The 111,540-nt window shown below is 43.6% G+C and overlaps 1 protein-coding gene across 1 annotated transcript; it reads right to left on the bottom strand.

Moving 5' to 3' along the window:
* Positions 1-11,462: 11,462 nt before the first annotated feature.
* On the bottom strand, positions 11,463-92,983 carry CNGA1 (cyclic nucleotide gated channel subunit alpha 1). The gene is made up of 9 exons (XM_088475280.1): positions 92,806-92,983; positions 37,910-38,024; positions 36,111-36,230; positions 23,618-23,680; positions 21,592-21,627; positions 21,138-21,323; positions 17,955-18,062; positions 15,363-15,469; positions 11,463-13,424 (listed from the first exon to the last, which is right to left on the bottom strand). The coding sequence occupies exons 2-9, from the start codon at positions 38,011-38,013 to the stop codon at positions 12,016-12,018; spliced, it is 2,133 nt and encodes a 710-aa protein (XP_088331406.1). The 5' UTR covers positions 38,014-38,024; positions 92,806-92,983; the 3' UTR covers positions 11,463-12,015.
* Positions 92,984-111,540: the final 18,557 nt, after the last annotated feature.

Genomic DNA, 111,540 nt, shown 5'->3' with positions numbered 1-111,540 from the left:
AAAAGAGGCAATTTGGAGGCCCCTGTACAAGCTGGCTCTATTTTACCTGAGTTGCCCCCCCTCCAGTGTGTACTCCGAAAGAGTGTTTAGTGCAGCCGGGAACCTTGTCAGCGAAAGGCGTAGGAGGTTGCTTCCACAGAATGTGGAGAAGATGATGTTCATCAAAATGAATTATCAGCTCTTCCAGGGAGACCAGCCTCCAGAAGGTACAGAGGGACCTGTGGTGGTGGATTCAAGTGGGGACGAGTTAATACTTTGTGAGGATGAGGATGTACACACTGAAGAGGGTGAGGAATCGGTGGATGAGGAGGATGAGGATGACATCTTGCCTCCGTAGAGCCAGTTTGTGCAGGGACACATTAATTGCCAGCTTGTTTTGTGGGGGCCCAAACGAACCAATCATTTCAGCCACAGTTGTGTGGCAGACCCTGGCGCTGAAATGATTGATTTGTTAAAGTGTGCATGTCCTGTTTATACAACATAAGGGTGGGTGGGAGGGCCCAAGGACAATTCCATCTTGCACTTCTTTTTTTTCTTTGCATTATGTACAGTTTGGGGCCTAGTTTTTCTAACTGCCATCCTGTCTGCCACTGCAGTGTCACTCCTAGATGGGTCACGTGTTTGTGCCGCCCACTCGTGTCGCTTAGCATAGTCATCCAGCTACCTCGGTGCAACCTTTTGGACATGAAAACACTATTGTGAGGTGTGAGGTGTTCAGAATAGACTGGAAATGAGTGGAAATTAAGGTTATTGAGGTTAATAATAGCATAGGAGCAGAGAAACCAACAAATTCTGTGATTTTAGCTGTTTTTATGCTTTTTAAAAAAAAAATACAGATCCAAAACACAAAACCCAGAACCCAAAACACGGAAGGGTGGTTTTGGCAAAACCAATCCAGATCCAAAACACGAAGAAAGATCCAGATCCAAAACCAAAACACAAAACACGAAAAGTGGCCGGTGCACACCCCTAATATATATATATTTGACTATTTAATGTATAAAATAGAAATTGATAATTGAAATTAAGTATGTAAACATAAAAACTGGCTGTTGATAGCATATACTCTTAACAGCAGTCTGAAGGAATACAATATGTATTTTTGTTAAATATATTATATACATAATATATGGTATTGCAATAAAATCGGACTCTGGTTTAGAAGAGTCCAGTACATAATAAGGAGGTGTGCAGAGTATGCACGTTTCTTGTGCTGCCTCCTTATGCCTATAATGGGGAGGTCTGTAGAATGTACACATTTATTGTGCTCCCTCCTTATAGCTATGTGTAGGTATAATTAGATGTGAAGCAGGCTGTAGCTTGCACGGCATCCACTTCTGTTGGTAAACTGGTTGGGAACCTGTTGTGAACTTATTGCTTGTTGCTGGTGTTCCTCCTTTCTGAGCAGTCTAAGGGGTTTATTTACAAAAAGCATCAGGTTGTAAAACCAGCCGCTTCTGATCATGTTAATTGCACAATATTTATAAGAGCAATGCTTTTACTAGCCGTGACTTGTTAGTAAAAGCATTGCTCTTTTAAATATCAGGCGTTAACACGACCAAAAGTGCCCGGTTTTACAACCCAATTCTTCATAAATAAAACCCTAATGGGTCTATTTACTAAGCAGTGTTAGGAGACAGAGTGAAAAGTGATAAGTAATGCTGGGCATACACGGCCAGATAAAATGTCTGTCAGACCGACAGACATTTTATCTGGCCGGCTGCCAGCCGCAGATGTCGCCGACATACACTGTGAGATTTCTCTCACAGTGTATTCGGCAGACATCCACGCTCCGCCCCCGGGGGAGGAGACATTTCCCTGTTCCTTCCGTAGGAAGGAACAGAGGAAATGTCTGTCTGTCGGCGGCGGCTGGGCATACACTGCCCAATGCGGCCGACAGTTTCCCGGGAAATATGCATCGGATGGGCATGCTGGACAATCCGGCATGCCCGACCGAGCAATATTTAACCCTCGGTCGCCCCCCCACATGCTACAATTATCGGGGCGATCTGCCTGATATCGGCAGATCGCCCCGATAATTGTAGCATGTGGGGGGGGCGTGTATGGCCAGCATAAGTGATAAGGTGCCAGTCAATCAGCTCCCAACTGTCATTTTTCAAACACAGCCTGTGAAATGACAGTTGGGAGCTGATTGGCTGGCACCTTATCACTTACTTATCACTTTTCACTCTGTCTCCTAACACTGCTTAGTAAATAGACCCCTAAGTCTCTTTGCCTCAGCTACGTAAGTCCTGTTCCATTAGCTGCATGCTGCTTGCTGTTCCATCTTTACAGCTCGTTTTTGACGGCTTATCCTCCTGATGAAGTCCTGGTAGTAACAGATGGATGGAACGCATTGCGACTGTAATTTACTTCGGCTCTGGGACCTGTATGGTTTGCTGCTGGTCTCTCTGGCTCAGATTAGCTTTTTTTGCACTGAATAAAACTCTGTGCACATTCTTTTATGTATCCTTAACCTATATTGTTTTTGTTAAATAAATCACTTTTTTGAGCATATTGCACTATATATATTGTTTTATTTTGTATATCTGCACTTCTTCTGAAAGTCCCTGGGAAGACCGGTGGAGCTGGGATTTGATTCCAGGATTAATCACTATTACTTTTGGCCCAAAGGTATTCCCTGGGCTTTATATAGGGTACGTGTGGAGTCTATAGAATTTATATGACACTAGGAAAGTCTAAATTTAATGCACTAGGAGGAGCCTTTTGCCTTTATTTTATCACAAAAACTTCACCTATTGGATAGAGGAATTGGCCTGTGGCAGCCACTGGAAGTTCCGGGGATTGCACACAGAGAGAAGACTTCCATAATGGACACTTATTTTTTCATTTGGATCACTAAAGTTAAGCGCCTTTATCACTATATATATATATATATATATATATATATTATATATATATATATACACAAGAGGGTAGTATATATACACACGAGGGTATTTCAGAAAGTAATGCCTAAATGCTCACAACTCAAATTTTATTATAGATACAGATTTGAAAACTTGCAGTAAAATACTTTGAAGTCTTAGTAACAGAATAACTCTACTCAAAAAATTCACCAGCTGCCATTCTCCACCTCTCAACCCAAGCTGTGGATAAACTTTGGAAAAATTCCAGTGGTTGGTGTTTGACCCAGGAACATATGGCGTTTTTAACAACCTTTATGTCTTCAAGATGTTGACCATGAAGACAGTATTTGAGAGGGCCAAACAGACGAAAATCAGAAGGGGCCAAATCAGGACTGTATGGTGGATGTGGCATTATTGCTCACCCCATTTTGGCAATGGCCACAGATGTTGCCATCAAAGTGTGAGGTCTGACATTGTCATGGTGTAAGATGACATTTGACAGTCGAATTGTTGACCTTTTTTCGCGGATGGCTTCTTTCAGCTTCTGTGTAATAAAGTATCGATCACTGTTGATTGATTGGTCCAAAAAACATCTCAGGGTTGGCTTCAAAGTTGGTCAAAAAGTCATTGCACACTTCCACCCTCTGGGCCTTATGATCCCTGGTTAATTGCTTTGGAACCCATTTAGCACACACTTTACGATATCCCAAATCAATGATTAGTGTTTCTACAGTGCCATGGCTACATTCAAGTTCATCACTGATATCTCTGATGGTCACACAATGGTCTTTCTGAATCATGGCATCGACTTTGTGTCGGTTCTCAGCTTCACTGCAGTTGATGGTCTGCCACAACGAGGTTTGTCGTGCACGGACGATTTTCCCGATTGAAAACGCTTCATCCACCTTCTGACATTGCTATAGTCAATTGTACGCTCACCATACACTTTTTTCAGTCTTTTGTGGATTTCTGTAGCACTGCAGCCTTCTTTTTCCAGAATTCAATGATGGCTCTTTGTTTCATCTTGGATTCCATGGTATTTCTTGGACTACTTAAACAAAACTACATATATAGTTAGCAGACATATTAAAGTACAAACTGACAAAGTTTCAAATAAATATTGCATATTATTTCAGAGTTATGAGCATTTACGCATTACTTTTTGAGCAACCCTCGCATATCTATATATATATATATATATATATATATACAAACATTCCAATGAAGCGGTATTCCATGTGTCGCTTCATTGGAATGTATATCATTCCCGCTGCGGAATTGAAGAAGGCACCGGGCACAGTAATCCAACTATAACCGTGAGTGCAAACACCAACCATGCTCTCTCTCTCTCTCTCTCTCTCTCTCTCTCTCTCTCTCTCTCTCTCTCTCTCTCTCTCTCTCTCTATATATATATTCATATGCTTGAATGGCCAAACCTTGCCTTGGTGCCCTCCCCGGGGGGGAATGAATCCTCCGTGATGTATAAATAGTGAAGATAGCGGCTCTCACTGGACTTTCAGTCAGGTTTAAATCATAGGATACTCAGACCTATTTAGCCAACGTTTCAATCTCTTTTATTAGATATTTTCCTCAGGGATCAAGTGTATATATATATATATATATATATATATATCTACAGTATATACACTGTATACGTATAACCTTAAGACAGAGGTTCCCAAACTCTGCCATTACAGTCCAGGTTTGAAGGATATTCATACTTGAGCTCAGAGGGTTGAATCAAATTTATGGAGGTACTAATTAAGTCACCTGCGCTCAGGCAGGATATCCTTAAAACCTGGACTGTAAGGGTGGAGTTTGTGAACCACTGTCTTGAGATAAGAAGCATACAATCAGCAATTTCACATTAAGAGTACAATAAATACTGTGTATAAAATAAACACACACTTATAATTATTTATAATAATTTAGCTTATAATTTAAATTAACTAGGATGTTAATATCCATGCAATAAGATTAATCAAATATAAGTCCTCATGAGATAAAAGCAGTGAAAATAATTACATTTTATTAATAACCCATAGTTTGTGTGTTTTCTTTTAAATTTTTTATTTAGTGGTCAATAATATAACAGGTGGTGTATGCTTCATATAAGAAGAAAGGGGAGGAATATTGAGGTGATTGAAAAGTTTGCCCTCTATGGTGCTAGCCACACCCCACGTCACAGGCCACACTCCCTGTGCAGACTACATCCCCACATAACTGGTCACACCCAGGGGCGGATTGGACCGCCGGGACGCCGGTCCAGTTCCCGCTGGGCCGGTCCCTTTGGTGGCCGTGGCTGCCCAGCCCGCCCTTCATTGATTGACTCCCCCGGACCTCCGCTCCCCCATCCCACTGCTGCAGCAGAAGGCAGCGCTTCTGAGTCAAACTTACAAAAATGCAGACAGTGGAGCTGCTGCCCGTAAGCCTTAGTGGAGCCGGGGCCGTCAGTCACAACTGACGGCTCCGCCTCCAGCCCCGCTGCGACCCGCCTCCAGCCTCCTGCATACATAGATTTCACACTACACGCACGCAGGCAGACGAAGCAACACAGTGCCAGGCTCGGCGAGCAGCTAATCCAGAGGAGGTGGCACAGGCGGCCGTGAGCAGCACCAAGTATATTCTGCCCACTCCCCCTAGATCTAAACTAGCCCCCCTTGGCCAATGTGACATACACTCCTACCACCCCCCCAGGTAGCACTGAGTATATTCTGCCCAGTCCCCCTAGACTTAAACTGCCCCCCTTAGCCAATATGACATACATTCCTACCACCCCCCCCAGGTAGATGTACTACCCGCCTGATCCTGATATTCCCCGCACCCCCCACCTAATAATATAATTATATGTAAAATAAATATGTTTGTCATGTCCAAATGACCCCCCTGTACAGATACATGTACTACCCACCCGATCCGGACACCCCCCAATGACCAATTAAATATAATATATAAAATAAATATGTTTAATTGTCATGCACATATAACCCCCATACCCAGGTACATGTACTACCTGCCCGATCCTGATCCCCCCACCCCATTAAATCTAATATATAATAAATTTAAGTTTACTTGTCATGCCCATATAACCCCCCCCCCCCCCCGCTCAGGTACATGTACTACCCACCCGATCCCCCCTGCCCTAATAAATATTAATAATATTAATATATAAAATAAATGTTTATTTGTAATGCGCCCCCCTGCCCAGGTATATGTATTACCCCTCCCAGATCCCCTCCTTCGCCCTAATAGATATAAAATGTAACATAAATATAAGTTTATTTGTCATGCCCAGTGAATTGATGGTGCAATATAAGAGAGCATGTAGTACCTGCCCGACTCCCCCAGCCCTAGGAACATATACTAAACAACCTTGCCCCCCCCAACCACATAGACCTGAACTACCTCCTCAGGGACATACATACTCTCCCTACGCCCCCACCCCTGGCCTGAGAGACATACACACCCCACCATCCCCAGAGACATACATGACCTGCCCTACTACCACACCCCACCTCTCCGGCCCCAGGGACATACACTACCCCCCAGTCCTCTAGACACCATCTCCCCCCCAACCCAGGTTACATACAATGGTACTGCTGCCAGCCTGGGCACGGCAGTAATCACAATAACTCCAGCGCCCAACTGCTCTTATACCAGGAGCTAAACTGCTAAACACACATCGCCCTTTGGGGGTGGAGCCAAGCATGCCAGCAAGTGCTGCAGACAGGTCAGTCTTCTGTGGGGGACTGGGGCAATTCTGTATTTTTTTTTCCTCTTGGGGCCAATGTGTTTATTTTTTTTCTTGTGGGAGCCAATGTGTGTTATTATTTTCCTGTGTACTTGTTTTTTAGTTTTTTTCCTTGTGGGGTCCAATATGTTTGTTTTTGTCTGTGGGGGGCCAATGTGTTTTTTTTTATGTTGGTAGCCAAGGTGTTTTATTTTTTTGTTGTCGGTGCCAGTGTGTTTTTTTGCATGTGGGTGCCAATGTGTTTGTTTTTTGTCTGTGAGAGCCATTGTGTTTTATTTTTTTATTGTGCAAAGTTTTTTGACTGAGCATGCGTCTAAGTTGCACCTCACACGCACCTCGGTGGTGTTTGCATAGAGTTGCAGTACAGATTTAGACGTATGCACCAAAAAGTGTATTAGAAATGTGTTGGGTGTTCCTAGGCGATAACAGGGGGCTGGCTAATCAAACACAGGTATAACGTAGTATGGGCAGGTTATTGGAGTGCAGGGGCGGATTGGGATGGAAAACCAGACCGGAAAATTTCACGGAAGCTGCCCTAATGGGGGAGTCTGTTGAGAGGGTGTGTTCTGTAGAGGGGACGGGATCCCTCTGGGGCCTGATTCTAAGTTGGACACAGTTGCGACCTTCCTTCCATCTTTTGCTGCTGTTGCGTTGGCAACTTTATGCTAATACCACTACAATGCCATTCCCTGGTGTACATCCATGCGTACAAGGACTGAGACACCCACTGTCAGTTTCTACCGACGCTGCAATCATGCTTTGTGCACCAGTAATCATGCTTTGTGCATCTTTAGATGCCACCATTGGTCATACCATTGAAACTTTCACCAGATCAATGATAGGTGCAAATCATACGTCTGAGTATGGCCTCCAATGAGAGCAACTCAGCGTCTATGTCACTCCAAGGCAAAAGTGGTAACTAAGTGGCTCGGAGAAGAAAACATCGATATTTTGAGTCCATGGCCAGGAAACTCCACAGACCTTAATACCAATGAGAACTTGTGGTTAATCCTCAAGAGGCAGGTGGACAAACAAAACCCACAAATACTGACAAACTCCAAGCATCGATTAGGCAAGAATGGCGGCCATCAGTCAGTATGTGACCCAGAAGTTGATTGACAGCATGCCAGGGAGATTGCAGAGGTCTTGAAAAAGAAGGGTCAACACTGCAAATATTGACTCTTTGCATAAACTTAATGTAATTGTCAATAACAGCCTTTGACACTTATGAAATGCTTGTAATTTTACTTCAGTATAACATAGTATCTTCTGACAAAAAGGTCTAAAAACACTGAAGCAGCAGACTTTGTGAAAACCAATACTTGTGTCATTCTCAAAACTTTTGGCCATGGCTGTAGAAAGAATTGCTGCTTTTTTGTGGAAAATGTACATAGCAGTCAAAAAGATACAAGGTAAAGTACAAATTATCACACAAGTGAAAATAAGGTTTCAGTTTATTTGTACATAGTTTTACAGTTTGTTTCCAGAAATATTTTTCTTCATAAAAATGTAGTTTTAAATCTTTAAAATTTACCAAATCTCAGACATTATAAAAAGTCTTGAGGTGTCCCTGAAAACATACCTCCAAATATCAATATTCTGCAAATGTATACATTAACTCAGTGACTACATGTGCCTCAACCTCTGTGAACAATCAAATAATTGAAAATTCCTATTAAAGTTCATATTTTATTAGAATTCTACCAAATGTTCCAGTATATACATAATGATACATATTCATGTCTACAAACCATTACTCTAAATAAAAAAAGTAATGCACAACAAAACTTGGGATGGTCCCTCAATTTGTTTTAATATATATCCCTCAAATGATTTGGGGGAGATGCACTAAGACTTGGAGAGTGATAAAGCGGAGAGTGAGAAAGTACCAACCAATCAGCTCCTAACTGTCACTTTACAGGCTGTGTTTGAAAATGGCAGTTAGGAGCAGATTGGTTGGTACTTTATCACTCTCCAATTTATCACTCTCCGAGGCTTAGTGCATTGCCCATGTACTGTTCATTTTTAAGCTGTCTTCTGGTTATTAGTTTCTCTGCAGCCTAGGAGTTACACTCTTATCATTGCTGGCCATATTTTAGCGACAGGGGATGTGAGGCCATCAGAGATTAAAACCTTATCATGACTTAAATATTCATCCTACAAGCAGATAGGCTATAATAAGTTAAAGTGTAGGACCACAGGCCATTAGTCTTTTATCAGAAGAGTGCAGAAACGTTAGCAATGCACTTCAAATAGTTGTAAACAGTTATACATGGGAGTGAGCTGGACTCACTTTTTCATGAAGGCTAGACCATGCCTCGTACGTACAAAATCATCTGAAAGTTGTTCAGAGCATGCTAACCCATTAATGACTTGCCCTGAGGCAAGTTATCATTTGGTGCCCCCCCCCCCCCCAAATATGTGACTATGTTTCTATTAGGCCTATTTACTAAAGTTAATTTGCAGAATATCTCCCAAAAACACAATTTTTCAGGACATATCTGTAGATATATAGAATCCCTTGAATGTATCTTCATTCCGGAGACTGGCCCCGGTAGCTAACACTATCTAAAGGTGGCGTTAGCTGCTGTTGCCTATGGTCTACAGACTGAAAAAAGTATCAGGAGTGGGATTCCTATCATCCCTCCCTGCAGGGGCGTTTCTAGAGAGGAGGGGGCCCGTGTGCAGCCTCTGACACGTGCCCCCTCCTCTCTGCCCGGCGGCCGGCAGCGCATTGAGCTGTGCGTGGTCAGCGCCAGAGTTATAGACTCTGGGCACTAGAGTGTGTCCAGAGTCTATAGTGTATTCACAGGTCACCGGGAAACTGGCCGCGGCCATTTTCGCTGTACTGCGCATGCACAAATGATGGAAAAATGGCCGCCGCGGCCATTTTCCAGTCGTTTTACAGCACCAGACCCCCGCGCCGACGTGGGACTCCGGAGAGGTAAGTAATATTATGGGTGCAGGGTGTGCTTTGAGGGACCCCCCCTGGACCCAGGGGCCCGTGTTCCCTGCACACCCTGCACCCATTATAGATATGCCCCTGCCTCCCTGGCACTCTCTACTCAGACCACTCATGCACAGTAGCGCTGAAGGAGAATTGAAGGGTTTGCATTAGGGTTGTGTATAGCTCCCATTCAGTTAATGTGCCTGGAATACATGCAAAGGGGTTGGCTACGGGATGTCGAAGTTTGGGATCCCAGTGTTCCTGTCTCCGGCATCCTGACACTTGTTGGTCAGTATGCTAACCCTCTCCCTTTCCCTACCTTAACTTTCCCTCTTTGGTGCCTTACCCTAACCTCCCCCTCTAGTGCATGAACCTAACCTCCCCCTCCCCGCACCCTAAACCTAACCCTCTCGGCTTAGTGCCTAACCCTCCAACTAGCATCGGCATCCCGACTGCCGGGATGCCGAACGTATCCCCATACAAAAGTATACAGCTCTCCCATCGTATACCAGAGACACAAGATAAGGGATAACATTGCAACATTGTCTATTATAAAGATGGAGACTGCACTGAGGAATGTAATGTAAGATTGACGTCAGCTACAGCCCTGGGGTTAATTAATAGTTTATACAGCTATGCATTCGTCACAGATAAGATAGTAACCTGTATAGTGCAATTAGCATGAGGCTGAGAGTCCTCCTGATGGAGGCGAAAGCCACCTGAGGTGGGGATCCCTCCTGATACCGCTGATGGAGAGAAAAACCACCTTATGTGGGGGCTTTGAGGACTGAGTTTGAGTTAAGATACTGTAAGATTGCCACTGTGGTGGGACTACAAATCACAAAATGTCCAGTCTACTGCCGATTGCTTCATATACCAGGAAGTTGCTCCACTAAAGATCTGCCCCCGTCCCCCTGCCTCCCATGCCTTCTTCTTACCTTCAGCTCCTGGAAGATCTGCAGCCACGCTTATGCTCAGGCCCGCCGCACTGGTCGGTGGCTAGAGTTTCCGCCAGGGAGGAGTAGGATGGGGAGTTGTGGGTGAGGGGGTTGCCAGACGTGTCTCATGGCATAAGAGGCTGCTGAGGAGCAGTGACACTAATGAGCAGGGACAGGCTATACAGATAGATGGAAGCAGCAGCTGATGGTCTGACACAGAGCCCTCCACTAGTATATGGTTAATGTAGCTTCTCAGGTGCCGGGAAGAGGTGCCATGTATTGAGCGGCTGTGATGGTACACTCTGGGTACATAGTTACAGCCCTAAGTGGGGTAAATATATTATGGGTGATGGAGGAGGTGCCCCTTCAGTACTGGCGCCCGGCGGCAGTGCCTCCATTGTCTCCTATAGTCCTGCCCCTGGACTTATCAATAAACTGATCTCTTAACAGCAATGTATTTATACTAGTAAATGGACTGGCATATGCCAGGTCACCTCAGTCCACCTGCTGCTCCGCCCCTTCCCTGCTCTGTCCTGCCCCCTCCCTGCTGGGTCTATATATACAACCTTCCTGGCACCGAGCGGTCCTGTGCCCATCGCACTGGAAGAGCTGTGCGCTCCCAAGTTCCCTCTGTTCATGCATCTAGGAGTTGGGACAGATTTTACCAGATTATTATATAGCAAATAGCAAACGTATTCACCCTCTACTCGTTTACATACAATGATGCAACATATCACTTTTTAAAAATAGTACATTTGGAACAAAACACACCCATGATATATTTTTGGTGTATATTTTTCAGTTAAGTCTTCTTTTATAAACCTCTAGTGTCTCCGGTAACCACAATGATGCAGTTCATCTGCAGATAGAAACCGAGCTGTCTAGTAAATACTAAAAGTACAGTACAATATATATGTATCACTTTTTATTCCAAGCAATAGCACTTAACACCAAGATGACTGCTTCTAGACGTTACATATACAAAATAGTTTGACTGTTAAGGTAACTGTTAATGTTTGTTTTTTTATTTACAGTTAACTCATTTTAATTACATATAATGGTGCTTTTCAACTGTGTCTATTCTACTTTACATGCCAGTGTATATTAGACAATTTGCTGCTCATACATAGGCTCAATGATTATTATGTTACTTAAGGATATAATGTTTTTTACAGCATAGCAAATAAAACCAATATGCACCAACTGTGCTTTCAATCAATTTATTTCTGTGTCAACCTCTTGATAATGTCCCCATGTTGCCAATATTCCAAGCCGGTGCTTAACTTAACCAGCACTATGTCCAGTTTTGTCCTCTCATAATTATCCTGTAAAATCAAAGGACATATATTTATATTCAAAACAATAATAATCTTCTCTCTTTTTGTCTCTGCTTAGTGTCACCGTATATAATCCTGGTGTTATAAGGTAAATGTACGATTGGTTTCCTTCCTTTTTTATATAATGGTAAAGTCACTTAGACGGTGTCAGATACTTTAGTGAATTGAACTATTATTTTGTAGTTGGTTCTGTTTGTTCTGTTGGTGCCTCAGTTTGCACAACCTCAGGTGCCTCAGCCTCAGGCTTTAGTGATTTCTCAATTTTGGATACCCGCTGTTTAAGTTTCTGTTGCGCTGAGTCATACTCAGCTAACAGTCTAGCGAATTTTGTTTGTAGATTGTCAACTAAGCCTTCCATATGAGCCACCTTTTCTTCAATGTCTTTGGGATCGGCACCGGAATTAGCAATGTCTAAGTCAAGAAGGCCGTCCTTCATGAGGATCTGTCTTCCCTTTTCCTCCAACATGGCTTTAGCATCAGGATATTCCGTTAGAGCTTCCATTAGGTCATCTTTAGAGAGACAGAAGAGATCAGAATATCCTATACTTTTAATGTTTGCTGTTCTTCGGTTACCAGCTTTACTGCCTTTGATGTTAAGGATACTGATCTCGCCAAAGTAGCTGCCGTCGCTCAAAACTACAAATTGCGTAATTCCATCATCTGCTACAACTGCAAGTTTACCTTCTTTAATAATGTACATTTCCCGCCCAATATCTCCTTTCCTGCAAATGTAGTCTCCAGGGCTGTATACTTGAGGTTGAAGCTTGAGGACCAACTCAATCAAAAGTCCAGCTTCGCAATCAGCAAAGATACGGACTTTCTTCAGTGTGTCCAGATGGACATTGATAGCGATTTCAGCTCTTAACTTGTCCGGTAAGTATTTCAACACTTCTCTTTCATCAACAGCTTTTTTATTTGTCCACAAATAGTCAAACCACTTAATTACTCTTTTTTCTAAATCCTTGCTGACTTTACGGAAGTGCATGTACTGTTTGATGGCATCTATTCTCCCCTGGAACTCCGCTCTGGCTGCGTTCATGTTCGATATCATAGAACCAACATTACCAACGATGGTAGCGAAAATTAAGACTCCCACTAAGAAATCGGCAACCACAAACCAGAACTCAGAGTCTTGAACAGGTGGTGGGGTTTCACCAATAGTAGTCAGGGTCAGTGTTGACCAGTATAGACTATACACATACTTTCTGGCTAAACGACCATAGTCTGGGTCAGAAGTGTTAGGATAGACCCAAGTATCTTCTCCAAAACCTATGGCTTTTGATATTGAATAGTAAACACAAGCATTCCAGTGGATGATGATCACGATGTACATGATGAGGTTAGAAATCCTGAAGATGTTTGGATAGTTGGTCCTTGTTTCAGTTCGCTGGAAGAATTCAAACATGCGAGCGATTCGGAGCAGTTTATTGAGCCTAAGTTCTGGATAATTCAATCCAAATTTCAAATATAAAATGTCTGTTGGTATAATGGACAAAACATCCATTTTAAATTGCATAGTCTTTTTGTATTTATTTCTCAGTTTGCCTTCATCTTTGACAAGAAGACCTTGCTCCAAATAACCTTGAAATAAAACAAATGATGCCAGTGAATATGGATCTGTGAAATTAATTGCACAATGTACAGTAGTTGCTTCCATATACATCTCACAGGTTGAGCAATATTCTAGCCAGTTAAAATGCTAATATTTTTTAACGAGAAACCTATCTTGTGAGGAATATTTTTGGACTCCTCCTCCACACTGAGCTTCAGTGAACACTCTAAACACTTTTTATTAATCAGGGTTCTTTCTGGTAGTATTTACATTACCAACCCACCATAAGAAATAGGTCAGAAATGTAACAATGGGATCCCTCTCATCTCCACAGTGAACTTTTCACAACTAAATAATTCTATAATCAATTTTTTTGAAATTACAATAACCTGTAAAATACCACTTATTATTACACTAAAATTAGGAATGATAAAAAATACCTTTCACTCTGTATGCATCATAGGAATAACAGCAACCCATAGTTCCTTTATTAAGGTTCTTATTATTAATAATAATAATAATAATAATAATAATAATAATAATTATCCCTAGTCTAAATCATGTTTATATATACATTTTAAAGATTACACCCACGAGAATACAATAACCAATATAATTGGGAGAGATGACCAGTGTGCTACCAGCCAAGGGAGAAGAGCAGGAACCAGGCTGTGGTATTCTTTGGAGAGAGCTCACATCCACAAAAGCATAGAGCAGCATAAAGTACTCAGACCTGTATCCAGAGCTCAACAGTGAGAGCCTCACTCTGCAGGGAGGCACAAGGCCATGGCACTAATGATGGGGCTACGGAGGAAAGAGGAGGCAGCCCGGGGACATAGAGAGTGGCACCAGACCCTGAGGTGAGTATCAGCAGCAGGACTGAACAGGCAGGAGATGTTCACAGGCAGCAGGATAGCAGGATCACATTGGCTGGAGATGTCCTACTTCATTGCCGACCAGGCCAATCCCACCCAGTCTAAATTTTTACTGCATCCCAAAAAACCAGTTCATAACAATAATTTTGTCTCCATCCCTCCCAACTATATCATCAGCTCATTTTAAACTTGAGAGGTTGCTCAAAACCTTTCAAGCTCTCAGTTATACCGAGTGGATTTAAGGGCCTAATAGACACTTCTATCAGTGAAGGTATATGCATTGGATCCAAACAGACCAGAAAATAAGAAAATGTACCAAGAACGTAGGATTTGGGGTACCAGCATCTGTCATGCTGTAGATTTGGGCTTGCTGGCTGGATTGTGCCATCCCATTAGATAGGACTTGCTCTTATTAAGGCTGAATACATGCAGAAAGAGAGAAGGAACGTTCCCTGACCGGTCATGTATGGTCCCTTCTCAGGTTACTAGGGTATAAGGAGAAAAGGGGAAGGGTCCAGCTAGTGACATATGAAGGGAGAGGCTTGATTTTCATGTTACTCTCACTGCACATGTATAAAGAAATCAGCGGTGAGAACATGGGGCTGTGACAACTGGGGATTGGTAATTATTTTTTAAACTGTTTTAGCAGATAGTTACTGTAGGAAGAGTTTCAGTTTTGCACCTTACAGAACCATATTGCACTGCTGGAGGGGATTTAGTTGTCACGTGAGCGCATCCTAGCTCAGCTATAAATGGCAGGTTCAATGCATGTTACATACGATATAAAAATAGAGGTAGTATTTTTTCTGCCAAAAAAATAACAATGCATTTGAACCGATTGCATCACAGCATGAGTTGTACAGGTACAAATTTGCTCCCTTTGGTTAGATTCGCTCCTATCTCTAGATGAGGCCCAGGGGCAGATTTACTAAATGTTGGATTTTCAAAGCAGCTGATGGTTGGCGGCTTTGCCAGATGGATTTGAAGTGGCAACAGAAATAGATTTCTCTTCCACTCACCACAGAGTAACAATGGTGCCATCAACTACTGAGAGTGGCTATATGGAGGTACTGTGAGGATGCATATGATTACCTGTCCTTGTTCTTACAAACATATCTGCAATGTAGATGGCATCTGAGAGGTAATCCAGCGCAAACCAATATTCCAAATAGTCTTGTTGGAGTTCGTCAAAGCAGGCCCTACAGGTAGAGAACATCGGCAGAGTCTGGTTATTGCACAGACAGCAGAGGCAACAAGGGCAACAACAAACGGATACAATAACAAACTAAAATACTACCCGATGGTCTGTGTACTACTTTAATGTAGAAGAGCGGCACATGTGCAGGATCTCTTGCAGTTCTCCAAAGCCACAGCATGATTGATAGGCTGAGGTAGTTGCGGGAGAAGAGTGGGAGGGGCCGGCTAGCATTCCCAAAAATAGGGGCAATACGCACCCAGTCTCTGGGAGTGCCGAGGTCAGGGTCTGCTTCTTCTGATGTAGATTTCTTGGCCTCGGCTACGGTTCTGAGACGGCCATCTGAGTAACCTGAGGGTTACGCAGATAGCCCACGGTCTCACAAGTGACCCGATGTCTGCATCCTCGGATGCAGCTGCGGATCACACAAACTTTTAGGTGGTGTCTATTTACAACAGATGCCTACCGTTGCATTAGCATATGTTATCATCACTGATTCATCCAAGCTCGCAGCAGCGATGCTAACAGCATTCAAGTCTGAATCTTATTTTTTCCTACAATAAAACCCCCATATCTCCAATTATTCTGTCTCTCTAAAGCTGGGTACATACTGGAGTGCTGTTGGGCCGATATGCCATTTCGTAAGGACATATCGTCTACATATCTCAGTATATGTGCATGTTTGCGCGCTCCCCTGGTTGTGATATCGCTTGTGGCCAGTGCATTGTTACTTAATGATGTAACGGTGATCGTTACATCATTCATACATATATACATATATATTTATATACAGACATATATATTTATACACACATATATGTTGCACTTAAACACACATCTATATATATATATATATATATGTGGGTTTAAGTGCAATATATATGTGTGTATAAATATATATGTCTGTATAGAAATATATATGTCTGTATAGAAATATATATGTATGTCATATATGTATATATATATATATATATATATTTAAGCAAAATAACTGCGGCACTCGGAAACTGATATGCACAAAAAAAATATTAAAAGTTGTCAGAAATGTATTCCAACGTTTCGGGCTCTTGGGCGCCTTTGTCAAGGTGTGAACACCTTGACAAAGGAGCCCAAGAGCCCCGGCTGCTATTCACTGTGGGCAAAAAAATCATGTCCCGTGTCCCCCTCCAATAGCCAGCAAAAATAGCATATGCTGCGTATGGCTGCCGGAGAATCGGCTCACAGTAGGATCGGCCACTACAAAACATCAGCCAGAGACTGTGGACCCTTATGTTATTTTAAAATGAAGTTAATCTATCTCTATAACAAAAATTTACATGAGAAATGTATAAAATAAAGTTGTTGCACTTTCATTTTTGTGTTTCCATTATAACATCTACATACATCCAGCTAAAGATGCATATTTTATATAACTGTCCCGTCATCCTAATCATACCTCTCAACTGTCCCGCTTCAGGCGGGACAGTCTCGGTATTCAGGTACTGTCCCACCCATGGCATCTGTTCGATGTGCAGGGAGGGCCTGGGGGAAGCCCAGCATCTCCGGGGATGATGGGCTCGCCCCCAAAGTGATGTAACGGGGGCGTGCCATACCACACCCCTTTTTGGGACACACGCGACTTCGGCGCGTGGATGTCCTGACCGCTGAATTACCAATGTTGGGAGGTATGATCCTAATAGTGAATACTTATGTCCCAGCGGCTGTGTGGGTGCTTCTCACATTTTAGACACGCCTCCAAAGAGGTGCAGCCTGTCCCTAACATGCTGTGGCCACACCCCCTCCAGGGGGGCCCTGGGAAGTTGCTGTACCGGGGCCCAGGATTTCTCTTGGCAGCCCTGCAAACAACCATTAATAATTATGCATAATATGCAAGGTTTTTGGCAAAATTTTGAGCTTACCCACCATCGTCAAGGTAACCTCATTAGGTAAGTCCTTAATCTATGGGGGTTCATGTCCGGGACGTGGGGCACCCTCAAACCACACCAGCCAAACCACCCCAGGGCACCACACAAAATAAAAAAAATTTAAAAAAAATAGCAGTGAAGTGTGACGTGTGAGGTAAGTGAAAGTAGCTGCTTAGTGTTGGAAGTGCTAGGAAAAAATTAAAAACAAATGTGTGAAAATGTAACATAAACAAAAAACAAACAGTGATATAAAGTGTTAAAAATAAGTGTTAAGTGGTGATGCCCCAAAGAAGTCCACTCAGAGCAGTTCAATGGGCCCCACGCCCCAAAATTCACCCCTTAACTGTTTGTTTTTTGTTTATGTTACGTGTGAGAGCCCCCTGTGTGTGGGGGACCCTGGGCGACCATCCAAGGGTGCCCTATTATTCTATTATTAATCTAGCTCTGATTAGGCGTAATCTAATCACAGGGTAAATTTTCAATAGGTGACAGATATGGATTATGGTTGATTTTGTTAAATGCAAGCAATAAACATTTTCTCTGGAGTAGAGATTAGGCAGCAAAGCATGAACTGTAGAAGGTCACCTTGCTATAAGCATGGTCCAGTTGTACATTACCGGCATTGTAATACAAAATAGCCAGTTGTAGTACAGGTTCCCTGATGGGTCAATAACAAAAACATCTTTCTTTTTCCTGAAGAGAAGAAATAGAAATGCAGATTAATAACAATACATTAAATATGGTTAGTATTATTACCGGTACTTATAAAGCACCTTGAACATGTGCAATGTAATATATGTATAGACAGGACATTAGTTGATTGATTTTAAAATGTAATCAAACATTGCAAAATGAGAATCTTGCTCAAAATCTTACAATCTGAAAGAAAATCAGGTGAGGGAAGCAGGGGCGTCTTTAGAGAGGAGGTGGCCGTATGCATCCTCCGTCACAGGCCCCTCCTCTCACTCTGGCGGCCAGCAGCCGACTGACGCAGCTGGCCGGCCACAGTAGAGACAATAGACTCTGGGCACTACAGTGTGCCCGGGGTATATTGCGCATGCGCAGATCGCTGGAGAAATGGCACGGCCGCCATTTTCCCGCTGATTTCCTCACAGCGCATGCGCAAAACACCGGAAAAATGGCCATGGCGGCCATTTTCTGGCGTTTGAGTAGCGCTGGGAGACCCGACGCGGAACCTCGGAGAGGTAATTATTACATGATATGGGTGCAGGGTGTGTGGTGCGGGGCCCCCCCTGGACCCGGGAGCCCGTGTGCACCGCACACCCTGCACCCATTATAGATACGCCCCTGGAGGGATGATATAAGTTGAAAATAGGCCTGATTCAGATCCGTGCGCAAATGCCGATGTTTACGCAGATTGAACGATTGTTATCCATTACGCATGCCAAAAAGCCACGGGATTTATTTGCGAGTATTTGGTAGTCAGCGTGTGGGGGCGGTAACGAGGGGTGGATAGGCAAACACAGGCATGTCAGGACCATTTAAACTCCGAATCATGGATGTGCATAAACTCCATAAATTAACCATTGTGATCTCCTCTCAGTGTGTCAGTCGCAGTGTTTGAGACAAGTCAGACTTCACTCAGAAGCTGCGTGGCTGCCCGATCTGCGTCAATGTTTCTGATGGTCACATTATTGCATATTGCATGTAGAGATATCATAAGGCAGCAGTGGGAATCCCTATGTTTGGGTAGCTTTGGAGACATTAGCATATTTTCGCTATTGTGATCTGTGTGAGATAGCAACTGCAATGGCATTTGCGTGCGGATCTGAATCAGGCCCAGTGTGAGTTAACAGTATGTAAATCAGATTGTGGTGTGCAGTGCTGTAACTCAAAGTTACGGAGCTGCACACCACAATCTGATTTACATGACATCATGCCACAGGGGGAGGCGAGGTCACAACCGACCAGAACAACAGCGCTGCCCAGAGCATCCTGAAGACCTGTTATGGCTGCAATCCGCCATTTGGGGCGTCCAGAGGACGCTCTGGGTGACACAAAATCTGCGATTCTGGCTGCAGGGTGCCAATCCAAGCTAGCCAGACACAGGGAGCATGGATGGTCGGCGGTGCCATCCATAGAACGCAGCACTCTGTACAACGACACCAGTTGCCCATAGCTAGTTATGACCCTGGTGGTGTGAGAACTTCTAATAGATCCTACAAGTGTGAGTTCCTACCAGTGCAGCCATTTGGGTGCTCATACCCATATGACCGTATTTATATTTCTTGTTGGTTGTTGCATCTGCATGGGTGCTCATAAGTTGCTGGGCGAGTACACCTGTCTCAGTGCTTGCTTTAGCTCTGCTGTTTATCTATTTACTGCCCTTGCCTGAAACTTCAACTTAAATTGGACTCCCCCAGCCTTAATTTTCTGCTCCATCTGACCATGTGTTTCTCTGCCATTTTGTAAGGTGATGTTTGATCTGATTCCTAAATTGGTTGACTTTGTTTTCCTCCTTCTCAGTACTCTTACCAACAACACTAATAACTCAGTTCAGAAATCCTGGGGCCAAAAGAGTACTTGTGAGCTTTTTATCAAAAGGGTGTGGTACAGGTAGAGAGTATGGGATGTAGTCAGCATTCCTCCACACGACATGCCGATGGACTATATCCTGGTGCCGGAATCCCAACAGCAGTCATGATAGCGGCTACAGAATACTGACTGCCGGCATTCTGAAGGTAAGTATCGGGTGGTTGGGGGGGAGTTAAGTTTAGAGTTAGGCACTAGGGGGAGGGTTAGTGTTAGGCACTAAGGGGGAGGGTTAGGGTTAGGTACTAGGGAGGGGGAGATTAGGTTCAGGCACTAAGGGGGGGCGGGTTAGGATTAGGCACCAAAGAGGGAGGGTTTGCACATGCGCAGTAGGGATATCACCTGGAAAATGGCTGCCGCACCATTTTCCTGGTGACCTGCACATGCACAGTAGACTCTGGGCACAGACTAGTGCCCAGAGTCTACTGCTGTGGCGTAGCGCTCAGTGTGCTGCCCGGCCTCCGGAGAGAGAGGAAGGGGCCCCGGACGGATACTGCACACAGGTCCCCTCCTCTCTCAATACGTCCCAGCTGAGAGCCCACCCTTGTATGGGACCTCCCATGTTTTTCAGCTCCTTTTGCTTGGCCCACTTGTTACTAGTGAGCAGGAGCCTTCATCACAGTCTACTTCAACTGAACCTTTAATTACAATTAATTATTTGACACGTTTATGTAAATGGATCCACAATATATGATATATTTTCATTGATTAATTAAATTAAGCTTTTCTTCTTCTTCCACGGAGCAACATCATGAGGGAATTGTTCGTGGTTTTGATGAATGCGCATGCTCCGTGTCTTTACCTGTGCCCAATGCTTTAGATTCCAGGGTGTTGGCCAACAAACTTTTGAAAAGTATAAATATTAAATAATATCTCATCCTAAAACTAGTTTTGCAACCCACATTGCTTTTTGGAATGCGATGTTGCTTATAACTCTTTTGTGTGATCAATTGTGTGAAAGGCTTTATAAAGGGGATCTGAGGGGGAAGGGGGGGAAGCACAGAGTACCCAGCCTGGGTATCTTTGTTGACCACTGATAATGTGGCCACACCCCTACCCCCAGCTCATTTATACAGGTACTCTAATAGTTTTGCTGGATTTTGTTAATGAGTGAAAAACAGTTTCTATAGGGAATTATATGAAAGATTTTGTCCATAAATCCTTAATTTTCACGCACAATGTATATTCTAGCTCTGTCCCAAGCTTTGGACTTACTCGTCATTTTTGTCTTTGTCTTTATCTTTGTCTTTATCTTTGTCCTTATCAGCCTTCTCTTTCTCCTTTTCTTTCTCTTTTGCATTGTCTTTATTATTTTCCTTTTCTTTTTTGTCTTTTTCACCTTTTTCTTTGTCTTTCTTCTTTTCTTTGTCTTTTTTCTTTTCCTTTTTATGATCTGATTTACTATAAAGGAATAATGGAGAACATAGGAAGAACCAATTAGAGCAATATATAAGCCCATTAGTGGCTCCCCAGCTACAAGTTATCAGCTAAGCACAATTATAATGTGGCTTTTCAAAATTTCTTCAAATGATTTTAATGTAGTGATTAATTATTATTAGCTAATAATTAGCCGGTAAACCCAAAAAAACCTGGCCTATTGGGGCATTTGCATATAGATATAAGAAGCAATGATTTAGCAAATATATCTATATGTTTTTTTCATACATACCCCTTTTTTTCTTTTTTCTTTTTCTTTTTTTCTTCCCTGAAGAAACATTGAATATCATACAACATTATATATGTATTGCAAAATCACCAAAAGTAAAGAGAATGGGACAGGATAGAGGAGACAGGAGCATGGACACAGAGGAAGATGGGAGACTACGTTCACCTGTTTCAAAATATATTGATGACTTGGGTACTAGATCTAATCCATATTTGTATACTGAAATTAAGCAGGAGGTGTCTAAGCAGGGAAACAGTCCAGTTAATACACACATATACTGTATATATATATATATATATATATATATATAAAGCAATCCTTTTACTTTAGAAAAAAAGTCAGTGCTAAGTTTGGGAGCAGACAAATACCACTGTGACACGGACAAGTAACTAGAGTTGTATGAATGGATCTGGGAATAAGTCAGAACTGTCACTGCCTGTACGATCCACATGCTTTCAGTAAAATAGAACACTAAAAAAAGCCAAAATATGTCCTGAAGCTGTGCTAAAATGGCCAGATGTTATACCTATTACCCTCATGAATAACACATCAACATCAAGAGGAAAAGCTTTATTCAGCCCACATGGGATTCTGTGGGAAGACCCATGTGAGCGCCATCATTATGTCTTGCATTCCTGTCTGCCCTTGATTTGCAGTTGACCCATGTGCTGATGTTGAACCATTGCAAGGCTTTTCTTACATGTATAAAGTATTTTTGTATACAGGATATGAGACCGGATGAACTATGATGCCACTCCAATGTACCAGGGTACTGTGTCTTGCACCATGCATATTGCTGAAAACTGGGGTCTATTTACCATGCTTGGAACTCTGGGAGCCACCATTGCACAGGGGTCCTAATTCTCACTAGTTTGCCTTAATGTGCATGTCATGTGTCATTCTAACTAGCTAGAGGATAGTGATGTGCTTTGGGAAGGAGAACATGTAGTGTGGATCTATGTTCCCCTCCAAAGTGAACATGAAAAGAGAGAAATTGGAATTACTCAACATACACTAAGCACCCAGTGCACATATAAGTGACTTTGGATCATGCAGCTCTGATGTGACAAAGATGCTAAATTCAGAAATAAGTGTGAAAGTCTGGGAATTGCTACCTGTGGTGAAATGTCTAAGCTGTGGCATGCAGCTCGCGCCATATGGAGCAAAAAGCATAGGTGTATGAGGACACAGAGCTAATAAGATGTACGTTTTTATATTTCATCAAATGTTTTTCTCAAAATATCATTTACCTCGTAGTTTCGAGTCTATCAAATGTTTTCCTCTGTGCCTCTACTTATACCACTGTATTGCCATTGGCCATACATGGATTTGTCATTTAGATGTATGAAAGTCTGATTCTGTGTAATTGGGTAAGAGAGCATTGGGCCTGATTCAGCATGGATCACAATTGTGATCGCAGCCGCGTAATCGCACGCAATGCAGATGCCAAAATATGCTAATGTCTGCCACGCACAGCCAGCATAGAGACGCCCCCTACTGCTTTCTCATATCCGTAGTACCTCGCAGTCCTGCATATACATTGGTAACATCGAAGCACATCGGCCTGTCACGCACAATTTCAACAGGTCTGAGCCGTCGCAGTAATTGCAAGTATCATCGCACGCAGTAAGTACTCAAGCTGCGTAGGCAATCGCAGTGGCTAATTTATGCACGACCATACAATGGCGTTCAAACGGACAGGCACGCCTGCATTTCTCCAACCACTCCCCTGTCACCACCCTAAACGCTCACAACCTGCCACTCATTCTGCAATGGATTCCAGTTTGCGTGCAGAATCGCAATGAGATCGCCGCGCACACGCAGAGTGGTGCATACGTGGTCGCAGTACGCAAGAATTGGCCGATCTGTGTAGGTGGTTGCAATTGCGATCTGTGCTGGATCAGACCCATAGTCTGCCCTTTTTACTCAGTGTTGATCTATTCCCAGTGTTGGGAGTTTTTATAATAAAAGTCCCAATGCAGGTTTAGTACATGCAACTTATAAAATAGTGTAATGATGATATACTTACTCATCCTTGTTGTTACTGTTGTTTATGTTACATACTGCAGTTGTGCCAGGAAGATGTTGCTCCCTATTAATAATAACAATAAAACAAATTACCTACTCAGAGCTTAAAGGGTGTTATACTCATTTTGGAGGAGATATACTAAGCCTTGGAGAGAGATAAAGTGGAGAGAGATAAAGTACCAACCTATCAGTTCTTAACTGTCACTTTACAGGCTGTGGGCCTGATTCAGACCTGCTTGCAAGCGATTGAGCGCTCGCGAGCGGGTTGATTGTGTGCTCTGCACATGCGCAGCGGCCGCACTGTGCGTGCGCAAGCCCTGGAGCGAGAGAGAAATTCTCTCGCTCCGTGGCTCACTACAAAAGGGGCGGCTGTCGATGTTGATCGACAGCTCGCCCCGTTTTGCAGGCGTGGCAGGGGGGTGGCTTCACAAACGGAGGTGTTCCCATGCGAACGCCTGCCGTTTGTGGGCGGCCCCACTGACATCACCAGTGATGTCAGTGGGAGAGCTTCCGACTCTATTAGAGCCAGAAGCTCTCTGGGGCTTGTGGCCACGAGATCCTACCACAAGAGTCTCGTCGCAAACCCCGATGGTCGCGATGGCCTTGACCATCGCGACCATCATCCTGGCTGCTCGCAATAGCTGTGGGTGATCACCCACAGCTATGCGAGCAGCCAGGTGGCCGCACAAAAATAAAAAAAGACGCCCTGATTCAGAGCGAGCGCTCTTTCAGAGCTTCCGTCTCTGAATCAGGCCCTGTGTTTGAAAGATGGCAGTTAGGAGCTGATTGGTTGGTACTTTATCTGTCTCCATTTTATCACTCTCCAAGGCTTAGTACATCTCCCCCAATATCTCTCAGCAACCATCAACAGCTCTTACAAGTGCACAGTCTGCAAGTATTTCGTTTTAATTAGAATACAGTATGTTTACTGAATAATCATATTATAATGCAGCATTTTACTTAAAAAATTAATTCAAAGAAACTTTATATTCATATCTGACCTAAGGGGAGCTCTGTCAAACCCATAGTGGCCAAATTGCCTTAGTAATGTTTCTTAAACCATTTAATGGATATATTGCACCTCACCCACAAAACCCTGGATATATTAGAGCAGAAGTGGGAACCTTTTTTCTTCCGAGGGCTATTTTGATATGTATAACATTATTTGTGGGCCTAGTTTAGGCCATGCCCCCTCCATGTGATGTCACATGGGGCGGGGCCACAATCGCCGGTGATTACAGCAAAGCCCGGAGCATCCTGGCAGAAACTTTTCGCCCTATTCAATTGCAAAGACTTTTCGCGTACACGGAAAGTCAATGCAATGTAATAGGCAAAAAAGTTTCCACCTGAATAGCAGGTGGAAAAAAGTGCAGAATTGTGGTTTTGGGGTGCAAAGGTGCGGAAATCACTGTGCACCCTTGGGACAGCCCCCCCAAAGGATAACTATGTAAAAAGTGGGGGTACACACATAAAAAGTAGCAAAATAAACTTTTGGGTGGTCTGCAAGTATGAGTGAGGTGTTTTTTTGATTGCAGGTGCTTGCTGAAGGTGCGTTTTTTACATCACTTAAAACTTGCTTACACCCATTTGCAAGTACCCCAAATTTGACAGGACTACTTACTTTCTCGAAAAAACACTGCTTAATGCACTTCTTCACCACTTGTGCAAAGACGAAGCAATTGACAGCACCCCAATGTTAGTGCATGTTTTGGGGGGTGTCAGGCTGATTTATCCATTTTTGACAGCACTTTTCGCCTGTATGAGTTTTGCCGGGATACATTTTCGCATCCTTTGGAATTGAATATGGCGAATAGCGGGGGCACGCACAATACGTTCGGCAGCCAAAACACGCTATGTAGGTGAAAAGTCCAACAGGTGGAAAAGTATCGCGGGTGCAAAACTAATTGAATACGGGCCCATAAAGTAAAGTAAATGGAACTGTAGAGAAACAAAATTACAGAATTCCTACAAAATATCTGAGTGCCACAACCACAGATAAATGCTAGGTAAGGTCCTTCATTATTTACTATATATGTGAGGGTCTTATACTTATAGCAAATATGGTGGCACTGTCGATTTAGCCCAAGTTTTGAGAGACTTAAATCAAACCGCACTCTCTAAAATTATATATAAAAAAACACAAAATATTTGGCTTCAAATATTTCCTCAGCTGCTTCCTCCCACTGACCAAGTTGTATCAAAGGTATTTCTCCAAACTATATAATCAATAGATTTATCACATTTGTTTCTTGATTAAATCTAATCTTCCCTATGTACTGCGTGATGTGTCTAACTGCTGGAAATGTACATCAATGTATTCCATCCCCTTATCCTCCTACCGGACTGTGCCCCTCTCACCCTTTTTCTGTTTTGTATCTCTCTAAATTTAAAAATACTTAAAAAAAGACCTATTGTGTTAAACAATAAAAAAAGAATTCAGCAACATAGCAATACACAGACAGACTGAAAAGTATACGCCATTAGCTCAATAACACACAAGTTACATTAATATTTCTATATATATATATATATATATATATACATATATATATATATATATATATATATATATATATATATATATATATATATGAATACTCAAATACTCATGTAATAACATATTAACAAAGAGATTGCTTAAACACTTAATAATTATTGGTAATTTTTACATTTGTTTGTGCTAAGTAATAGCCTAATCCCTACTCTTTATATTCCCCCACTAGGGTCCATATCTAATTAGAAAAGCCGCGATTTTGCGATAAGTTTTCACATGTGCGTTCTTTTTGCGCAAAATATGTATCGCGCTATCCAATTGCTGTACTTTTCGCACCTGTAAAATCTCCATAGACAAAATACACCATCTCAGAGCAGGTGAAAACTTTAGCAAAATCCCTACTTTTGGTTATAAATGTGGGGACTTGGTACAGAACCTTTTAGACAAACCCCCCCTAATGACAAATTAGGCAAAAATATTTTTCTAATTAGCTTAATTTGGTCAATAATAACATGTGAATTTTAGGGTGAAAAAAATAACAGTGATGGAAAATGGGTTTAGTAGTGGGTCTGGTTTTTTGGAGGGGGCTATATGGATGCGACAGGTGTTTTAAACATTGCAGGTGGCTGCAGCAGGTGTATTTAAAAAACATTTAAAAGTGCACTTTTATGACACAAAAATATACTTTCACCCATTTTAATGTACCCCCAATTTAACTACAGCATTTATTTTGGCCAAAAAATCTTGCTTTCTATATTTTCCACTGTTACAGCAAAATGCATATAACAGCCATTTGACACAATTTAAGATCCCAAATTCCTTTGATTATGGTCACTAATACACTTCTACACTATTACCCTATCTTAGTTTGACTTATTTGGGGGTTCAGGGAGATATTCCCAATTTCCTCTGCACTTTACGCATATAACACATTGAGAATTTCGTCCGATTGCCCCTTATCGTCTTTTACAATATAATTGCGCAAAAACCGGCACACGCGATATTGGCATATTCGGGCGAATGGTCCAAAAAGATTGCACAAGTGAAAACGTATTCTTTTCACATCTATTTGGATAGGGCCCTTGGTCTCTGCCCTGTATAAAAGCACTCTGTGTACTACAGTAGCTTGTGCACTTATATAACCAAGGAATTCCTTTTGAGTTCTTATATCCTCATAATTTATACTAAGATGTACAATTGTACCATATCTGAAACAAGCAAACCAACTAGTTTATTACAGTTGACATTGGTGTGTAAAATGGGAGATGGCATTTTAATGGTGCGTACACACATTTCAAAGGGATTATTATTTCTATTGTTGATTTTTAAGCAGTCACAGTGCTCACGGTGTCAGACAATGGACAGTGAGGAGAACAGGACATACAGTAAACAGGGAAACAGAGCTGTAACAAGAGCTCTGAGTGACCTGTGCCGGCCCCGCAACTTTTGCACATTAGGTCATGACATTGCGCATAGGGGGCGGGGCAGAAAGCACCCGGAACTGCAGCAGTGCCCGGAGAGTCTTGAAGGCGCTCCGGGCAGCTATAATTATTGCAGGGTGTCTCTATGTAGCATCCAAAGCAGTGATACTTGCTGCAGGGTGCCATTCCAGGCACTCTGGTAACCAAAAGCAAGAGCCATTGGGCGGAGCTGGTGCCACCCACAGAGTCCTGCGGTCTGTGTGGCCGCACAGGTCGCACATCCCTAGTTACGGCCCTGCAGGGGAATTCAAGGTACACAAAATAAATCCATTTACACATTAAAACAAAGGGTACCGAGGGTTCTATACATGAGACAGCTGACATTTTAATTAGAAAAGAACAACTGGGTTAGTGTGCCATATGGCAGGGTACAAACAAGGGCCAAATGTACTGATCTGGTTGTTCAGGCATTGTCTAGAAATCAACTACAATGCACTGTACTGTTAGCTATTGATTGTGTTAAATATGTGTTATGGAACCCATACACCTGTATGATGTAATGGTTGGTTGGTTAGTTTGGTTCAATTGTAAACCCATACTTAACCACTTAACTGACAAATTTTTTTTCCAAAAACCGTCTGAAATTGTCGGGTTTTTTATATGATTGAATTAGGTCGAGAACATCTTTTTAAAACTATTCCAATGCATTTTTGTTTTTTGAAACACCATGGGCTCTATTTATTAACATTATTTTTACTAAAATAAAGTGAAAAAGGGTGTTTTCAAACCCTTTTCACATTATTTTAGTTTCACCTGTAGTTATTACAGGGCAATTGGAGTAGAATTAGTAAAATTCTACTCCAACCCCCAGTATCACTTATTTTTAGTAAAGCAGATCGCATTTCCCATAATTGTAATGGGAAATGTGATCCGACCACAGTTACTAAAAATAAATTGTAAAAAAATACCAGGGGAAGCCCTGTGATAATAACGCCACCTGGAGGTGGTGTTATCCAGGGTCTCCCCCGGTTACCGGGCTCCCACTCTGCTCTAACGGGGAGAGCAGAGGCGGGAGCCAGTACCAGTAATCAGCTATGTGGTCTAAGCAGACCGCAAGCTGATTGCTGTAAAAAAAAGAAAAAAAAAATTAAAAATTTTTTTTTTACTTACCTGACTCCAGGGACTGGTGATCGGGCCTCCGGTGATGGCTCCACTCCGGTCAGCTGGTCTCCCACAGTGCACTGGGGCCCGGTCATCAGGTGATCGGGCCCCAGTGCAGTATGGGAGATCACCTGATCGGGAAGCCCGGAGAAGATCACCGGAGGCCAGGAGGATGCAGGTAAGTCTAATGAAGGGAGGGGGGGTCGCGGGGGTCCGCGATCGCGGGGGCGGGGCTTAGCACCGGGGGGCGGGGCTTAGCGTCGATGGGGGGGTAGTAGCGGTGGTCGGCCAGCGCATGCGCGGGCTCTTAGTCGCGGTATTTTTTCCGAAAATACCGCGACTAGAGTGCGGATGGGATCCGCAGGGACAGAGCTTTATCGCAAGCTCTGTCCCTGCAAGGGATTTATAGTAAATCCCTGTAATATTGCCTGAATTCGCAATGCGAATTCACTCGGTAATATCACACTACAATCCGCATTCCGGATTGTAGTAAATAGATCCCCATATACCATAAAATTTAAATTTTTTATGGTATACTGTAGTTCTGGTCATTGACAGCTGTACCGTCGATTGCTGATTGGTTCAACCATCGATAGAAACAATCGATTGTTTGACATTGGTTGGGGGGCTGCACACACAATCTATATACGGTATGTATATATATATATATATATATATATATATACATATATACACAGTGTATGTATATATCCATGTGTATATATTACACGTATATATATATATATATATATATATATATATACACATGTATATATAGATATATACATATATATATATATATATATATACGCACACATATATATATATATATATATATATATATATAGGTATATACACACACACCCATATACATATATATATATATATATATATATACTAGGGGTGAGCGGGTTCGGATTTCTGAACCCCCCCGAGCCCCCCCGATCCGAGTCCGATCCGAGTCAGGCTCGACTTTTCCCGCCTGACTCGGATCTGAAATCGAGGCAAAACGTCATCATCCCGCCTTCCGAGTCTCGCGGGTTTTGGATCCTATATAAGGTACCCGCGTCGGCGCCATTTTCTCACTCGGCTGTGGACAGTGAAGAGGGAGGGTGGGAGTTAGGGCTGGCTGGGCTGTGTAGTGTAGTGTAGTGCTGCTGTTGTCCACTACTTCAAAGTCCATAGGGGCTGGCTGTGTTGTGCTGTGCTGCTGTTGTTAATAGGGGCTGTGTCCACTACTTCAAAGTCCATAGGGGCTGGCTGGACTGTGTTGTGCAGTCAGTTCTCCATAGGGGCTGTGTCCACTCCAAAGTCCTGTGCAGTGTCCCAGTCCTAAAGGGGTGCTGTAGTGTTGTCCAGGGGGTGCTCTGTCCATCAGGGGTGCTCCCCCCAAGTGCTAAAAAAATAATATATTTTCTGTGTTTGTGAATTGTGTGCGCAGTAGCCGCACGTGCATCAACAAAGTAGTGCCAAGCGTGCGCCTGTGTCATAAGTAAAGGGCCGGCTGGCTTGACCGTTAAGGGTGCTGTAACCCCCGAAAGTACACTCCAGTCCAAACCAAAAAAAAAATTATTTTCTGTGTTTGTGAATTGTGTGCGCAGTAGCCGCACGTGCATCAACAAAGTAGTGCCAAGCGTGCGCCTGTGTCATAAGTAAAGGGCCGGCTGGCTTGACCGTTAAAGGGTGCTGTAACCCCCAAAGTACACTCCAGTCCAAACCAAAAAAAAAATAATTTTCTGTGTTTGTGAATTGTGTGCGCAGTAGCCGCACGTGCATCAACAAAGTAGTGCCAAGCGTGCGCCTGTGTCATAAGTAAAGGGCCGGCTGGCTTGACCGTTAAGGGTGCTGTAACCCCCGAAAGTACACTCCAGTCCAACAAAAAAAAAAATTATTTTCTGTGTTTGTGAATTGTGTGCGCAGTAGCCGCACGTGCATCAACAAAGTAGTGCCAAGCGTGCGCCTGTGTCATAAGTAAAGGGCCGGCTGGCTTGACCGTTAAGGGTGCTGTAACCCCCGAAAGTACACTCCAGTCCAAACCAAAAAAAAATTTATTTTCTGTGTTTGTGAATTGTGTGCGCAGTAGCCGCACGTGCATCAACAAAGTAGTGCCAAGCGTGCGCCTGTGTCATAAGTAAAGGGCCAGCTGGCTTGACCGTTAAAGGGTGCTGTAACCCCCAAAGTACACTCCAGTCCAAACCAAAAAAAAAATTATTTTCTGTGTTTGTGAATTGTGTGCGCAGTAGCCGCACGTGCATCAACAAAGTAGTGCCAAGCGTGCGCCTGTGTCATAAGTAAAGGGCCGGCTGGCTTGACCGTTAAAGGGTGCTGTAACCCCCAAAGTACACTCCAGTCCAAACCCAAAAAAAAATTATTTTCTGTGTTTAGCCGCACGTATATATCAAATCGATATAACATAAATGGAGGACCAAACTTTCTCCGATAAAAATAAAATAGAGAAAGATCAAGAACCACTTCCTCCTAGTGCTGAAGCTGCTGCCACTAGTCATGACATAGACGATAACATGCCATCAACGTCGTCTGCCAAGGCCGATGCCCAATGTCATAGTAGAGGGCACATACAATCCCAAATGGCAAAGTTCAGGAAAATGACCTTGAAAAAGACATTTAAATCAGCTGAAGAGAAACGTAAACTTGCCAATATGCCATTTACGACACGGAGTGGCAAGGAACGGCTAAGGTCGATCCCTAGTATGTTCATGACTAGTGGTTCAGCTTCACATGACGATGGAAGCCCTCCTCCCACTAAAAAAATCAAAAGAGTTAAGCTGGCAAAAGCACAGCGAAGAACTGTGCTTTCTAAGAAGATATCACAAATCCCCAAGGAGAGTCCAAGTGTGGTGGTGGTTGCGATGCCTGACCTTCCCAGCACTGGACGGGAAGAGGTGGCTCTTTCCACCATTTGCACGCCCCCTGCAAGTGCTGAAAGGAGCACCCACAGTCCACTTGCTGATATGCAAATTGAAGATGTCACTGTTGAAGTACAACAGGATGAGGATACTGGTGTAGCTGGCGCTGAGGAGGAAGTTGGCGAGGAGGATTCTGATGGTGATGTGGTTTGTTTAAATCAGGCTCCGGGGGAGACAGTTGTTGTCCGTGGGATGAAAAAGCCCATCACGGTCATGCCTGGGCAGAAGACCAAACATTCCACCTCTTTGGTCTGGCAATATTTCTATCCAAATCCGGACAACAACTGTCTTGCCATATGTACCATATGTAAAGGTGAAATAAGTAGGGGTAGGGACGTCAACCACCTAGGAACATCCTCCCTTATACGGCACCTGCAGCGCGTTCATAAAAAGTTACTGTCAAGTTCAGAAACTTTGGCTAAGACCGTAAGCAGTCCAGGGACACCTAAATCCCGTTGTCCTGTTGTATCCAAGCGCCTGCAAACCACACCGTCAACTCCCTCCTCGTCAATTTCCTCCTTAGTCAGGATCGGAAGTAGTCCTGCAGGCCATGTCACTGGCATGACTGACTCTCCTATCCGGGATTCCACCGGAGGATCCTGCATTGCTACGCCTACTGCTGCCGCTGCTGCTGTTGCTGCTGCTGGGAGTCGTTCATCATCCCAGAGAGGAAGTAGGAACACCACTACTTTTACTAAACAATTGACCCTCCAACAGTCCTTAGCGAGGAGGATGAAGTACGACAGCAGTCATCCTGAAGCAAAACGTATAACTGAGGCCTTGACTGCTATGTTGGTGTTAGACGTGCGTCCGGTATCCGCCATTAGTGCAGTGGGATTTATACAATTGATGGAGGTAGTGTGTCCCCGGTTCCAAATCCCGTCTAGATTCCACTTCACTAGGCAGGCGATACCGAGACTGTACAGAAACGTCAGAAAAAGTGTCCTCAGTGTCCTGAAAAATGCCGTTGTACACAATGTCCACTTAACCACGGACATGTGGACAAGTGGAACAGGGCAGACTAAGGACTATATGACTGTGACAGCCCACTGGGTAGATGTATCACCTTACGCAGCAACAGCAGCAGCGTCACCAGTAGCAGCATCTCAGAAACGCCAGCTCGTTACAAGGCTGGCTACGCTGTGTATCACCGGTTTCAGTAAGAGGCACACCGCCGACAACCTCTTAGAGAAACTGAGGGAAATCATCGCCCAGTGGCTTACCCCACTTAGACTCTCCTGGGGATTTGTGATATCTGACAACGCCACCAATATTGTGCGGGCATTACATCTGGGCAAATTCCAGCACGTCCCATGTTTTGCTCACACAATAAACTTGGTGGTGCAGAATTTTCAGAAAAGCGACAGGGGCGTGCAGGAGACGCTTTGGGTGGCCCGAAAAATTTCTGGCCACTTTCGCCATTCAGCGACTGCGTGCCGAAGACTGGAGCGCCAGCAAACACTCTTGAACCTGACCCTCCATCACCTGAAGCAAGAGGTTGTGACGCGGTGGAACTCAACCCTCTATATGCTTCAATGGATGGAGGAGCAGCAAAAGGCCATACAAGCCTATACATCCACCTATGACATAGGCAAAGGAGGGGGTATGCACCTGACTCAAGCGCAGTGGAGAATGATTTCCATGTTGTGCAAGGTTCTCCAGCCCTTCGAACTTGCCACACGTGAAGTCAGTTCAGACACTGCCAGCTTGAGTCAGGTCATTCCCCTCATCAGGCTTTTGCAGAAGCAGCTGGAGAAAGTGAAGGAGGAGCTAAGACGGAGCGATTCCGCTCGGCATGTGGGACTTGTGGATGAAGCCCTTCATTCGCTTTGCCAGGATTCCAGGGTGGTCAATCTGTTGAAATCAGACCACTACATTTTGGCCACCGTGCTCGATCCTAGGTTTAAAGCCTATGTGGTGTCTCTCTTTCTGGCCGACACAAGCCTGCAGAGGTGCAAAGACCTTCTGGTGAACACACTGTCAGCTGAAGCGGAACGTGACACGTCAACGGCTCCTTCTTCATTTTCTCCCGCAACTGGGGCTGCCAGGAAAAAACTTAGGTATCCTAAGCAACCCACTGGCGGTGATGCAGGGCAGGCAGGACCAAGTTTGGACATCTGGTCCGGACTGAAGGACCTGGCAACAATTTCTGACATGTCTACTGTCACTGCATATGATACTGTCACCATTGACAGAATGGTGGAGGATTACATCGGTGACAGCATCCAAGTAGGCATGTCAGACAGTCCATACCTGTACTGGCAGGAAAAAGAGGCAATTTGGAGGCCTCTGTACAAACTGGCTCTATTTTACCTGAGTTGCCCCCCCTCCAGTGTGTACTCCGAAAGAGTGTTTAGTGCAGCCGGGAACCTTGTCAGCGAAAGGCGTAGGAGGTTGCTTCCACAGAATGTGGAGAAGATGATGTTCATCAAAATGAATTATCAGCTCTTCCAGGGAGACCAGCCTCCAGAAGGTACAGAGGGACCTGTGGTGGTGGATTCAAGTGGGGACGAGTTAATACTTTGTGAGGATGAGGATGTACGCACTGAAGAGGGTGAGGAATCGGTGGATGAGGAGGATGAGGATGACATCTTGCCTCCGTAGAGCCAGTTTGTGCAGGGACACATTAATTGCCAGCTTGTTTTGTGGGGGCCCAAACGAACCAATCATTTCAGCCACAGTTGTGTGGCAGACCCTGGCGCTGAAATGATTGATTTGTTAAAGTGTGCATGTCCTGTTTATACAACATAAGGGTGGGTGGGAGGGCCCAAGGACAATTCCATCTTGCACTTCTTTTTTTTCTTTGCATTATGTACAGTTTGGGGCCTAGTTTTTCTAACTGCCATCCTGTCTGCCACTGCAGTGTCACTCCTAGATGGGTCACGTGTTTGTGCCGCCCACTCGTGTCGCTTAGCATAGTCATCCAGCTACCTCGGTGCAACCTTTTGGACATAAAAACACTATTGTGAGGTGTGTGGTGTTCAGAATAGACTGGAAATGAGTGGAAATTAAGGTTATTGAGGTTAATAATAGCATAGGAGCAGAAAAACCTACAAATTCTGTGATTTTAGCTGTTTTTATGCTTTTTTAAAAAAAAATACAGATCCAAAACACAAAACTCAGAACCCAAAACACGGAAGGGTGGTTTTGGCAAAACCAATCCAGATCCAAAACACGAAGAAAGATCCAGATCCAAAACCAAAACACGAAAAGTGGCCGGTGCACACCCCTAATATATACACCTATATATATGTAGAGATATATATATACACACGCACATGTACAGTACATATATATATATATATATATATATACATATAGATATATAATATGGCCAGGCTCTGCTGTTTATTCATGGGTGGTGGGGCTTGCAAAAATGGGGGACACTGCTGCTAGTGGGGGGTGGTGAGAGGGAAGGACAGAGCTGTTACTCACCATTTTTTTTCAACAAACTTTATTTAAAAACGGCCAACCTGACACAGCTCAAGTCCTGCTTCTCCAGTGCGGAGAAGCAGATACAGGAGTCGATATCAGCGCTGGAGAAGTCAGCAGACGGTATGTGCCCTCTCCCCTTAGTAATACCTGGGACACTTAGAGCACCCATAGGTGTTTATGTATACCTCCCAACATTTGATGATGGGAAGGAGGGACAGGTCGCGCTCCCGAAAAGGGGGCATGGCTTATGCTAAAGGGGGTGGAGCTTATGGAAAACGAGGCAGAACCTCGCGGCTTCACCCGTTTTCGCCACTTTGGGGGCGTGCCCAGCACTCTCCGATATGCTGGGCAGCCCGTTCACATGAGAGCAGATGCCGTGTGCATGCGCACGGCATCTGTTCTCATCCTGCACACCCGCAGAGCAGCAGTTTGTGCTCTCCCCAACTTCCCCCCCACTGCGGCCCGCGGGTGGGACAGCGGGACAGTCCCAGAAAAATGGGACTGTCCTGCTTCAGTTGGGAGGTATGGTTTATGGCAGCTCTAAGTGCCCCAGGTGCAGTGTGATATTGTAGCCTGCACTTAACGCTGGCAGAGAAAATCCCTTTAGTACATACTGAGGAGCATTATGTACAGGGATTTTCTCTGTCTTTAGCGTTTTTCCCCCTTTTCTCCCCATAGTAACTAGACCCGTATGTATATTATCCATGTCCTTTGTCCTGCATTGTATTGTATTGTTCTGTAAGTCACTTGTCACCTATTTATTTCTGTACTTTGTAAGGCTCTGCGGAACACTTGTGGCGCCATATAAATAAATGATAATAATAATTACACCGCAAGATGACGCAGTTCTTTGGGAACAGTGTCATTGCACCCCACATCCCACCCATTTTAGTAGAAAGTGGGCGGGATGTGGGAGGGTGACATACTGTACTATTCAGGGTATCTGTGGGACTCACCAAACATTCTGGAGTCCTCCAGAGAGTTGGAAAGTGTGTCTGTGTAAAACATCTGTGAACAGAAACAGCTTAATGCTGCCTGTAGAAATCCATTACTTACCGGTGTAGTGTTGCAGTCACCGCATGTACACGGTTCTTGCTTGAGTATATGCTGTAGCATTTGACATGTTCTGCTGTGTGTATTGCACCAGTACTCTCTTCTTGCTTATTTAGAAATCTGCTATTGAACAAGATAAATAGTACATGCTGTCATTGCTGCTCGGAAGCTTATAAAACTCTCATTGCTTTACTGTTGAGAGATGTTTCAAAGGCTCTTACAGTTTTCTCATAATGGTTGGGCTGCTGTGCGACCTGTTAGTCAGGATTCGAGTCATAAAGGCCAAGTTGTCCTAGTGGTGATTTGATCACTGTATATTGCAATGATACTAGTGCATGCGTAGGAGAGCCGTAACTAGACTTTTTGGTGCACTGTGCCAGAGAGAGCATTCAGAGCCGCACCCCCACCCCCATTTTTTAATTAGGAACATAAGATAGTGGACCTAAAAAAGGGCCATGGCCTCATGAGGAAGGGCCAGGGAAGAGATAGGGGAGGCCTGGAGATGCTGGGGATAAGAGAGGAGGAAGCTACAAGTGAGAATGATAACAAACAGGAAAACTGACAGGCCCACACAGCGCCCCCTACCCTGCAGAACCCTGTGCCATGACACTGGTCGCACTACCCTAGCTGCGGCCCTGATGTGTAGTATTGCGCATGCCCTCAACTTGCGACAGCATTTTGATCTGCACGTATATACGGCATTTGTGGGCACCAGTTATTGGAGAGTCAAACCAGGGGCATTCATGTGCAAATGCACCGCAGTAAGGTTGTGTAGATATAAGTTAAGCATACCCCTTTGAGAAATGTAAATTATGCGTCTACATGATCATTACCACAAATAAATCTGGACACATGTGGATGCTAGATTTTAGGTTGAATGTATTTTAAGATCCGTACATTTAAAAATAAATACAAGGAAACTGGCATCTTTTACATGCAACTCTGATTTACTCTCCATGTATGAATCACATACTGTACTGTGTAAAAGTAAATTGGATACCTGTTTTTCTGTTGTAGCTATGTAACAAGAACCTGTTCTTTTTTAACTTCTAATATTGACTAAAATTGTGCTATATAACTTTTCAACTGCAACTTCCAACATTCTATTACAGCCCAGTGCTATGACACCTCCGAGTCCAAAAAGTTTGTGACATATATCATTACTGAGGGTTGGGCAGGTCCCTACAAATCTTGACGTGCAGCAGGCTCCCCTCCCTTAAGCTGCATACACATGTAAAGATTTTCTGTCCAACCATCCAACTAGTTGATTGGTTGGAATGAAAATCTGGTAAGGTAAGAAAGCAAATGGACAATCAGCAATTTGCTCCCAAATGCCGGAAAATGGACAAAAACTATTGTTTGAACAAATTGTTCAGATCAAACATTTAACAAACTTGTCTGACTACCATTTTCATCTGTTTTCTGGCATTTAGGAGCAAATTGCTGATCATCATTTACTCCCATACGTTACCAGATTTTCATTCCAACCAATCAACTAGTTGGATGGTTGGACAGAAAATCTTCACGTGTGTATGCAGCTTTACACTCATCCGGCGATAACATCTTCCCATTGATATTCACCGTGCCATCTTTTCGAGAGTGTTGCCCTAAAGATGGCACTGCTGAAACTTAAGGGGGGCACCCATTGTACTGACCCTGTGAGGTTTGTTATGGTTATACAGTGTGGTACCCCCCAGGACCCAGGGCCTGTGAACTCTGCACACCCTGTACCCATTATAGATATGCTCGTTTGATGGCAAAAACAGCAATGGCCGTACTGTGGTGATAAATTAGATATTTACCTGCATTCACCATTTTCCATTCTGTTGATCTCTTCATCCATGTCCTGTATTGATACTTTGGGAACTGTGCCATAAGTATGATGAGTATTTATTAATTTGGCCATTGTATAGCTTCCTAAAGGAAAAAATAAACAGATAATGAACAGGTCACTCGTATGCTGCAAACTGACTTTGTCTTTAATTCAGTTATCTTTGATATCTATAAAAGATGTTACAGGGTATGAGGTACTTTAAACGTATTCCATAGTCTCTTCTTTCATCCTGATACTACATGTGATACTACATTTTCTATGATCCTGACATTACATGCAAAATTACATTCTCTATCATCCTGATACAAAATGTGATGCTACATTCTCTATCATTCTGGTACTACATGTGATACTACATTCTCTATCATTCTGGTACTACATGTGATACTACATTCTCTATCATTCTTGTACTACATGTGATACTGCATTCTCTATCATTCTGGTACTACATGTAATACTACATTCTCTATCATTCTGGTACTACATGTGATACTACATTCTCTATCATTCTGGTACTACAGGTGATACTACATTCTCTATCATTCTGGTACTACATGTGATACTACAATCTCTATCATTCTGGTACTACATGTGATACTACATTCTCTATCATTCTGGTACTACATGTGATACTACATTCTCTATCATTCTGGTACTACATGTGATACTGCATTCTCTATCATTCTGGTACTACATGTGATACTACATTCTCTATCATCCTGACACTACATGTGATACTACATTCTCTATCATTCTGGTACTACATGTGATACTACATTCTCTATCATTCTGGTACTACATGTGATACTACATTCTCTATCATTCTGGTACTACATGTGATACTACATTATCTATCATTCTGGTACTACATGTGATACTGCATTCTCTATCATCCTGACACTACATGTGATACTGCATTCTCTATCATTCTGGTACTACAGGTGATACTACATTCTCTATCATTCTGGTACTACAGGTGATACTACATTTTCTATCATTCTGGTACTACATGTGATACTACATTCTCTATCATTCTGGTACTACATGTGATACTACATTCTCTATCATTCTGGTACTACATGTGATACTACATTCTCTATCATTCTGGTACTAAATGTGATACTGCATTCTCTATCATCCTGACACTACATGTGATACTACATTCTCTATCATTCTGGTACTACAGGTGATACTACATTCTCTATCATTCTGGTACTACATGTGATACTACATTCTCTATCATTCTGGTACTACATGTGATACTACATTCTCTATCATTCTGGTACTACATGTGACACTACATTCTTTATCATTCTGGTACTACATGTGATCCTATATTCTCTATCATTCTGGTACTACATGTGATACTACATTCTCTATCATCCTGACACTACATGTGATACTACATTCTCTATCATTCTGGTACTACATGTGATACTACATTTTCTATCATTCTGGTACTACATGTGATACTACATTCTCTATCATTCTGGTACTACATGTGATACTGCATTCTCTATCATTCTGGTACTACATGTTATACTGCATTCTCTATCATTCTGGTACTACATGTGATACTACATTCTCTATCATTCTGGTACTACATGTGATCCTATATTCTCTATCATTCTGGTACTACATGTGATACTACATTCTCTATCATCCTGACACTACATGTGATACTGCATTCTCTATCATTCTGGTACTACATGTGATACAGCATTCTCTATCATTCTGGTACTACAGGTGATACTGCATTCTCTATCATTCTGGTACTACATGTGATACTACATTCTCTATCATTCTTGTACTATATGTGATACTACATTCTCTATCATTCTGGTACTACATGTGATACTACATTCTCTATCATTCTGGTACTACATGTGATACTACATTCTCTATCATTCTGGTACTACAGGTGATACTGCATTCTCTATCATTCTGGTACTACAGGTGATACTGCATTCTCTATCATCCTGACACTACATGTGATACTACATTCTCTATCATTCTGGTACTACATGTGATACTACATTCTCTATCATTCTGTTACTATATGTGATACTACATTCTCTATCATTCTGGTACTACATGTGATACTACATTCTCTATCATTCTGGTACTACATGTGATACTACATTCTCTATCATTCTGTTACTATATGTGATACTACATTCTCCATCATTCTGGTACTACATGTGATACTACATTCTCTATCATTCTGGTACTACATGTGATGCTACATTCACATTATGCCACACAGTAATGCCCATTACATCCCACCCTAACAGATCTACTTCACCAATCCTCCTGCCAGTCTGTCACCTCAGCTCAAGACAGGTTGCACAGTTTCTATGTCTGTGTAGAACCAGATCATTGGGAACATAGCTTATAACCTGTAAACTGTGTGTATCAAGTTAGTGCCCCTTATACAGTGCCCCCTGTAGCAGTCCCACTGTAGTAGCACCCTTTATGCAATGCCCCCTGTAGCAGTGCCCCTTATGCAATACCCCATGTAGCAGTGCCCCTTATGCAATACCCCCTGTAGAAGTGCCCCTTATGCAATACCCCCTGTAGCAATGCCCCTTATGCAGGGCCCCCTGTAGCAGTGCCCCTTATGCAGACCCCCCTTTAGCAGTGCCCGTATGCAATGCCCCCTGTAGCAGTGCCCATTATGCAGGCCCCCTTGTAGCAGTTCCCCTTATGCAATGCCCCCTGTAGCAGTGCCCCTTATACAATACCCCCTGTAGCAGTGCCCCTGTAGTTGCGCCCTTATGCAGTGCCCCCTGTAGTTGTGCCCATATGCAGTGCCCCCTGTAGTTGTGCCCATATGCAGTGCCCCCTGTAGTTGAGCCCATATACATTGCCCCCTGTAGTTGTGCCCATATACAGTGCCCCCTGTAGTTGTGCCCATATGCAGTGCCCCCTGCAGTTGAGCCCATATGCAGTGCCTACTGTAGCTGTGCCCATATGCAGGGCCCCCTGTAGCTGTGCCCATATGCAGTGCCCCTGATGTTGAGCCCATATGCAGTGCCCCCTGTAGTTGTGCCCCTTAAAGTAGTGCCCCTGTAGTTGTGTCCCTTAAAGTAGTGCCCCCCCAGTACTTACCTGATCCCAGTTCTTTCCTGATTCTACACGGTTGCCGTCCGGGCTGTAGCTCCCGCTGCCATGCTGACTGGATCAAACTTGATCCAGTAGGCGCGGCCGCTCAGGCTCCTCACGACGTGGATGACATCATGACGTCACATGCGCACTGTGTCACTGGGAACGCTGGCCTCTGAAGCGATCAGAGGCTTCCTTAGCCTCTGATTACTCTAGAGGCCAGCATACACAGTTGCTGTGGCAAAGCAATGGCCCCTGGCACCCCCAAGCCACCACGGGGGCTGCGGGGGGCGTAGTTACGCCACTGCTAACACTACTTGTGATCCTACATTCTCTGTCATTCTGGTACTACATGTGATACTACATTCACTGTCATCCTGACACTAAGGGCTCTGTTTACTACAATCCGCATTTATAATGCAGATTGTAGTGTAATATTACCGGCTGAATTCGCATTGCGAATTCAGGCAATATCACAGGCATTTACTACAAATCCCTTGCAGGGACAGAGCTTGCAATAAAGCTGTGTCCCTGCGAATCCCCTCCGCACACTCATCACGGTATTTTTGCAAAAAATACAGTGAAAAGTCCTGACGCATGCGCCGACCGACCGTTAATAAGCCCTGGCCACCGGCATTAAGCCCCACCCCCGCGACCCCCCTTCCCCCTTAATTACACCATCCTCCATTCATCGGTGCTCCGATTATGTCCTCGGTGGCTCCGGTCAGCTGACATCCCATACTGCACTGGGACTCGGTCAGGTGATGACTGGGCACCAGTGCAGGCTGGGAGACCAGCTGACCGGAGGGAGGACATCACGGTCTGGTCCCTGGACTCAGGTAAGTTTTATTTTTAACTTTCTTTTCTTTCTTTTTTTAGCAGTGATCAGCGTGTGGTCTGTTTAGACCACACAGCTGATCACTGGGACGGGCTCCGGGCTCTGCTCTGCCCGTTAGAGCAGAGCAGTGGTCCGGTAACTGGGGGAGACCCTGGATCAGCTGAACACTGAGGCTGGCTCTGGGCTCTGCTATGCCTGTCAGAGCGAAGCAGGTGTCCAGTAACCGTGAAGACCCTGGATAACGCCACCTCCAGGTGGCGTTATTATCACAGGGTTTCCCCCTGTATTTTTTTCACAGTTTATTTTTAGTAACTACCAGGCAGATCGCATTACCCATTATAATGATGGGAAATGCGAAGTGATTACTAAAAATAAGTGATAATTAGGGGTTGGAGTAGAATTTGACAAATTCTACTCCAATTGACCTTTAGTAACTTTAGGTGAAACTAAAATAATGTGAAAATTGTGTGAAAACACCCTTTTTCACTTTATTTTAGTAAAAATAATCATAATAAATAGAGCCCTATGTCTTCTGGTGTGGTGATTTCAACTATCAACCTCCAGAGGAATGGAGGACAGGTATGACAATCATGGATGTTGTATTTATCCTGTAAGTCATCTGATTGTTACCCCCAGGTCCTATGTAACATTTTCCAAAGAACTGACAATGGCAGAATGAACTACATTAGACTTAGGACACTTGGCATCCTCCAGCTGTTAAACTACAATTCCCAGCATTTCCTGCTAGCACTTCTCAGCAATATGAAATCCTTTTCCCGCAGTGTGAGAGTTGCCAGAAATTACAGTCACTGGTATACCACCAGGGTGTAGTACTGTATCTATGCTGGCAGCAGAGCCGTAACTAGACTTTTTGGTGCCCTGTGCCAGAAAAGCATTGGCGCCCCCCTCATTTTTCAAAGGGACATAATGCACCCAAAACAGGGCCATGGCTTCATGGGGAAGGGCCAGCCGAAGAGATAGGAGATGCTGGGGATGAAATAAGAGGAAGCTACAAGCAAGAATGATAATAAACAGATATTTGACAGGCCCAAACAGCGCCCCCTGACCTGTGGTGCCCTGTGCGATGGCACCGGCCGCACTACCCTAGCTACTGCCCTGGCTGGCAGCCCGTTGGAAAGACTGAAGGGATGAAAGTGGGGTGTGATGTGGCGCTCACACTTAGACAAGTGCGCCTTTTTGGAGGTGTAACTTTTGCACCTAGAATAGGGCAGGTACCTGCACTCACTGATGGGAACCTGTAGTAAAACAGGCGCAGATCCTGCACACACCTGGTACTTAGCCCAAATATTGGTCAAAAGTAGTCATCAAAAAAAGGTCAGCTGTCACCGAACCATTACATGTAAATGTTTGTTACTGCAGGTATTCCAGGCTTTCATGGAAGGAAAAACCAACTGTGCCCCCACATATAAATACGACCTGTTCTCCGATGTCTATGACACAAGTGAGAAGTGTCGCACCCCAGCAAGGACTGACCGTATTCTCTGGAGAAGAAGAGAATCACCGTGTGACAGTTCAGGTCCTTATTATGTTTCTTCCCCTACAGCAGCGTATATTCATTTATATATTTACTTGGAATTACACAAATGTTCTTACTGCTCGGGGTTTATAAATCAGTCCCATTATGTGATTACTTAACGGAGCACTGAACTAAAAGTTGCTTTATGTGAAAGAGCCACTAATATAAGAGTCACCCATAGATGCACACATTGCAGGCGTTTATTATAGCGCCAAGACAAAATCATTAGTGTTGACTATGGGAACTGATTCAGAGTTGTAAGTAAACCCGATGGTCTGAGTACAAGTCCCATGATTGCCAATTGGCACCAGCACAGGATCTGTACTGACAGAACGCACACAGGGCCTGATTCAGACGAGCGGGTCGATGTTAGGCCACTGCGCATGTGCACGACGGAGCCGGCTCCAACGTGCGCATGCTCGAGACCCGGCTAACAACGGGCGCTCCGTCGCTCTGGGTCTCGCTCCAAAAGGGGGCGGCTGTTGATTTTGATCGACAGCTCGCACCTTTTTTGGAGGCGTGTCGTGGGGGTGGCTTCACAAACGGAGGCGATCCCATGCGAACGCCTGCCATTTGTGGGCGGCCCACCCACAGCTATTGCGAGCGGCCAGGATGATGGTTGCGATGGTCAAGACCATCGCGACCATCGGGCTTGCGACGAGACCCTTGTGGTAGGGTCTCGTGGCCGCAAGCCCCAGAGAGCTTCTGGCTCTAATAGAGCCGGAAGCTCTCCCACTGACATCACTGGTGATGTCAGTGGGGCAACCCACAAACGGCAGGCATTCTCATGGTAACTGCTCCGTTTGTGAAGCCACCGCCACGCCTCCAAAACGGTGTGAGCTGTCGATCAATATCGACAGCCGCCCCCTTTTGGTGCGAGACCCGGAGCGACAGAACGCCCATCGCTAGCCGGGTCTCGCGTATGCGCAGCGGCCTAACATCGAACCACTCGCGAGCGCATCGCGAGGTGATTGGTGTCATCCTCAAAACTCGATCGTGTCACACACACTGAGGAAACAGAGCAGGCTTTCCTTAACTTTAAGGACAGTCTAATGAAAGCACCTGCATTGGGAATACCAGATTATAAAAAACCTTTTGATTTATATTGTACGGAGGCTGATGGCTGTGCAGCAGGTGTCCTCACACAAAAACATGGTGATGCTAGTAGACCTGTAGCATACTACAGTGCACAATTGGACACTGTGGCAAGATCACTCCCAAAGTGTTTAAGAAGTATAGCAGCAACCGCTCTTCTGGTCAGTAAGAGCGAGGATGTAGTATTAGGTCATGATAAAATGATGCTGTATCTGCGTTGCTGAATTCTGCCCAAACCAGACATGTTTCTTCAGCTAGGTTCACGAAATGTGAACTAGCTCTAATGGCATCTGCAAATATCACCATTAAACGATGCAGTACGTTAAACCCAGCAATGTACTTACCATATGTGCCTCAGGATGCACAAAGGGTGGAGAGTGAGTTGCTGGTTGAAGGTGAGTTTTGCAGGTATACTGACACACATGATTGTATGGAATATTTGAATTAGATCTTTACTGCAAGACCTGACATACGTGATACACCATTAGAAAATGTAGATGTGACATTTTTCATGGATGGGAGTTGTCATAGACAAACTGACACAGGAGAATTATGCACAGGTTATGCTATTGTAGATGACGAGGATGTTGTAGAAGCCGAACCACTTGGTCCACTTCACTCAGCACAGGTGGCTGAACTGGTGGCATTAAGGAGAGCATGTGAGCTGGCAGAAGGTAAGTCAGCTAATATCCAGGGTAGCAACTAGGTAGCGACCTCCAGCCCAGCGCTGCAGAGAGGCTCCAAGCCGGACGTCCGCTGGTAATATTTATTACCAGCGGGTGTCCGGCTCCTTCTCTGCAGCGACGCGGTGTAGCCAGAGGCTGGAGTTATCTCCCAAACTCCAGCTTCCGGCTCTCCCCACGGGCACTATGGGGGAGACGTCATGACATCTCCCCCATAGTTCCGAGTAGCAGCCAGCGGACCGGACGCGACGCTAGATGCTGGAGCAGGGTTCAAGCTAAGTATTTTTTTTTTAATAAGCTGCACTACAGGGGAATTACTATGGGGGCATGGGCAATATCACAGGGGCATTACTATAGGGGCATGGGCATTACTATGGGGGCATGGGCATTACTACAGGGGGATTACTATGGGGACATGTGCATTAGCACAGGGGCATTACTATGGGGACATGGGCATTACCACAGGGGCATTATTATGGGGGCATGGGCATAACCACAGGGACATTACTATGGGGGCATGGGCATTACCACAGGGGCATTATTATGGGGACATGGGCAATAAGGGGCATTACTAATGGGGCATGAGCACTACAGGGACATTATGGGAGCATGGGAATTACCACAGGGGCATTACTATGGGGACATGGGCATTACCACAGTGGCATTACTATGGGGGCATGGGCACTACAGGGGCATGAGCACTACAGGAGCATTACTATTGGGGCATGAGCACTACAGGGGCATGAGCACTACAGGAGTAGTACTATTGGGGCAGGAGCACTACAGGGGCATTACTATTGGGGCATGGGCACTACAGAGGCATTACCACAGGGGCATTATTATGGGGGGCATGGGCATTACCACAGGGGCATTATTATCTGGACATGGGCATTATCACAAGGGCATTAATATGGGAGCATGGGCTCTACAGGGGAGCAACTATGGGGGTATTAATATATGGGCATTACTATGGGGGCATTACAATATGGGCACTACTACAGTGGCATTACTATGGGGGCATTATCATAATTGCACTACTACAGGGGCATTACTATATGGGCACTACTACAGGGGCATTACCTCAGGGGACATTACTATAGGGGCACTGCTGCAGGGGGAATTACCAGGGGGGTGCGCCAAATTACTATCTTGCCCCTGGTGACGAAAATCCTAGTTTCGGCCCTGTAATATCTACACTGACTCTAGGTATACCTTCGGGGTAGTACACGATTTTGGGGCTCTTTGGCATCTTAGAATTATTATGACAGCAGCAGGCACACCAGTTGCACACTCACACCACATAAAAGGACTCTTGACAGCGATCCAGCTACCAAAGGCAGTAGCTGTCATCAAATGTAAAGCCCATACATGTGAAGAAGACCCGGTGTCACTGGGCAATAACAGAGCAGACGAAGCTGCCAAATGGGCAGCAGGGTTAAAAGTAAAAATGCAAATTGATAAAATGATGGTTTTCCAAATGATTGACACCCAGAAATTAATTGAGATACACAATTTGTGCTCCATACAGGAAAAGGCAGTCTGGAGATGCTCTGGACTCTGGAGAGATGGACAAGGTAAGCCTGTTGCTCCCAGGGCATATTACCCTAGCCTGGCTGAGGCAGCGCATGGTCTGACTCATCTGGGAAAACAAGGATCCTGATGCCGTCGGGATTTCTGCGCCAGTATTTCATCCGCATCCTGCATGCCGGGATGCTGACTACATCTCGTTTTTGGGTATACACACACACACATATATACACTACTCAAAGAAATACAGGGAACACTTAAACAACACAATGTAACTCCAAGTCTGGAGATCAAAGGGATGTGGTCAGGAGTCCTCTGGACTCTGGAGAGATGGACAAGGTAAGCCTGTTGCTCCCAGGGCATATTACCCTAGCCTGGCTGAGGCAGCGCATGGTCTGACTCATCTAGGTAAGCAAGGTATGTGCAAGTTGGTCAGAGCATATTGGTGTGCACCAGGCTTTTCTTCCCAAGCTGAAAAAAGGGCAGTGTCCTGTCTAACCTGCTTGAGGAAAAATGTTGGGAAGACAATACCAACTGAACCGTCTCATATCCCTCCGACAGATGGTCCTTTTCAGGTAATACAAATTGATTTAATCCGATTACAACCCTGCAGGAATCTCAAGTATGTATTAGTTTGTACCGATGTGTTTTCTAATTGGGTAGAGACATATCAAGTTGCCACTAATACTGCTGTTTTTACTGCTAAAAAGATTGTTCAGGAATTTGAATGCAGATACGGTATCCTAGAATCATAGAAAGTGATAGGGGTACTCATTTCACTGGAGCTGTTTTCCAGAACATGTGCTAGACTTCACACCCCCTGCCAGCCGCAAGCCAGCGCGAAGGTGGAAAGAGTGAACGGTACTATTAAGAACAGACTGAGCAAGATCATGGCTGAAACTGGATTAGGATGGCCAGAAGCCTTACCGCTAGTTCTCCATAGCATCAGGACCACTCCTAGACCTCCTTTTAATCTGTCCCCCTTTGCGATACTGTTTGGGAGACAACCTCACTTCATTATAAGTCCACAGGATGATTTGAAGAGCAATAATGAGGTTACTGTGAAATATCTTATAACAATGAGTAAACAGTTGAAACAGCAGCAACAGAAATTGAAAATGTTATTACCAGACATGCCTGAAACAAACTGTCATGATGTTGAACCTAGAGAATATGTTATGATCCGAAATTTCTTATGTTCAGGTTGTTTGACAGATCAGTGGGAAGGTCCGTATCAAGTGTTACTGACAAGTACAACATCGTTGAAAGTAGCAGAGAAAGATACCTGGTTCCATTCCACTCACTGCAGAAAGGTCAACCACCCAGAGGAGATACAAGGCAGAGTTGAGACAGGTAACGTGGACCTGTCAATTGCGAGCCTGTTCCGGGAGAGTTAGAGACTGCAGTGAAACACCTGAGCTAGGGAAATTTGCAGACCACTATTCCAGCAATGGAGTGGTGGGCTGGGTTTGTGTTTCCTTCCAGGGTTCTCATCATACTCATTTGTTTCGGGATTTTCTGTGTCTGTGACGGGGGACAGATGACGGAGAGGGAGGTTGATGGTGATATCGATGGAGTGGGGTCAGGAGAAGGAGCGATAAAACAATCAGGGCGGTATATGGCAAAGCTCAGTACAGTAATTGTTAAGAGATCTGTTATCCTAGAAACTCGGAGTCAGTGTGAAGGTCTATTGTCTGAGGAATACTGTATCTGTGTGAACTGTGGATCCCTAATTGATGAAAAGTGCATCCAACGATGCCAGTCCAAGAATAATCTGTATTTGGGCGAGCATCCTTTAGAGGATTACCATCCCTTAGTGGGTAAGGTCTGAATGTTGGGTTTGCACTCATGTGCCTCAGGGACAACATAATGCAGGTTTAGTACCATTTCCGTTAAATGTCTCTGAGGTTCTTGGATTACATAAGGGGCAAACGCTGGACGGGAAATTAATTAAGTCCAAACCTCCAAATTTTAAGCTCCACCAGTATCAAGTAGATAGATCTCTCTTATGTTTAAACATCACCAATTTCAATAAACCAGGAAGTTGGGAGGTGACTGGGAACAACCAGACAATGACCTTTTCATACAGAGCTGATAACAAACCACTAGATGACAAACTTGTACGCGACATTACTACCAGTGGGAGATATTTCCGGTATAGGTATACGCGTAGTCCCATCAAGGAAATGGTTGGCAGAGTACCAGTAGGGTACTGTGCAGATATTATACAGCCAGAGACATGTACCAGTCAAATGGGAGAACCTGTGATAGGATCCTTTGTCAGGGAAATGTGTTTAATGGTAATGATGCATTCTATTCCTTATGTACTCCCAGACGATTTGTATTTTATATGTGGAAGGAGTACAAGTGGCTCACTCCGAGTTCTGAAGGTTTATGTTATCTAGGAAGGGTACTTCCAGAGGTTATGACCCTTACACATGGTGAAATGCTGGGTATCCATAAAAACACACCATACCCATATCTCCATGCACAGTATGAACACAGAGACAAAAGAAACATGATACCTGGTGAAGTACATACAGCCACACAGTTGATTAGCAAAACAACTGGCTTCCAAATTTTGGTAGCATTAGATCCCACCAGGATCACTTGGGCTACTTTAAATTTTAGATACATCCACGACCTTGCTAAATTAATAGATATTATCACCGAGATGTATGATGACACGTTTAGAGTTTAGGTACATAGGTAAGGAGCTACAGGCCTATAAGAAAAAACTTGTCCAACATAGACTAGTGTTAAACTATTTAGCAGCTGTTACTGGTGAATACTGTGTGACTCTGGCCACCCAAATTGGTGTCAAGTGTTGCACGTACATCACAAATAATACTAGTGATCCCAAGGAGGTGATAGATCGGAAGATGGATGAGATTCTGCAGCTGAAATGGGAATTTCAAAAGGACCATAATACCTCATTGACTGAAGTGGACGAAAAGGTAGAAGAGTGGTTCTCATGGTTGAACCTTGTAAAATGGTTCTCCGGTCTAGGAGAGTGGGTCTAGGAAATGGTTGCTAGTGTAGGTAAGCTCCTTATCCTCATATTGGTTGTCATCTTAGTAATTTGCTTATGTGTCAGATGTGTTCCTACTGTGTTGAAGTATGAAAAATGTACTGCTAAGGCAAACAGGGAGAATGAAATTATGATGGCGGTTAGTAGTAATAGTATGGATAGCAAGGTAAATGCAGAACTGCATTACAATCCTGAACTACAATGTACCATCAGATGATGAAAGGTGGATAGATTTAGCCATGCATGAAATGTATTATTAAAATGTTACTTTAAACATCTTAAATAATGAAGTCCCTATCCCCTTCAAGACTTCCTTTATAGGTTAGGTGCATCCCCACATCTTTCCCATGATATTCAGAGATCCGCAGTGTGCATATAAGGGTAGTTTTATGTCCCTCCCAGGGGCGCATTATTGATGGTTTAATGACCGAATTGAGCCATCCCATAAGATAACATTAAATAATATTTTATAGTGTATGACTGAATAGATTACTAAGAGTATGATAGCGCTTTGGTTGCTATCAAAGGGTGGACTGTCGAAGCTGGATGATCGGCTGAGTCCAAATCATTTAAATTAATATCTGGCGACGCCATTGTGCATCGTCAGCACAATACCATCGGGTATGACGCTATACTTGGTTATTAGCATAGTGCGTCTGCTTAACTACTGCATATTGTTGAAAGTCCAATCAAAACCTATACGCACATTAGATAATATATATAAAATATACAAGATGCACAACGCATACTAGCGAAAGTACACAATATTCTCACACATGCATGCACTTATAAAAAGGTTTCTTCATATTAAGCTTAATATTAGAGGTTTTATTAGCAAATGCTTATGTTGTGAAATGTAATGTATATGATATTTAAGGTGCAGAAACTAGTAGACAAGTCATGTTTGGTACCATTCTAAATCCCTGTTTATTCGCAGATCTCCGGTTCTATCGGCAAGGAGATTGCATCATGCGTCCGCAAGTTATGAATTATAGGGAATTTCTGAGGAGCTGGGACATACCCCTAGTGACACTGTATGAACTGAAATATGACGTGCATCATACCAGAATGTCCAGGAGCAAGAACCAATGGAAATCTGTCAACTAGTTTCTTTGTTAGAGCTGAACTCTGTAAGGTATATAACCTGAGTACTGATATAGTATGCAGCCATTCTCTTTGGATGACCACAGGTTTCTTGATTGATGACTGGATACTGGGACCAGTGCGCACGCGTATGTATCTGCTTGTATCTTTGTACTTACTTGCTTTTTGCGCTAATTGTCTAGATCACAGCGCGTTATACTTTTCATTGAATAATATTACTTTTTTTGCTTTGGAGCCACAATTGGATTGGAAAGCAATTATTTCTTATGTGACTCGTAGTGCTAAATAGCGACATTTAGGTATAGCGATTAAGGGGTATCAATAACGCCTCCCGTGGCATTAGCATATTATTGCACAGCCGCTGCGTAGAAAGTCACCCGCTGTATTAGCATATTATTGCACAGCCCCTGCAGAATGTCACCCACGGCATTAGCATATTATTGCACAGCCACTGCGTAAAACGTCACTCGCGACGCCTCCCGCAGCATTAGCATATTATTGCACAGCCGCTGCGTAGAAAGTCACAGCGGCTGTGCCATAGTGTACAACTCTATGTCTGATTATATTCAGTGTAATAATGGCAATACATACAGTATACATAACAGTTAAATAAAAACATCTGCAAAAAAAATATAAAGTAACATAAATACCAGAGAGCATAAAATAACATTATTCCACATCAGTTGTATCTGTAAGGGAACCATATATATCTAGATAACGTCTGCTTTGAAAAAAACTAAATAAACAAATCCTGTGTGGCCACTTTGCTGTTATATAAAGTATTGTGGTCCCAAGAAAAGTTCCCAATGATGTGGTGGTTGTTGTGTTATGAAAGAAATGTCGCAGTGACATCACCAGGTATATAGCCATGCTAACATCATACATATGCAAATAAGCATAGATTGTACTAGACTGGCAGCGTCACTGAGTCAGGATAATTAAGATGTCAGTAGTTAGAGTGCAGGTTCTTAAAAGCAAATAATCAGTAACAGAATGTCCTGATATTTAGTGTAACAATTTTTAAATAGCAGTCACAGGTAGCGCATATAAACTCAACTGAGCATTGGGTTATAAATCAGCACAGCTGTGTCACTCCAGGTAATAAACACCATACAGTGACTAATAAAACATAGGATTTATCAACTAGTGATATTCTTGTTATTACTTGTTAGAATCTTAAATTGTGCTCAAACCAATCAGCTCTTATCTGTCATTTTTCAAACACATGACAGTTAGGAGCTGATTGGATGGAGCACCATTTAAAATTAGTATGGGCCACAGTATGCCATTCAGTGGTACGTTTTATGCAGCCTGCCATGCTGGGTATTAAGAGAAGGAAGAAAAAGAAGACTCTTTGTTGGAGGCACTCAGAATATAATTGAAAAATAGAAAAATAATAAGAATAAAATTTAACTTTTAATATTTATGTTTCTAAAATATAGGGTTGACGTACAACATATAGTATATAAGATTGACACACAACATACATACGTTATCTGTAGTAATTGACAGTTATATGCTATAAGAAGAAACTTATGAGAGATTTTGCTCGTAAAATTGAAATTGAAAGACCTGGATGATGGCGAATATTATTAAATAAAGGTCAATCTGTTCATAAAGGGTACTTTAGATATACATAAATAAATATGACCTTAAATTATTATAAATCAGAGTAATAGATTTCAGAACAATGATTGATAAATGTAATATAACAAGTACTGATATAGAATGCCCTCCTACACGGAGGATCCCTCAATGCACCCCCTTACAATGTAATGTGTATAGAAGAACACGTCATATGCTAATACCTGTTGGAGAAGGTTTATAGTAGAATAACATGCATATATATTCCAAAATGAACAACCACAAAAATAAGGATATTGAAATAAATCAGACCCGCTTATTAGGATAAGGTGGTAGCAATTAAGTTATCACCAAAGGAGCATAAAAGTGGATTAGAAGAAGCGATGTCAAAATGAATATTTGAAATATCTGCGCCCTCTTATAATGTGGTATGTACAAATAACCACATCGTATCCTAATACCTGTAGGGAGAGATATATAGTAGAATAACATGCACTGATATTCCAGGTTGAACAAACACAAAATCAGGATATTGAGTTATATCAGTCCTGCTTATTAGGATAGGGTGGTAGCAGCACAGTTGTCACCTATGGAACATAAATGGGTTAGATATAGCGATGTCAATATGACTATTAAGAAGTTAAGTGAGTTTTTCGTGTCATAAGTCTCACAATAGTAGAAGAAAGGTGCCCAGATCCTGACTACCCCACTTCTGCTGTCACCAAGTCTTGTGTAAAACAGAGGACATGGGATGAGAGAGTGGGGTTGGCAGCTGGTGGGAAGGAAGGGATATAGGCACTTCTGCTGTCAGTGTGCGCAAACCCTGGTTATCCTGATATCATGGACATTGCAGGACAGGCAGGGCCGGTCAGCTGATGAGAGAGTGCGAAAAATTGAAATAAGATGCAATATAAGAGGTGATGTATAGCAGTTAGTTTGACAAATGAAAAAATTTTTTTCAATAAATATTCAAAAGGTATATATTCACCAGTATGTTGGTTAGATAGCCCAAGGGGATAAAGGTGTGTGAGAATGGAGAATGCCTATGATATCTAACCTGAGTCCTGTTCCCAGCAGTGGTGGGATTAGTGTGTCACAGAATACCTGAGAGTCCCAACTCTCAGACAATGCATTGGATGACTGCACAACGTGCAGAAAGTCCAGAGTGAGTATGCTATAGTTACCTATAGTTAGCTATAGAGTCTGTCACCCACTCACCTGCACACCCTCCTGGATGGACATGAGATAGTGGAGGTAAGTGTCCCAGGGAGACCATCTCACCAGCAGCAGGCCCCAGTCTCACCAAGCCCAGCGCCGGTCCCCACACTGGCATTGCTGTCACCCTCTGACCAATTGCCGGCTTCGGCCCGCCCCCTCACCCAGCAGTACGGCCAACCACATGCGGTGCTCCCTGTGACCAGGGCCGGTGCAAGGCTTCTAGATGCCCTAGGCAAAACTTTTGCCTGCCCCCCCCCCTTTTGAACATGTGGTGTGCCGGATAACGGGTTGGGTATGAGATCACGTCGGTCAGGATGCCACTGGTCAGAGTACCGACAGCGGCATCCCGACAGTCGGAATCCTGACACCATAAGGACAAAAGGTAAGTCTAACCCTTACCCCTCCCTCCATGGTGCCTATCCCTAATCTCCCCCCCTAGTGCCTAAACCTAACCTTCCCCTCCCTGCACCCTAACACTCCCTCCCCGATGCCTAAACCTAACCTCCCCCTGAGTGCCTAAACAACCTCTCCCTCCCAGCACCAAACCTAGCCTTCCCCCCTAGTACCTAACCCTGCACCTTAACCCTCCCCCTAACGACCCTATACTTACCTTCGGGATGCCGGTGGTCGGGATTCTGGTGCTGGGATCCTGATGCCGTCGGGATTTCTGCGCCAGTATTTCATCCGCATCCTGCATGCCAGGATCTTGACTACATCTCGTTTTTGGGTATACACATATATATTTATATATACACACACATTATATATTTATATATACACACACACATTATATATATATATATATATATATATATATATACACACACATACAGTATATATATAAATATATATATATATATATATATACATATATATATATATATATATATATGTATACACACTAGGGATGTGCAGGCTCGGATAGGTTCGAGTTTGCACGTGGAGTTCGGATTTTTCCCTCCAAAAAAACGGAACTCAGAACGAGGCAAAACGTCATCTTACATGGACGAACATCATCATTCCTGGACAAAAGACCAGGAATGATGATGTTCGTCCATGTAAGATGACGTTTTGCCTCGTTCTGAGTTCCGTTTTTTTGGAGGGAAAAATCCGAACTCCACGTGCAAACTCGAACCTATCCGAGCCTGCACATCCCTAATACACACATATATATACAGTCAGGTCCATAAATATTGGGACATTGACAGAATTTTCAGATTTTGGCCTCTGTTCACCACCACAATGGTTTTGAAATGAAACAAACAAGATGTGCTGTAACTGCAGACTTTCAGATTTAATTTGAGGGTAATTACATCCAAATCGGGTGAACGGTGTAGGAATTACAACAGTTTCAATATGTGCCTCCCACTTTTTAAGACCATTCCCTCTCTCCAAGGCAGCCTCAGCGGGCTGCCCCTCAGATCCCAGCGCCCATAGGCAGCTGCCTAATTAAAGTGCCGGCCATGCCTGTGACTGACAAGTGCAGAGAGCTCAGGGTTCCAGGCACAGGTTCAATTAGTGACAGTGAGTGTTTACTCCTCAGTCATTGACAGTGTCTGAGATCCTCTCTGCCGTATAACCTGTGCAGTGTACACCACCATATGGTATTGGACATCTTATTATGCTCTAGTCTATACCCATCATCTGTAGTCATATTTATACACTACACACTATAAACAGTCTGCAGTGTAATATATGAATATATATATTGTGATACTTGGGGTTAATTAGCTCGGTAGATTGGGGTCAGTGGTGCAGAGTAGGTGCAAAATTAGAGTCCACAAGTAGCATTCCAGTTAAATAAACATAAGTGCAGCTTTACTTCCAGCATGTGAAATCAGGAAAAAGAAAAATAATAAACAAACCTAGCCCTTGTTTAGGGCACTAGCTCACTTCTTGAACCCTCCCTATAGAAGCAGCTACTCTGCATGAAAGTCTCTCACAGTCTCTGAGATTGGTGGTCCTTCCTGCCACATGCAGGACTGGACACTGGCCTCCTGGCCTGGTATAGCTTCCTTAGCTTGTTGGCTGCTGCCTCTCACAGTCTGGCCTGCTTCCTTGCAGGTACCATAGCTCAGTACCAGAGTTGGATAGCCTTCCCTGTATCTCACAGGTCTAGGCTCAGGCCTCCTGGCCCTCACTGGCTCGCTAGCACAGTGAGCTCTGTCTGACTGGTCTGCCTCAGTCCTCCCTGGACTGAGTTCCCTCGGCAGGCCTTACACCTCTTCCCAGAATCCTTTTCTTCTCTGTGTGGGTGGATCTCTCCTGCCCCACATAGAATCTGCTGCTCACCAGCGCCATCTCTGGTGATACTGCCACAACATATATATACATATATATATATATATATAGTACACTGCAGACTGTAAATAGTGTGTAGTGTATATATATTTAAATACATATATAACTGTATATAGCGTGTGTGTGTGTGTGTGTGTATCTATCTATCTATCTATCTATCTATCTATCTATATATATGTATACACACACAGACACTATATATAGCATGAGATCAGACGGCACCCTTGGGATATTTTGAGGAAACACAAAGCAGTAGTGGTCAAGTTCAGCATTACAGTCCTTCCGGACTTTTATTAAGAATAAGGTGGACCATATTATTATTGTTGGGGAATCTGGGGGGGGGAGTTAGTATTATTCTGAAACCGACCCCCCCCCCCTACAAGTAAAGTCTAGTTCCGCCACTGGTGGCGTTATCCAGGGTCTCCCCCGGTTGCCGGACTCCTGCTCTGCTCTAACAGGCCCCAATGATCAGCTGTGTGGTCTAAACAGACCACATGCTGATCACTGCTTGAAAAAAAGAAAAGAAAATAGTAAAAAAAAAACTTACCAGAGTCCAGGGACCGGAGATCGGGGCTCCGGTGTCCAGTGAAGTCCTCCTTCCAGTCAGTTGGTCTCCCATCCTGCACTGGGACCCTGTCAGCTTACCGGGTCCCAGTGCAGGATGGGAGTTCAGCTGACTGGAGTCACGGAGGACATCACCGGAGTCTCGATCACCGAAGTGTAATTAACAGATGGGTGGGGGTCGTGGGGGGTCTCGATTGCGGGGGCGGAGCTTAGTGGCAGGGGGTGGTGCTTAGCGGCGGGCGGACAGCGCATGCGTGGACACTTGTCACAGCATTTTTTTCGGAAATACCATGATAAGTGTGCAGAGTGTTATCGCAAGCATTCCCTCTCTCCGGGCCATAGTGGAATCTGGAGGGGGGAGTTAGTATAGAGCCCTTGGAGTTAGAGAACATTCTCCATCCCTTAAGTGTATACCAGCCCTCCAGCTGCTGTGGAACTATTCATCTCAGCATACCCAACAACAGTTTTGCTATTAGGGCATACTAAAACCGGAGCATTGCATGCTGGGATGTGTAGTTCCACAGTAGCTGGAAGGCCACATGTTAAATACCCCTAGTCTGTACCATACTGCATAGGAGGAGGATGCCCCAGCAATAGGAGTCTCTCCACTTTATTTTTCCACCTGGGCAGCTTTTCTGCTAGTTACAGCTGTTCTTTTTTTTATTTTGTGTTTCATAAATGTAGGTAGAGCATACTTGCCGACATTCAGCTCCCTCCTTCCGGGAGGGAGCTAAATGCCTGCATACAGCGGGGGGCGTGGCCGAGCAATGGGTCCGATTTGGGGACAGGCCAGGGTGGGGCCGCACGATCGCGTCATCATGGCCCCGCTCCCTCCTCACAATGCAGAAAATAAAGGCATTGTGAAGCAGAGGGTGGAGCCATGATGACGCGATTCAGCGAGAATCGCGTCATCAGACCCCCCGCTACGGGGGTTTCTAGTAGGCAGACGGGGGGGGGGCAGGCGGCAGCCAGGAGACTTGCCTGCTTTTCTGGGGGGTCGGGAGCGGCATCCGATATTTGGGAGGCTCACGACCAAATCGGGAGGGTAGGCAAGCCTGAGGTAGAGAGGTCTCTCCCGTGCCATCATCCTCCTGTTTATAACTCTCCTGTATTTGGTGTTTTAGCGGAAGATTTAGACCTCCTGAATCCACGTTTGCAAGAAGGGCAAACTGTCCCCTATACATAGCATCCAGGCACCATAGTACTTTATGGAAGGGCAGTGCTGAAAACCTCTGATTACAGGTACTGTACTATTTCAAATACTATGGGGTCTATTTATTAAGCAGTGTTAGGAGACAGAGTGAAAAGTGATAAGAAAGTGATAAGGTGCCAGCCACTCAGCTCCCAACTGTCATTTTTAAAACACAGCCTGTGAGATGGCAGTTAGGAGCTGATTGGCTGGTACCTTATCACTTTTGACTCTGTCTCCTAACACTGCTTAGTAAATAGACACCTATGTCTTTAATCTGTGTTTTTTACCTTGAGATTGACCACTAACCCATTGTGTATTTGCTTTTTTTGAAGGCCGGTTGTTGATGTGATTGGCATAGATGCATTTTGAGAGGCAGATGCTGTGGCATAACTATCGTGGGTGCAAGGAGTGTGGCTGCTATGGGGCCCGGGCTGCCTCCAGGGCCCGCTGCTGCCCTTGCACTTAGACACGAATGGATTGGGCCACCGGGAGTCACCTGTCAGCAGTGTCTGCCCACCCGTTACTCTGGGTACTCAGCCACTTAGAACACTGGCGCTGCCACCGCCAATCCCCCACTGCTGCCGCCGCCAGTCCCCCACTGTACAGGAGCCACAAGGATGGCACCACCACTGCCAATCCACCGCTGCCGCCACCATGACAAGGGCTGTGCTGAAGAGGGCTCTGAGAGGGGCTGTGAGAAGTACTATGAGGGGAGAGGGTTTTTCTGTGCTGTGAGGCAGCTGTTAAAGGGGCAGTATGTGGTGCTGTGAGGATGGTCAGGAAATGCAGTATAGAGGGAAGTAGAGGAGTATAGAAAGGTGTAGAGAAGTATAAAGGGATGTGAAGCAGTATAGGGGGGTATAGAATAGTATAGCCTTGCAGTACTAGGTATGTTGTTTTTTTTCTTGTGGGGCAAATGTGTGATTTTTTACCTCTTGGTGCCAATGGGGGGCTTTCAAAATTTTGCTATAGGGCCCACAAAGTTCAAGTTATGCCCCTGGGCAGATGATCTATAAAGAGGTGATTGCAGCCCAGAGGCCATCTGATGGTACATTAATGGTCTCCATACAAAGCAGATCCCCATAAGACAACTATTTTGATGATCATTAGAATGACTAATAAACTGCTGCAGTTTGCCAGCTATGGTGAGGTCATACTTAAATTGGATACACTCCTGTACCGTCAGTTTGAAGGTCCCGTCCACATTGCCGATACGCGCACACACCCCTGTACAATCTTACTTGCAATCTTTGACCCCCCAAAAAGTTAGCACTTTGGCCACCCATGCGGCACTTTGGTTCCCTTAAGTATTTTCCAATTTTATGTGGTTTACCTAGATCAGATTTAAAAGTTTTCAAATTTGTTTCTTTTTTGTAATTTCAGTAAGTAATTAGTAGCTTCTTTTATTTTAGTAATTTTCCTTATTATCTCATTTTATGGTAATTCAGTTTTTCTTAATATGGCTATTTCTTTTTAGACACCCAATGGAGCAAGTCAATATGTAGCCGTGTTCAGCCATGAATAGCTGCGGCTGTACATCTTTCAGCTCGCTACATCCCAAGATGATGAGCATAAATGTGTTTAAAGTCGGCACTTTGGTCACCCGTACGGCACTTTGGTCACCTTAAGTAGTATTTTGTTACGTGCTTTGGGCAGCAAACCCGGGTGCCTCTGGGTATGGGTGTGATATGTATTACCGCCAACCGCATGGCCGGCGGTTCAATTCCCGACAAAGGAGGAAATCCCGATCGTCCTAAAGGTAAGTATTTACTAACCTAACCTAAACCCCCTAACCCTAACCCTTCTTAGGGGTGCCTAACCCTAACCTCCCCCTGTGCCTAACCCTAACCCCCCTCTAAGTGCCTAAACCTAACCCCCCCCTTCCCCGCTGCCTAAACCTAAGACCCCTGGGGGTTGCCGAATCCTAACCTCCCGGGGGGGGTGCCTAACCCTAAGTCCCCCCCGGGAACCCTAAACCTAACCCTCCCCCCCAAGCGGCTGTCCGCTCGCGGCGCCCGGCATCCATTTGATCGGGATGCCGGGCGCCAGTCTCCCGACGTCGGGCAAATGACAGGCATCTAGATTTAGACGCCTGTCATTCGTCCCTAGTCGGGATAAAGCAGTCTGGAAGCCGGCGGTCGCCATTTAGACCGTCGGGTTCCAGACTACATCCCCTGGGTACATATACACGGCAGTAGTGCCTAACTGGAGAACAATTAAAATGCACCTATGGGCACCAATTTTGTTTGGGTGCCCAAAATAAAAGATGTGTTCACATTATTTTAAGTGTATTGGGGGCTTAGGGAGTTGATTGCTATGGTTATACTAAATGTTGTTTGGTAGAATGTTTCAATTTCTCTGTTTTATAATCTCTGAGATTTATGTTACATTCTCTGTTGTTTGAATTCAAGTATCTCATTATCCCATTGGTATTATTAAAAAAAATAAAAAATAAAAATTGTGTGCTTTTGCTGCTCACTATGCCTATTTGCTTTTAGTATATGTCACTTATTTGGAATCACCTCAGTTTGTTCAAGGTTCTGTACACTGTCATTGCTAGACATATATTGTGTTCTATGGCCTAGGCATTTTTTTTTATAGGATTTTTTTTTTTAGTAGGGTTTAATAGGATTTTTTTTTTTAGTAGGGTTTAATAGGATTTTTTTTTTTATACAATGTTTTTTTGGGGGTAATAATTCTTAAGCTGCATACACACACAACGATTTAATAAATGAACGATTTTAGTAAACGATTTTCGTTCATTTCAAGGGAAAAATGAACGAAAATCGTTTACTAAAATCGTTTATTTACTAAATGTAATGAACGATTTTTTTAAGCTACAAACGATTTTTGCATATTCCCTTACTGAAAATCGTTGAGTTGGTCAGTCTGACTGAACTACAAACTACAAACGTGAACGCGCAGGAACGATAATTGTTCATCGTTTTAAATCAGAAAGTGAACGATTTTTTCAATGATTGAACAATAAACGATATCATTAACGATAATTGTTCAAAAAATCGTTGTATGTGTATGCACCTTTAGTAATGTTGCTTTTTCAAATTGCCTGTTTTTACATATTGTATTGATTAATATTTTTTATTATGTTTTGTATTTTGTTAGAATATGATTTCTGGAGTTCTTCTGGGGAGCGAAGCATTACGTATGGCCGCTTTTTCATCCTCTCCAAACTATCCAAATTTGGTTAATTGTTCTCCTAGTTCATCAGCTAAAGACCTGGAGCAGCTGGGAGTTACCTTATTTGTTGAAGAGACCCTGTTTTTCCATGGAATACAGCCTTGCCCTAGTGGCATATATGACGGCCAGTGTTTGGTACAAAATTATGGGCCTCATTCAGAGGCGGTCGGAGGATGCAAGCGGTCACTCAGAAACTGGGCGGCCGCTTGCATCCTGACCGCCCGCCTCTGTTGTGGTGGTTAGGCTGTGGGTTAACACCCACAGCTCTAACGACCGCTCCGGTGATGGTCGCGATGGTCAGAGACCATTGCGACCATCGAGGCTTACGACGAGACCCTAGGGTAGGGTCTCCCTTGTCGTAAGCCCCGGAGAGCTTCTGGCCCTGTCTGAGCCGGAAGCTCTCCACTGACATCACTAGTCATGTCAGTGGGGCCTCCCCCAAACGGTAGGCGTTCCCATGGGAACGCCTCCGTTTGGGCTGCCACCCCCTGGCCCGCCTTCCAAACGGGGCGAGCTGTCAATCAACATCTTCAGCTCGCCCCCTTTGTATCGAGACCCGCTACGACCGGCGCTGTCGGTCGTAGCGGGTCTCACGCATGCACACGATGGCGCCTGCGTCATCGTGCGCATGCTCTGTGGGGGGCCATCGACCCGGTCCGAGCGCATCGGCGCTAACAACCGGGTCTGAATGACCCCCTATGTCCTGTCATTCTGTGGCAGCTCGTCCTTCATATGTGCCACTGAGTGTCTCTATAAATCTTGGCCATGTGTCATTGAGAAATTATACAGACATCACTGGTTATTTCAAAATAAAGTAAAACAAAATCCTTTATGAGAATCCCTATTAAGTCTTTTATTTTTAAGACTTGTAATGGTACTCTGGTGTGAGTAATCTTATTTATTTTACAATAGGGGATATGACATTTCTTTCCATGCAGAAATTTCACTATAGAAGAAATCAAATTGTTTTTATATCAGTAGTTGAAATTGATATTTTGAATTGGAGGTATGGAAAATCTAAGACTGAGGCGCATGTGCCGGAAAAGGGGGCGTGACCACTCAAAAGGGGATGAGCCCTTAAGATGCGCCCCTTTTTTATTAGTGTAGTGTACCACACCGTAGTACCCCTTAACCACATTATGACACACAATAGTAGTCCCCCATGTAATACATTATGCCACAGAGTAATGTCCCTTATACACATTATGCCACACAGTAATGTCCTTTACAAATAATGCCACACAGTAATGCCCTGTACAAATGATGCCACATAGTAATGCCCTTTAAAAGTGATGCCACACAATAATGATCTCTACAAAATTTGTCATACAAATTATGCCACCCAGTTTTAATGCCCCTTACACATTATGCCACCTAGTAATACCCTTTAACACATTATGCCCCACAGTAAAGCCCCCACCTGCAGCCTGTTACCTCTGCCCCTCCTGCAGCATCAGGCTCACATAGATGACATGATGAGAGGAGACTCTCATCTCCATGTGTACTTGGTGCCTGGTCCTTGCCCAGCAGTCATCCATGTATGGAGAGACAGCAACACCACCCCGCCGTCATTTCAAAACCGCCGCTGTACGAGAGCAAACCAGGAGCCGCCAGATTTTAAATGACGGAAGCTCGATGCCGCTGTCTCTCCAAGTTTCCATCTAGGGATGTCTGCTAGTGTGCCAGCTGTAATCAGCTGGCGGCCCGGCACCAGATCTTCCGACGCGCGGCTCAGTTGTTGAAGTGCCAGAATACCATGCCATTGTATGCCAGCACGTTTCAAGCGCTATTACAGAGTAAATAAAGGGAGTGGATGGCTTTTCCAGGAAGCCACAATCAGGTGAGGTGCAGCACATACAATATGGCAATATAATTTGAAGGCATGTTTGGGGAAATCAGAGATAGGCAGAGGAAGCAGGAAACATTTTGGGTGATGGGGAATCCTGACATTAAGGATTTGAGAAGCTAATGATAAGGCCTCTTTCCAGAAAGGCTGCATTTTAGGTCAGCTCCACTAGACATGCAGAAAAGACCTGAGCTATGCACAGTTCTTCCAACAGGAGTCAGTGGCCTCTGAATAGATGCAGTGCAGCCTGGTTGGAAGGAACATAGGCCCTCATTCAGAGCCATACGCTCTGAGCAGAGCGCACGCTCTGAATGAGGGCCGCCCTCCATAATTATGGCGCGTCCTCCTGGACGCTCGTATAGCTGTGGGTCACCACCCACAGCCTATACGAGCGTGCAGTTTGATGGCCGCGATGGTCTTGACCATCGCGACCATCGCCACTGCGAGCCGGAGCCTGCGGTTGAGTTTTTCAACCGCAAGGCCCGGAGTGATTTTGGCTCTATCAGAGCCAAAATCACTCCCACTGACATCACTAGTGATGTCAGTGGGCCAGCTTCTGACGGTAGGCATTCCCTTGGGATTGGCATTCCCGTCAGGGTGGCACGCCCCCGGCACGCCCACCAAAGGGGGCGTGCTGTCAATCAACATCGACAGCACGCCCCCTTTGATCAGACACAACGAGCGAAGGAAAGTCCTTCGCTCGTCGCGTCTGGCGCATGCGCACGACGGAGCTCCCGCCGTCGTGCGCATGCGCAGTGCACAACATCAACCCACTTGCGAGCGGACAGCCGCTTGCGAGTGGGTCTGAATCAGGCCCATAATACCATCGATAGATGAACTTGTAGGCATTTTCATTAATGGAGGATTTAGCTGCACCCTGAAAAATCTCAGCCCATTCCTCTCAGTCAAAAGTGGTTCTCCAAATGCTGCATCCCAATAAGATTGAAATGTGTCCTTCTCACCACGAGTGGCAGAGAGAAGTGAGTAACAGAACATTGATGTGAGGCTTTTTGTAGAGTGACCAATGAGACAGAGGTCTTCAACTACTCTAACCGGCCTTCATTGAAGACGTGGATCAACGGAGTAGAAAAAATTGCTAATCTGCAGCTACTGACGAATCCGCCCTTTGGGTAACTCAGAGGAGTCTAGCACGTTATAAAATTGAGGGAAGACCCCCTCTTTCTGATGATGGTTTAAAAGTATGAAACCTGCCCTAGACCACATATAGGACACAGAAGATTTTTGACTATGGAGAGAGAGAGAGGTTGGACATCTTGTTACAGCATATCCATATAGTCAGGGAGTGGTGAAATAAAGGATGTGGGCGAGCTATAGAAGGTCTATGTAGGGAGAAGCAAAAAAAGAGAGCACAAAACCATCAGCTGCTGCAGGCTCATCTGCTGACTGCCGGACCCAGAAGACATCACTGGAGCAGATGGACCCGTCGTACAAGGTAAGTCACATCTAAACCACTAGGGACATTTTGTTGACATTCTAATCATGTTGAGAATTAGTGTCGACATGACGACTGTTGACCTGGTCAATGTCAACATTGCAAGCATGTTGACATGCTGCATGTGGATATTATGACCAAATCGACATTCTCATGTTGACATTATGAATGAAAACAGGGTTAGGATTAGGGTGCAGGGAGGGGGAGGTTAGGTTAGGCACTAGGGGGGAGGTTAGGTTTAGTCACCGGGGAGGGAGTCTTAGGTTTAGGGTGCGGGGAGGGCGAGGTTAGGTTTTGGCACTAGGAAGGGGGGGTTAGGTTTAGGCACTAGGGAGGGAGGGTTAGGGTAGGGGTTAGAAATGTACTTACCATAGCATCCTATGAGTGTCAGTATTCAGGCTTTCCGGATGCCGCTGCCGGTATTACGACCAGCGTCATCCCAATAGCCAGGATATCATACCCAACCCCTACTAATATTTATTACCCCAGGAATATTGTATAGGAAATCTCTGACATCTAACCGATAGTTACATTTATAGAGGACTGGGATCATAGCCAGTGCAGGATTTGCAACCAGCACTGGTAGTTACCGGAATAAGCAAAGGACATGAGCTAGAGGTTATGGTGTAAACTATTTGGGTTCCATTCTCACCCTCTTTTATTTATATAACCACAAACCACATCCTGGGGCCGTGGTCCACTTGTATATAATTATTTGGACTGCTGATATAAATTGTCTTTAATTGCTGGTCACGTTTGGGGAAAGATGAACTGTAGTTACACAGTGGTAAGATTAGCAACATTATTGCTAAAAACTCTGTCAGGACCAGAAATTAATAGAGATGTGCGCCGACCCCCGTGTTTTGGTTTTGGATCTGGATCTACCCTGGTTTTGTATCTGGATTGGTTTTGTTTTCGTGTTTTGGTTTTGGATCTGGATTTTTTCTTAAAAAATCATAAAAACAGCTAAAATCACATAAAATGGGCCAGTTTTTGTTCCTACAGTATAATTAACCTCAATAACATTTATTTCCAGTAATTTCCGATCAATTTTGACCACCTCACAATATTATTTGCTTCATCTAGTTAAGGCCAAAAGGTTGCATTCAGCTAGCTGGCTGACTAAGTGAAGTGACACAGTGGGCGGCACTGACATGTGGCAGTTCAGTTTCTAATTTCCAACACGGATACAGTGTGTTATACAGTGTGGGTTGGATACACCAATAGTGAACTTACTGTGACAGCACTGTCAGCAGAGCGGGGTTGCTGACGGTGTCCTCAGTACATGGAATGGCAGTGCTGCGGTACTGGTACTGTCCACCGTGAAGGGTACCGGTGATGTCAACAGTGCGGGGGTGCCAGCGGTGTCTTTAGTGCAGGTTTGCTGGCTGTGTCGGCAGTGCGGGGGTGCCAGCGGTGTCTTTACTGCATGTTTGCTGGCTGTGTTGGCAGTGCGAGGGTGCCAGCTGTGTCTTTAGTGCAGGTTTGCTGGCTGTGTTGGCAGTGCGGGGGTGCCAGCGGTGTCTTAGTGCAGGTTTGCTGGCTGTGTCGGCAGTGCAGGGGTGCAGCATTGTCTTAGTGCAGATTTGCTGGCTGTGTCGGCAGTGCGGGGATGCCAGCGGTGTCTTTAGTGCAGGTTTGCTGGCTGTGTCGGCAGTGCGGGGGTGCCAGCGGTGTCCTCACTGCAGGTTTGCTGACTGTGTCGGGAGTGTGGGGGTTGCTGGAGGTGTCCTCAGTACATGGAATGGCAGTGCTGGCAATGTTCTCAGTGAAGAGTACCGGCGGTGTCAGCAGTGCGGGGGTGCCAGCGGTGTCCTCATTGCAGGCTTGCTGACTGTGTCAGCAGTGCAGGCGTGTTCTCAATGCAGGGTGTCGGCAGAGCGGGGATGCCAGCGGTGTCCTCAGTGCAGGTTTGCTGACTGTGTTGGCAGTGAAGGGGTGCTGTTGGTGTCCTCAGTGTGGGAGTGTCGGCAGTGTCGGCAATGTGGGGGTCACTGAAGGTGTCCTTAGTACGTTGGGCTGCAGTGCAGGAGTGTTCAGCAGCGGTGGTGTCGGCAGTGGGGGATGCTGCCAGTGGGGGTGCCGGCGGTGTCGGCAGCGGAGGGGGGCAGTGTCAGGCAGTGGGGGATGGCGGGAGCCATCTTCTTTTCCTCCTTTGTGCTGTTTTCAATGGGCTTAACGCTGATTGGCTGAGAGCCGTGACAGACGGCTCTCTCAGCCAATCAGCTTTAAGCCCGCTCAAAACAAAACCTCGCGACTCGACAGAGGGGTTGCGAGGTTTTGCCTCGGGTCAGGGATCCGGGGAAGGCAGGGAGATCCGAAATTCGGGTGGGTTCGGATCTCTTGAGATCCGAATCCACTCATCTCTAGAAATTAACTCACTTCATACAACAATAACATTGTGAGTTAACAGGAATAGATACATTTAACTGGTTTTTGACATGTGCAAACTAGGGGTGAGCGGGTTCGGATTTCTGAAATCCGAACCCCCCCGAGCCCCCCCGATCCGAGTCCGATCCGAATCAGGCTCGACTTTTCCCGCCTGACTCGGATCTGAAATCGAGGCAAAACGTCATCATCCCGCCTTCCGAGTCTCGCGGGTTTTGGATCCTATATAAGGTACCCACGTCGGCGCCATTTTCTCACTCGGCTGTGGACAGTGAAGAGGGAGGGTGGGAGTTAGGGCTGTGTAGTGTAGTGTAGTGTAGTGCTGCTGTTGTCCACTACTTCAAAGTCCATAGGGGCTGGCTGTGTTGTGCTGTGCTGCTGTTGTTAATAGGGGCTGTGTCCACTACTTCAAAGTCCATAGGGGCTGGCTGGACTGTGTTGTGCAGTCAGTTCTCCATAGGGGCTGTGTCCACTCCAAAGTCCTGTGCAGTGTCCCAGTCCTAAAGAGGTGCTGTAGTGTTGTCCAGGGGGTGCTCTGTCCATAAGGGGTGCTCCCCCCAAGTGCTAAAAAAATAATATATTTTCTGTGTTTGTGAATTGTGTGCGCAGTAGCCGCACGTGCATCAACAAAGTAGTGCCAAGCGTGCGCCTGTGTCATAAGTAAAGGGCCGGCTGGCTTGACCGTTAAAGGGTGCTGTAACCCCCGAAAGTACACTCCAGTCCAAACCAAAAAAAAATTATTTTCTGTGTTTGTGAATTGTGTGCGCAGTAGCCGCACGTGCATCAACAAAGTAGTGCCAAGCGTGCGCCTGTGTCATAAGTAAAGGGCCGGCTGGCTTGACCGTTAAAGGGTGCTGTAACCCCCGAAAGTACACTCCAGTCCAAACCAAAAATAAATTATTTTCTGTGTTTGTGAATTGTGTGCGCAGTAGCCGCACGTGCATCAACAAAGTAGTGCCAAGCGTGCGCCTGTGTCATAAGTAAAGGGCCGGCTGGCTTGACCGTTAAAGGGTGCTGTAACCCCCGAAAGTACACTCCAATCCAAACCAAAAAAAAATTATTTTCTGTGTTTGTGAATTGTGTGCGCAGTAGCCGCACGTGCATCAACAAAGTAGTGCCAAGCGTGCGCCTGTGTCATAAGTAAAGGGCCGGCTGGCTTGACCGTTAAAGGGTGCTGTAACCCCCAAAGTACACTCCAGTCCAAACCAAAAAAAAAATTATTTTCTGTGTTTGTGAATTGTGTGCGCAGTAGCCGCACGTGCATCAACAAAGTAGTGCCAAGCGTGCGCCTGTGTCATAAGTAAAGGGCCGGCTGGCTTGACCGTTAAAGGGTGCTGTAACCCCCGAAAGTACACTCCAATCCAAACCAAAAAAAAATTATTTTCTGTGTTTGTGAATTGTGTGCGCAGTAGCCGCACGTGCATCAACAAAGTAGTGCCAAGCGTGCGCCTGTGTCATAAGTAAAGGGCCGGCTGGCTTGACCGTTAAAGGGTGCTGTAACCCCCGAAAGTACACTCCAGTCCAAACCAAAAAAAAATTATTTTCTGTGTTTGTGAATTGTGTGCGCAGTAGCCGCATGTGCATCAACAAAGTAGTGCCAAGCGTGCGCCTGTGTCATAAGTAAAGGGCCGGCTGGCTTGACCGTTAAAGGGTGCTGTAACCCCCGAAAGTACACTCCAGTCCAAACCAAAAAAAAAATATTTTCTGTGTTTGTGAATTGTGTGCGCAGTAGCCGCACGTGCATCAACAAAGTAGTGCCAAGCGTGCGCCTGTGTCATAAGTAAAGGGCCAGCTGGCTTGACCGTTAAAGGGTGCTGTAACCCCCAAAGTACACTCCAGTCCAAACCAAATAAAAAATTATTTTCTGTGTTTGTGAATTGTGTGCGCAGTAGCCGCACGTGCATCAACAAAGTAGTGCCAAGCGTGCGCCTGTGTCATAAGTAAAGGGCCGGCTGGCTTGACCGTTAAAGGGTGCTGTAACCCCCAAAGTACACTCCAGTCCAAACCAAATAAAAAATTATTTTCTGTGTTTGTGAATTGTGTGCGCAGTAGCCGCACGTGCATCAACAAAGTAGTGCCAAGCGTGCGCCTGTGTCATAAGTAAAAAGCCGGCTGGCTTGACCGTTAAGGGTGCTGTAACCCCCGAAAGTACACTCCAGTCCAAACCAAAAAAAAAATAATTTTCTGTGTTTGTGAATTGTGTGCGCAGTAGCCGCACGTGCATCAACAAAGTAGTGCCAAGCGTGCGCCTGTGTCATAAGTAAAGGGCCGGCTGGCTTGACCGTTAAAGGGTGCTGTAACCCCTGAAAGTACACTCCAGTCCAAACCAAAAAAAAATTATTTTCTGTGTTTGTGAATTGTGTGCGCAGTAGCCGCACGTGCATCAACAAAGTAGTGCCAAGCGTGCGCCTGTGTCATAAGTAAAGGGCCGGCTGGCTTGACCGTTAAAGGGTGCTGTAACCCCCAAAGTACACTCCAGTCCAAACCAAAAAAAAAATTATTTTCTGTGTTTGTGAATTGTGTGCGCAGTAGCCGCACGTGCATCAACAAAGTAGTGCCAAGCGTGCGCCTGTGTCATAAGTAAAGGGCCGGCTGGCTTGACCGTTAAGGGTGCTGTAACCCCCGAAAGTACACTCCAGTCCAAACCAAAAAAAAATTATTTTCTGTGTTTGTGAATTGTGTGCGCAGTAGCCGCACGTGCATCAACAAAGTAGTGCCAAGCGTGCGCCTGTGTCATAAGTAAAGGGCCGGCTGGCTTGACCGTTAAAGGGTGCTGTAACCCCCAAAGTACACTCCAGTCCAAACCAAAAAAAAAATTATTTTCTGTGTTTGTGAATTGTGTGCGCAGTAGCCGCACGTGCATCAACAAAGTAGTGCCAAGCGTGCGCCTGTGTCATAAGTAAAGGGCCGGCTGGCTTGACCGTTAAGGGTGCTGTAACCCCCGAAAGTACACTCCAGTCCAAACCAAAAAAAAAATTATTTTCTGTGTTTGTGAATTGTGTGCGCAGTAGCCGCACGTGCATCAACAAAGTAGTGCCAAGCGTGCGCCTGTGTCATAAGTAAAGGGCCGGCTGGCTTGACCGTTAAGGGTGCTGTAACCCCCGAAAGTACACTCCAGTCCAAACCAAAAAAAATATTATTTTCTGTGTTTAGCCGCACGTATATATCAAATCGATATAACATAAATGGAGGACCAAACTTTCTCCGATAAAAATAAAATAGAGAAAGATCAAGAACCACTTCCTCCTAGTGCTGAAGCTGCTGCCACTAGTCATGACATAGACGATAACATGCCATCAACGTCGTCTGCCAAGGCCGATGCCCAATGTCATAGTAGAGGGCACATACAATCCCAAATGGCAAAGTTCAGGAAAATGACCTTGAAAAAGACATTTAAATCAGCTGAAGAGAAACGTAAACTTGCCAATATGCCATTTACGACACGGAGTGGCAAGGAACGGCTAAGGTCAATCCCTAGTATGTTCATGACTAGTGGTTCAGCTTCACATGACGATGGAAGCCCTCCTCCCACTAAAAAAATCAAAAGAGTTAAGCTGGCAAAGGCACAGCGAAGAACTGTGCTTTCTAAGAAGATATCAGAAATCCCCAAGGAGAGTCCAAGTATGGTGGTGGTTGCGATGCCTGACCTTCCCAGCACTGGACGGGAAGAGGTGGCTCTTTCCACCATTTGCACGCCCCCTGCAAGTGCTGAAAGGAGCACCCACAGTCCACTTGCTGATATGCAAATTGAAGATGTCACTGTTGAAGTACAACAGGATGAGGATACTGGTGTAGCTGGCGCTGAGGAGGAAGTTGGCGAGGAGGATTCTGATGGTGATGTGGTTTGTTTAAATCAGGCTCCGGGGGAGACAGTTGTTGTCCGTGGGATGAAAAAGCCCATCACGGTCATGCCTGGGCAGAAGACCAAACATTCCACCTCTTTGGTCTGGCAATATTTCTATCCAAATCCGGACAACAACTGTCTTGCCATATGTACCATATGTAAAGGTGAAATAAGTAGGGGTAGGGACGTCAACCACCTAGGAACATCCTCCCTTATACGGCACCTGCAGCGCGTTCATAAAAAGTTACTGTCAAGTTCAGAAACTTTGGCTAAGACCGTAAGCAGTCCAGGGACACCTAAATCCCGTTGTCCTGTTGTATCCAAGCGCCTGCAAACCACACCGTCAACTCCCTCCTCGTCAATTTCCTCCTTAGGATCGGAAGTAGTCCTGCAGGCCATGTCACTGGCATGACTGACTCTCCTATCCGGGATTCCTCTGGAGGATCCTGCATTGCTACGCCTACTGCTGCCGCTGCTGCTGTTGCTGCTGCTGGGAGTCATTCATCATCCCAGAGAGGAAGTAGGAACACCACTACTTTTACTAAACAATTGACCCTCCAACAGTCCTTAGCGAGGAGGATGAAGTACGACAGCAGTCATCCTGAAGCAAAACGTATAACTGAGGCCTTGACTGCTATGTTGGTGTTAGACGTGCGTCCGGTATCCGCCATTAGTGCATTGGGATTTAGACAATTGATGGAGGTAGTGTGTCCCCGGTTCCAAATCCCGTCTAGATTCCACTTCACTAGGCAGGCGATACCGAGACTGTACAGAAACGTCAGAAAAAGTGTCCTCAGTGTCCTGAAAAATGCCGTTGTACACAATGTCCACTTAACCACGGACATGTGGACAAGTGGAACAGGGCAGACTAAGGACTATATGACTGTGACAGCCCACTGGGTAGATGTATCACCTTACGCAGCAACAGCAGCAGCGTCACCAGTAGCAGCATCTCAGAAACGCCAGCTCGTTACAAGGCAGGCTACACTGTGTATCACCGGTTTCAGTAAGAGGCACACCGCCGACAACCTCTTAGAGAAACTGAGGGAAATCATCGCCCAGTGGCTTACCCCACTTAGACTCTCCTGGGGATTTGTGATATCTGACAACGCCACCAATATTGTGCGGGCATTACATCTGGGCAAATTCCAGCACGTCCCATGTTTTGCTCACACAATAAACTTGGTGGTGCAGAATTTTCTGAAAAGCGACAGGGGCATGCAGGAGACGCTTTGGGTGGCCCGAAAAATTTCTGGCCACTTTCGCCATTCAGCGACTGCGTGCCGAAGACTGGAGCGCCAGCAAACATTCTTGAACCTGCCCTGCCATCACCTGAAGCAAGAGGTTGTGACGCGGTGGAACTCAACCCTCTATATGCTTCAGAGGATGGAGGAGCAGCAAAAGGCCATACAAGCCTATACATCCACCTATGACATAGGCAAAGGAGGGGGTATGCACCTGACTCAAGCGCAGTGGAGAATGATTTCCGTGTTGTGCAAGGTTCTCCAGCCCTTCGAACTTGCCACACGTGAAGTCAGTTCAGACACAGCCAGCTTGAGTCAGGTCATTCCCCTCATCAGGCTTTTGCAGAAGCAGCTGGAGAAAGTGAAGGAGGAGCTAAGACGGAGCGATTCCGCTCGGCATGTGGGACTTGTGGATGAAGCCCTTCATTCGCTTTGCCAGGATTCCAGGGTGGTCAATCTGTTGAAATCAGACCACTACATTTTGGCCACCGTGCTTGATCCTAGGTTTAAAGCCTATGTGGTGTCTCTCTTTCCGGCCGACACAAGCCTGCAGAGGTGCAAAGACCTGCTGGTGAACACACTGTCAGCTGAAGCGGAACGTGACACGTCAACGGCTCCTTCTTCATTTTCTCCCGCAACTGGGGCTGCCAGGAAAAAACTTAGGTATCCTAAGCAACCCGCTGGCGGTGATGCAGGGCAGGCAGGACCAAGTTTGGACATCTGGTCCGGACTGAAGGACCAGGCAACAATTTCTGACATGTCTACTGTCACTGCATATGATACTGTCACCATTGACAGAATGGTGGAGGATTACATCGGTGACAGCATCCAAGTAGGCATGTCAGACAGTCCATACCTGTACTGGCAGAAAAAAGAGGCAATTTGGAGGCCCCTGTACAAGCTGGCTCTATTTTACCTGAGTTGCCCCCCCTCCAGTGTGTACTCCGAAAGAGTGTTTAGTGCAGCCGGGAACCTTGTCAGCGAAAGGCGTAGGAGGTTGCTTCCACAGAATGTGGAGAAGATGATGTTCATCAAAATTAATTATCAGCTCTTCCAGGGAGACCAGCCTCCAGAAGGTACAGAGGGACCTGTGGTGGTGGATTCAAGTGGGGACGAGTTAATACTTTGTGAGGATGAGGATGTACACACTGAAGAGGGTGAGGAATCGGTGGATGAGGAGGATGAGGATGACATCTTGCCTCCGTAGAGCCAGTTTGTGCAGGGACACATTAATTGCCAGCTTGTTTTGTGGGGGCCCAAACGAACCAATCATTTCAGCCACAGTTGTGTGGCAGACCCTGGCGCTGAAATGATTGATTTGTTAAAGTGTGCATGTCCTGTTTATACAACATAAGGGTGGGTGGGAGGGCCCAAGGACAATTCCATCTTGCACTTCTTTTTTTTTCTTTGCATTATGTACAGTTTGGGGCCTAGTTTTTCTAACTGCCATCCTGTCTGCCACTGCAGTGTCACTCCTAGATGGGTCACGTGTTCGTGCCGCCCACTCGTGTCGCTTAGCATAGTCATCCAGCTACCTCGGTGCAACCTTTTGGACATAAAAACACTATTGTGAGGTGTGAGGTGTTCAGAATAGACTGGAAATGAGTGGAAATTAAGGTTATTGAGGTTAATAATAGCATAGGAGCAGAGAAACCAACAAATTCTGTGATTTTAGCTGTTTTTATGCTTTTTTTAAAAAAAATACAGATCCAAAACACAAAACCCAGAACCCAAAACACGGAAGGGTGGTTTTGGCAAAACCAATCCAGATCCAAAACACGAAGAAAGATCCAGATCCAAAACCAAAACACAAAACACGAAAAGTGGCCGGTGCACACCCCTAGTGCAAACTGGTTCCACCTAAGGGTAATTTAAGTAAGAGCCTCCACCCAAGCTAAATGTGAGATTATACTCAGTGGGTTAGTAATGGAGAGTAATTAGTGTGAAACAAACTTTGATCGATTTGGAAAGCAGAATCCCTAAATATCTGATCTGTGAATCAGAGCCGGCGCGATGCAGTATGCAGGGCTCTGTTCCTGCATGCAATATTTGATACATCCTTGTGATATGTTCAAACATCACATTGTGATTTTGTGCAATTTTATCACAACCCATCCACATCTGAGATGCGCACATACATTTATTATGTTTGCATGTGGGGATGAACACTGGCTGCTGTTGCATGTAGCCCACAAATGCTGGACAGCTTTACTTTACACTGAAATTTAGATATGAGTTTGGACACGCCCCGCTGTTATCAAAATCTCACTGCACATTTTAAATATGCCTCATGTTGTAGTGCAACATGGTTTTGCCAATGTACAGTTACTTGTTCTTTTATGCTCTACTCCCACCTCAGAATCAGAGGCCCTTTGTTAATAACATTTCAACAATTACATATTTGCAAACAATGCGGCTCGAGGTTTCCCGCGTGACTTGGATCTCAAAACTAAGGAAAAGTCATCCTCCCGCTGTCGGATTCTCACGGGTTTTGGATTCTATAAAGTTCCCCGCGATCGGCGCCATTTTCACTACGGCTGTGGAGAGAGAAGCTAGCAGACGTGTAGTCAGTCACTGTCAGTTACTCAGTGTGTGTGTCCAGTCGGGGTCTTGGGCTGAAGGCTGCTGCTGTGTTGTCCATAAAGGGGCTGATGCTGCAGTATATAAAGGGGGGCTTCCTCAGTGGGTGCTGCATCTGCTATGTCACTTGTCCTGTCAATTAACTGTGGCTGCTGCTGTGTTGTTGTCCTGTCCATCAGGCTAGGGCTGCAGTCCATAAAGGGGTGCTGTGTTGTCCAGGGGGGGTGCTCTGTCAATCAGGGGTGCTCCTCCCCAGTGTAAAAAAAAATAAAAGTACTTTTTTTTTTATTTGTGTGTGTCAATTAGCAGCTTAGCTGCACTATTATTGTTCAGTGACACTGCCGGAGTTTATCGTCCACGTATTTGTGACTCAGCAGGTGGTTTGTCCACACTTGGCAGGGGTGCTTTGTTGTCCATAAAAAGGGGTGCTCTCTGTGTTGTTCATCAAGGGGCTGCTGCCTCATTCAGGGGTGCTCTTCCCCAGTGTAAAAAAAAATAAAAGTGTTTTTTTTGTGTGTGTGCATTAGCAACTAAGCTGCACTATTATTGTTTGGTGACACTGCAAGCCGACCGCAGTTTATTGTTCACGTTTTGTGACACTATAAGTCGTAGCGCAGTGTGTTATTCTTATTCATAAAAAATATTGTGACACTGTAAGTAGTAGCACAGTGTTTTACTCATAAAAAATCTTGTGACACTGTAAGTGGTAGCGCAGTGAAATATTCAACTTTTCACTTCTTTCCTCAATCATGAATAAATGATTAGTCTACATGCCGACTACAAGACCACAACAAAGTGCTAAGTAACATGCGTTATATATAAGTGGTAGCGCAGCGTGTTATTCTTATTCATAAAAAAATCTTGTGACACTGTAGGTCATTGATACTGCAGTGTAATATTTAAAATTGCTACAAATTGGCGTGTGTGCTGTACCCCACTTCATTCATGTTTGTTGATATGAAGAACGATCAGTTGAGAGGAAAGCAGGAACCACATACTAGTGCTGGAACTGCTGCCAGTGCCACCTGTCATGACAATACTAGTCCATCTACATCAAAGGTGGGGAACCTCTTTTCTGCCGATGGCCATTTTGATATATATAACATTATTTGTGGGCCTGGTGCAGGCCATGCCCCCTCGATGTGATGTCACACAGGGGCGGAACCACAATCGCCAGTGATTACAGCAATGCTGTAAGGGCAGCAGTGTGACCATCTGAAACGTCCTAAGGATGATCCTGGTGGTACAGCTGCATAGATTTTGACTGCAGGGTGCTATTCTAGGCATCCTGCTAGCCAAATGAGACTAGCAGAAAAAGCTCAGAGAGCCAGACCGAATGATTCCGGGGGCCTTATATGGCCCCCGGGCCTGAGGTTCCCCATCCCTGGTCTATATAATCTACTAAAGCCAATGCCCAAGGGCATACAGGGCTTAAGTCAGGGCATCTAAAATCAAGAACCAATCTTTTACAGTGGTAAAGAAAAAACATCAAAGGGAAAGTTAGCTGCAGAAAGACATAAAATTGGCAATATGCCTTTCACCACATGAAGTGGCAAGAAAAGGCCTTGGCCTTGGCCTTTATTTATAACTGGTGGTTCTGCCTCTTATGATGATGTAAGCACAAGTGAACATGCTGATATAGAAATCAAGGATGCTTCTGTGGAAGTGCACCAGGATGGGCAGCATATTTGTGTAGCTGATGCTAGTAAGGATGTTGTTGATGAGGATGTTGTTTTTGTAAATCAGGCATCAGTGGAAGAAACAGTTATTGCCCATGATAAGGAAAAGCCCATTGTCATGCCTGGGCACAAGACAAAAAAATCCACTTCTTACGTGTAGAATTATTTCTACCCAATTCTGGACAACAATTGTTAAGTCATCTGTACCCTTTGTAAAGCCAGAGTAAGTAGAGGTAGGAATCTTAATCTAGTAATCTCTTCCCTGTCACGTCATCTGCAGTACATCCATCCAAAAAGTTGTTTTGTGTTGACTCATCTGCATCACCAGTGGGTCTTTTGTGAAAGTTTAGTTTTTTCTCTGCAGATGTACTTGCTGGAGAAACTGAAGGAGAAGCCATCCCTGCATCACGTGCCACTTGAGCTGACAATTTGATTACCAACAGTTTTTTTTTATATCTTCAGATCTGTGTCCAAGGGAAGATAGACACAATGTATGACTTAAACCTCATATCTTAAATCTTGCGTTTGCTCTGTTCAGCTTGCCCACATATCTGTGGTTAAGTGGACAGTGGGTACAATGGCATTTTGGAGGCCATTAAGTTTTTTTAACGTCCCTGTACAGGTTGGGAATTGCTTTTCTAGTGAAGTGGAATCTTGATGGGATTTGGTAGTGAAGACACAGGACCTCAATTAACTGTCTAAAACCCACTGCATTATTGGCAGATATTGCATGCACATCTAATACCAGAATAGATGTTATGGTATCAGTGATCCGCTATGCAACTGGGTGACTGCGGTCATACTTTCTCCCCCCTGCAAAGGATTGTTTAACAGTCAATTGTTTTATAAAGTACTACTAGTAGTCTTCCTGGTCTCCTTCTGGGATGAAAATCCACTCCCAGCAGCAGGCATAGCACTCAATGATTCTTCTGGGGTAAGTACTGATGTAAATGATTTATATATTTTTGTAAATGCCTTCCCTTCTCTCCTCCTCTCCTCCCTCATAAATTAGCTTCAGAATCAAAAACATTTAATCAAATTTACTACTAATCAAATCTTCCTTTCCCTGCCTTCAACTACATGCATACTCCAACTCCATCAGGCCTCTCGAATAATAAAAACATTTGTTTCCTGATCATGCCATGTTGCAAGAACTGCCACTGCTGCTGCAATCTTTGACATGCAGTTGCTGAATGCCAAAAATGTCCAGAAATGTTTATGGCCATAGACAGCATTTCCTGCATGCCCCTTTAATAAAAAAAAAAATATTCTGAACCACCAAGTTGATTTTGTGGGCAAAACATGGGACATATTGTACACCCATGCTCTCCCCTCCTTCACACATAAATTTGCTTTGGAATCAAAAAATGAAATTAAATGTACTACCAATCAACCCTTCCTGTCCCTGCCTTCAACTACATACATACTCCAACTCCCTCAGGCCTCTTGATTAATGAAAACATATGTTTCCTTATGTGCCATGTTGGAAGTTAAACTGCCACGTGTTTGTGTCGCCCACTGCTGCAGCTTAGCTTAGTCAGCCAGCCAGCTTGTTGCAAATTTTGGGCCTAAACCAGATGAAAACAATATTGTGAGCTGTGAGGTAGTCAAAATTTACTGAAAGAGTGTAAATTAATGTTATTGAGGTTAATAATCAATTTTTGAAAAAAAATCCAGATCGAACAGCAAAACACGCAAAGGGCGGTTTTGGCAAAACCAAATCCAGATCCAGACCACGAGGAGATACAGATCCAAATATATATATATATATATATATATATATATATATATATGTATATATATATATATATATATATATATATATATATACATTCAAATGGGATCATTAGTATCATTTCCCTGCATTAGTTGTAAGGCACAATGGTCCTTGTATGGCTACATGTGTTTTATGAAAAGTATCAGTGTGTTGTCATCAATAAGTAGTTCTTACGAGCAGCTTTGGGGCTCATTTACATTTGAATGTAAATCAATTTTATGACATGCCTCTCAGATGTAGTAGTACACGCCCACTTTACTGCACTCATAGGTGTTGCTGACACAATCTCCCTGAAGTAGCTAAGTATGCACTATTGTCTTTATTGTATGTATGGGGTTTGAATTACAAATAAGCAAATATTATTATGTAAGCGAAGATTGAGGCTGGTGATGTGTTATGGGTATAGTGATACCAAGCAAATACAGGTCCAAGCGTGAATGCTGGTGAGTTATAGAGATTTTTTTGTTTTAATGCATACCATAGCCTGGAGCTAAAGAAATTCAGAGTTACATTGCAATACAATAAGTTTCATAAGAGTATTATAATAATAAGTTTTATGTATTATGGTAGAAATGGCAACATTCCAAAGTGGTCATACATGCCCCGAAATGGCCAGTAGGCTTCTTAAAATTGGATGGCACTCCAGGTGGACAAGTCTCCCAGGGACTTGGGCCACCTGGATTACGCTATTCGTGTTGAATGGCGTCATCATGGCTCCACCCCCACTCCACAATGCCAGTAATCTTGGCATTGCATAGCCGGGGGGCGGTGCATGATGACGTGATCATGTTATCATGCCCCCAGACTCGTCCACCTCTGATGAGAACCACCCACCAGCACCTCCAGACCCGTCCATCTCCCAGAGGAGGCAACCAAAAGGTGTGCAAGTATGATTTGTACGGTGGCTTGTGCAGTACAGTTGTGGCCAGTGTGTGCAAAACAGAGCTCATTCCTTGAGGATCAGTCTACAATACATTGCCAAGTGCAGGGAGGGATATTTACAGGGGCGATATCTGGTTACTAGAAACATGCAAATATTGACTTCCCATTTTACACATTCTCAGCCTTGACCTATATCAATAAGATGCCCTTTGCATTTTTTGGCTGGTTTCCTATCAATGTAATAAGAATATTTAAATATACAATAGTGACAATAGTGACACATAATTAAAAAATTTTTTCCATGATTTAAAAATATTTTGTGACACCAAATTAATTATGCAGCCATAACATAATAAAACAAGTAGCATAAAATTAATCTTGTGGCCATTAAACAAGTTATATTAAGCAAATGTGATATTACAAAAGTTTTGAAGCTGTCACTTTTTTTATCCCTAGATTGAATTTCTAAGCAAAAGTAATATGTTGTGTCTACAAACAAAGTTATATCCACAAATTTAAATCAACCTCAAAAGATACAAAATCAGTATCTTTCACTATATGCCAGAGGTTCCCAAACTCGTTCCTCAAAGCACCAGGTTTTAGGATATCCATGGTTGAGCACAGATGGTATTAAAAGACTGAAGTACTAATTACTGTAAGTCACCTGTGCCCAAGCATGGTTATCCATAAAACCTGGACCGTTAGGGTGCCTTGAGGACCGAGTTTGGGAACTTCTGTGAATGCAATAAATCATCAATTCAGTATGTAAAAATTCGTAGCCAAACTAAGGCCGCGTACACGCTGGACGATATCCATGAATGATATGAACGATAAAGGTATCATTCAATGATCTATCATTCATATCGTCCAGTGTGTATGCACTCATCGATGAACGATGCACACTCCCGCGGGACGATAACTATATCCTGATGGCTGTACATGCAGCTCAATCTGGGGATATTGTTAACGATGCCATGCTGCCAAATGCAGCATGGCCCCGCCCCCTGCCATCGTTTGTCGGCAAGTGTGTATGCACTTACTGATGCTGTCACCACCGCCAGGCCTGCCGCTGACGACATCGCCCCCCTACACACGTCAACCAGTGTGTATGGGGCTTCAGATTTGTTAAAGTTGCAGGTGTGGATGCTGCAACACACGTTACTTATTAATGTAAATAATACTATACTACTGTGTGACATGTGAGGCGGATGTTATTATAACTACCAATATAGAGATAAGAGGATTGAACCTCACATAGTGTTATATACTAGAAGGGAAGTTTACTCAAGATAACCTATTGACAAGGACAATTAAAGGTAAAGAATACTCCACCCAAACTGTTCATATAAAGAAATGTTACTGTTGCAATATTTTGTTATCTAGAGACCACTGTATGTGTCATCATCAACTGGCATTACATAATAATACTGCTCTAGGAGCAAGTGCATAAGAACTATTACAATAAGTTACAGTCTAGGTCAGATGTTCCCGAATTGCAGTCCTCAAGGCACCCCAACAGTTCAGGTTTTAGAGATTTCCACGGCTGAGCACAGGTGGTTAAATCAAATTGACTGAGGTACTAATTAAGTCACCTGTGGTCAAGCATGGATATCCTTAAAACCTGGACTGATAGAGTACCTTGAGGACCGTTTGGAAACCTCTAGTCTAGATAACATTGCATTAATGAATTCAATGTTAATTCATCTGAACACCAAAAAGAAAACATGAGAGAATATCTCTGTGCTATAATTACCTTTATTATAGATAATACCGTACGGATGCTCTGTGCGCAATCTGTTTTAAAATCACATTTTCTATCAAATACACATAATTTCTATTTTATTAACTAATCTTCTTTGTTCACCACAGCAGACACATTTTTGTCTATCCTCTCTGTGTTCTATATCCACAAATTTAAATCTGCCACAAAAGATACAAAATCAGTATCTTTCACTATCTACAATAAATCATCAATTCAGTATGTAAAAAAAAGTCGTAGCCACACTAAGATTAGTTACAATTGCTGTGATAAAGAAGACTACCATACCACCACTATACAAAGTTGTCTTTCCTAAATAGGCTCCTCAGGAGGTAAGCGGTAAAGACTATCGCCAGTGTTACCCAGAATTACCTACTACCAGCTGGGGTCTAGTGAGGCCCTGTCTTTAGCAACAACACCTGTTTCCAATAGATTTTCCCACATACAGTCAGGTCCATAAATATTGGGACATTGACAGAATTTTCAGATTTTGGCCTCTATTCACCACCACAATGGTTTTGAAATGAAACAAACAAGATGTGCTTTAACTGCAGACTTTCAGATTTAATTTGAGGGTAATTACATCCAAATCGGGTGAACGGTGTAGGAATTACAACAGTTTCAATATGTGCCTCCCACTTTTTAAGGGACCAAAAGTAATGGGACTATCAACTCAAAAACTATTTCATGGACAGGTGTGAGCTATTCCATCATTATTTCATTATCAATTAAGCAGGTAAAAGGTCTGGAGTTGATTCTAGGTGTGATATTTGCATTTGGAATCAGTTGCTATCAACTCTCAATATGAGATCCAAAGAGCTGTCACTATCAGTGAAGGAAGCCATCATTAGGCTGAAAAATCAAAACAAACCCATCAGAGAGATAGCAAAAACATTAGGTGTGGCCAAATCAACTGTCTGGAACATTCTTGAAAAGAAAGAACGCACCGGAGAGGTCAGCAACACCAAAAGACCCAGAAGACCACGGAAAACAACTGTGGTGGATGACAAAAGAATTATTTCCCTGGTGAAGAAAAACCCCTTCACAACAGTTGACCAAATCAAGAACACTCTCCAGGAGGTAGATGTATATGTGTCAAAGTCAACAATCAAGAGAAGACTTCACAAGAGTGAATATAGAGGGTTCACCACAAGATGCAAACCATTGGTGAGCCACAAAAACAGGAAGACCAGATTAGAGTTTGTCAAACAACATCTAAAAAAGCCATTACAGTTCTGGAACAACATCCTATGGACAGATGAGACAAAGATCAACTTGTACCAGAGTGATGGGAAGAGAAGAGAAAGAAAGGAACTGCACATGATCCAAAACATACCACCTCATCAGTGAATCATGGTGGTGGTAGTGTCATGGCGTGGGCATGTATGGCTGCCAATGGAATTGGTTCCCTTGTATTTATTGATGTTGTGACTGCTGACAAAAGCAGTAGAATGAATTCTGAAGTGTTTTGGGCAATATTATATGCTCATATTCAGTCAAATACTTCAGAACTCATTGGACGGCGCTTCACAGCGCAGATGGACAATGACCCGAAGCATACTGCATAAGCAACCAAGGAGTTTTTTAAGGCTAAAAAGTGGAATGTTATGCAATGGCCAAGTCAATCCCCTGACCTGAATCCGATTGAGCATGCATTTCACTTGATGAAGACAAAACTGAAGGGAAAATGCCCCAAGAACAAGCAGGAACTGAAGACATTTGCAGTAGAGGCCTGGCAGAGCATCACCAGGGATGAAACCCAGCGTCTGGTGATGTCTATGCATTCCAGACTTCAGGCTCTAATTGCCTGCAAAGGATTTGCAACAAAGTATTAAAAAGTGAAAGTTAGATTTAGGATTGTTTTGTTTTTTTTTCCCATTACTTTTGACCCCTTAAAAAGTGGGAGGCACATATAGAAACCATTGTAATTTCTACACCGTTCACCTGATTTGGATGTAATTACTCTCAAATTAAATCTGAAAGTCTGCAGTTAAATCACATCTTGTTTGTTTCATTTCAAAGTCATTGTGGTGGTGAATAGAGGCCAAAATATGAAAATTCTGTCAATGTCCCAATATTTATGGCCTGACTGTATATTATATTGATGCGTGGGATCGGCTGCAATTTCAGGGGCTCCAACCACAAATTTTCCCTCTCATCCAGAGTAAGATTTTGGTGCAACGCTGCTTCGAGGTGACATCAATTTTCAGGGGGTGGGACGCCACCTAAAATCTTACCTAAGGCACCAAATTGGTCAGTGACGACCCTGACAAAATTAAATAACAATTTTTCAGGACAAAGCCCAAAGTCAGAAAAATCTATGTAGAAACTGTCAGGATGCTTGTAGCCAATACTGACCAATGACTGCACTCTCTCTGTATGATAACCTAGGAGAATCTATGCTCCTTCTATCACATCTTACTTTTGTGCTCCAATAATTTCATTTTATCCAAATGAACATATGTTGTACTTTAGGATATGTGCTGGTAATTGTCTGTTTGCACTCATGGTGGATTGAGGCTTAACCACGTGCAAAGACAGGTAGTAAAAAGTTGATAAATGTTTTATTTCTTCAGTCTGGTATTCTACTCAGTGTGAATAATGACAGAGACACACACTTTACTGGTTCAAATTGTCCTTCCAAGTATGAGAGCTAAGGGCCATAGGGATAGCTGAGCGACCGGTGCCACCACCCACAGCACAAAGCCTAGAGAGCAGCACTGTTTCTACCACAATGGCAGCTTGTGGGTTACATGGAATAACACCCTGCAACCTGGATAGGCAGTGTATCCATAGAATGCTCCCTGCACCAAGCTAACTGGCTGATCCTAATACGGACCCCTCTTTGTGGTGTCATGACGTCACATGTTCTGGGGGAAGGACAAGGGCTTGCACATGGCACGGAAGTGCTCTGCTATGGCCCTTTGTGAGCTATTACTAGCAGAAAGCTCGGAGTGAGCTCACATGAAATCCCACTGTCATGCCTGTCTAGTTGTACATGGTGGATTCAAGTGTGAGAAGAAATAATGCAAGTTCTTGTTCATATAAAAGCCATTTAAGGAGTAACTGTCACTATCCAACGGTACTACCGTGTTTCCCTGATAATAAGACCTACCCCGAAAATAAGCCCTACCCTTTCTTTTGAAAAACAGTCCAAAATAAGCCCTACCCCGAAAATAAGCCCTAACAAAAAAAAGAGGAAAAAAAAATAATGGTGAGTAAAGAATTGTAAAACAGGACTGAGGGCATGATGGGGATAAAATCAGGACTGAGGGCATGATGGGGATAAAAGCAGGATTGAGGGCATGATGCTGTCAATGTTAATTAAAATAAGATCTACCCCGAAAATAAGCCCTATGGAGTTTTTTTTACCAAAAAAAAAATAAGACAGTCTTATTATCGGGGAAACACGGTAGGACCCCGGACTAATGGAGGTACGACCTCTGACCTTGTGCGATAGTGCACACGTGCGGCCATAATGCGTATCTTCAGCTACATCCACCATAGAGAGAGGAAATGCCACTTAGATTCCATAACAGAGAGAGATGGTGTTACAGAGGCCAGTGACCCTACAAGTTCTATTGTACCACTATACCACAGTATATAAGCCATTGTGTGCATGCTTCACTGCCACCACTGTATGTATACACACATGTGTGTGCTCCTGTTTGTGCGCACAACACATGTGCTGCCCCATACGTTCCTGGTTGGATATGGTACAACCCAGTGGTCGAAGTGGGAATTTTCAAGAGGAGGTATGGGGATCCAGTGTATGTGCAAAAAAAATTGGCATGGTCAATGCATTACGGGGGCGTGGCTATGTGTCAAGAGGGGTGTGGCCTCTCAAAACGAGGGCGTCGTGCATCCATCTCTCATTCTTTCCTTTTTCTCTCTCAAGCTTTGCACCTCTCACTCCCTCCTTCCATTTCTCACCCTCTGCACCTCTCACTCCCTCCTTCCATCTGTTTGTAACCTCCTACATCTCTCACTCCCTGCTTTCGGTTCTCATCCCCTGTACCTCTTAGTGTCTCCTTTCCTCTCCCACTCCCTATAGACTGTCACTGAATGCTATAGACAGGTCATACACCGCTCATAGTATATATATGGGCCATACTCATTACCTGACTCACTGCAGTATGCCTGGAACAGCTGGAAGAAGAGGGATCTCACGGGCTGTAAAGAGGCCATGTTCGCATTATCACATGTAGAGCCAGCAGCGCAGCGTTATACTATCCTGCGCAGGGCCGGCAGGCAGCGCCGCTGTATACAGGACAGGCCCAACTTCCCGCAGCTGCTGCTGCGCACACACACGTGCTCCAGGCACATTGCCAGGAGGAGGATGCTGTAAATAGGATAGAAATGCTCCCTGTGCTGTGTCAGACTGGGGATTCTGGGAGTTGTAGATAGTTACTAGGCTCAGTCTATGCACAGTCTCAGTCTGGTGGTTGTAGCATGATCGTGCATGCAGTGTAATTAAGCATTGTGCCGGTTTGTAGAGTAACTAAAAATTCAGGGAGGGACTGAATAAATATAAATTAATCTGTTGGGCGCCCATTACTTTAAACATCTAACAGTGGAATTGAATTACCCCCATAGGTTTCGCAAGAAGAATTCTAAAAAAAAAATACATAGGCCGTGCATGAAAAAAAAAAATACAGTCCACATTCAGTGGCAAACGCAGGATTTCCAGAGGGGGGTTTCCAAATGCTTAATTTTAGAGCGAGTGTGGCTGTCAATGAAGAGGGCAGATTTAGTACTTAACCAGCTTTAATAAGCATCATACAAAGTGTATTGTGTGTAATAATTCCAAGCATATACAGGACCAGCGATCACAATAAGCCATTAGATGCGTCAGTAGGCCGTCCTGCCTGAGCTGAACGTATTTATTTTAGATGTGGGCACCATTCCAGACTATTGGAGCAAGTTCGGGAACCTGGAGGAACAGCAGAAGAACCTAGCACTGACCTGAACATATATGTACATATTGGGCTCTATAGCAGTGCATCTCTAACAGTGCATGTTTTCCAGATCTTCTAGTTGGTGCACAGGTTATTTATTACTGGCTGATATATGTTAAAAGATCCACAGGTAGTGCTAATTATTTCATTTGTGATACTGAGAAGAACATGCAGCACTAGTAACAATCTATTATATTACTATTTCTATTGTGGTCATGGTGCGGGCTTGGGAGGGGGGTTTCCAGGCAGAGGGAAACCCCTCCTGCTTCTGCCAATGACATTGGGGGCAATTCAATTAAACATGATGTGAATAGCACTGGGAAATGGTTCCCAGAGCTATTCAACTGTTTTCCCCGTGCTCGACACTTTTAGTCGGGAAATGCCAGTTAGTGCGCCTTAAGCCAGGTGTTTAGGCTCACTAACCGCCATTTTCAAAATAAAGTGCCCGTTGCGATGCTGTCAGCGCCTCACAAAATTGAAAGACAGCATCATGGGTGCCACTTTATTTGGATTTCTGCTAGCACCCTCAGGCGAGTGCAAGTATAAATCCTTTAGTTACAGTAGGTTTATTAGTGCAGTCAACTGAATAGCCCTGGGACCAAATTCCCGACTCTATTCAACAACACACGTAATTGAATTGCCCTCAATAGCACCAATAGGAAAATGAAGCAGGGAGAAGTGCAGTGGCACCAACAGCTGTACTAGGAATGGGGAGCCTGCCCCCTGCAGTGGAACCATGCTTCAGGCCTCCTTCAACCAGCTGACAATCCCCCTCACCGCAGAGGCCAGTATGTGGGGCTGTCAGCTGGGACTCCTGTGGCTGTCACAGAAACCAGCGGGGGATGGGAACACAGGCAGTCAATGCCAGACTCTGCACATGCAGCTTTTAATGGATGCTGCTGCTGCAGAGACCTTCAAGCGAGGGCAGGCACCTGGCAACGTGGGCGGGCTGACGGCGGTGGCACACTGCACATGGCACACGCAGGCAAGGTACAAGTCTAATTGTTGGACTCTGCAGCTTGAATGCTGCAGAGACCTTGAGAAGGTCCGGCGCATGCAGGCTGCGGGTGGACACCCAGAAGATGCGGGCGGGGGCTGGGAGTTCAACTACTGAGGAACACGCCAGACTCTTCCAGTGGGGAATGGATGGCACATGCGGCCAGCTGGGCGGGAGCTGCAGTGAGAGACAGCCCAGCGTTTTCACTGAGCCGGCCGAATACATACACACTTGCGGCTGGCTTAGGAGGCTGTCATAGCAGGCGGAGACCCGCGCAACAATGTCTCCATTCAATTAGAGAAAAAAAAAATCTTAATTGCTTGAAGTGCCGGTCTGCTATACCGTTGCATACCGGCACACTTCGAGCACTGGTACAACCATATATGTATTGTTTCCCCTTTAGTACATACCTACTGCATTAACACTGTGTCATCCTGCAAATCTGTTCTACCTGGTTAATAAACCAAAGACCTGGTTAAGTTATCTATCGTGTGGACTGACCTCCATAACAAACCACTGTCACCTATAACAACTATAAGGTCGGCCCATAGGTTATGGGCCCAAGCACCAGGCTCCCAGGCTACCAGCATGTACAGATAAATGATACCAAGAATCTGTCTGACACAGAATAAAAGGATCTGAGTGATTACAGAAAAGTCCTTTATTCACACGAAAGGGTATATTTACTAAAGTGAGTGTTTTTTGAAGTGGAGATGTTGCCCATAGCAACCAATCAGATTCTAGCTATTATCTTCTAGAACAGCGGTGGGCAATAAGCGGCCCCTCAGCTGTTGTTGAACTAAAAATCCCAGCATGCCTTGCAGCAGTTTTAGCATGGCCAAATAGCAAACTGGCAGGGGGCAGTTATTGCCCACCCCTATTCTAGAAGGTGCTAGTTAAATGTTAAATAGAATCTTATTGGTTGTTATGGGCAACATCTCCACTTCTAAAAACTTTCACTTTTGTAAATATACCCCTAAGGGTAAAATTGTACAGTGCAGGAGCAAGCATGAACAGCATATTTATTCCATAATTCACAGGAAGTGAATGTGGATAAAATTGCATATGTCTAATGCTGGGCATACACTATACAATTATCTGACAGATATCTGGGCCTGATTCAGACCAGGACACTATTTGCGGATGGTCGTTCCAAAAAAGGGGTCGGCTATTTAAATTGAGCACTCGCTCTTTGCGGTTTGTTGACGCCTCTATGTCTGAGCGAGCGAACGAAAAATGCGCTCGCTATTTTGTAAAGGCGCCCCTTTGCCGTTCGCATCACACATCATCTCCAGTATTTATTAGATTAATCGGGTACATCGAAAGGCATCTGAACTGCTCACAGTGCTTGTCGTAGGTTTTTCTTACCGCTATCACTGCGAGCAGTTCAGGCTAAACGACAACCAAGTGACGTGGACGATGATGCTCCTTTACTAATTATGCACTCCCATTAAACGCCCTTTTGAACATTAGGCACGCCTGCGTTCGGATCTCCACACCCCCGTTTTCAAGTACCTTCCCCTGTTACCACCCACAAATGGTACATTCTGTCAATCAAATTGCTGTTTTGCGAGCGCACGATTTCCGACCGCAATGACTGGTTTGCGCTTGCGCATTACGACCCATACGCATGCGCAGTTGTGCGAACATCGCTCAGAGCGAACGAGCGGCCGCTTACGAGCGGCTCTGAATCAGGCCCTCTGTCCAATCTGGATGGTTGCAATCAAAATCTGGTAATGTATGGGAGCAAATGACACTGGTCCATTTCCTCACAAACAATGAAAAACAGACAAAAATTGCCATTCAGACCAATTGGTTAAATCAAATGAATTTAACCAATTTGAACAATCATTTTTGTCAATTTTCCAGTGTTTAAGACCATATGGTCAATTGTCATTTGCTCCCATTCATTACCAGATTTTCATTCCAACCAGCCAGATTGGACAGATATCTGACAGATAATTGTAGAGTGTATGCCCAGCATTAGAAAGACAAAGGCCTAATGAGATGAATCAACCTCAGGTGCACTCTGGGAGTAATTCAGCAAGGATCGCAATTGCAAAGCTGCACTTGCATGCACTGTTGAATCAGCCCCTCTGTATGGCACTAAGCTAACTGTGTGCAAGAATCTGAATTAATATATACATAAGATCTTGTCTATATCTTAGCAATTTACTTCAGTAGGCGTCCAATTAGATGATGAGGAGGTTGCAATGGCGATGCTGCAAAACCTAATGCCAGAGTATGATTTTCTAGTAGTAACTTTGGAGTCATGTGCTGCCAAGCTAAGAATGGAAATTGTATGAGCCAAGCTACAGTACTGCAGTTTCAAAGCACATACAGATGTGTCCTCATACACTATTGCCGCAGCTGCGTCAATCAGCTTTTCTTGGTAGGCTAGGTCCCATGCATCGAGTAGCTTTTTCCACTGAAAATGCATCTTAGTCACATTGTGATGGGACAAGACTGCACTGATTAATTTGATATGCGACATCTGCGTGCAAATGAGTCTATATCTGTTTACAAAGTGCTACAGTATAATGCTTTCTTTTCATTCCAAGTTCTGTGACTTTGTACATATTTAAAACTAATTCCTGTGTGGTTAAAGTTGCAGTCTGGCATTTCTGATTCAGATTGAGTGTTGTTTCACTGAATATGCATTGCAAATAAGACACAGATTAAAAGAAAAAGTCACTACGCTACACCGCTTGGCGCAGCTCACTCCTGCCAGGCATCTCAAACCACATGGCGTATTGAGGCAAGGTGTATGAGGACACATCTGTCCCTGTTGAGATCAATGCTGACAATTCCAGTTTATTGTCAAATGAAGTGAAACATACAAAGGCCAAGTACAAGTGCTTCAAGTGTGATAAAATGGGACATAGGGCATCAGAATGTAAAGCAAGTAAACCAAGTGGTATTTCATCATGCAACTATGATAGAAAGAATGACCAAGCATTAAATGTAGCAAACAGTCACCACGAAGATTGCTGGCACATGGACTCAGGAGCCACAAGGCATTTCAGCTATAATGAAAGTTGGTTCAAGTAACTAAACATCTGTAAACATCAGGGGAATAGGAGATAAAGTCCTAAATGCCACGAAAGTGGGGACAACTACTGTGCGCTTGAGAATCAAAGGAGAAAGAGTTGGGAAAAGCATAGAAGATACTATAAATGCAAGATCTAGGAACCAATCAGTGTATTATTGAGAAGAAGTGATACAAGGTCAAATTCGCAGATGGATAGTGTGTATGGTACAAAAAAAGGGGACTGTAATTTCAACAGCAACTCGGTGCCAACAACTGTACATCCTAGACACTGAGGAGTGTTGTGCGAGTCCAAGCAGTCTATGGAACTACGGCATAGGAGACTGAGAGAGAGATGTACTAAGCCTTGGAGAGAGATAAGGTACCAACCAATCAGCTCCTAACTGCCATCTTACAGACTGTGTTAGAAAAATGTCAGTTAGGAGCTGATTACTTGGTATTTTATCTCCCTTCACTTGAGGAAATTTTCATGAAGCCACCAGAACAAAGTAAATGCATTTCCAGAGGGAAAAGTATGCTTCTAAAGAAATAATTGTATGGGCTAAAACAAAGAGGCTGCTGCTAGTACATCAAACTTGATAGTGTATTGTTAGAAATTTACTTTGTACGTTCTAAAATTGATCACTGGTTATACTACAAGTGGAAGTTTATTCATCATAGTTATGTATATAGACGATTTGTTGCTGGCTCGGCTGAAGTCCTGTGTCATCCTGCAAACCTGTTCTGCCTGGTTAATAAACCAAAGACCTGGTTAAGTTATCTATCATGTGGTCTGACCTCCAACACACACCTCTGCCACTTATACAAACTATAGAGTCTGCCAATAGTTTCAACAGAAATATTAGATTAAAGTCTCTGTATTTTTTAAAAATATTATTTTGCAATTTTAAACAAAACAAAAACACAATAATACAATTATTCAGTGTCCAAATAAGTGTTGAGAGTACAGTAAACAATAGAAAACATTGAGTAGCAGAGCAATATTATTCATATTATTATTCATATCATAGTGAGCATGTCTTAGTTGGAGGCACAGAAATGATAAGTTCTCATGTAAGAAATAGTATATGACAATTGTAAATACATTTAAAAAATAAAGAGATAAACCTGAACATTCTTCATGATCATAGCATGCAAAGCGAATCGCGTCATCGACTGCCTGTGTGCTGCCCACTTCACTGGGGAAGAGGGTGGCCCCAGCCCCCGGGAGACTTGTCCACCTTTCCGGGTGGCTGGAAGTGCCACATGATTTTCGTGAGCCTCCTGGTCATTCCGGGAGGGTAGGCAAGTATGATGCAAAATGAGGCGAGTGCAGTGCTATATTTGTATATACAAATCTAGTGGTGCAATCAAATTAACCAAACCCAGAAAGGGTAGTCATATGAAGATATTGGGTCAAGAGTGAAAAGTCAAAGGTAAAGCACAGATATGCAGTCTGGCTCAAAGAATCTGGTTCATATAGGCTGGAGGTTAATATAACAAGCATTAGGGGCAGCATGTATCAAGCCACTTACCGCATGGATACCAATGTGTACTAACGCCGTATGCATGTACAATTGCAATTAAAACTGCAAAGAACAGCTCTTCCGATAAGAGCCGACCTTTGCTGTGTGAGGACTTCTGCGTTTATGATTGGCAGAGATCCTATTGGATCCCTTTCAGGGAATACTCCGAAACGAAGCCCATAGGCTTTCATTAGGCAATGCCAACTCTGTAAAGTTTTGCTTTCCAGAGCTTGATATATATATGGCAAATTCTGTTAAACCTCCAAAAATGTAAGTTTTCCGAGGTTTGACCGTATATAAATGTTAGTACATCCCGCCCCGGACATTTACAAATCTCCGCCAGCAGTGACTTCCAGATTCAGGTATGCACCAGTATAACAGGTATAGAGAAGCAGGGAGTGTACCAACACAGGTCCTGATAATAAGCTGATCTATGCATTTAACTGATAACCTGACTCATGTCAGTGCTGCTTTACTTAAGGTATTTCCTTCAATCTATAGACTGGGTCCACATAATGGCAAATCAGAAGAAATCATACTTAAATTAAAACAATAATAAAAGGGGCTCTGGATACATGCATCATATTGCAAGAACACCAGTTAACCCGTGAACAAGCCAGTGCAAGTATTATTTCCCAGTAAGTAGGAAGAGCTGTAACTCCTCTCACATGAACATACTGTAATCCATAAATTCAGACAATAACTCTATCTCCACCTACAGTAAGTGGTATGGAAATGGCGACCTCTGTCTGAAGAGGATTTGTGACAGCGAGTATATTTGTATTCTTTATCCTATGCTAATACTGACCTGCAGTTATCAGCATTAATCTATGTATTCACATTATATACTGTACACAGATACTGCTGAAATTAGACCAGTCTTGTAGAGGGATACAGTCAATATCCCGATGTGCTGGACTCCGGCGTTTAGAATACTGACGTCGGAATCCCAACACCTGTCAGAATCCAGGCGCCAGCATCCTGAAAAACGAGGGAATCGTAACGTTTTACTATCTGGTTAAGAGTAGCAATTGGATTTATTCTGTTTGTTATTACTGTTTGCATATTTGTGGTATTTGACAAATGTTGTAATAACGATGTATGTAACCAGATAGTAGAAGATATAACCCACTTAATCTTCATCAGCAAAGACAAGCTATTCTATAGATTATAAACTTGCGAGCAGGGCCCTCTTACCTTTTTGTCTGTATGTTATTACCCTGACTATTTTTTTACAATTGGTTCTCTTCCCACAAGTTTATTACAGACATGTATGTTCATGTAAAAGACTGTAATCATCAGAATTTATATAATTCATATTTGGACACGCAGTAAATATCTGTAGCATCCATTTATTTAAGAAATTATGAAAGAAAAAATAATACTATAAAAAAAACTGCAACCAGTCATCATTAACAATTTACTTTGAATATTTGTAGTGTGTGATATGTTATTTATTACACCACATTTGTGTTAGGCTTTTTAAATATGTTATCAGTTACGTTATCTGTTTTCTTATTTATAAATAAATTGTGAAAAAATGTTTAATATTCATTTTAAAACTGCAGGCATTACTTTGGTGTTTGCCTTATTTTAAAATGCATCTAGATCGCAAATACACATATACATGTCTTATTATATATTGATGTCTGTGTTTTACATCTACTTACAGTAGTATGTATGTAAATAGAAGCTACATATATACAATTTTTTTTATATATATATATATATATATAAAATTGGAAGAAAAAAAATCATTAATGGAGACAAACATCTCTTCTTATAGAATTAGTGTATGTACTGTGTATTTTTAGTTATATATATATATATATTCTTTGTTTGTGAAAATTGCACAACAAATAAAATAGCTTAGTCAATGCCGCGCATTGTATTTCAGTAAAAGTTTTTACTAAGCAGATAACTCACCTCAGTCTCCTGTAATCCTGAGTTAGAGAAAGCTGTGACATCTATCAGCCGTCATGCTGTGTGATACATTTCTGATATAAAGATCCAACCATTGCCAAAAGTCATGAAATAATATCTCTCCATAAATCACCTAGAATAGGAATATTACCCACATCTGAGCGTTGAACGAGAATTTTCCTGATGCAGCACCAGGTTTACTTTAGGATTTGGAGATTGATGCCTCTAGCACTGTCAGAGTTACGGTGATCCAGAGAAGAGGCTTATGAGTAGCTATGAGGGAGACGATTACTAAGGTGCAGTTAATATGGTCACTCAGGAGTGGAGTTTATTTCAGGAGAACTTTTTATGCTGCTCACACGGACATTGAACTACCAGCCACAAGGCTTCCTTAATGGCTCGGGTGCAATTTCAATAAATGTGTTATTAGGATATAATTTATATGTATTCAATATTTATTTTTTTATAATTTTCATTCCAAAGACAATAGTCAGCCGTTGGTGAAAGGACTTGTTTTATCATTTCTAAAATAATTATCTTGATTTGCTAAGCAGCGCTTTTCAAAGCTGCCTAGTATTCGGCAGTTTCGGTCATTGGATTTAAATGGGCTATTGCACAGGTTCTCAAACTCGGTCCTCAGGACCCCAAACAGTGCATGTTTTCCAGGTCTCCTCACTGAATCAAGTGAAATAATTAGCTCCACCTGTGGACCTTTTTAAAATGTGTAATTGAGTAATGATTACACCTGTGCACCTCCTGGGTGACCTGCAAAACGTGTACTGTGTGGGGTCCTGAGGACCAAGTTTGAGAACCACTGGGCTATTGCATGCAAAGCCAGGCATATTCTGTATTTAATGTTATTTCCCTTTAAATCGAGCAACCGAAACTGCTGAAGACCTGGCAGCTTTGAAAAGCGCTGCTTAGTAAATTTACCCCTAAAACACAATGCTAAGATTTGTACCTAGACATCAAGACCTATTAATAGTTGTATGTTATAAGGTCATTTTAAACACTAATAATTTGTACATATTTAATTCTCATTTGCAAAATCCTAGGACTTCAAATAAATATGTATGGAGGCCTAGACTGAATATATATACATATCTTACAATAAATAGCTATTATGTTCCATATGTGATTCACAATGGTAAGGAAATAAGTAATGCAGATAATACTAATATGAACAATGCCATATATATTGTTCTGTGTTTGTTGTGAATACGTAACCTTGTCTGACAGGAATTACTATGCACTAACATTGGATTATACTTACACCAGTTCTGTAATCTGTTCCTTTATCTTGCTTGGTCAGCTCCCTGTAATACTACCTAATCCTATTAGGTCTATCACTATATATTCTCATAATCATGACATTGACTGGTGTACAAATAATATATGTACTGTCTATCTCTAGTATAACAACATGGTGTCATATGGGAAATGGGTATGTAATGCCAGCTGTCGGGGTGCCTCCTGTCCAGGGGTGTATCTAGGGATCCAAACGTCCCAGGCAATGTAATGTACTGGCGCCCCCCTACCCCCCTTATGCAGTGCCCTCAGTAGTAATCCCCTCTATGCTGCATTGCCCCCAGTAGTAGTCCTCCCTATACAGTGTCCCCAGTAGTAGCCCCCCTATACAGTGCCCCCAGTAGTAATCCCCCCTATGCTGCATTGCCCCCAGTAGTAGTCCCCCCTATACAGTGCCCCCATGACGTATGACGTCTCTCCCTTCACATGCTGCGGGGGGAGCCGGAACACGGAACTCATTAGTGAGCTCCAGCCGGCTCCCTCCGCGGACAACGCAGCAGCAAATGAGAGTCTGGCTGACTCTCATTGGCTGGCTGCTATTACAAACACACAGCCGACGCCACCGGCTGTCTGTTTGTAAACTGTGTAGGGCAGACCACTCTCACTGCGGTCTGCCCTAAACTTGTGGGGCCTGGGGGATTTGTCCACCCCTTGGCTACTGGTGGCACTGCCGGGCAGCGACCCCCCTTTGGTCGGCGCCCCTGGCGGGTGCCATCCTGGCCAATGGGTAGATACGCCCCTGCTCTTGTCAAAATACCGACAGCGGCATACCAGTGGTTGGTATCCTTACAGGGGTCGGATAAGTATACTTACCCTCCCCCCTACTCCCCCTAACCCTCCCTTTTTGTATTCCTAAAATGGAAGTATGATTTAATTTGTGCATGTTGCGATGCAGTAGACTGGTAAGAAATCTGCCATTTCCTAGGTAAATGTTTAGTTTGATTATTGTAAAATTGTCTCCTTCAATGTATACAAAAAAAATTACAAGAAAAAGTTTCCATAATGCCAGATTTACAAACATTGTTGTAGAGGTGCCTATATTCCTGCCAAATTACATGACAGGCCTCCTAATAACCTCACGCAGGGGGCGTGGCCTATGGTAATTCAGTCGCGCGCAGCTTCACCACACGCGAAGATAGGGTGCCCTGGAGGGGGCTGGCACAGGGTGCTCCGACCCCTGGAGGTGGCCCTGATTCTGACAGGTCTCAGGATTCTGGCACCGGCATTCTGAGTGCCGGAATTTCCGCGGTCGGCATTATGATTGCATCCCCTGTGTGACACATTATTTTGGGTCATGTCATGTGATTCTCATATAGTGAACTTTTACTTTTTTTTATTTCTTTTTTCACAGCCACTGAACTGATTCCTGCCACTTCCACGCTGTGCATTTAACCCTTTGTTTGGTAATGTTGCTCTCAAGCTTGCTGTAGTGTTTACATATTTCTCTTTTCTAAGCAGTATAAAAGAAAAAAGTAGAGCTATGGTGTGGGGCACTCTTAATGACTAATCATTGAATTGATTTAAGACATAACTTTTATTAGCAATAGTAAAATGAAGTACCATATAGTTAATTCAAAATCGGATGGTATAATTCCATCATCAAAGTCAAAATTTACAATCATAATGAAATCTAAAGGCGAATTGTAAATATGTACACAATCAAAACTGGATATATTGGATTGGTAATACAAGTATATTAAGATGTAAGTATTAATATTGTCTGGCCTTGTGCAGAAAACAATCCCAAGGTATATTTTGCTACAGCACCTGGTATTCCCTGGAAGTCACCTTCCAAGTGCTAATCAGGCCAATTACAGTTTAGCTTCCAAGATCAAATGAGATTGGGCAATCAAGTAATGTATGGCTGTAGGTAGTATAGGGAAATTTGCACAATTACAGCACAGAGCAATATATATGTAGGACTAATTGTATCAATAGTCCATTTGTTGGCAAGATAACCCAAAATCAAAGAAAGAATGCACAAGCAGACTTTATTTGAATCACATATCCACATAATATGTCAAAAAGTGTTAGCAAAGTTAAATACACAATAATTATGCTAATAAAGCCTCATTGGTAAATGAAGAGGCAGAGCATATGTATTATACATTCATTAAAAGCCACACAAAAAAGACATATCAGATTGATTATACAGATTAGTGTAAGGTAAATTGTATTAACATTTTCTAACAAACTAGGAGCATTATTGTATATACCAAAATAGGAATATATGTCAACTACTGACAATGATGATTGGTATACCTCGCACATGTAACACAGCAATCTAATACCATCAAAAAATAAGGCGCACCTGTTGCTGAATCAATTAGGTAGACAAAGAAATCCAATTTAGTACTGATGGCTAATCAGCAAATGTCACTGTGAAAATCACTGCATATACATAGATATGTATATATATCTCCATGTAGAACTGGACACAAAGGTTATAAAGTGACGTAATTCAATCAACTCAAACAATGAATGAATTAAATATCTGTATCCAGAACTAGACAAAAAAGTCCTATATATAGCGTGAATCAATCAACTGGACGGTAGAATGAAAACCACAGGTAGAGATTACAATGAAAAACCAGTGCCGCTATAGCTCACTGAAAAAACAGTATTAATAAATAGGTCACACCTAATCAGCAAATTGCCAGTGTGATAGTAACAGAGACAGGGTGCTTGTATATGAAAATTGTATATGATATACAAAAAGTTCAAAATGAACTATGGATCTCTATTATATGCGTCCACCTGCTGTCATAGGAGTATGGTGAGCATACAGTGCTATAAGATCACACATAAACCAAGCATTATGCAATAAATCAAGCGTTGTGACACAGAGATCCTGCTGTGTAATAGTGCCAATACAATATGACTCCCGCATCCAAGGTCCAGGGAGATCCAACCCATATGCTGGCTTGATATCTGTGCAAGATGTATATATCTAAGAGGACGCGCGTTTCGCCTGGCTGAGGGCTTGTTCACCTCATCCATATCGTTCTACTGTGACTCTCGTGTATAAATACCAAAGCCATTAATCATCCACTTAGGCAAAAAGTGGTTAGTTGAAGGGCAGTTCCCAAAAGGATAGCTCCGCCCCTATTAATGTCATGTGATCGGACTAAGCGCCAATCAAAATAGTGATATGGCGCTTTGCATGCTGGTAAATGTAGTTTGCACTTACGTGCTTAACTCCAGCTAATAGTGCAGATGTAGTAGATTAACGGGCAGTTGAAAGGTAGCTCCGCCCCTTTTAGAGTCATATGATCAGGCTAAACACCGAACAGATCGGGATATGATGCTTCGCATGCTGGTAGATGTAGTTTGGTCTAGCTCTGCGATTTTATAAAGCAGTGCAGAGATAGATATAAGAGCCATAACAAGAAAATAATGGATTGTAAAGTTATATTATGCAGCCACGTCTTGAATGAAAGATGGACATTCCATATGAAACGAATAAACAGGTGTTGACTATATGTTGGTAATGTGCATTGCATCATGGTAGGTGTAGTTTTTTAATGCACAAACTCACACCATGTATTAGTGATTATAATTAGCTAAATAGTAGTAATGAATATATATATATATATATATAATGTGAAAAGAGTTAAAGAGTGAACAATAAGATCCACTGCATACAGATATAAAATAATAATAACAATATATATTCCATGTGAGTGTCATAAAAAATATATTAATAAAATAATAATATTATTAAATATATAAATAAATCTAAAAGAGATGGCTAAACTGATAATAAGTTAATTTTGGTTACACATATATGATATCGCTACCAAATTGAAGTGAATTAAAGAAAGTGTGTATGGAAGTGTAAGTGTAACCGAGGAAAAAAAGGAAAAAAGGGGGTGAAACAAAATCGTGACATAACTTAAAATAATTCACCATTAAAAATATTTAGATACTCAAATTGTTATATATAAGATTAAAAGGTAATAAAAGTGAAAGAGGATATAAATAAGTATAGCTAAAAAATAGATATATAATGAATGTGACATAAAGTGATTATGTGTGAAATAAAGTGATATGGTGCAAAATAATAAGTGTTAAGAAATTGCAAGTGCTTGATCTCCTTTATGAACAATAAATTCAAGTGAATAAAGTAAACCACCAAAAATAAATGGTGATAATAAAGTGATGAAGTACCCTTATTAGTTGAATTTGGTTGTTAGTACATAAAAAATTATAATGATTCTAAAATTCCAATTCTCGAGTGTATTGGACACCAAACAAATATTGGTTAAAATTATAAAAATAAATTAATAAGACGAAAACATAAAAGTTAATAAATCAGTGAATTTGAAAAGCTAAAATACACAATCATGAAATTTAGTAAAAATATATTGTTCATGGTTGAGTTATTCACAAAAATACACCATCATTTATATATTCATTCATACCATGTGGGTTCAGAGCACCTAGTCTAAATGTCCATCTGCTTTCCCGTTTGATCAGCTCTTGTGTAAGGTCACCACCCTGGATTACTAAACTAACTTTTTCCAGTCCAAAAGCTTTCAATTCCTTTGGATTGTCATTATGTTGAGTATGGAAGTGACGAGCTACTGAGGTTAGTTTCTTGAATTTGACAATATCCAACGGGGCATTTCTAATGGTCCCTGCATGCTCCAAAATACGTTGTTTAAAATTCCTGGAGGTCACCCCCACATATTTAATATTACAACTGCAGGTAAGGCAATGGATAACACGTGAAGTGTTACAGTTAATAAAGTCTCTTATCTGAATGTCCGTTCCATATTTATCCTGAACAGTGTTGCATTTAATCATATATTGACACACTTTGCATGTACCGCAAGCATGAGAACCTATGGAAAACTATCATAAACATAAGATCACCCCTAGAGGTCTAAGAACGAAAATATTTCCAGCATTTAAACTGGCCACTGAAAATCTGAATAAGGACTGGGAAGCAATCTTATTGAAGTGCTCCCAAGACTTGATGTCTATTTTGATAAATACTATTTAGCTAATTATAATCACTAATACATGGTGTGAGTTTGTGCATTAAAAAGCTACACCTACCATGATGCAATGCACTTTACCAACATATAGTCAACACCTCTTTATTCGTTTCATATGGAATGCTCATCTTTCAATCTAGACTACAAAAATACTTTTTGTGGCTGCATAATATAACTTTACAATCCATTCTTTTCTTGTTATGGCTCTTATATCTATCTCTGCACTGCTTTATAAAATTGCAGAACTAGACCAAACTACATCTACCAGCATGCGAAGCATCATATCCCGATCTGTTCGGTGTTTAGCATGATCATATGATTCTAAAAGGGGCGGAGCTACCTTTCAACTGCCCGTTAATCTACTACATCTGCACTATTAGCTGGAGTTAAGCACGTAAGTGCAAACTACATTTACCAGCATGCAAAGCGCCATATCACTATTTTGATTGTCGCTTAGTCCGATCACATGACATTAATAGGGGCGGGGCTATCCTTTTGGGAACTGCCCTTCAACTAACCACTTTTTGCCTAAGTGGATGATTAATGGCTTTGGTATTTATACACGAGAGTCACAGTAGAACGATATGGATGAGGTGAACAAGCCCTCAGCCAGGCGAAACGCGCGTCCTCTTAGATATATACATCTTGCACAGATATCCAGCCAGCATATGGGTTGGATCTCCCTGGACCTTGGATGCGGGAGTCGTATTGTATTGGCACTATTACACAGCAGGATCTCTGTGTCACAACGCTTGATTTATTGCATAATGCTTGGTTTATGTGTGATCTTATAGCGCTGTATGCTCACCATACTCCTATGACAGCAGGTGGACGCATATAATAGAGATCCATAGTTCATTTTGAACTTTTTGTATATCATATACAATTTTCATATACAAGCACCCTGTCTCTGTTACTATCACACTGGCAATTTGCCGATTAGGTGTGACCTATTTATTAATACTGTTTTTTCAGTGAGCTATAGCGGCACTGGTTTTTCATTGTAATCTCTACCTGTGGTTTTCATTCTACCATCCAGTTGATTGATTCACGCTATATATAGGACTTTTTTGTCTAGTTCTGGATACAGATATTTAATTCATTCATTGTTTGAGTTGATTGAATTACGTCACTTTATAACCTTTGTGTCCAGTTCTACATGGAGATATATATACATATCTATGTATATGCAGTGATTTTCACAGTGACATTTGCTGATTAGCCATCAGTACTAAATTGGATTTCTTTGTCTACCTAATTGATTCAGCAACAGGTGCCCCTTATTTTTTGATGGTATTAGATTGCTGTGTTACATGTGCGAGGTATACCAATCATCTTTGTCAGTAGTTGACATATATTCCTATTTTGGTATATACAATAATGCTCCTAGTTTGTTAGAAAATGTTAATACAATTTACCTTACACTAATCTGTATAATCAATCTGATATGTCTTTTTTGTGTGGCTTTTAATGAATGTATAATACATATGCTCTGCCTCTTCATTTACCAATGAGGCTTTATTAGCATAATTATTGTGTATTTAACTTTGCTAACACTTTTTGACATATTATGTGGATATGTGATTCAAATAAAGTCTGCTTGTGCATTCTTTCTTTGATTTTGGGTTATCTTGCCAACAAATGGACTATTAATACAATTAGTCCTACATATATATTGCTCTGTGCTGTAATTGTGCAAATTTCCCTATACTACCTACAGCCATACATTACTTGATTGCCCAATCTCATTTGATCTTGGAAGCTAAACTGTAATTGGCCTGATTAGCAGTGGCGGAACTCCCGGAGACAATGGAGTCATTTGCCGCCGGGCGTCAGCCCTGAAGGGGGCACCTGGCTCCATTGTCCCCGGGAGCTGCATGGAGAAGGAGCACCGCTGATCGGTGCTCCACCTCCATTGGTGTAACTACGGAGGGTGCAAGGGGTGCGGTCGCACCCCTGCACCCTCCATTTGCCGGGCGCCCGCTGAGTGTGTTACCAGCGGGCGCCCGGCTCCTATCCTCTTGGCGGTAGCCGGGGGACGGAGCTCCCTCCGTCTTCCGGGGCCTGCAGTGCACTATGGGAGTGATGTAATGACGTCTCTCCCATAGTGCCGAGGAGCAGACACCAGGGATGGACGGCAGCAGCACTGGAGCGGGGATAAAGGTAAGTGTTTGTTTTTTTGTGTGTGCGCGCGTGGTGGGGGCCATCACTACTGCGGGCAACTACAGGGGCTCACTACTGGGGGCAACTACAGGGGCCTACTATTGGGGGCAACTACAGAGTGCTCACTACTGGGGGCAACTACAGGGGCCTCACTACTGGGGGCAACTACAGGGGCCTCACTACTGGGGGTAACTACAGGGGCCTCACTACTGGGGGTAACTACAGGGTGCTCACTACTGGGGCAACTACAGGGTGCTCACTACTGGGGCAACTACAGGGGCCTCACTACTGGGGCAACTACAGGGGCCTCACTACTGGGGGCAACTACAGGTGGCTCACTACTGGGGGCAACTACAGGGGGCTCACTACTGGGGGCAACTACTGGGGGCAACTACAAGGGGCCTCACTACTGGGGGCAACTACCGGGGGCAACTACCGGGGGCAACTACCGGGGGCTCACTACTGGATGTACTGCATAGGGGGACCATTACTGGGGAGTACTACATAGGTGGACCACTACTGGGGGCATTATATAAAAGGAACTGCATAAGGGGGGCGGCGGCAGCTGGGGCTGGCATAGGTGCTGGGGGGTGGTACATTTTAGTTTTTTTGGGGGGGCACCAACATTTATCTTGCCTCCGGGCACCTGGGATGAAGTTACGCCACTGCTGATTAGTACTTGGAAGGTGACTTCCAGGGAATGCCAGGTGCTGTAGCAAAATATACCTTGGGATTGTTTTCTGCACAAGGCCAGACAATATTAATACTTACATCTTAATATACTTGTATTACCAATCCAATATATCCAGTTTTGATTGTGTACATATTTAGATTTCATTATGATTGTAAATTTTGACTTTGATGATGGAATTATACCATCCGATTTTGAATTAACTATATGGTACTTCAATATCCTGTCGGTCTTTCCTTGTCAGGATTTGAACCGGCCGCCGGTAATACAAACCATTCTGGTTCAATGTACACAAACTTTGTTTAATGCAAAAAATTATTAAAAATATTGTGTAAGATAACCTTCAGGCTCTGTGTACAAGGTGTATATAAAACATAAATGTAAACATAAAAGTCCATGTATGTGCACAAACTTTGTTTGAGCCACAAAATTATTTAAAATATTGTGTAAACTTACCTTGAGGCTGTGTGTATAAGATGTATATATTTCATTATGGTATGCAAATATTCCAAAATACGGAATATTCCGCCAAAATACCCCTGGTCCCAAGCATTTTGGATATGGGAGACTCAACCTGTACTGCAATCTGCGACCTTGCAAGAGGTACATTTTAAAATGGTGAATAGAGCTTATATTTCTCAATCACAGCGCCGATATATGTTTGAAGAAGAATCTAGGGAACCTGCCCAAAATGTATAGGGTCATTGGCCACATTTGCTCACAATGACTGGGAATGTGGAATCATATAAAAATTCTGAAATAAACTCATAGTATATTTAAATAAACTACTAGATATTACACTCGATCCACTTGCCCTTCTATGTGCTAATTTCTCAGTGTGGCATTTAAATGCTGATGATGCTCCACTTAAACCTTTCCTCACATTGGCAAAAAAGTGGGCAAAAAAGTGATACTGAAACACTGAACTTCCAACAGGCATTTTACAAGCCTTGTTTGAAAAATGACAGTTAGACACTGATTGGTTGGTACATTATCACTCCTTTATAGGGCATTGGGACTACAGTGAACCACAGTGAGAGCTATTATCTCCAAATAGAGAAAACTTGGAACAGTAGTGAATCTTCACCGGTGTGGCCGGCATACCAAAATTCCACTAAGAGCTCATGGATGACTCATACAGAAAGTTACAAAAGAACCCAGATGCACATCTAATGCTGGGTACACACTGGCAGATTTATTGGCTGATTAATTGATCGGCAAATATATCTTGTGTGTGTTGGCCAGTGTGTACCAGCGATATTTCTGTGAAAGACATCGTTCACAGACATATTGCATTGGCTGTGCTGCATAGCTGATGCCCAATATATTTGAAGATATAATGGGACATTATGCTGAGAGTACGTTCGGTCAGTCGACCGCCCTACACTTGCAGCAGAGGTCACGGGGAGGAGGGGGGCGCGACACGCCCCCCGGCCAGTGGGACCCGCGGCCAGAAGACAGATGATGGTTGTTCAGTGTTCATCTGCAGATATATCAGTCAGGTGTGTATCCAGCTTAAGGAACTGCAGGCCTAGCTCGCCTCAGTTGATGTCGGCATTCAATCACTGACAGTCTGATGCCGTACGGCGTCCTATATCGCAGATCCATTTTGCACATGCGCAGTACTGGTCCACCACATGCACAAAGTACCAAACATTGGTCCACATCTGAATAAGGCCCAGAGTGTAAATATTCGCACTTCATATCAGGGAGAAAGGGCACTGGCCCATCCACACAACTCATGCCTGTAGCACGCAGCTAGTCTGTCGCATACATGCCTAAGAAGACTTCAGCTAGATAAGGTCTAACAAAATATCATGACTGTACTTAACTATACTAAAAACATTGGGATTTGTATATCAACACTTTGTAAAAGTGTACATTTTTTTACGACTTTTCCACAAATTTAAAACGGTGATATTTCTAAAATTCCTTTAAAAATGTGCACTTTAAATCCTGCAGAGAAATTGCACAAAAACCAACACTTTTATAAACTCACACCCTACCCTCAAGTGCCTAACCCTAATCCCCCCTCTAAGTGCCTAAACCTAACCACCCCTTCCCCGCTGCCTAAACCTAAGTCCCCCGGGGGGGTGCCTAACCCTAACCTCTCCCCGGGGGTGCCTAACCCTAACTCCCCCTTCCCCTAGCTCAAACCTAAGCCCCCCCACGGCTGTCCGCACCCGGTGCCCGGCTTACCTTTGTTCGGTTTGCCGGGCGTCGTTCTTCCGGCGTATGGTTAATGACAAGCGTGAAGTTTTCGACGCCTATCATTAGTACCACGCCGGGATTAGAGAGTCTGGAAGCCAGCGGTCGGCATTTAGACCGTCGGCTTCCAGACTACATGCCCCTATTACATTCCCCCCAAAGACTTTTTTTAATTGTTAATATATTGGGTGTTCCTCATTGTTTGGACAGCAGGTGGAGCTCCATCAACATATTCACTGAACAGGACCATGTTAAATATTTCCTACGCAGTTTTATTTATCATTGTTTTTTTTTATAAAATAATGTGAAAAACCATTTCACATGATTTTAATTTTACTGAAATACTGTATATGAAAGGGCCTTTGGAGAATATTTTGCAAAAATACCCTCCATGCGCTAAAATTTGCATCTATTTCACATCCTGATCGCATTTCCCATACCTGTACTGGGAAATGCTATGTAGAAGATAGTTAATTGGATATGATCGTTTGCAATTATTATCTGATGATCTAGTCGTCTGTTGTCTGATAAAGAGTAAATCAGATGCTACTTTGCGTCGGCGCAATCCAATGTGCATAACTGCGAACCCACCACACACATACACTGATTCACATAACACACAGCCATAGACTTATATATACTTACACATAGACGCTCATATGTGTGTCCACATGCATACACATAGACGCCCATGTCCTCACATACATACATACGAACACTTCCTCCACCAATGCACAGACGCACATATGTGAACGCATATGTATATAATGGTTCCTATTTACAATAAGTTAATAAAGAGAGTTATTAAAGGTCTTTTTAACAAGTAATTATGATGAAATGTGTACGTAAATAAGATCTAAGGTTTAGAACATAGTAGACATGTCATGTGTGGTATTATATTAAATCCTTGTTCATTTGCAGATCTCCGGCTCTATTAGCAAGGAAATTGCATCATGCGTCCGCAAGTTACAAACTATAGAGAGTTATTAGTTAGCATGTTAACATTTTGTATGTAGTGTCTGTAGCCAGTTTAACCAGATCCTCGGCGGGAAACTACACAAAGCAACTGTTGGAGAACTAGGACATACCCCTGATGACACCATATGAACTAACCAATGACCAAGATGCCCAGGAGCAAGGACCAATGGAATCATGCCAGCTTGTCTCTTGTTTTATCTGTGACCTGTAAGATATATAGGCTACTGCTCTGGACACCATAAGGGAGTCATTTTCCCTTCTTAGATGACCACAGGCTTCATGATTGAAGACTGAGAACTGGAACCAGAGCGCTAGCGTATGTATCGGCTGTACCTTGTATTTTACTTGCTTTTTGTGCTAATTGTTTAGATCAAAGCGTGTTTTACTTTTTCTTACATAACATAACTTTTTGTGCTTTGGAACCACAATTGGATTGGAAAGCAATTATATCACTTTAGCGACTTGCAGAGCTAAATAGTGATTAAGGGGTATCCATAGCTATCTGTCCCAAATTTACTAAATTCAAATTGTGGTTTCTAAAACAATGGCATCATTAGATAGCGTTATTAGTAGGGATGTGCGCCGACCCCCGTTTTTTGGTTTTGTTGTCGGTTTTGAATCTGTATCTCTTTCGTGAATTGGATCTAGCGTGTTTTGGTTTGGGATCTGGATCTTTTTTAAAAAAATGATAAAAACAGGTAAAACCACATTATTTGGGCCTGTTTAGTATTATTAACCTTAATAACATTTATTCCCAGTCATTTGCAGTCAATTTTGACCACCTGACAGCTCACAATATAGATTTTTTCATCTACGTTAGGCCTAGGGCCAAAATGTTGCATCCAGATAGCTGGCTGACTAAACTAAGCGACAGCAGTGGGCGGCACTAACGTGGCCATTTTTAAAAAATAAAAGGGGCATACAGGAGATACTGAGTGTGGCCATTACAGCAGCATTTGAAGACACAGGCAGCACTAGGTTGCTGTCTGATAATAACAAGTGCGGCTAACGCACACGCACGCACAAAAAAAATTCTTTTAATTATATAGATTTTTTATTTTTTTGGCCACAACTTGGGGCCCGGAGCACCACTGACCGAGGCAGCAGCGATTGACGACACAGGCAGCACTAGGTTGCTGTCTGAATAAGTGCGGCTAACGCACACACAAAAAAAAATACACTTTTTATTATATAGATTTAATTTTTTTTGCCCACAACTTGGGTCCCGGAGCACCCCTGACCAAGGCAGCAGCGATTGACGACACAGGCAGCACGCTACCAGCCCAGATGGACACAGCACAGCAGCCCAGATGGACACAGCAGACAGCACCAGCCCAGATGGACACCGCAGACAGCACCAGTCCAGATGGACACAGCAGACAGCACCAGCCCAGATGGACACAGTAGACAGCACCAGCCCAGATGGACACACAGACAGCACCAGCCCTATACTACCCACCCTCCCTGTTCACTCTTCACAGCCGGAGTGAAATGGCACCGACGCAGGCTCATCCTTATAAAGCAGAGACGAAAGCTTGCGAGCCGCGAGTTTTCGTCTCTGAGGTTTTGCCTCGGTTTGAGATCCGGGGCCTGTCAATTTGCCTGTTTATTATCATGCTCACTTGTAGCTTCCTCTTCTATTATCCCCAGCATATCCTGGTCTCCCCTATCTCTTCCATGGCCCTTACCCATGAGACCATGGCCCTCTTTCATGTTCCTATTTATTAACCATTCAGAAATGTATTACAAACTACTTCAGAGAGCATATTTTACACCTGAAAGGCAACATAAGATCTGGCCCTCCATCTCTCAATTTTGTTGGAGAGGCTGTGGTTTGGTGGGAGACATCTTGCATGTTTTTTGGTCCTGTCCTCTGCTTCGCTCCCTGTGAAATGCAGTATTTTCTATGATAAATGGCGTAACCATTCAGGCGGAGCTTCTAATTGCTTTATTTCACTTTTATCCTGGGAAATTATCACATGGCGAGAAATATATCATTGGTCATGTTTTAATTGCTAAAGCTACAATTGCCCAGGGGTGGAAGACAGCTTCTCTCCCCTTTATTTTTGAAACAACGGACAGCAAATACTCCTCCTCCGCAAACTCCATCCATACGAAATGGTTTAAATGGGGAGAATATAGGAAAAAACAAGGCCATTCCACCATTTATAGCGTTCCGGTTGATCTCGGAGTCCTCTGTTCACCTCACTCAGATTAGGAGTAGTCACATTAACTGACTATTTAGTATCTTGTCTTTACTGGTTATGAAGAGTTATGTGGAACATTTTTCCTTTCCTAAAATGTTTGGGTATTAATTATATGTAAACTGACCAAGATTGATTTATTTTGTGATATGTCTGGCTTCCCCCTCTTCCCCTTTTTTATTTCTGTACCCCAATTTCTTTGTATTAAACTTTCAATAAAAACTATTGTTTTAAAAAAAAAAAAAAAAAATGGGCGCCAATGCTCTCTCAAGTACACAGGGCACCAAAAAGTGTAGTTACGGCTCTGAGACAGCCTCTTACTAGATAGCAGCACCAGCACTGCTCCAGTCCATCCTCTGTGAATCATAGAGCCCGTAAGGGAGATGGGAAGATAATTTCTTTCATCTACCAATATAATTCCATCTTTTATCCACATTCCACTAACGCCCCTTTGCTTAAGCAGCTGCCTATTTTTTAATTCACTGTATGTTCCTAAATTATGATAAAAATAATTACACTTTTATTGATAAGTATTGTAAATCCATAATATATTGTGTGTGGCCCTCAACAGTTTTCTAAAATATGTTGTTATTTTTAGCCCAAACTGAAATAATTGCCCACCTCTGATCTAAAACAATTGCTCCCAAATACTCTACAGCTTGGGATATTGGCCCTTTCCTCTCTATTTTGGCTACCTTGACTTCCAGATCTGATACTGTTTCTGTTTCAAAGAACCTGACTTCCGCTTCGCTTTGGCCTTTTGCGGTGAGAGGAACTTACCTTAATAAATATCTCACCCATGGATTATCTCTACTATGCTCAAAAGCAGAACTAATTTTCCAGCGAAACGCACTGGAACGCCATTCCTGATGGGCTTTTTAAAATTACGTCCTCAGGAATGGGATTGTCTATCAGGGCAGCATGCAGAGGGCAAGCGGCATGAATGACTGGTGACTTCGAGTTTGGCCACCGGGCCGCTATTCCTTGGCTGTCTCTGTCTGTTAGGTGGCAGCCATTTTGAGGAGCGGTCAGCTCGTCACTGCTCAGGGTCCTTCTGTCACTGTGCAGTGTCAGACAGGATGGGTGCTCCTTCCACCAGGCAGCCAGCGCCAGCTCTTAAGTTTGCCCACAAGGAGCTGGAAATGGCAAGGAGATCCTCCAGAGAGTTTGGCTTTATAAGAAGGTTGCACACACCAGGCAGTTTAAAAAAGGTAATTAACCACCAAACAATCAGACATTCTGCACTCTAATTATACTTTTTCAATGTATTTTATGTGGGTCATACTTTTTCAATGTATTTGATACAGTTCTGACTCTTTCAATGTATTTTATATGGATCTGGCTTTTTCAATGTATTCAGTATGGATCCTTCTTTTCTGATATATGTAGCAGCAATGTGGTTTTCCCTATAGTCAACAGTAAAAAATTAGATCAATAGGCGCCAATCCCATACAAATATCCTAAATAATTATCAGCTGTCTGTACAGAGGTAGGTTTGCAGCACTCCCACCTAGGAGGTGTCTGTGTCACCACCAAATAAACCAATAAAACAAAACAAAAAGTCAGGTAGTGCAAACCAGCCACTATAAGATTCATGGAGTCAGATGTACATAATTAAAAAAATAAAAACATTTATTGCTTACATACATACATACTTCTACAACATTAAATTAACTAGCAAGCTTGCATAATTATACAGAATCACCATCAGTACTTTTTATACTGCATCTTCTGAATCATTAAAAATTGTTATTCCTCCTGTGAATTAATAGGATATATTAGTATAGTCCAGCTGGTCAGATACCAGTACTTCTATGGATCTTGGTTTAAAATAGTATCCAGACTTAAATATCACCTTTCATGATAGGATTAAGTTACTGCCTCTTTTACAATCCCCAATTCCCATATATCTGTACTGGGTCTAGCAGGCTGAAAAAATCACCAGACTGGTAGTTTGTAAATCAGTCAGTGGACTTACACTCATTAATAGCCAAATCTGCTTTCAGTTGTATTATACAGCTCCCACTTACTGAGTGCAGACACATTACAATCTCATGGCAATCCTATGCAGCTCTCACCTGCCAAAGGCCAATTATGTCGGTCAACATATCCAATATATGCATTCTTGGTGGCATCCTGGTTGAGAAAGGGTCTGATCTTGGAAATATTCTTGAGATGAAAACAACAGGACTGTGAGAGGTTCTGAATATGTGGTTTGAAGGAGAGGGAAGAGTCCAGGATGACTCCAAGACAACGCACTTTGGGACTAGATGAGATAGTTATGCCATCTATTGATAAGGAAAAAGTGGGAAGACGATCAGTTCAGTCTTAGACATATTAAGTTTGAGGAATCGCTGGGACATCTAGGAAGAGATAGCAGAGACACAGTTGGAGATATGAGTCAGTAGAGAGGGGGAGAGATCAGGTGAGGAAAGGTAGATCTGAGTATCATCAGCATAGAGATGATAATTGAGGTCAAAAGAGCGGATGAGTTTACCTAGAGAGGACGTATAGAGAGAGAATAGGAGAGGTCCAAGAACAGAACCTTTGGGTACACCTACTTTAAGAGGCTGTGGGGGGGAGGAGGAGTCGTGAGAGGAAACAGAGAAAGAATGGTCAGAGAGGTAGGAGGACAGCCAGGAGAGAACAGTGTCATGTAGACCAAGGGAGTGAAGGATATGCAGCAGGAGAGGGTGGTCCACAGTGTCAAAAGCAGCAGAGAGGTCAAGGAGAACGAGCAGGGGGTAGTGGCCCTTGGATTTCACAGCAAAGAGGTTATTGCTGACTTTCGTGAGGGCAGTTTCAGTGGAATGGAGAGAACGGAAGCCAGACTGAAAAGGGAATCAATTTTCAATGTAAAATAGGTAACAAAGTCAATGGCAGAAAGCAAGGAGGGGTGATGAGGAGGGGATGGGCAGAGGAGGGAGTTGAAGGTGGAAAAGAGACTGGGGATTTGAGGACTGGAAGGGGATGAGATTCTTGAAATATTACTGTTTAGAGAGAGAAAGGGCAGAACTGTAGGATGACAGCAGGAATTTGAAATGGAGAAAATCTGCCTGAGAGAATGATCTTCTCCACTGTCGCTTGGTGGTTCAGGAACATTTTTGCAGGTATCTGGTGCATTTGGAATGCCAGGGTTGAGGTTTGGATTTGCGAGGGTGAGTAATGATTGCCGGAGCAACAGAGTCCAGAGCAGAAGGGAGGCATTGTATAGGGAAATAGCTTGTTCAGGGCAGGAGAAAGAGAGGATAGGGGAGAGAAGTGAGTCAAATAGGGAAGAAAAGAAAGCAGTGTTGATAGCTTCAATGTTACGCTTAGTGATGGTGGCTTTCGGAGGTAGAGGAGGGGAAGGAGAGAGGGATAGTTTAAAAGAGAGAAGGTGATGGATGATCAGAGAGGGGGAATGGGGAATTGGAGTAGGCAGAAATATCACAACGGTGAGTGAATACCAGATCAAGCAAATGCTCACTCGCATGGGAGGGTGAGGAGGTCCATTGGGAGAGGCCAAATGAGGAAGTGAGGGTGAGGAGTTTGGAGGCAGAGGATTCTGTGGGGATATCAATTGAAACATTGAAGTCACTTAGGATAATAGAGGGAAGGTCTGAGGAGAGAAGTGAGGGAGCCAGGAAGCAAAGTTGTCAATGAACTTGGAGGGAGGGCCAGGGGGACGGTAGATGACAGCTACTCTGAGGTGTACTGGTTGGAAGAGGCGTATAGCATGAACCTCAAATGTAGAGAATGTAAGGGATGCTTCTGAGGGTATGAGTTGGTATGAGTAACCAGGGGATAGAAGGACCCCAACACCACCACCATGGGGACCCGCAGGCCAGGGGGTGTGGGAAAATGTGAGGCCCCCATAGGAGAGAGCTGCAGGAGAAGTGGTGTCAGAGGGTGAAATCCAGGTTTAAGTAATGGCAAGGAGATGCAGGGAGTTGGAGATGAAAAGGTCATGGGTCGGGGCCAGTTTGTTACAGACTGATCTGGCATTCCAGAGGGCACAGGATAGAGTGACAGAGCTGATAGGAGAGATGTGAATGAGATGATCAGGGTTGCTATAACGTGGAGATGAGATTACTTTGGGAGACCGAGATAAATAGAGTGTAGGGATCATGCGGGCTCCTGTGCTAAGAGGGGTACCTGTAGGATGTGGGCAGGAAGGAAAATTAAGGAGACGTGGATGAAG

Source organism: Taudactylus pleione, unplaced genomic scaffold (assembly GCF_031769625.1).
Source record: "Taudactylus pleione unplaced genomic scaffold, aTauple2 ptg000169l, whole genome shotgun sequence".
Taxonomy (NCBI): Eukaryota; Metazoa; Chordata; class Amphibia; order Anura; family Myobatrachidae; genus Taudactylus; species Taudactylus pleione.
This window is presented reverse-complemented; position numbering and strand designations above follow the sequence as displayed.

Bases quoted from the DNA above. Each gene is read 5' to 3' on its own strand.
- CNGA1 (XM_088475280.1), bottom strand. From the start codon at position 38,013: ATGGCCAAATTAATAAATACTCATCATACTTATGGCACAGTTCCCAAA. The intron at 23,681-36,110 runs GTAAGTAATGGA...TATTATTAATAG, and splicing joins GTGACTGCAACACTACACCG to GGAGCAACATCTTCCTGGCA. The intron at 18,063-21,137 runs GTAAGTCCAAAG...TCTTCTCTTCAG, and splicing joins GACAAAGACAAAAATGACGA to GAAAAAGAAAGATGTTTTTG.